Source organism: Haliotis asinina, chromosome 11 (genome assembly GCF_037392515.1).
Source record: "Haliotis asinina isolate JCU_RB_2024 chromosome 11, JCU_Hal_asi_v2, whole genome shotgun sequence".
NCBI lineage: Eukaryota > Metazoa > Mollusca > Gastropoda > Lepetellida > Haliotidae > Haliotis > Haliotis asinina.
Window position 1 is genome coordinate 57,359,776 of NC_090290.1, and position 125,044 is coordinate 57,484,819.

Genomic DNA, 125,044 nt, shown 5'->3' on the forward strand with positions numbered 1-125,044 from the left:
TAAAGAAGTTATCCACAGAACTTTTTTTTCTGTCACCTTTACAACTGCTAACATGTTGTTTGCAGTTATTACCATTATCAGTGATCATTCTTTCACTACATTATCAGTATTCATTGTATTGTCAGTATCATGGCTGTGCCTCACTTAATAATTCTACAATCATTTTTTTAAAAAATCAAAATATGAAAAAGCCCAGCATTCATGCAATACAATATTCGTGACTCTTTATCTCATTAATCCCTAGCGTCTAGCATGTCCAAGAGCAATTACATTCCATTGTTTGATCGTCACAGCTCATAATTTGCAGCAGTGTGAAACCATGTAACATATGCTGCATTTCATCAGTGAAAGTCCCGTCACAGTACACGCCATGTAGCATAGCGGAAGAATCAGACATCACGATACTCATACGACATGATCATCATTGCGTACTCTTACGTCGTTGTGTCTATGTTTGTGTTCTCCATTCCTCGGCGATTCCAGTTTGGCTTTAGTATTTATGTTTATGAATACAGCAACGTTTTACTTGCACTGTTTTAGCGTATCTTCTTTATTTCTGAACTGCCGACCAGAGGAGCGTAGTGTAAGTAAACACGATAGGTCATACTGGGTGACTGGTACAAACGCGCGTGCGTTATAACAGTGCGCCGTGTATAAACGTAGCAATATTCTGAGGGAGCTGTACATTTTCGGTTGATATTAGGAAACAGAATTTGTAAAATGTGGGACATGACGTATACGTAGATGGTATATAGTACACTTCTGCGAGCTAACAATTACACGAGAGTTGTTTTTTTTTGCAGAGTTTCTGTTGCGATATTGTCCTTCCCTATCAACCTTGGTCAGTTAGCATAAAGTCCCGCGACAGGGAGTGTACTTAGAGATCCATAATATTATCATAAATTGCCGACTTTGGTCACACCGTCCTCGTCTTTCGATAAGATATTTGCAAACGCTGAGAATAAGATAATAGGTGTGCAAAGCAAGTGTAACACCATTTATGTTTGGTATTTTAGATGTCAGTAGATACAATACTGGTAGATTAAGGATAGAACTTTGTGAGACTGAAGTTTTTTTGAGTAAATTTAGCAGTATTGAACGAAAGTACAAAACGTACATTTAGCGAACACCCTTTGGTGTTTGCACAATGAATAAACCGATGAGTTTTGAGGCTTGAGGTGATCACACGTGAACGAAGTATTCCAATAACAGTTTAAAGAATACAAGCCTCTATGTCAAACAAAACAATATTATGGGCCTTTCCTCGCCTATGATCCAAAATCATGACCCATGGCCAAATACCTGAATGATGCTATGAATACGGGGCATGATGAAGTAAATGAGTTGAAATACTGTCTTATTTTCATTGTCATCACTCAAAGATCTTACCACAGGTGGGTTTAGCTTCAACTCCGAAAAATGTAATTTTTTGTTACACTGAATAAACAATTTCGCCCATGCAACTGATGGCGAAATTATGAGAAAAAACAATATTTGGGTGAAACAAAACCCCAAAAACATCGTTGCATTTGAGACCACATGTATCACTTGTGCTTCGTTGTAGGGCAGGATTCGTTGTACGGCCTTGAAATATCCAAAGGTAAAGCTCTTTCACAAGCTGAAGGTCCCCCATCAATAACTCTCCGCGACCAACACTGTCTAACCTTCAACTTATTCGTGACCACGTCACCCTCGTCGAGTTTTGATCACAGACTACCATTTATCAGTCATATATTTTGCCTACTCCCGTGGTCTTGCTTATGAGTAGAGAGTGTGAAGACACGTAATTTGTACATGTATCTCCCTATTTGATACTGAAGTATTTGTGCGTCTTATCACTGAGTATGAAACTCGCACACAATCCAACCGTGTCACGCTGTTATACTGTCACGTCATTTCTGTAGCGGCCTTCAGGCGCCAAACTAAGGTTTGACAAAGTTGTCAAACTCGCACTTTTACACGTCAAACACACGTTGTCAAACTTTCGTGTCACTGAGCGCAATGTATCTACATATTCAAACCCAGCCATGTAATATACTTAGCATCAACATTTAAATACCACAATTTTATTCTTATAGAGGCATTTCTTTACCACGATAGCAAAGGTTCTACTAGTCTATAATGTCACTGTGTTCGGGTTTACAACACCGGTGTAATGAGCGGTGATATTGCTGGAGTATTGCCCGACGCCGCGTACAACGTAACACACAGACTCACTCATAACACCAATATAAATATAATGTTTGACATTATTGGACAATGTCTCATCCTTTCTGTCGCTATGGTGATACTAACGAAAATAAGAATATAAGCTTGAAAATATACCGGTTTCATCTTTCAGGAGTCGTGGCCTTTTTGTATAAAACTGCATCTAGCAAACGGATGTGCGTTGTTGAGAACCGAAAGAAACACATCCAGACTTATTTAAGCATGTTAAATCATGATCAGAGCAAATTCTGACTTTAGTTTAATAATTATTTCACAGTGATACTCCTGATTTTTAATGTGCGTAGTTATCTGTCACATAAAGCAGTAATGTAATGTTTATTTCCATCAAGGACTGTTACAAAGTTCTTTTGACGAGGGACGATGGGTTAGTCGACTGCTTGAGGCAGGGGTGTGGCTACCATCATATCAACAGGCCCGTGCTTACACACATAGCATTCCGCAATATCGGGCTTACACTAAAATAATGGTTTGCGACGCACCCAATGGGCACAAAGTGTGAAGTCCATTCCTGGTGTCCTTGCCGTGGCAATCATGGCATATTGCTAAACGCAACGTAAAATCATAATCACTCACTCACTCACTCACTCACTCACTCTCTTTGCGAAGAAGAGGTCATCCAGCTGTTATTAAATGCTCGCGGCGAGATCCCAGCTTGTAGATAAGCGTGATATGTGGGGAAAGTTTTTCATGTTATTGTGTGATACGCCATGCTCGGCAGCTGTTGTAATTTGTAATTTGTTCAATTGAATTTGGTCACTAGTCCAAAACTAATTCTGAAGCCTGACTGGGCAGCTCACGCTAAATTTAAGTCAAACAATTTTTTTTTAAATGTAATGATGTTGGCATAGCATATGATAATCAGTGGTTTTGTTCATTTTCAAAACACACCCACCACCCATATCCTGTATTGAGTAAACTTCATGAAACCATCCGCAAACAAGACCCGTACTGACTGACCCTTGAGGAAACGCTAGTGGGGAAGGTGTTATCAATGCATCCCTATACAATAAGGGCCAGTGTCAGTGACGACTGAGTCTACTAAATGATGTTCATTGTTTACTAAGCAATAGTCCGGCTATATGACGGTCTCTCAATACACCGGACCAGACAATCCTGTGATCATGAACATCAATCTACACAGCTGGAATAGTATGGCATGTGCCGCCTTTTACGACAAGCATGCTGAGGACCAATTCTAACCCGGATCTTCCCCAAAAACAGGATCTTCTCACAAAAAGGTGAGTGTATCCTGCCCTCCAGGTACTCCACACGTAAGCAATCTGACCACTAAGCCTGGTTCATGATATTGACCACTGGGTTGCCTTGCGTTATGTTCTACTGGGTTGCCAAACCTTCTTTGAAGACAGAACACAAACATCACCCGTTGCGGATTAGAATCTTGAAGATTCGGGTTTGAATTAGTCTTCTGTAGCATTTGCTTGCGAGAGGCGACAGGACCGGGCTCACTGACTGAATGTCATTGTGGCTGATTTTTCTAAATCGTTTTTCGTGATGTCAGTTACTTGATTAGACCACATTTGATTATTTACTGACCACTGTCACTTTCTGGAATATTGTTGAGTGCGTTGTGGCATTGTAAGCAATACGTTCCACCCATTCGTGACCACTCGTGTTACTCCGGAACAGGCCGAAGGAGACACCATTGCATGACATGTGTTTAGATGGTGGATCCTGAATTCTGCTACCTGCGGCAGCACGTGAGGTGTTCTTGCAATGCTTGAGCAATCGGGAATTTGTGGCAAAGGTTTTAATACCCCCATTTCACTGGGATACAATCGGTCCCGATTGCATTTTCTTTAAAAAATGACTAGCGATCGTAAAATATCAGAGATCGCCATCGGTTTGCAAAAATGCCAAATGCACGACACGCCTTGCTCAGGAGATCATGTGGTTCAGTTATGAGTTCAGCTTCTGACAGACCTCTTCTTGATCAGGGGTTCATCAGATATTGACGAAGGACAAATGCATGATCTGCAAGTATGACCATCAGTAGGCTGTGGTTCGTGCAAGGGTATGCAGCCATCTTCATCGGACTTATGACTAAGGCCTCCGACCTCGACCCATGGAATCTGTAATTAGCGTGTACAGGGAGCAACAGGACAATGGAGAAGAAACCCTTGTCGTAGATGCTTCCACTACCAGATGGCTTACAGATCGCGATGTGTTTTCCATCGAGGACACCAACAGCATGAGTCAGATCCCATCTCTGCTCGAATGGAATGATGTGCTGTGTCTTGACACTCGGAAGTGGAAGGAGAAAGTGGGTTATTCGTCTACAGAAGTTAGGCGCCTTATGGTAACTTCAGACCAGGGTGCAGAGCTTTCCTGAAGTTGGTGTCTATGTTTTGTAAGTTTAGGGGACCGAGAATCGAGCAGTTCATCAAGCATATAAGGAGGCATTGGCAGATAGTTGCAGAAAGAAGACGTGTCTTCAAATGTGTTCAGACGTGTGTTCAGATAGGAGATTATCATGGCTTCCAAAGTTCAATCTTCTTTGAAAAAAACTGTTTCCTTCATTCTTTAGGTGACAGGATCCTTCGGCATTGCATTTACTTCCAGTCCCAGCTGTAGCTGCATCAGAAGAAGTAGTTGTGCAGCTGTGAGCATGTTGCTAGATAATACGCATTAAGTATCATCACCTTTTACAAAACAGAACTGAGACCATTTAGTGGGGGCTCAATCATAGTGTTATCGGCATGTGTATATAAGCCTCCATTGTCTTCATCGTCTATTACGTAGGTTTACCATAGATACTGCGTAGAAATGGAAACATAAACTGGCTGAATGGTAACATCGTAGGGTAGGAAGTCGAGGTAGTCATGATAGGTGGAGTGAGTGAATGAGTTTAGTTTTACGCCGCATTCAGCAATATTACAGCCATGTGGCGGCCGTCTGTTAATAATAGAGTCTGGACCAGACAATCCAGTGATCAACAACATGAGCATCGATCTGCACAGTTGGGAACTGGTGACATGTGTCAACCAAGTCATCCAAGTCAACCTCTTACGACAAGCATAGTGGCCTTTTATGGCAAGCATGGGTTGCTGAAGACCTATTCTACCCCGTGACCTTGACGGGTTTGATGGGTGGAAGCATAATTGATCTGGGTATAACTGTTCAAAAGTTTGGCCTCGAACTTCCGATTACAAAAAATCTTACTTAATTCGTGACAAATTCATAGTGCATTCTCACGCATTGATCGGCACTGTATCGTAATCGATTCGTACGCATTGCCTGGTGGTCCCCAGTAGGGTGATCTGCCTTCAGTCGGTGGCGATCTATAGCCAGTTTATATATCGTATCGTCCTTCATTGTTAAAGCACTTTAGATTTCATTACTCACTCATAGGTATTTTTAAGTCATGCGTGGATGGCTTGCGCACGAATCGGCTACGAGTCTGCCACAATTCACAGTAATACACGCCGATGCTAGTAAAAACTATCGGGTCATATAGGGTGTTTACCACTGACTTCACGTCCTTAGCTGCTGCCGACTGTGCGACTACATCCACAAATCAGCAAGGTGTCAAGCAAAGCTGCAGAGGCAAGGGTAGATGGAAGAAGAAACAGTACCAGAGAAGAGGGAGAAGACGGTAGCACCACCCTGGGTGCCCAGGAAGCTCATCTGTTGGCCAGTATTCCGAAACCATTCTCCGACACAAGTTTGCCCTTGGATAAACTGTAGTTGGACACCAGTATGTCATTGTCCAGACAATACCCAACGGTCATACGGCATGAAGTGCTTTGCTAAACCAGAAAAGGAAATCAGACCCAAGAGAACAGAACAGAACTTAAGCTCAGGCCGGGATACTGGGTATCTGAGGTACAAATATACAGTTGAGAATATATAGGATGGTGTTATGGCTTACATGGAAGATTGTACAGTTTTCATGATGTTATTACACAATATACATCTTTCACTAAAACACATATTTGTTTACAGTTTTTAAAAAAATCCGCTGAATTTTAACACATTGGGTTTTAACGAAATGGTTTGGGATGTGAGTTTTTCGTTTTCAAAAGGGCAGAGAAAAATGTAATGAAATTCATATTTCACACTTGTTGCACAGGTTACACATTCAATCTTGTGGGGGATATTTGTGAGTGAGTGAGTGAGTGAGTTTAGTTTTACGTCGCACTTAGCAATATTCCAGCTATATGGCGACGGGGGATATTTGTGCCACTTACCTGCTTCTGTAGGCAAACGATGACATAAAAGTCTAAACAAAATTAATTTTGTGCCAAGGAGAAAGACATGTATGTCAAATATTTTTGCTAAAGTGTTACCTTTTGAAGCAATCTTACGGTACGACAAAGGGATGGAACCCTGTACTGGAAATAGAGACGCATTTGTGAGTCGAAATCATAGTAACATAAAGTGAAGTGCCAGATCCAACAACAGACGCGATAACTGGTCAACAAAACTAATACAGCAGCTGAATGGAAGTTATTACTATGTGAAGTTATACTATCCAGCGCGTATTCCTCTGTGATTGACCACTGTGTCAAGCATCTCTTCTATATTGGCCTTGCAACCATGTGAGAGAAGAATCATATGAAGCGGACGTAAAATATACATAACCACAGTTTGTTTTAAAACAAGGCGTACCTTTAATAAGAGAAAACAAAATAGCTACAGGTTAGTTAAAAGTTAAGCTGAGTTAAAATGAACACAAACAAATACGAAAACAAACAAATAAACAAACAAATAAATAAATAAACAAATAAAAAACTGTTCACTGCCGAGAACACAAACAAACATCCATGGCAGTCTTACGGAAAAGATTTATGAAACTATGGATGGAAAGAGTTCCTTCCATTCCCCCATATTGTTTGTAAAATTATTCGTGTCTGGGTATTATAATAATAATACACGGTCTGTTATCATTCTACATAACATAACATAACACAAAACAAACAACACAACACAGCGACCCAAGCATTGCACAGAATGAAAATTCTACATCATTTTGACAATTTCCTTTTATGACTGGCTACATCCTCATCACTTGTACAGTCAGACCAACCGTATCCCCGACTCAAGCAATAATTGTGACAACCGATGCAATCAAATACAGAGCAATACCTCCACGTTATTAATGTCAGAAAGTCTTGATTCCATTAGCTTTAGATATTCTTCACATGATCTTAGGATCGGCATGGGTAGATATTATAATATTCCACGAGAAAATAGGCTGAGTAAATTTTGTACATTAAATACAATTGAAATTGCGTTTTACTTTTTGTTAGCATGTCCTTATGACTATCGAACTTTGAACATAAAACTTCCTAGGTTCAGGTATTGTGTCAAAGGTGGAAGTGATTGCAGAGTAGGAAACAGTGTGAATCGCGCAGAAACTTTCATACAAACATGGACAGCTATTAGTCATGTTTATCACACGCAGCGACCGTCTCCTCAGCCCGTCTACTGCAGCCATAGTTGTACAAAAAGGCAACATATAGGAAAGGGTATGGTGTGGCATATTAATCCCCTTTACAACAAGCTGTCTTTGTGACAGGGATTGCAATGTCAGTGAGAGATTGTCCTTCAAACTATTAACATTTATAGTTGTGTTTACGAAGTGTCAAGGACTTTGAAAGTCATAAAAAGCTGAATACAACCCCAACTACATAATCCGACCCTAATCCCAATGTACTTTTCCTACATTGATGGTACGGACGAACTGAAGTTGGGATCCTGGAAACGAGATTGTGGACCATTTGTGACTCTCCCTCTTTCCCTAATACAGTGCGAAATCAGTAAGATCAAAACACAAGTTTAAATACACAATCAATGCAGAAAAATGAGCTGAGACATTTATCTGACTGAAGCGCATTGAAAATAACATTTTGAAGAAAGTTCCTTGTGGTAAAATAACACCAGATACCCTGCGGTTAGGGACGGTGGTTTAGCCTCGTGGTTACACCGTTCGCTCACCACGTTCGATTCCCCCACATAGGTAGAATGTGTAAAGCCCATGTCTGGTTTTTCATCAGGGATATACACTGAAATATTGTGGCGTAAACCTAAACCCACTTACTCCCGGTTAATATACATCCTGTCAAATCGTCTTTACCCAGTAAAGAATTCGACATAGCGTTTCATCATTGTTTGTATCTATTTTTAGAGCCTACCTCCTAGACAACGCGTGTAATCCAGTGTTGTTACTTCACTGGACCATTCGCGTTCTGATTAATGTCAATACGTTCCCATGTGCAAGAATCCACCGGCAGAGCTGACAGGTGATGGGAAAAACAGGACATCCTGAATATATGTGCTTATGTGAACTAAAATAAATCCTTTTCTTGTGACACAGATACAGAAACCTTAAAAGCTAGTGACGAGTATACCACATAAGGAGCCTGGATTCTCCCTGCGTCATGGCATCGTCAAATGTTCAACAGTTTGTGATACGAACAGAACCCTTCCTCTAGAATGACCCCTTTACCTGTATTTTACTCTGTGAACAGTTCAGGGAAAACGCATCACAAAGTGTCGCAATCTACTGAAACAGATATCAAACAATTCTTGACCTCCCCGCTTTGTATTAATTTGTCTTGGTAATAGATTTCAAACCGACCATGTAACATTTTATCTGTATCATTTTTGTCATCGCTATGTTGCTCTTCGCGTCCGCCGTATGGAATCCCTCTCTTTGTCAAATCCGAACTGGTTATTCTCTGGCGCTGAAGTTAGATATTAATATGATTTTACATGGTTAATGTTTTAGTCACAGCACAGAACGAGTGTTGCTTTACATGGACACGTGGGTCAGATCACTGGTAAACACAGTCGACATCAATACACGTTGTGCTTTATGTATGTCAGTTAATGCTTCTACAACCAGTGGCCATTATATTGCCTGATACAAAGATATGTCTACAGGCAAATCTTATTCCGTGATATTCCACGGACAGAACCAAAACTTTTATTTATACATTATACATTAAACTAACTTTAAAATTTACTCATTCAACGAATTCTTTGACACACTTGATAAAAACTTTATAGGTGAACAATTCCCATCAGGACTAACAATAATTATTACATGTGATTAGTGATTAACTTCACCAAATGTACAAATAGTAGTTGATGATAGTACTGCGTAAAAGACGTACAGGCGACTTAGCAGATCGTCAGTCTGACTAACGCGTATATAAGCTATTGACATCCCATTGGTGTGAAATATCTTATCATACTCTGCACATTATTTATTTGACAGTAGGCTAACCAATCGGATGTAGCGAAACTCGGCCAATCACGTCATAGTCTTGAAGGAATATTGAGTGTTATTTTCAAGCACGCAGTAGATAGAGATCTGAAAGATTTGTTAAGGTGGCTGTTTTGGAGTTCAGTGACCTGATAAGAGGAATGGCAGAGGAATGTGCCTAAATTCCTAAATTATATCGACGCATAACACGAGGATTCACTGGATATATCAAGGTTTTTGATGGTTGTTTAACTTTATGATCCAAGAACTGGTTGTTCAGTAATGGCGTAAGGGTTATGGTTGGCTCTTAACGTTGGTGGTGTTTCGGCGAATGTTAGCGGCCAGAAACGTTTTCACATTATTTGAGAGTTTTAGTGAAATCAAATTTTGTATTTCACCGTTAGATCAATATTTCAGGTGGAAGAATTTATATTAGCGAGACGACTGACGTTATGTTTCACGACAGACCACCTGTCATGTAGGCGTCTACTAGAGCAAGGTATTGCCTGGGTACCAGAAAGTAGACCGGAATATCTGTGAAAATAAACGGACAACCACACAAACACACATTTAACTACTCCCTCTTCTACGTTTACGACATCATCACCTCCGTTAATATCAGGGAAGAGTTAGCCTCCAGAACCCAAGTTGTGAGTGGCGACAAACGGGATGGCTTCCGGGTGGGTGGCGTTCATGCGTGTTAGCATATCCGGATTTACCAGAATGTTCGTAATGTCAGACACTGAATTGTCTGATCCGAACTCGATTTTGAGGATCGGTCGCCATACTATACAGCTGAAATGCTGCTGAGCGTGGTGTTCAACAACAAAAAAACACTGCGTCATGAGATGCCTCAGTGAAAACACGTGAAATTCAACATGGATGAGGCCAGCGCCACCTTGTCTTCATTAGGCTAAAATGTCAACAATGTCATAACTTCCCATAAACAGCATCGAACCTTCCCAGGTATCGAAAGTTCGTCTGACCGTGACGTGTGTCGCGGTGACTATCCTGGTGTAGCTGACAGGTCAATCAGTCAGGTCGCTACTGCTGACACTCATTATGGTGAGAGAAACAGATTCCATACTGCAGACTGGCAATTAAATGGTCGTATAGAACGAAACGTGATCTCACGAATACATAAGACAGAGGAGACGAAAATATACATTGAAGAAGATTTACATGTGGCCGTGATTTTTATTGACAACGGCTTGGTCATTAGGTGCCAATAAGGGAGACAACTCGTGTAAACGTCCTGGCTTTTAACGTATCATTCACAATCAATATTGTCTTCTTTGTTCCATCTGTCCACCGTTAGTTTTGAACTTGTAAATATTTCTCCTGCATTGACGACTACGGTGATATCACTTCAATTGGACGTTGCCGGCATACGCTGTTTCTAAACATCATCCCTGTGGCCAGTGTTCATTCTGAGCTACATTCCAAATTTAAAATGCAAGTGCATCAGCTTATTCTCTTCAAAAATATAAACATTTATTCTTTTTAACATAGTAAAAATTAGCATATACGATACAATACACATGTCCCCTAACTGTGCGCTTTTGCAAGCCTCTGTAGACAGTATCACAGTTTGTGTCATGCCTTTCTCCACAGTTGAAGGTGTCGATATTATCTAACTAGGCGATTTTAAATCACACATTCTTACAGTAGATCAATCTGATTAATCTGAGAAAGAGGACTTAGTAAGATGAAAGCTACGCTGATTGTAAGCTGCTACGAAATGCATATTTTCCATAGTAATGTATTCTCTAACCAAGCAATGTCTGTTGCAGGTAACATTCTCGTAAAGCGTACAACGACAAAGCCCCGCCTACACGGGGACGACTCAGTCCTGATTGGATGATAATGGGTATTGCGCTGAACTACGTCAGGGAACTCGTGCTTGTGCCTTCAGTTTAGTATTAATGTTTTAATAAATTTGAGGCATTTGAAATTGTAATTGTTCACTGATCATAAGAAGTCACCAGTGAGCACATGTCATATATCTATTAGCGACGGACTTCTCCGTTTCAGAGGCGGGGATCGTTCATAAGAAGACATGCGATAAATGTTAAAAAAAACTAAGAGACAGGTGACGCGCTGTCAGTCATCTGTCTCCATTCATTGTGAGAACCCGTGTTGTATGTCACCTCAGTGACAGCAGGTGCCCGTCAGTCATGCACGTATTAGTTGTATACAGAAATACGGATGGTTGTGTTTTGTCCTTGTCAACACTACTAATATTTACTATATATACACTTACATATCTGTATAACATTGAAGCTGTCAATATGTACATGCATGGCTTAGTGGCTTCAGCTTGTCACGAGCGTGTACAGCCCTGCTACCATAATATCCAGTATCTCTTCCCTACTATACACACATTTTTGTGGGGTTCTTTTTGTTTGTTTGGGTTTGGTTTGGGTTGGTTTTTTATGCTGTTTTTTGTTTGTTTGTTTTTTGTTTGTTATTTTTTTTTTTTTTTTTTTTTTGGGGGGGGGGGGGGTATTTTTATCCCAGCTAACTAGATACACAACTACAAGGGTATCGGTTGTGAGAAAGTATTACAGGCTTCAGTACATAAAGCAAAGAGATAGACATTGACATTATATACTTCGTGGCTATAAGCTAATGATACCTAACATCAGATATGGTTAATCTGAATTTTAAAGATACAAAATTCCAGAAAGGCACAACTGGCTATAGGCTAATGGCAATACCAGAAGACTAGTAGAATACATACTCAGAAGAAAGTTATGAAATCTAAGGATGTTAAAAAACGACAAAAATTGGAGAGTGGCAAATTTGCAAGTGGACTACCATATCAGTTGGGTTTTATCCAAAGATAGATGTATACACATACAAAGATTGGAGAGTGGTATCTACAACGTGTATGGCTATCAGCTAATAGTAAATCAGAAGTACATGTGATTTGCCTGAATACAATCGACAGTCTTTCAGTCAAAAGGTTCAAACAATAGTACAATGTTTTCAGGGAGAAGAAAGTCTACAGCAGCTGTCACGGCTATACAACAACAATACATGTAGTTACTTAACCAAATAACAAAACATATGTCGCAGTATATGGTTATGTTCCGTGTGTGTGTGTGTGTCTGTGTGTGTCTGTGTGTGTCTGTGTGTGTCTGTGTGTGTTTTGTTAGTTAGTTTTATACCCACCCACCTAACTAACTCCTACCTACTCACCAAGCCACCTACCCTCGTACCTTCCTATGTCTTTACCAACCTACCGACCTATCTGCCTACCAACCGTGTCACCTCCCCTCTCACCTACCTACCTAGCCACCGCCCCGGTGTATTTAACACCGTACAGTTTAGTGTCTAATAACAGTAATGCTGAATCATGGCTCCATTGTTTTACAGTCCCAATGTATTCTGAAAAGTCACGTTTTTCACGAGTGAATGTTTTTGCCCTGTTTACTTGCCAGCGTTTACCTCGCGGCAGCAGTTAAAGGAAGATTGTCTTGCATGTCACACGGGATGAACTCAAGACAGCGATGTGACATTTCAAAGCCGAAACAATGTCATGCAGAGAGGAGGACAAACATACACCTAACCAATGAATATAGCTGATACATAAATAGTATAATATAAATAAGCTGTGTTTGAATTAATGCTACTAGAAACATGTTGGGGATTGAAAACATGTTATTTCTGATTTTTTTTGGTAATCATTCAAAGATAGTGGAAATTTTACATGGACGCTATCAAGGAAATCCTAGTTGAACTTCGGCATTACCTGGTGTGTTGGAACAAACCCTGATAACAACGAGGAGAAGTAATGGGGGGAAAATGCAATAATCTTGAAATCAGCGTTAAACCACAGTCAAACTAATCTCTGAAGGGTGTTCGCATTAAGACAAAAGACAGGAAGTGTTCATCAATCACATTTTGAGAGTTGTACTTCACCACTGCCAAACTGGACAATATCTATTGTTAACAATTAATATCTTATAGAAAACACAACAGTGAGAACAAAAGTGATGAAGACGGACATAGTTTGGGCTTGGATTGCTATCAGGAATATAATCTGAGCGTGCAGTGAACTATAACAAAATCCCATTTGGGTCACAATGATACTCATGAATCGCAATCTAACACCAGATCGGTTCATGATCAAATTTACATTTCAACGTGGAATGTAATTAAAACATCAGCTCAACTCTGAGCAAAAAGTTTCAGAACGATTGTCTCCGAAATGAAGACGTTGCTTAACAAACTGTATAGCATCACTGTGCCATACCTTAGCATAAACCTAGCTCTAACATAGTGGTAAGTGCCATACATTGACATAAACCTAGCTCTAACATAGTGGTAAGTGCCATACAGTGACATAAACCTAGCTCTAAAATAGTGGTAAGTGCCATACATTAACATAAACCTAGCTCTAACATAGTGGTAAGTGCCATACATTAACATAAACCTAGCTCTAACATAGTGGTAGGTGCCACACATTAACATAAACCTAGCTCTAACATAGTGGGAAGCGCCATACATTAACATAAACTTAGATCTAACATAGTGGTAAGTACAACACCGTAACATAAACCTAGCTCTAACATAGTGGTAAGTGTCATACATTAACATTAACCTAGTTCTAAAATAGTGGTAGGTGCCACACCTTAGCATAAACCTAACTGTAACATAGTGGTAGGTGCCACACATTAACATAAACCTAGCTCTAACATAGTGGCAAGCGCCAAGCATTAACATAAACGTAGCTCTAACATAGTGGTAAGTGCCACACCTTAACATAAACCTAACTGTAGCAGAGTGGTAAGTGCCATACAGTGGCATAAACCTAGCTCTAACACAGTGGTAAGTGCCATACATTGACATAAACCTAGCTCTAACATAGTGGTAAGTGCCATACAGTGACATAAACCTAGCTCTAAAATAGTGGTAAGTGTCATACATTAACATTAACCTAGTTCTAAAATAGTGGTAGGTGCCACACCTTAGCATAAACCTAACTGTAACATAGTGGTAGGTGCCACACATTAACATAAACCTAGCTCTAACATAGTGGCAAGCGCCAAGCATTAACATAAACGTAGCTCTAACATAGTGGTAAGTGCCACACCTTAACATAAACCTAACTGTAGCAGAGTGGTAAGTGCCATACAGTGGCATAAACCTAGCTCTAACACAGTGGTAAGTGCCACACATTAACATAAACCTAGCTCTAACATAGTGGTAGGTGTCATACATTGACATAAACCTAGCTCTAACATAGTGGTAAGTGCCATACAGTGACATACACCTGGCTCTAAAATAGTGGTAAGTGCCATACATTGACATAAACCTAGCTCTAACATAGTGGTAAGTGCCATACAGTGGCATAAACCTAGCTCTAACACAGTGGTAAGTGCCACACATTAACATAAACCTAGCTCTAACATAGTGGTAGGTGTCATACATTGACATAAACCTAGCTCTAACATAGTGGTAAGTGCCATACCTTAGCATAAACCTAGCTCTAACATAGTGGTAAGTGCCATACATTGACATAAACCTAGCTCTAACATAGTGGTAAGTGCCATACAGTGACATAAACCTAGCTCTAAAATAGTGGTAAGTGCCATACATTAACATAAACCTAGCTCTAACATAGTGGTATGTGCCATACATTAACATAAACCTAGCTCCAACAAAGTGGTAGGTGCCACACATTAACATAAACCTAGCTCTAACATAGTGGGAAGCGCCATACATTAACATAAACTTAGATCTAACATAGTGGTAAGTACCACACCGTAACATAAACCTAGCTCTAACATAGTGGTAAGTGTCATACATCAACATTAACCTAGTTCTAAAATAGTGGTAGGTGCCACACCTTAGCATAAACCTAACTGTAACATAGTGGTAGGTGCCACACATTAACATAAACCTAGCTCTAACATAGTGGCAAGCGCCATGCATTAACATAAACCTAGCTCTAACATAGTGGTAAGTGTCATACATTAACATTAACCTAGTTCTAAAATAGTGGTAGGTGCCACACCTTAACATAAACCTAACTGTAACATAGTGGTAGGTGCCACACAAAACATAAACCTAGCTCTAACATAGTGGTAGGTGTCGCACATTAACATAAACTTACCTCTAACATAGTGGTAGGTGCCACACATTAACATAAACCTAGTTCTAACATAGTGGCAAGCGCCATGCATTAACATAAACCTAGCTCTAACATAGTGGTAAGTGCCACACCTTAGCATAAACCTAGCTCTAACATAGTGGTAAGTGCCATACAGTGACATAAACCTAGCTCTAACATAGTGGTAAGTGCCACACCTTTACATAAACTTAGCTCTAACATAGTGGTAGGTGTCATACATTGACATAAACCTAGCTCTAACATAGTGGTAAGTGCCACACATTAACATAAACCTAGCTCTAACATAGTGGTAAGTGCCACACATTAACATAAACCTAGCTCTAACATAGTGGTAAGTGCCATACCTTAGCATAAACCTAGCTCTCACATAGTGGTAAGTGCCATACATTGACATAAACCTAGCTCTAACATAGTGGTAGGTGCCACACATTAACATAAACCTAGATCTAACATAGTGGTAGGTGCCACACATTAACAGAAACCTAGCCCTAGAATAGTGGTAAGTGGCACACCTTAACATAAACCTAGCTTTAACATAGTGGTAGGTGCCACACCTTCACATAAACTTAGCTCTAACATAGTGGTTGGTGCCACACATTAACAGAAACCTAGCTCTAGAATAGTGGTAAGTGCCATACCTTAGCATAAACCTAACTGTAGCATAGTGGTAAGTGCCACACATTAACATAAACCTAGTTCTAACATAGTGGTAAGTGCCATACAGTGACATAAACCTAGCTCTAACATAGTGGTAAGTGCCACACATTAACATAAACCTAGCTCTAAAATAGTGGTAAGTGCCATACCTTAGCATAAACCTAGCTCTAACATAGTGGTAAGTGCCATACATTGACATAAACCTAGCTCTAACACAGTGGTAAGTGCCATACATTAACATAAACCTAGCTCTAACATAGTGGTAAGTGCCATACCTTAGCATAAACCTAGCTCTAAAATAGTGGTAAGTGCCATACATTGACATAAACCTAGCTCTAACATAGTGGTAAGTGCCATACATTAACATAAACCTAGCTCTAAAATAGTGGTACGTGCCACACATTAACATAAACCTAGCTCTAACATAGTGGCAAGTGCCATACCTTAGCATAAACCTAGCTCTAAAATAGTGGTAAGTGCCATACATTGACATAAACCTAGCTCTAACATAGTGGTAGGTGCCACACATTAACATAAACCTAGCTCTAACATAGTGGTACGTGCCACACATTAACATAAACCTAGCTCTAACATAGTGGCAAGTGCCATACCTTAGCATAAACCTACCTCTAACATAGTGGGAAGCGCCATACATTGACATAAACCTAGCTCTAACATAGTGGTAGGTGTCACACCTTAACATAAACCTAGATCTAACATAGTGGCAGGTGCCATACATTAACATAAACCTAGCTCTAACATAGTGGTAGGTGTCACACCTTAACATACACCTAGCTCTAACATAGAGGTAAGCGCCATGCATTATCATTAACTTATGACTATCTTAGCGCTAAGAGAGCTTCGAAAATCCAGACCCAGGTAAAATCGGTGATGTTCCTACTCTTGTCCTTGAGTCAAAAGACAAAGGAACCCCACATACAGGCATGTATGTGTGGACCTTGTGTTATCCACAGTGCACCCTCACATGCGCTCAATGTCTCGCTTCCGAACCGGAAGTTACGAAGTGTGAAAGGGGTTATACACACTTCTATGGTTCAGAACATCATGTTCCAGGTTTACAGACTGCATTCGGACCGACTAATGGTATGAAACTGACTCCATCTATCATAGTTGTCCTAGTTCAGCCGCAGTTCATGCATCCAGAGCTCTTTGTCTGTGTTCCTGAAATTCCCCAGTTAATGGGAACAGTAATAACAGCTGCATGTCAAATATGACATCACTCGCAGGTATCTGTTAACAAGGAAATAGTTTATTCAACAATATTTACAATGCCAAATATCTAGGATAATATTGAGGTAAGTTGGCGTCCCACACCAGATGTTAAATATACCGCCACAAAGTACTCGTTTGTTCCAGTCGCCGTTTCCTTTCTCTTAAAGTACTTCTTTTTGCGGGTCGGGCGTAGGGGCATAAAAGATCCAAAGTGTCATTGCTAATTACAGAGTACCTGAAGAGTAAACCCGGCAACCACAGTTCAGTTTTCAAGTCAGGTTGTATGAAACAGTTTTTTCTTTTCAGTAATTCTATAAAACTGACCTACCAATAACAGTTCCATTTGGCCAATTGTCTTCTTTGTTTTGACCCTACGGATGAGTAGACAGTTTTCCATCATAAATGATATTGATGACGTTTTTATCAACAAAAGGCTAAATTTCTAATTTAAAAATGTAATATTCCCTGTTGGTATTGCTCTTCTATTTTTCTAACACCAATTTGAACAGATATTCAGCTATACTATTTCCGTGAAACCCATGTCCATGGCGCTGAAAAACCAAGAGGGACAACTCGTATGAATACGACACTCCACCCATCAATATCATGGTCAAAGTCATCAGCAAAATATTCATTTGAACCCCTAATATCGTTCAACAAACGTGGTAACGAGCAAATGCAGTACTACTGACTTCTAAACATAGGATCCAGATACGCCCAAGGGAAGTAATTGTGCGAAAAGCTGCGTCTTTTGATAACTGGGCAAGGTGTCTGTGACCTTTGAGAGTGGAAATCGTATAAATCTATACAGACAATTTTATAGAACATGAAACTGTCAGGAATATTTAAGAGAAAACACGCCCTGACCTAGTCAATTGCTGACACATGGACGTGTAGGAAACATAGGGTACCGTTGCCTTATAATTCTGTGTTAATTTCAGTAACAAAGGTGTGATGCAACACATGTGAAACACGAAACTGTGGATGTAACATTGACACAGACACAATTCATTAACACTGCACAGTAATCTGTACATGTATACAGGCGTTGACTAAGCAAACAGTCTTCTTGTGATACGTTACACTCATACAAGGTAAAGGAGTGTAACTATAATACTGAGACTATGTGTAAATGGACTGACAGATGTTGAGTACAAACGTTTGCGTTTTTTAGAGGGACGACGTGTTTTGAAATTTATCAGAGGCGTCGCACTGTTGTGATTGATGGGAAACTTGAAACAGGTTAAGCAGTTGCCAACTCTCAGCAGTGTGTGAAAGTCCCATCTAATAAGCTTTTGAAAAACAACTGTGCTGATTTAGTGAAACATTTTACGATTTTACTGTCGGGGTATAATAATAACACCATCAGTTATTATTATCGTTGGTGCCAATAATTCTGTCTCGAAAGGCATTTATCCAGTATTTATACACCGTAGATACCTCAGGCATAATATTTGCACATCGGAATTAATCAAGACTAAAAGAAATGAAGTAACGCATGCCCGGACACGTGACTCCACATATGACAGCAACCTTATATATTCCCCGTAGAGAAAAGGTTCGGTGTGGAAACCCTAGTGTGAGAACCCATTTTCTTTGTTCAATAAATAAAGAGCTAAAATATTATAACTGCCTGTCAGTATCATATAATTATGATACAGAACAAAAAGATCACAACTAGAAATCAATTTACGTTACTGAACATGTACAAGCATTCACCATCATAGTCTACTATTGTTCATCACTTGTCCAGACAGGATGTACCTTGGAGGATGACGTAGAGACTTGCCATCAGAGACTACAATACAGGACATATGTTCCCGCAGATACTGGTTAGAAATGATCTTCAGCGGTCCATGCTCTTTTCCACACCTAAACATCAGGGCCTAGATTTTAGAAGCTCTCTTAGCGCTAAGATAGCCGTAAGTCAATGTAAATCCATGTCACTTACGACTATCGTAGCGCTAAGAGAGCTTCGAAAACCTATATGCAGGGCCCCATTCCTCAAAGCGACAGTTGTAAGTCAATGCTAAAGTATGGGAGTTCGATCACCTTAATGCCACGATCGCTTTGACTCTTCTAGTAACCGACATGTGTCGCTATAGTGGACTAATTGATGGGGATTATTTCATTGCTTGCTTATTCGATTTGCGTAGATAGTTGCTCATGTCAGTAATTTGATTGTCTGGCCAGGAGTCGACTACCCACACTTGATGAATGCGGTGTTGAGCAACAAACAGAACACAACATACTATGTTGATGTCTTTAGTCAAACTCAAACCTTAGCTCGAACTCAGGTCGGTCTGTGCTATTATATCAGAATCATTGTTGGTCATGGTTGGTGCAGGGGCTCCTTTCACAAAGCAAACTTTTACTAAGGTTAACCTTAAATCCTATTCTTTGACACTGCACTAAGGTTACCATAGTGACTTAGTTGTTATCAGTAATATCTCCCGGTGTATAACTGGAAGCAGGAAGATACTGCTATTTACGTTTGTAACAGCTTCACATCAACCATTATAATTCACGACATCATCTTCCGGGTTGTCTGAAAATTCAAAATCAGATTCCATATCCCAAACCCAATATTGAAGCGTTAAGAGCAATCTGCTTTATCATGCGTTTGAGTGAATGAGTTTGAGTCTGATGTCGGTGTGTGTCAACGTTTCGGTTATGAACGGAAGATTGCATCCGAATGAAGCAGGTCTCAGAAACTTTACCACTTTGTCACAGGGTACCTTTGTTAAACAAGGATAATTATCTGTCCAGATATGGGATTCGAACCTCGACCTGTCACGCACAAATACATATCACAGCGTGTCACAGCTGCACATACATACTACAGTGCAGAAGCTGGTGACTTGAAGACGTGTCACAGCTGCACATACATACTACAGTGCAGAAGCTGGTGACTTGTAGCTGTACGTACCTACTACAGTGCAGAAGCTGGTGACTTGAAGGCGTGTCACAGCTGTACGTACCTACTACAGTGCAGAAGCTGGTGACTTGAAGGCGTGTCACAGCTGTACGTACCTACTACAGTGCAGAAGCTGGTGACTTGTAGCTGTACGTACCTACTACAGTGCAGAAGCTGGTGACTTGTAGCTGTACGTACCCACTACAGTGCAGAAGCTGGTGACTTGTAGCTGTACGTACCTACTACAGTACAGAAGCTGGTGACTCTACGTACCTACTACAGTGCAGAAGCTGGTGACTTGTAGCTGTACGTACCTACTACAGTGCAGAAGCTGGTGACTTGTAGCTGTACGTACCTACTACAGTGCAGAAGCTGGTGACTTGTAGCTGTACGTACCTACTACAGTGCAGAAGCTGGTGACTTGTAGCTGTACGTACCTACTACAGTGCAGCAGCTGGTGACTTGTAGCTGTACGTACCTACTACAGTGCAGAAGCTGGTGACTTGTAGCTGTACGTACCTACTACAGTGCAGAAGCTGGTGACTTGTAGCTGTACGTACCCACTACGGTGCAGAAGCTGGTGACTTGTAGCTGTACGTACCCACTACAGTACATCAGCTGGTGACTTGTAGCTGTACGTACCTACTACAGTACAGCAGCTGGTGACTTGTAGCTGTACGTACCTACTACAGTGCAGAAGCTGGTGACTTGTAGCTGTACGTACCTACTACAGTGCAGAAGCTGGTGACTTGTAGCTGTACGTACCTACTACAGTGCAGAAGCTGGTGACTTGTAGCTGTACGTACCCACTACAGTACAGCAGCTGGTGACTTGTAGCTGTACGTACCTACTACAGTACAGCAGCTGGTGACTTGTAGCTGTATGTACCTACTACAGTGCAGCAGCTGGTGACTTGTAGCTGTACGTACCTACTACAGTGCAGAAGCTGGTGACTTGAAGGCGTGTTACAGCTGTACGTATCTACTATAGCGTTTCCATCCAAGTACAGAATGAGCCGAGTTAAAATGGTGTCTCATTTGATTTCCAACACTACGAAACAATATTATTACCCACCCAAACAGATTACATGTAAACATTTTACCACCATCCTTACCGCCCTTTCCCCTCAACATCCAACCAAAGACCACATAATCTGTTTATAAAATACCACAAACTATAGACTGAAACGTAGACATATTTTGACCATACTAGTATGTCATATTGTGCATATTTTTGACGACCCCAGCTCCTCCCAGGTGGTGTGTGATGAAGGGTGTCTCCAAATGTCAGCAGTGAAAGTTGGCCTCTACTTGGCGTCCGGCCCGCGGTACTACCGGTCTGACATTGCTGTGTTGTCCCAGGTAACTGCCGTCTGACATCCGTGAACTCTGTAGTATCAGCAGCTGGAAACATCAGTGTTTTGTAAGTGGGGTTATATAACTGGTTACTACCTTGTCACGGGTGATATATAACAGTTACTTGTTATTACCTACTCACGGTTTATATACAACTATTTATTATCTTGTCACGGGTGATATATAACTGATTACTGCCTTGTCACGGTTGATATACAAGTAGTTATTACCTTGTCACGGGTGATATATAACTGGTTATTACCGTGTCACTGGTGATATATATATAGCTGTGCAGGTTATTACCTTTCCAAGGTCGATATATATAACTGGTTACTACCTTGTCAATGGTGACATATAACTTACTATTACCCAGTCAATGGTGACATATAACGTGCTTTTGCCTTGTCACTTGTGATACATAAGTGGTTACTACCTCGTCACGGGTGATATACATCTTATTACCTTGTCACGGATAATATACAACTAGTTATCTAGTTATCGGACGTGTCGGACGTGCTGTATAACTGGTTACTACGTTGTCATGGGTGATAAAAGCTTATTACCTTGTCACGGGTGATATATATCGGGTCCTTCATCACGATCCAGCGTACAGACTCGGAACATGGGGGAGTGGTCAGAGAGCCGTGATATGCATAGAAATCCTTCTGCCAGGGAAACAGCTGACGAGGATCTACCGAGAATGGTCTCTTATTGCCTGCAAATTACGAAACACGTGTCACATATCACCTCTACAACACGGAACACGTGTGTTTTCACATGACCTGAGACCAAATGTGTCACTTCATTCACATTCACCGTTGTCATACTCAAGCTATTTGCCACGACACTTCATGTCATTTAATGATTTCCGAAGTTAGTTAATATTTATCAGTATACGACCTAAGAGATAACTTGTTTTAAGTTGATAAGGGCGTAAGCATCTACGTCCAAACACTGTCTGCAATAAACACGAGTGGTTATCCATAAAGCAGTCGGTTTCCTTGAGGGTTGTCGGTAGAGAATTCGCCAGCTGGCAATTAATCGAGCATCTGACCTTTGATGATGGGAAAATATTAAACATTCAGATTTCCCTGATGTCCCTCTATTTTCATGAAGCCTCGTTTCAGGGTTATGAACAGTCCATAAAGTCTTCGCCCTCTCTGGTTTGTCTTCATGAACACACTTCCGACAACCTCGGTAAACGACTTACATACGTAGTTATTAGTAATCTTTGACTGTCTTCTCTATGTACTATGTACTATGTACTATGTATCTGGTTTCTATGGTCGATGTGTTTCACAGAATGTCGAGATACACGGAGTGAGTGAGTATGGTTTTATTCGTGATGAACGAGCCCTTTAACCACAAGCCTACTCTGTCTATTAAATAATAGTGAAACTATGTCATATACCCGTACCTTTACCTCCGGCCAGCCCGCAAACACGGATGAGTCTGTTCAGTTCAGCATTGGGAGACAGATGTGACACCTGTAGGTGAAATACGTCGGTTGGTTTAATGCCTGTCATGTATATTATTGGCTGTCAGTTCAATATGACAGGAGGTGAAAGGGTTGGCCATAGCGCGGACAAACCGGCAGGAATCAAGGATTCGAACCCACGGACCTGACGCAAACGTGCATAGCGAAATGAAGCCCATTTGACGTCACATTGAAGAGATGTATCGTAAACCACGCACGCACACACACTCACACAGATGGACACAACTGTCTCGATGGAACGTATGTTGGCCACAAATTCGGCAATTTACAGTAGGCAGTACCACTGTTGCGATAACAAGACGATAATGGATTATGTGATCTTTCGGGAATGGACAAACTTGAGTAACGCGCAGTTACCGTGTTCTTGCAGAAATAGGTCATCGAAATTCATTCATGGAGAAACATGTACTACATTATGACATGGTTCCCTTTCCTTTACCACCGTAATGAGATTGGCGGCAGTTTTTAGACACAGATCCAAAGAATCCATGATCTACTGATGACCAACCAGCGAATGACTGACTCAGCTGGTAACATGTCTCGTGGTAATCTATCTCTGACCGAAGCTGATCCAGAAAGGTTCTTGCAGCGATTTGTGACAATGGATAAAACCCGAACACATCCGTGCCACATCTTCATCAAAGAAGACCAAGACTGGATGGGTTATACCGTATTGGATGTAGAGGATGTGCATTATGGTGAGTTACCCCGTACAAAAGACCATACAACAAACGGAACATATTTGTACGTTCGAGGCAATTCCGACGATAAGACACAGAAATGTTAACACAGGACAATTCAGTTTCCATGACTACAATCCACGATTGTGGCTTTGAACTAACTCACCATCAGCCATTTACCTCCAGATTGTATATACATGTATACGTCTGCTCCCAAACTTGTCTTGGTGTGAACGCATTTCGAATCAATGACAAGTAAAAAGAAAGACTTCGTTGTACCTGGGATAACATTCCCTCAACAAATTAATCAAGAGGGGAGGGGGAGGATGGAATATTCACGTGTATATGCCTTTTATATCTTCAGGCCACGGGTTTTTGTGTTCAAAACGTATTAATCAGTCAACGTACCTCCAGGAAAATTCCAACAACAGCGAGACCATCATGTCGTTTGACCGCCTCCGCCACACTACCGTACTCCCTCTTGTAATGGACTAGGTGAAGCTACGGGAGACACAAGTAAACTGTATAGAGGTCATGTTAAAAAAGATCATGTTCTAAGTAATCCTGTGGCAGATGTCCACGTTTGTTAGGTAAATACTTCTAATTACGTTTCGTATTATTAGCTCAATATATTCAACATCTCTCGAGCTGAGCTGATGAAGATACATCCTAGTATAAAATTTTCTGAACTGACAGCTGGCAGTCTTTCGCCAGTTAAAGTCGACAGCTGACAGTTCGTCGCCAGTTAAATTTTGATACGATAATCCTTGTCGGAAAATCACCACCTAGAATTGTACACAAAATATCATCACGAGACTATCATGTCATCCAGGTCTATAAAGCTAAGACAGGATACAGCACCTACCTCGGCATCGTAGCCGACGTTGTCAACCACATGCTCTGAGCCATGTCCTGTGCCGTTTCCAGCATGAAAGTGTAACGATGACAAGACGTACTCTGAACTCTCCCAATAGGGAACTCCTAGAAGTGCCGGGGTCACACTGTTACTGAAGTCTATAGACACTGCATACCCTGTATGGAGAAGAGAGATGAAACTGGAAAATACACACATGTTGTAGATTTATCAAGATAGCTCTGACTTTGCTGGATCAGTTCATGAGGGAAGGACAACCAGGTCTTTTGTGATTGTTTGACATAAGTTGTTGTTTTTCTTTGTTTTTATATGTAGCCACGTATTTCATATTTTCGGTGTATGAAAACCTTCACGAGCAACGCGAGAGGGGGTGTGTGTGGGGGTGTGTGTGGGGGTGGGGGGTTGATGGGTAAGGTGACTCTGTTTGGTTTTCTCGAACGTCCACTACGATCTTTGGTCGATGAATTTGAATGTTACTCAGGCCTGTTAAAATATGATTCATGCAGTATTAGTTTGAACTGAATTCATCTCTTACTGGAGAATATAATTCCTTAAAAATACAAAGAAGACAGAAATGAGAATACAGAAATGAATGAGAATACAACAGGTCATAAACAGGACTAGGTTAAACTGGAAAAATTGAACAGAACTGCAAAAAAGCAAACCATACAGCGAGGCTGGTCCATGTATAGAAGCTTCTCCCAAAGTCTGCAAATCACGGACTTGACATCGTGAATATACTGGCTCTACTGACAACTGTATTAGGAGTGAGTGTTGTTTTACGCTGCGTTTAACAATATTCCATCATTATTCCATCCATATTCTTTTAATATTCCATCAATATTTCAACAATATTGATGATATTCCATCAATATTCCATCAATATTACGGCGGGGTACACCATACATGAGCTTCATACATTGTGGGAAATTGAACCCTCGAACGCTTTAACCACCAGGCTACCCCATTGCCACACCCCTTGGGAGAGGAGCAGTTTATAATATCCTACAGTCCTGGGTTTGCTATAAGGCTCATAACATCCTTTATGTGTTATATAGCTTATAACAATCTATCCATGTTATCCCCTTTACAGTGACTTACCTCTGTTATAGATAATATTATAATAATCTATTCATGTTAAAGAACCTTACAATGTCCTGTGTTATATAACCTATAATAATCTATCCGTGTTATACAGCTGATAAAGACCTACCTGTGTTATATAGCTTGTACAATCTATCCGTGTTATACAGCTTATACAGACTTACCTGTGTTATATAGCTTGTACAATCTATCCGTGTTATACAGCTGATAAAGACCTACCGTGTTATATAGCTTGTACAATCTATCCGTGTTATACAGCTGATAAAGACCTACCTGTGTTATATAATTTTCCTAGTACAGGTCCAACAGGCTCCGTCGTATATTTTATCCTGTGCGACTGCTTACATTTACAGTAGGATGTTTCAATGTTGATCGGAGACTGCCATTCACCCACACAACAGTCAGCTGAATGTAGCCAGTGAGAAGGGCCTGTGGAGGTGAATAGCATGAATCTAATACACTAAATCTATCGTGTAAGCCATGTATTAGTAAAGACTGAGTGCACTACAGTGAGAATGATCGCACCGGTATAACTATGTAAGTAGTCAAAGCAGGACAAAGCAATCCAGTAGATACAATCGGTACAGAAGATCACCTTTATCAGATTTCATAAAATTTGAGTCAAGAGGATTTGTTGAGAAGTCTGCTTGTCTAATAATGCTTCTAAAGTCTTATAAACAACGACTATTACATATATGGCGAAGTGTAATATCAATAAGTGTAATTTGATTTATAATATATCGGATATTTCTAGATCTGTTATATATATTCATTTGAGTAGATAGAAAGGAAAAGATGGAAAAGACTAATCACATGATAAGCCAAAGCTATACCCCAGCGATCAAAAGGACTTAACGTCTAAATAGTAAACCCAGGAAGCACTCTTAACACATATTTTGTTTTCTAGCATGGTATACATCATTTATCTAGCAGGAGAATACATCATGTTTGGTGGTATTGCATAAAAATAGCAAAGTTAAAAAAAATAACAAGGGGCTGCCACGTGCTCAAGCTTAGGCAACTAAGCAATCAGTAACTTAACAATTAGCGCTCACATATAAACATTATATTATTTAACCACGGCTAAGTAGCACATACAGAGATTATATAATCTGACACGGTTCTTATACCTATTATGTTTGCTATACCCACTCCTATAGGTAAACGATGGCAGGAAGGCCTAAACAAGAAAGACAAGGTTCATATATCACAGCTAAGTAGGACTATACGGGAACGGACATACATCACATCAGAAAACATGGCCACAACCGAAAGATCATTTTACAACAAAGCTATATTAGGCTATACACAGATTAAATATCAAAGACAGGATGAGTATATTTATTGCTGAAGGGGTTGTTGACAGTCAGATTGTGTTGGACTATCCAAAGAAACTATTTTGTAACTTAACTAAACGTAAGAAACGTTTATCCGTGAGCAATATGGATCGCATTGCTGGTTCAAACGTGGGTCTTTGCTCAACATACAACATGGTTGTGCGAGGTACAATAGACTAACCACTGACACCTTGTTTTCAATCAAGACTGCCTGTGGTTCACTTGGTTCACAGTCGTTTGGCTATCCCATCCCATCGGGTACCCATCCACTGCTGGGTGAACAGAGGCAATTTTGAGCAAGGTCACATACCTAAGGTAAGGTCACATACCTAAGTTACATGTGCTCGTTTAAGGGCAGGGCTGAAGTCCTAGAGACTCTCATGAGTCGAGCTACCAAACACGGTCCCCACATACCAAACCACGGGACATGACATGACACTTCACGTCTGTTTTGTTTTGACAACCCATGCTTTTTCATGTTCCTTTGATTTGAGCACTGTTAGAAAGTATCACCCCAAAACATATACAATGCAAGGCAATACCTTACATAAGAAATCGCGATTGCTCTCCCCCATATGTGTAGTTTAATACAGTCTGATCTAGGTCTGAATTATTACAGAAGATGTGTGAAGACGTCCTTCACCTTTCAGATAAGTGTTATGCTTGAACAAAAGTTTACTTTGAGCAATGGAATTTACGATTTGAAATATGGAATATCTTTGTACTTGAAGAATTGCATGTGAATACCATGTACCGTGACAGTCAATTATCAGTCACTGTGTATCGTTGCCGAAAATATATTGACTCAGAGTAATTGGTTATTTCTGAGAGCATACTGAGAACTTAATAATCACAGAGAAGGTGTCAGTTAAATCAGTCAGTAGTTTCAGGGAGACAAACTCCAGTTTTCCGAGGTCTACGACCACCTGTGAACGTTCAAATCTCATCCTCGTTAATGGGGTCCTCTCATGATCCAAACGTTCCAGGTGTACCGGATTTTATGCTTTATACCTTTCAGCGTTCCTTTTTGACTTATTATTATCTGTTGTATGTGAATATGTTATTTGAGTTGCTGAACAAGAACACGAGTTTTCATCAAACAGGTGATGCGTAATCTGTTGCTTGACAACAGTGATAGCATCTACACTGAAACGTCCCAGCCACTGCAATACAAAAGTTGTTTATCCATTTGAAAAATCGTTCCTGCTCATATATGAACATGTTCGTCATTTCCGTCATCGCTCCTGAAACAAGGTTAAGTTGTTTTGGCCGAAGTTTTGGCTAGATTTCAGCTATGTAAATATCTGCCTGAAGTAGTCTGCCCCGGATAGATATTTGATAACAGGAACAGGTCTCCCAGCAACTGATTTTTATGGCGTACTGAAGCATGTCACACAATGCAAGCACATGTTGCCCTGTAGTGGCGCAGGATAACGAAGCTAGTTTCCCGATCACCAGGGTTAATCACTAGTAAGTGATTAATATAAAAGAGTGTATTATTCAATAGCGTATGAAATAAGGCCCGTCCGACCGCTCGAGACGGGCTCGATATCTGACGGACGGTCCAAAATTACAGCTAGCCAACCTGATGGTCTGGCTTCAGTTGTTCCATACATCTGAGTAAATTCACCACATCTTGATGTCTGTTCTGATTAAATCCATTTTGGGACTGGTAACATTTCTTTTGTAGTTTCCAGTTCTGATGTCTGGTTGGGTTTTTGGTTTTTGGCTTATTTCATACACTGGATAGTCTGTAACAGATGGAGGATTCTATATTTGTAGACATTTATTAAGGAAATGGACAAGGCCTTGTAGCTAATTGACAAGCACTGGGTACATATATCCATTCCCTGTTTCCCGTCGTGCAGGTTCTTCACCTGCCTCACAACTATACTAAACTCACCGTCGTCCGCTAAAGGATTGTAGCTGAATCTTAATGACCCAGTTCCTATGGCACACTGTTGTGGAAGGTGCACTCTGCTGTCAACACCGTTGTTGACGGGTCCAGACGGCTCAGCAGGAACAGTCACCAGCAGAAACAGAATTCCACAAGCAGACAACATCACTGAAATCACGAAATTTTCCAGAAAACTCCACTGAAAGTTTCACTTAGGTTTGTGTCAGTGCTCCGTTGACGTATCCTTGATGAGTCTGGTAGCTAGCCTGGGGTCAACGTCGACGTGTGTTGTGATGATGACAGTGACGTAAAACTCCCCCCGCTACAGCCCCACGACTAATGGCCTCTCGTTAGAGAACACACTGCCGATGGATTGTCACCAGCTTATATATCGTGAACAGCCCACAAATATGACTTTTCTTCACAACCTGTCACAAAATGTGATTGATAACAATTCACAATGACTGATTCAATGTCGTCTGCTCTTTCTTTTAAACCTCTGCCAGTGGTGGTTATTTGAATGATGATATCAATAGCACAGCTCGGACAAGGGGTTGGCCTGACAGTGATTAATCGAAAAACCACTGCTCGTAAACATTGCGGAAAAGCATTTTTTTTACCGCATATCCCCCTGCAAACGCCCCAGTGTGTTGTAATAGACGTTTCTCATTACCCATTAATAATGTGTTTATTTTCAAGTTTCATGTACCCAGTGTTGAATATCACTTTTTTGGCACTCGATGTTTCTCACAGGATGCAAAGAGACGATTACTGCCTGCTGAAATGAATGTTGCGGGTTTCCCGCTTCCGTTAAGCTACAGGCTAGAGTACAGAACTAATGAAGTCAGAGACATGACCAAACCCACAACTATAGGGATCTTGTGTGCTCAAGGATACAACTCTTTGAGCCAGTAACGGTAAAGTGAGAAATGGATGAAAATGAGATGCTGGAGCTGAGAAGTGCAAGAAAAGGGGAAAGTAGAACTAAGAAGGAGATTCCAATGGGATGTTTGAACACAGAAAGGGGTGATATGGGATGTTTGGACACCCAAAGGGGTGATATGGGATGTTTGGACACAGAAAGGGGTGATATGGGATGTTTGAGCAAAGAAAGGGGTGATATGGGATGTTTGGAGTGAGGACCGACCTAAAAGGAGTCTGTTCCAGTAACTGCAATATTGGTCTTGCCACCAGCGGGAGCTTGTCGTCACTAAAAGGCAGGTCTGTATATATCAAAGGGTCTTTTTTTAGTGCAAATACGGTTGACTTCTGTCAACGGTTATGTGAACGGTCCGCCTTCGACTGACGACAGTCAGTTCGGCAACCCTGCACCGTAATGGGGCAGCGTTATCGTCAGTCTGAAAGATCAGTCATATCGGTATATGTTGAAGCCATGCTCCAGACATCACCCTGCATAATCTACTTAGTATTGCATAATCTGTATGTGTTATTGATAAAATTATCATTTGGTAGAGATGCGATTGTCTTCATTGAAACTGAATACCTCACTTCTCTATATAATATGTCGGCTCTCGCCACCATACACTTGACGGCTCTCGCCACCCTTTAGCCATGTCGTGGATTAATTTAGTAAAAGCATTTTAACATCGCGTTTTTATCGTTTGCCCAATTCATTAATAGATTGATCAATAGATTATCCGGCGACGTTTCATGAAATAAGTCATTCACGGTCTTTTAATCACGAGCAAAAATCTACGGAGCAAAAATGAACAGCAGTTTCTTATTTGACATAATTTTCGTCAAGATAAATGCTTTAAATATGCAAATAAGCCTTGCTTTTCCAATATGAAAGTAAAATTAATTTCTACGTCAACTGGTTTGATTGATGGCCTGGGACATAAAATGTGTGAACGTCATGTAGTCGTGAGTTTTGTCACTCCACACCTGATAACACATTTAGGTGTTTGTTTTGTCAGGATGTATGTTTCTAAGTTGTTGCTTATCTTTATTTGCTTAAAATGTTCGTTCGTTCGTTCGTTCGTTCGCTCACTCGCTCATTTATTTATTTATTTATTTATTTATTTATTTATTTATTTATGGGAGGTGTTAAGAGGGTTGTCTTGTTTCTTTTAAATAAGAAAATGAATTGGGAGAAGGAATGGTGTTATGGGTTAATAAGAACATTAAACTTGGCATTATTAATTCATATATCTTGATTACCGACAGATTCTACATAACCACTGGACGTCATCACACAATATCCAAGCGGCAGACACAGAATGTGTTGTTACGGTTAACAAATTGCCGTGACAAAAGGTATACATAAGATATCGAATTTGAACCTACAAAATATACTGGACAAAATAAGTTAGAGATTTTGTTATTTTTTATGACTACTTTTTATATCAATGTGTCAATGAATAAATACATAATTATTCATAATTTCAAAATCTACAAACATCCACTAACTATTTTTGTCCAGTGTATAACACAGACAAGTCTAAACTATATAGAAATATAAAATAATATATTGAGCAAATATGAGCAAGTCACAATGAATCACAATACAAATTCCTAGTACAATGCATTTGAGTCACAAGTCAAAGGTAATGGGTCATAAATATTAACAAACCAAAGCCTTGGCATTACAGTGAGATCAAATATACTAACTGAAGGTAGCCCTATCGCCATTGAACATATATGATACGAAATGTGACTCATAATAATTATCACCTAATCAATGATTATAGAAATGAAAAAACAAAAAAACACAAAAAAAAAAAACACTCTTATTACAATAGTGTACACTTTCAAATTGTACACACTCATCGCATCACCGGCTCGGCTGATGTTACGCCAATGTTTTCAACTGGCCACAAACATTATACCGTATTTCTTTTAACAAGTGCCGGTCGCCGCCATGCGCCGGTACCGAAACAGTTTGCAATACAAGAAGCGCTTTACCTGTAAATAGTAAATATGCGGGATAGAACTGGTGACCGGCGACAGATGCTTGTCGTACGAGGCCATTAAGGGAATCAGCTGGTCAGGCTCACTGACTGGGTTGGTCACTGGCCATGTGTTAAAGAACGGGAATGTCTGGCCAGGCCAAGCTGTAATTATTTTCAGAAGGAATATTGTTGTGTGCGGAGTCAAGCAAACAGTCAGTCAGTAAGTTAATGTGGTTTTACCACGCTTGTAGCAATATCACAACGGATTAGACAGGAAATAGGCTTCACACATTGTACCCATATATGTGGGGAATGGATCCCAGGAGCCCACGCTTTAACCACTAGGCACCCCACCGCCCCAGTTAAATATCAGAGACAGACAAAAACTAAAGCCCTTGGCGAAAACTATTTAATTACTCCCACACATGAATAGAGACTTACATAACCGTATGAAGGAGTAAGCATTAACTCCGAAACGTTGTGTTCTCACATAAAGAAGTTGATATCCATAAAAATCTTCATTCTTACATAACCGTAGTTCCCTGATTGTTTACACAGCGATATGCCTCTAATAAGCGATGCGTTTGCCAGACTTTACATAGTCACACACCGGGGTGTCAAGTTGGAGACAATGAGTGAGTTTAATTTTACCCCTTACTAAGTAATATTCCAGCTATATGGCAGCGGTCTGTAAATAATCGAGTCTGGACCAGACAATCCAGTGATCCATATCATGAACATCGGTCTACGCAAATGGGATACGATGACATGTGTCAACCAAATCAACGATTCTGGGCACCTCATCTCAGAGTTCAGAGTTCAATAATCATTCGTTTGTAATCACTTGATCATCAGCGGGCCAACTGCGTCCAGGTACTGAAGTGTTGTTTTCTCCTGAGGTCGAAGTTGCTCCTTCAGTCGTGCAAGACGTTGTTCTTTTTCTCGATACACAGCTTTTCTGCGTGGTGGTGCTGCTCCAAATTTAATTTGGGTAAGTTTGGCTCTCTCTGGCAGTTCAACCTTCTGAATGAGTTCAATGAATCGAAAGATGTTTAGGTGGAATGGAAATGCTGTAGCGACTTGCCAGTTCTTGGGTGGAATACCTCGTGGTTGTTGTTGGTACGCGGCCCCTGTGCTGCATGGTGATTCCACAGTCGAGGTGGGAACCTGGCATCGTCGTCCACCCACGTCGCAACGATGTAGTCGTTCATTGCATCAGACTGTCGCACATCAGGGCACTGGGTCATGGCATCAAGCCAGGCATCTTGGACTTCACGGAGGGGAAGCAACGGCAGACCAGTAGATCGTCGTATCCATTTGCGAACCTCTCCATCCTCTTTGCATGTAACAGCAAGTCCTAGTTCTTGAGTTTTCCGCCATATCGCTTGACAGAAATGAAAGGGACACCCCTTAACGTCAGCTTGTGGGAACACATTCTCAGCAGCTTGGATGGCAGCGAGTTCAAAGTCTGTTTGGATCACTGATGGACCTAAGGTTCGGTTCGGTGTCTCTTGAACCTTGGTTTTGAGGAGGTCGAACAGTCTGGTGTAGGTTGCTCTCTGGCGATCTGGTAGCAGTGCGTACACCAGTGGAAACATGGTGGAACCATTCCTAGCATGTATGATGTATACCTGATTCCACAGTGGAGGGCAGGAGGAGAAGGTTCCATCCAAATAGATCTTGTCCGCAGACTGCAGAGCCTCAAGAGCCTCGTCGGAACAGAAAGCTAGGATCTTGTCTTCTTCCCCGTCGACAAACAGCAGGAATCGTCTCCCATTTTGGGTCGTCGTCCATTGATCTGGGAGATCCACATCAGCTCTTGACCTGGGCAGTGGTGCGATGTTCTGTCGTCGATGACGGTACATGGCACTGCTGACGCTCGGGAAGGACGGCACCAAGTCGTCGTCCTGTTGGTTGATGCGGTCTTTGTAGATCTGGTGCATCGGGGTCGTCTCCTCTCGTGCTCGCTTCCTGATGGAATCAGTGAACCTCACTGCTCGATCATCAGTAGGTGGGTGGTTGTGGTCTGTTGTGTTACGGGCGTAGTCTCTGACTGTTGTACACATGCCGCTGCAGGAACGGTCGTCACACCTCCAGTCGACGGTGTCATTCTTCTTCTTGTTCTTGGCATACAGATAGCCATCCAGGAGAACTTGTTGTGCACCTTTCTGGGATAAGACATATTCCACTTGTCTCAGTCCAGCCATAGTGTAAGAGAACTATGGTCAGAATATCTTTAGTGATACATATATAGGCTGTATCAAGCACACGAGAAGGAAGTATTAGTGTTTGAGAATATATCAACATTAAATAAGTCCTTTACTGTGTTTCCTGTTTACATTTTGAGAAGATTCAGTTGTGATAGAAGTTAAACTGTATTCAATACCAAAAGAGTAATCCCATTCAGTGAGAGAATGGAGCAGTCCACTCATTAATTAGGGGTGGCCAGCATGACCTAATTAGTTAGTTGGCTTATCTTGATTGCTATCTGGGGGTTCTGCGTTTTCGAGTTCTACGTTATGGGAGTAAACCATGTTTTTACTTAGAGACATATCAAAATTCCACGCACCTGCACCGTATCCAGACTTTAGCGTTTTAGCCCTAGTCTCTAAGAGGCTTGAAGAGCAAGATATGTAATACGATAAATTACATGGATGATTGATGTTTTCTGCATGTAATAAACCCCAAACGGATTTTTTCGGCGAACAAATTATACACACCATTTTTGTTGTAATCTATTAATCACGTCATGAAAGTCGAATATTAAAGATAGATATCTCCATAAACAGGTGGGGTGAGCGTTATGGATTAAGTTATATGTGCAACAGAACTCCGGATAAGGGTATTTGCGTATTTTATTCAGTACTCCAATAATTCCAAATCTTTGAGAACAAAAACACGCCAGAATTACTTAAAACCCAACAGGTCAAAAATGCCTTGCGTACTTTACTCAGTTGACTAAATTGGCTTGCGCATGATTCATCGTGACGCCCAAACTCTACAACAGCGTTAGCTAATGGTAGGTGACGCCTATATATGCATATACTATTATAGCCTTAACCACTGTCCGGGGCTTACTCTAATAGTCACATGACTTCCATGTTGAGTATTCAGAAACGGTTGCCAAATGTTTGCCAATATGACAATTACTAAAAACCTTTTGTCAGTTGAGATGCTTTTATGTTTATATATTTTGAGGAGTTAAGTACCCAACTAGAAGAAGGTTTGTGTAAAAGCACACAGTTCTTTTAACTAGTGGGAGTATACAAAATGCTAGTGACTCCTCAAAAAATGCAACAGACATGTAAGTAAATACACAGTTGCTTGAAAAATTATCTGGAGCTCTGTGTCCATCTGTGCATTTGAACCATTCCTAGAGTCGGACTCCAATGGTCGTTATTTGAGATACTTTTCTGATTCGAATCGGGTGGCGGTGTTAAAGGTCGTTGTCGTGCTGTGACTCATATTTCTGCTTCCTAAACAGGCTTTGCCACTAACGACAGTTGATGTTGATTTCGACCGAGGCTGTGTTGGGGTGAATACCATCTCATTTCTGTCATTTACCAGCCATTTATCAAGCAAGTGGTTATATTTTATGAAGATAAACGTTGCATTTTTAATGGCTTTCAGCCTGCTTGTCTGCTCATGACAATAATTATGCAATACACAGCTTCAATCATTGACGACATGCAATTTGAACTTAACATCTATCAGGCTATACGCCATAAACAAAATAAATTGATTTACGACTCGTGCATCCGAGTCTTGTCTCTGAGACATTATGTAATTAGGCAGGTGTGATACTTGTACATATGACATGTTTTATGTCTGTGGGTTGCAAACAAACTACATCCATTTTTCTCGGGTGACTGGTGCAAAGTCTTGTCAGTTTCAAGTCCTGCTTTGTACTTGGGAGAATGACAGTTTCCAGCCACGCAGTAGTTCGCCATCTCTACTTAGGTGATTTTTGATTGAATCGAACACAAATTCAGAGAACATGTATTTACAAAACCCAGCATCTCTATATACATTCTTTGTGGATAAAAACCTCTTCTAGTGTATATGATTTTGTTTGACAACAGTATATGAATCCATACTGAAACGACGCATTAAGTACAATAAAAAACGGTATCCATAAAGAATCTTACTTTCTTGTGACTCCATACTTCTAAAATGCCCACCCAACAGATCATCTTTCAATACACACAACGATCCCTCAGCATATCAGCAAATCGGAAGCCGTCGTTACCCTTGAGTGCACACCACCCGCTGTGACTGGGCTTGGTCTCCTGAGGGCTTCGTTTCGGGGGAAGTACAAAATATTGCACTTTTGAATCGCGATTGTAGGCATATAATTTTGTTTGTTTTATTACGAGCAACTATATATATTAAATGTCATGAATAAGTGATAATTGTGTTTTAATCATAACTGATTTTTGGTTGCATGTGACCTTTAATGAATGTGGAGTAACTGTAAAAAGTTTCAACATTGCTGAAAGGTGTACATATGACTACACCAGAGACACATTTCAATACAGATTCAATAAGACTGATAATTGATATTGATATATACAGACATATAAAAAGTATCTGCATAGTTTCCACTGATACACAGTTTCAGGGTCTTTGTCCTTGTAGTTCCAGAGCAGATGCATCAGTTCACAGACTTAAACTGGGGCTGAGGGCAGTGCCATTTGTACATTTGTCTTTCAGTCAGGCGATTTGAGAATGTGAGAATCACCTCTGCCAAGAGTCCTGGATTTGATGCCTCAATCAAAAACTGCTCCTCTGGATTCCCAACTGAGGAACATATATACTCAACAAATAAAATAAGTGAACATGACCATATCCTGAAACTGACTGGACATGGGTTTTTCTCTGGAGTCTCCTCTGAAAAATGGGGATCATGATGTTTGTCTGGTGCAAACTGAGCATTTAATGGAATAAAATATCCCCCAAAACATTAATGATCCTTATATGCAGTAAAAAGAAACAATAGAGGCCAGTTAAAGCAACTATAGTGTAACTTTATTTGTTAACAAAAAGCATCATCATATAAAATTCAGCAATAATCAATAATAAATTTTCATTCAGATAACAATGGGCATATGTCGCCTGAAATATATTATCATCACAGTATTCATTGAGCAGTTTTGATTGGTCAGATGATTCTTGCTCTTGATTGGATGGACAGATCACATGACCATGTACACTGACAATCACTGGTTTCAAACAGTAACAACAATGAACATTGTGCCTGGGATATTGGTCTCAGCATTTGACAGACATTATGATGTAGCATGATTCATGTGAATCCAGTGTCAGCACGTTTCGGTGATCAAATAAAGACAGTGACGACTGATATGAGAGGGGGAAAACCCTTTGATGTGATTCAAACAAACGTTTCAGGTAATACATATCTGTCAGTTTATTCATTTACGCTACTATTTTTTCGTAACTTTCACAAGTGGAGATTTCTTCCTAAATTTATTATAAATCTATTCTGTACAAAAACACAGCCTAACATTTAAGAAATTCTATTAACCTAGAAAGGGTCATTGTTTACTCTCTCTTGGCACAGACAGAACAGGAACATACACTTCTTAAAAATAACAAAATCATTGGTATCTCTTATTTGATGGATTTGGAATTTATAAACATTTGCAGAAAAATAAACAAATAAAATTCAAAGAAAAAGTACACCATTATTTTTTGACTGACGTAGTGTATTTTGAACATGAGTTCTCAATGGTAAAACAGCCAGTCAAATGCCACGTACAGAAGTTCGTACAATCAAATTTTATAACAGCATGAATCTGTTCTCTATCCTCAGCAAAATTTGTGCACTATACACATATTTCATATTCTGTAATATTCCAGGAAATACATGGTATACAGGCAGTGAAGGATCAAAAGATCTGACCCTTCATGAAATAACAGCTCAGATATTCATGGATGTACATATTGCATGCTGAAGATAAAACATTAGGCTTGGGCACAACATTTCATTGAAGATATGCAACAAAATATTCATGATTGCTAACTTTCAGTACAGTATTATGTGAGAACGTGAATCGTGAGATCGGTTATACAGGAAGGCACCATGTGCAGCTATATACAATAATTAACTGGTGTCCATTTACCACATCCAACATTTTCATCTTTACGCATATTTTCTTCATGCAGAAATTTCAAGAAAATGCTGAAAGGTTTAGCAGTAAATATTCAAACCTCGGTCTTGACACTGACATAAAACAGCCTAGAGTATTTTGAAAGAAAGAATTGACGCAAACGTATGAGAATATAATAAATATAACGTTTTTAGGTCTGGGGCGGTCACACGCAAGCGTTGCCTTGCCTACAATATACAACAGAGAGATGTGTTCTACTGCATCAGTGTTCTACATGTGCACATGTTAAAGCATGGAAATGAAAAATTCGTCAGCTACACATGCTTTTTGAAACAATTAGAAATGTGAGATTGGGTGTATGAGGTTTATAAGCAATGCAAATGACACTTGAAATAGTTATCTGTCACATGTGTGTTCATTATATTTCATATAAATACGTCATTAAGTGAGTGACTGAGTATGCTTCGAGGCCACTCTTAGCAACATTCCTGGAACATGGAACATGTGACATGGGACATTACTCACAGAGATGCCAACCCTAAAGAGTTGCAAATTGTACTTTCAACGATCAAAATTAGTAGTCTGACCTTAAAATTAGTTGTCAACTAAATATTTAAAATCATGATGGATTCTGGGGGAAAATGTACATAAAACATGGAAATATATGTTTTTGTCTATACAGCAGAATTATAATTAATATTCTTCAAATTTTGTGGAATTACTAGTGCAATCGTATTGGCATAGTTTGAGGCTAAAGTTTGTAGCGACTATGACAAAATGGTAGAGTTGACATCTCAGTACTCACCATGTCAATGGGAAGAAATAAACCTGGGACTGAATCATGATGGGAGAACACATTACCCACACGGCTACTGTACCACCCTTGAATGTCCAGACCAGGGTAAGTACTGCTGCCATGTCAGTATGAAGAGATGTACTAAGTAGAATATTAAACATTCTTAGATGATATTCAGTAACAGGACATGTCTATGCTCTCTGAAAGTCTGATATTTGTCCCCAGTTTTTAATGTCAGGTTTAACATAACATGTTTCTGTTTTGGTGCACTTACCTCAGTGTTAGAATATTAAGCATACAGATATAAGACCCTTCATAAATTCCCCATCTGGCACAAAACTTTTTTTTCACAATTTTCCCACCATGGGCATGTACTTGAAAAAGTTTAGACAAATTCATGGGGGACAATGAGTTCATATACCTACTGACATACATATATTTTTGGAAGATAACGAGCACAAAGACCAAGTATAATTTAAAATATAGTATAAAACGTGACAATTATTCACCATTCTATAAAACATGAGTAAAACGAACGATTACAAGAACTGAATGAGACATCATTGAAAATCATTTAAACGTTAATTCTTATATTATACACTCTAAGCCATTTTTCAAACAACATTTTGATGATACACTTGATTTCTTTGATTCAAATAAGCATAAAAATAAACAAATGACTAGAAAAAATGTCAACTATTTCTTTGATATTCTGTTTTCATTATAGTCAATCTGAACTGACTTATAACATATCTTTCTGTTCACGGAGTAATAAATGTAAAAACATATGTGTACACTGTGTAAACAGCCATGTTTATCATAAAATACATATTCTTAAGTAGCACCTTGTATCGCTAACAATATAATGTTTTATCACTCAGCATAAATAAACGCCGTAAAGACACAGAGAAATAAATGAGATCTAACAATGTCAGAGTTTGTGAATATATATATCATACTACCTTGAATTCCAGCATATTTCATCAACATCATGGCTTGGGACTCCAGAGATGGGCTTCAAACATAATGACATGAATTTCCACTTGAAATGAACAAGTTTCACCTTTTACCAATTTAGGCTGGAATTTTAATGATTAATTGTAGTGGTGCCAGTGGTCAATATGAGTTATGTACCTTTTATGTTCTTCCTACTGCCTAATAAGATGCCATGTACCATATAGCTTTCATTTGCTTCAAACAAAATAGTCTCGCCTCATCAAGACAATCTGATCAAAATCAAGAGCAATATTGTAACAAAGTCGTTCTTACTTCATGAAGTATATCAGCTTACTTTCACTGAAAACATGAAAAGATTTGGAAACTATATGTTGATATTTTGGTACAAAAGCATTACAAATTCTTAAAGGGGCCAAAAATCTGCACGGCAGTTGACAAGCTAAATGTCAATGTTGATAGACTCAGCTGTCCAGCCACACATAACTTCCAAGACTCTGTGCCATATGATCTCACAGGAACTTAAAAATATATAATTATTATGAAATATTACCGATACAGACCAAGAGATCTATTGCTTGATGACTACATACAGATTAAGTAACTGATATGGTTCTGAAAGCCATTGTTTTTCTTGAGTTGATGTCATACATAATCATGTTGTTTATGCACACTGGATTGAGTTCAAGGATACATGGAATGATTTCTCTGAGGTACACATGGTCAAATGGTTAGTCTACATCAATACAGATAATAAATACAACGTTAGTGCTTCATGCATGATTTTTTTTTAAAACCCCATGTTCTAATCTGCATATGTCATCTTATATTAAATATATTCTGTAAAAAGTAGCCATGAAAACTACCAGGAACCATGTCAAAGAAATTTGCCCAATATAATGAAAACAATACCCTCAGTTGGACATTAAAGTTACACAATATACTAAATATATGACTTCACCATTTGTACAAAACAGTTGTTTAAGTACTGATTACACTTTAAACAATACACAAATTATACAATAAACAAATTATACAATACACAAATTCATACGTTATAAATTAAAACAGAAATAATATTTGTTTTTAAATTGAAGAAAGGTGGTGTACATACAAGCTGAAAATATTATTTGAGACTAATAATGCTTGTCACAGAAAATTACCGACGATGTGGATGTCCAGTACGTGAACAATAACATTCTCACATCGCCAAGTGATCCCCTCTCCCAGGCTTGACAGCCATACACTGATGTCTGCGTCTCACTCACACACACATATATACCTGCCAGACCTAGATACATTCAACACACACAAGCAAACTACAAATATTCACCATAAAAATAAAAAACTGCATTTGATTCCTGATAAAATAAAATCCTTTCAATGAAGGTATTGTGTGACCATGAGGGTTGTCCCCAACCCTTGTAATAATACATGTATATGGATCCCTTGGACATTGAACAGATACCCTTGTGATAGTGATGCTGGTGTACATGCATGTCTTATTGTCAAATGGATGGACCCACACACCCACATCGAGGAAAATATTCACTATGTTTAGTGTATGAGTTTAGTTTGACTCTGCTTTTAGCATTACTTCAGCAATATCACTCAGGGGCAAACGAAAAATGGGTTTCACACATTGTCCATGTGGGGAATTGAACCTGGTTCTTGGTGTGACAAGAAAATGCATAACCACTAGGCTACCCCACCACCCCGCTATGTTCAGCTTACTGTAATTGACAATATTCAAGACAACCCATTTCAGTTCCAATACAAAGCTTGTGATGGAACTATTTCAACAAAACATGACCAAAATCCAGACATCTACAAGCTCAATACCACAACAGTTTGTCAAGAACACAAAGATGCCTCACACACAGCAGTAACAAGATAAAAACACTTTCAAAACAACTCTTAAAGCAAACATTCACAATTTATGCCAAAGATGCACATATTCCCTGACTAAAGTCTAATACTCCAGCTATCTAATACTATGGAAACACAACAGGTCACAAGGCTTGCCTACTAGTAATAAGACAGTACAACACTTTGATTCTGGTATCACAGATAGAGTGGGACAGAATTAACATGACTCCACCACAAGCCTGAAGCAATTCAGATATGTGTATCCTAACAATGGCAGAACATTTGGTATTCTGGTGGTGGTCCTATAAATTGTCACAATTGGCTCAGCACAGACTAACACTAAGTTCTGAAATCGACATTCCTGTATAATAAAATATGACAAAAAGGAGGCTAGACTTTTTCCATTTTCATACTGTGACAATCTGTCACATATTCTAGACCTGCAGGAGTTGGATTTAGGTATTTCTTTTCAGGGTCTCCATGATAAATGAGGGCTAGAAGTTCATGGTTAATTTCTATCATTGTAAAATATTAATTTTGAATCTTCTTTTTCAATGTTTTCATATTCAACCAATGTTCCACAGAACAACCTAAATAACATATTTCTAATATTGTATCTATTTTGTGTTTGCCCCCAAAAGTTCAAAACCAACAGTGGCATCAGATAATTTTCAAATATATTGAAGGAAGGAAGGAACAAATGAACTTTGGCCACAATATATTTTTAGGTGAACGTGCACGACACAATTTCAAATTCAACATAAACAAATGTTTCAAGGCAATTTTCTATTTTTGTTTAACACACTCTGAGACAAACCACAGAAGACTGATTTTGAAACGTCATGAGAGTGTGACAGTCAGTGAGAGGTCATGAGTCATGGGTCTCCCTATAAGGTGATAAACGTCACTAGACAGATATCTACTGATTGCACTTCCTGAACCTGGTGTGAAATCATTTCATCAGAACCATAAAATCATGTCTATCCTCATAAAAGTTTTTAAACAGTAGCAAACATTTAAAACTTGACACCATTGACTAGTGAAGCGATTTTTGTGACGTCCTCCCTGCCTGGATGTAAACTATTTATTTGATGTATATAATTGCTCATTGGTAACACATCATCCACAGGTAGGACACAAATGCTAGGAAAAAAGATATAAATGTCAGCTGCTGGTACTGGTGCACCAAGGTCAAGGAGTACAATGTGTCCAGCTCCTCACATGACAACATGAGAGAAATAGGAGGATCTTGGAGGATATTGCGGTCATAGTTCACCGTCAGTGTCATATTGCTGTATAATGCCTTTGTAGACACTTCTTAATATTAACACCGACATTCCTTCTCTCCTCATTTGAGTGAGTGAGTTGTGTTTTACAAAGCTTTTAGGAATATTCCAACAATATCACAGCAAGGGACACCAGACATGGGCTTCACACATTGTACTTACACAGGGAATCAAACCTGGACCTTTGGATGACGAGCAAATGCTTTAACCACTGGGCTACCCCACAAGTTCCCTCTTAACATTTGAAATTCAAAAACATATATTTAGTGAATTGTAAGACAGACAAGACCATACTTGGGTGATGTAAAACTAACAATGTACACTAAAAGTTAAATGCCTATTATACACCTAACAAGCATCAATGGCGGAAATTTAATGTCACTTTCTGAAATTTGAAGACAGCAACTTTTTGAGAATATTCTTACCAGTATATTAATTACCTAATTCTAAGAATAAACTCATCATGCTCGTCATATCACAGGAGTTGGTATCCATCAATTTCCCCATATATGAATCACTTTTTATTGCCATTCAAAGACTCTGAAACATTAATCTGCTATTGTCCTCGTATCACGCATTACTAATACTGGAAATCCTTCCCACACTGTTGACTTCATGCCTGTAACGCCAACAATCTAGAATACTGCCTGAACTACAGCCATTGTGGAAACTCAGAGGTATTTTATGGAGTGTGGTGTTTATCTGTGACAGGTTGAGTTTCCTATTCTCGTTCGTCTAGAATCTTGAGAATGTCGGCGCAGCCTGTCTGTGCTGTCTTCACAGCTTCGTTGATCTCACTCTCAGTCTGAAAATAGCACAGGAGTTATTTTAAAACATGACATCTACATGGAGACACATTACCCTTAATGTATATGGAAGGACAACAATCTATGGATGAACAACATCTTTCTTATACAGAGAGCAAAGTTGTCCCTCTATATTTTGTTGTCCTTCCTTACTGCTACTTCTACTGGCCTCTCACAAATGTTATTGAGTCAACAATGCATAACATCTACAAAGATGCCACTTTAAAATTGTTGAACCACACAAACACTTGGGACAAAAATCTGATGACATCAGCGTTTATAGACCTATCTCTACACTTGGATTTTAATAGGGAGGTTAAAACACAAAGGTCAGAGAGGGTTGATCATGAAATGTTGTAGTAAATAGGTGATTTCTACAAAGACAAGTATGACCAAATTCTGTCATGCTTTAGAGAAGAACTCAATTGAGTTCTCCCATGAGTTCCATGCAACCTGTATAGTAGCTCTACACCAGACAGCAACTAAGTGATGATCTGTCACATCTTATACACTCTGTTTGTGATATTGAATATGGTATTCCATTTTTTATGACAATGTTTTTTTGTGTGATAGTATAGTTTTCTTTTCACTGAAATTATATCCTAAAACATGATTAACTATTTTGATTTGCATAATTATCATCTGTTTAAATTGGCTGTACAATGCTGCAATCAAAGCCCTCCAGAGAGCTACAAATATATATCAGGGGTTCAAAAATATGTTGAAAAGCCACTTGCCCTGTGGCAACTAACTTCAAGAAAGATGTTAATGTTTATTGACTATTTATCGAAAAGTCATAATTTCATGTGAAATGAAATCCAAGATTATTTTCAGTTTGAAACCATAAGTGGATATTATCTAGTAGTCCACGGACAAGTAAGATACCATTATTTAATTGCCCAAAATGAAAACTGACTTGTCCCGGGCGTCGGGTGATGTAATTTATTAACCCGTGTATATTGTGGTCGAAGAATATCTCTGTAACAATGCAAACAACATGAGGAGTGTACTGAACATGGCATCAGTCTCTTCTGATTTAGGAATATGCAGATTTGTTAACAAACGAGAAAAGCCTGGTCATGTGATATGCAAATTAGACTGTGGCAGTGTTATGCTATGTCATTACTGCACGTATGGGTGCAACTAAATAAATGGCAAGATACGGGTTTTTAACATTATACTGTAGGCTAATAATCATATCAACATGGGACAGTTAAATCATTTAACACATCTCGAGAAACATCAGAGTTTCAAACTTTTTAAAATATGTTTGTATATTTCAAGAGACATTCAATGAAACTCTTTATCAGTTACTCATGGATGAAAATATATGGTATAAATACATCTTCTTAAACAATTCTATAAATTCATTCTAAATCCCACACCCAGGAAGGGGTGATGCCTTACCTTTTCTCTGTATGCATCATCCTTGATGTCCTTCAAGTTGGTCTTAACGTTATAGTATGCTCCCCACACACCAGTCTCCAGGGCTCGCACACCCACCTACAATACACCAGAGATAACGTTTTACTGAGGATTAATCATAGGTTTAACAACTCTAATATTAGTATAACAGACTTTTATGGCATATGGGATCCAACTTGAGGCTGTTCAACAGCTCATCACAAAGTCTAGGAGGGACACCTATCCTAGACGACCCAAGCTGCCTGGGAGGCGCTAGGAGGTTATAGTCACATGACACATACTACTGGGTATCCATTTTCTACTTGGTGAAGAGAGGCAATTTTGAAGAAAGTCACTGGCCTAAGGTCAAATCAGATGAATCACATGTGCTTCGTTGTGGGACAGGATTGTAGTCCTAGAAATTCTCAGGAGTTAAGCCGCCAAACACTGCCACCCGTCCAAGGACTGTCCAAACCCGATGTTCCTTAAAGTAAACTGATTTGTGTCTGAGCTCTTTGCACAGGACCACACCAAGCGAGTCAGAGTCAGAATGTATCTGTTTGGGGTATCCATACTGTTTTCTGTCCTTATTTCAGGTCATCAACCGACTGGGACTGAACTCACTTGGTGCCTTCAGTCCCAAGGAGAGAATCATTGAGTATATCCATCCATCCAAGGACTCGCTGGGTCTGCCCAACATTGCTTAACTTCAACTGATTTGTGGCCTCAGCTATAAGTGCATTGCAGGCATTTCCTGATGGAAGAGGGCTAACTTTTCAGAAATGCCCTTGGGTCATCTCATATCCATCTTATAAACCAACTGAAAATATACTAGTACTTTAGATATAATTTCAATACTTGGATGACACTAGCAGCCGAAGACTTGCCTTGCACGTGCAATGCACATGCTTCACACACGCTAACCATGCCCTACTTATGAGCTGCCCGCACTACCCGTCTTGTGAGGAACACATGTTTCATACCAAGAAACAATTTCATTCTCTGTAGCCTTGTGGACAAAACTGCCAAGCTAGTAAGTGAAAGGTTGCAGGTTCAAAATGAGTGTGGGGACTAGATACTGGAAATTGTCAGTATTTTAATAATGTCATATTTTATTATCATATTCAGTGATGGCAAGCCAAAGTTGTATCAATCTTCAAAAGAAGCAATAAGTTTCGGGGCAGATGGACATTATTAAGATAATGCCCTGGGCAGAAGCAATTATTTAACTGCCGGAGGAGGCGAGATTGTATCAGATTTGAAGGATATTACAAGAAAGAGTGACGTCACTGTTGGTTATTAAGCACAGGACCACACACACCAACAGCGGATATAACATGTGAGGACTGAAGTAGTTCTTGGGCTGAGTAATACCTGTAGGTCGGACTTGCAGTTGATGTTTCCGATCTTGGCGATCTCTGTGAGATGAGGCCACAAAGAGTTGACAATCCGTGCAACACATAGCGGCACCTGGACTGCAGTCAGCAGGCCGCGCTGCATGGCGATCTCACGACTGAAATGCAAGCAGCATGACTATATTATTACCAAAAGCAGAGTGACTGTATCTTGTCTTGAACTGGTTTTTGTAACACAGCAGCCATTGTGTGTCATGGGTCGGTGAAAGTGAGTTTGGCAAAGTTTAAGAATAAAAACAGGAATGTCTCTAAGGCATGAATCCATCACTTTAAAACCAATATGTCAGTCACTTTTATTGCTGATGACAAAACATATTTTTAGTGACATAAAAAGCCATGTTAAGGAACACAAATGTTTGCTATTGTATTAAGGAGACAAGCAAACTTTTTTCCTATCCTGACACACACTCTATGCTTAATTCCCTGTCTCTTCAAACGGTTACATGGTAAGTTTTGTTTTTGTTTCTTTGTCTTCTTGATCAGAACAAAGGTATCCTTCCAGGCACAATGCATTGAAATGCTAAAATGCTGAATCTGTGTAATGTGAGAGGGGTACCATATTTAACTGTGGCATAGTATCACAGGCGGCTAAGACCCTAGTATCAGCAAAAATCCAGACAACCACCCACATATACACAGGCAAGCACATCACTGAATGAAAGAAATAATCCTGAACCTTGAATCTACAAATACACTTATAGAATCAATGTCTGCTTGAATTTGCCATCATGATGTATTCTGTAGCTATATCAGTGGTATTTTGAAACAAGTTTCACATTTTTGCAAAACAGGCACAAGAATCAATTGTCTCTTGGCAGTAACAAAGCATGAGCAGTTGTCTCCTACGTTGGTTTTGAAGATTTCCAGTAAAGAACTAAAGAGTAGCCAAACAATAATCTACCATAAATAACCCTGACACATGATGATACTTCATTACCCCAAACTCAGAGTATTACTTGTAAGGTAATATTTCCATCCCAGATGAGTTCATAATGTTGAACTTACAGTTGGGTATCTTCTTCTGTCTTATGGGGTAGTTTGACAGCCAGCTGTAAGAAAAGGTCTCGTATAGTAAGAAAGTACTGTATGGCTTCTTATCGGTTGTTTTTTCATGATATTGTTACACAACTAATATTTGTCTAAATAGTTCATTGTGTAACTGCAAAACATGTATTGATTTGTGAGTACCTGCCTTATTACCTGTTATACAGTACGTTACAATTGATACATGTACATGGAAAAACGTGAGAAGACGTGAAGAACTGGAACTGTTCCACAGTTATATAGATTCTTGATACTGTTTTACAGTCATATATATACTTGTAACATGTTTGGGTATAAATAGCATAACATTAACAGTGGCATCTAGCCTCAATGTTTCTGTTCTTATATATCTGAGCCACGGTGTAGTGTTCGCTCATAACACCAAACACCCGGGTTCTATTCCCCACATGGGTACACTGTGTCAAGCCCATTTCCGGAGACCTCGCCATGATGTTGCTGGAATATTGCTAAAAGTGGCATAAAACAAAAACTCATTCACACAGTCTTAAATATCTGAAAGAGGAAAGAATATAATATTCCAGAAACAGAAGTACTGTATCATGTTATAAATCATAAAGGTGTTATATAGTCACCACACCTTCTCATACATATCCCTACTTGCAGTGCTGGCGGTTAGATGCCTGACTCTGTGGGTGTGGGTTCAAATCCCAGATGGGACTCACCTCAAAGGAGTGCCAGAATTTGTACTCCAAGGTGTAATCCCAAGTATAACATATGCTACACAGAAAATACATACAGCAAAGACTACTTGTTTCATTGTGATAATAAGTCTTCTTGCAAACACCATAAATATAATATTCAGGTATGACATGTAAAGTGAGAGTAGTCTCCCTTCGTTGTATCATTAATATTTCATAAAAATCACCATAGGCTTTATGGTATGACAACATACTGAACCCAGTTATGCGCCCCTGCTAATGAAGTCAATGATTGGTTACTAACAGTAAAGTAATTTTCTTCAAAGAAATGAAAGGATGGTGAAAGAGAAAAGTCTAGCTCTTTAAAGCATTCATCTTAGTAGCTTGATGTCAAACTCAGCGAAGTTCCAGTTAGATGATAGCTGTCTTTCAGAAATCAATTCTGGGCCAGAAAATGATATGTAACTTCAGCGCAACCAAGTCATCACAAGTCATCCAACTTTCTCACAACCAAGTCATCAAGACTGACCATCCTATCCATTTTGTCTCCTCTTTTGACTAGCACTGGACAAATTCTCTCAAGAAACACATAAGGTGTCAAGAACATTGTTCATGTCAACTTGCTAATGAAATGCATACCAAATGTATTCCCACACTATTTGGAAGACATGAGATCAGATACAAAGATCTGTATCAGATTTCAAAAGGTTTTTAAGGAAGTCATTTTCAAAATGCTGTGATACACTACATTTTCACTTGCTCCAAATCAAAGCAAAAATATATTGTTACTGTTATTTACTACCCAGAAACCTTTGCTGATTGTGAGTGAATTTAGTTTTATGCCGCTTTTAGGAATATTCCAGCAATATCATGACAGGGGAAACCAGAAGTGGGTATTACACATTGTACCCATTAGGGGAATCGAACTCACGTCCGAGCAAATGCTTTGCAAATATAGGCAAAATACAATTCACCCCTCAGCTTCCAGTTTCCCCACACAGAGGTGGACATACAACTCACCCCTCAGCTTCCAGCTTCCCCACACAGAGGTGGACAGACACCCACACGCACACACACATATACACATGCACATAGTTATAAGATGGCACTGCCACACTGACTGTCCAAGAAACTGAAGTATAGAACTATGATTGTGCTGTTAAGAGTCACTGACCATGTATTCACTGAAGGCACCAGCATCAGCATCAATGAAGGGGATGAGATCCTTCATGGCGGTGTACACAGGAGGAATTACTTTTCTCGTCTGAGGGTCAAGGTCGGCAAACTTGCGATTTCCGTACGTTAAGAATCCAACCATAGCACCTAGGGCTGCTCCCTGGATCAAATACAAAGGTCCTGTTTCAGTTATCAGACATATGTAATATGAACAGTAGGGATTTATGTAAAAGTCTTGCAATATCTAAATATGAGACACAGATGTGATGTTTTATACAATGAACCCATGGGAGAAATCAAATCTGATCTTTGAGACAAGTGATCCTGATGTGATCCACAGACCAGCCTCTGAGAGGGGTGACTAACCATCACAGTTACACACACAAGCTATGGAGCATTGTCCATATACTCACCACAGAGACAAGAGAGAGAGATTTATCTATAAACTCACCACAGAGACAAGAGGGGGAGATTTATCCACATACTTACCACAGAGGCACAAAGAGCTGCCACAGATCCACCCCCCGGGGACGGGGACCGAGAACCAACTGTCATGATGAAGTCCTTCACGTCCATGCTAACCAGTGGTCCATCCTCGTCTCCCCTGATCATATACTCGATGATTCTCTCCTTGGGACTGAAGGCACCAAGTGAGTTCAGTCCAAGTCGGTTGATGACCTGAAATAAGGACAGAAAACAACATGAATACCCCACTCAGACAATACTGACACCGAGATCCAGACCTTTGAACCCTGAGTAACTATTCCAAAGGATCTCGTGGTGTGTGGTCCTGTGAAAAGAGCTCAGACATGAATCAGTTGATGCTAAGCAACATCAAGCTCGGATGGGTGGCAGTGTTTGGCAGCTTGACTCCTGAGAGTTTCTAGGATGCTCCACAACCAAGCACCCGTCTGATTCATGTGGTCTGACCTCACACCAGTGACTTTGTTCAAAATTGCCTCTGTTCACCAAGCAGAAAATGTGACTATAACCTTCTAGCACCTAGCAGCTTGGGTAATCCAGGGTAATAAGAACCAGAATCTGATTAAGCACCGCGAGCAATCACTTGGTGTTTGGAGACAGTGCGCTATAGAAGATGGCTTATTATTACTATTATGAAACAGAGAAGAGAAGAACAGACCATCTTTCATCTTTCAGGAGCTAAGAGCCATGTAAATGAAAAAGTTCAGAAAGTTTCACAGTCAGTCCTACATGAAGACGGCATACTATGGAAATCTTACCAGCCTTAGTTTCTGGTCCTCCTCCAGTATAAACAAGTTCTCCTTCTCCATGTAGTAGTTGGCCACCATGAGCAGCGCCTGTAGGGGGACCACACCCACTATCTGGGAGCCCACCACTGCCAAGTTTAGCTCCTGGAAATACCAGTATCATCCTGAGGTTGTCAGCACAGCAAACACTTTAAGGGCTGGTATGATTCACCATTCATACAATATCATGAATATACTTTTAGTTAATTTTTTCATACTCTAAAAAATTACACTTTGAGGATTTATGTTTCCTCAATATTTTAGGAAGAATGATTGATAGCGATGACATTAGTATCTACACTGTATTGCAAGACTGGGTGGATCATGACAACTCTACAGTGAAGTTGTGACATGACCCAACTACCAATAATAAAACATGTGGCTTTATTGATTGGCTCAGCTGTCCACTTACGTCAGCATCTTTAGCACACTCCTCATAGGCGGTATGTAGAGGAGTCTTCTCGTAGTCTGTGAGATTCATGGAGACCTGTGCCATATTGGCTTCCTCCATGTACCACCCTATCGCCTGGACATCACTCAGGCGGCCTGGCTGAAACATAACATCATTCTCCAGCATGACACAGCTTCCTCTGCAGAAGATTACTTGGATATCACAGAGTGTCTGCTGATGTAGGGGAAAACTGAAAGTGACACAGGTGTCAGCTTTGGTGAAACCATCATTCAAATAATGAATGTTGAACTATTGTGCTCTAGTGAAAACCCACAATGATAGTGAAATATCAGCCTCTGGTTTGACTCTCAGAAATATTCACCTGTTCTTCAAAAATGTTGTGATGCAAGTCCAGAGAAATTTCCTCTTAACTTTAGAGAAAAAAAAAATCCGTATGGAATTGACTGAAAAAATATTTATCTCAGTCAAAATCCTTGCACACTCAAAAATCCTGAAACAGGTGATTTATTACTCCTAGAAGTTCAAATCTGCTGCCCTTACCTGATCTTTTCCCCGGCCCTGTTCTCGGACATTGAGGGCGATCCTATGGGCCTGCTCCTTGGTACCAAGCAGGTTGATGTTGTATGCAATGAGGAACTTCCTGGCACCAACTGCAGTTGCACCCCAAGACGGGACAAAGTCTACAGGACCAAAATCAGGCTTCCACAATGGGTCCTGAAGCTGTGAACACACACGAGTTATCATTCAGGACGTAGCATGTGCAAGGACCCATGAAGATATACAACTGATCTTCAGCAACCCATGCTTAATGTTAGAGGTGACTAATGGGATTAGGTGGTCAGGCTTGTTACCTTGGTTGACATGTGTCATCGGTTCCTAAATGTATAGACTGATGCTCATGCTGTTGACCACTGGAGTCTCTGGCAGATACTCAACTATTTATAGACTGACGCCATATAGCTGGAATATTGCTGGGGGCAACATAAAACATAGCTCACTCACTAGAATGTGCATGAGAAATTTATTCCTCACCTGACCATGGAATATGAGATTATGGATTAAGGCTATAACACATTGTAATAGTAAATCGGTTAATACTTTAAACTGCAAACCTGCAGATGCTCCCTATAATATATGTAAATGTAGTTAGTTGATGGGATAGCATCATATACTACTACTGGTACCTATGCTGGACCATTCTAACCAGAGGGAACTCCATTGTCACACTGACACACAACAACCATTTGTACTGCCATATAACACAACTACCTGGATGATAGGTTAAAATGTTCTTTTGGCTGGAAAAGCTGCCCCTCTAACTATATAATGCATTTAAGCCAGCAAGAGAGTTTTAACGAAACAGCCTAGAAATCACACTAATAGTTCTAAAGTTATAAAGTACATCAACAACAGACAGTTAAATTTCCAGAAGACATACCAGAAATCATTTCAAAATGCTTTTATACTTGATTGAATCAATACATGAAACTATTTTACTTTAACCATAACTTTACTTCAATCTGTTAACAAGAGTATCACGTCTAGTAGTATTAGGAGGCAGCTAGAAGTATGACAACATCAACTAGCATATCGTACCATCAGCATTCAGGAGCATTTCGGAGCATTTCATTCAAATCAAGATCAAATGTTTTCAAAGACTATGAACACAGTGTAGTTAATCAAATAATGCATATGGACACAAGTATAGCATTGGGAAAATAAAACAGTGCAATGTATGGTGTTTGACAGTGAGGTACACTGACAACTTTATTCATACTTCTCAGGATGAAGTTAGAAAAATAATCATGAAAGCTCCAACAAAATCCTGCAGACTCGATCCACGCCCCACATATCTTCTTAAAGGTCACATGCAACGTAAAACACAACTTTGCAAATTCTGATACCTTTTGGTATGCACATACCAAAACAAATCATCAAAAATTCCAATTCAACCTAGGAAAAAAAAACGCGATGAAAAAGAAGCACGTGAAATCGGAGTTCAAACGATTCACTAAATTTCCCCCAGCGCTTCAACAGCTGTGCTGCATTGCGCCCACAAGGCATGCGCAGTGAATAGGTTCATGGAGCTTGAAACAGTATGCATGCCTGGAGTATGAGATTGTCAGCAGTAGTCAAACTTCGTTGTGTACACAAACAAGTAAATAATCTACTCGTTACATAAAAAAACCTTGTGATTGTGGTAAGCAGCGTGTGTCACAGAGAAAGCTCAATGTCTGGTTTATTGACACCTATATGTCTGCCTACCTGTCTAATGACAATATGCAATACCACAGCTTCAATCATTGACCACACGCAATTTGAACTTAACACCTATCAGGCTATATGCCATAAACAAAATAAATTGATTTATGACTAGTGCACCAAAGTCCTGTCTCTACCACATTATGTAATTAGGCAAACATACATACACATGTACACATGACTTGTTTTTATGTCTGTGGGTTGCAAACAAACTACATCCATTTTTCTTGGATGACTGGCCCTGAAGGAAACTGGAAACTCTTGTCAGTTTCAAGTCCTGCTTTGTACTTGGACGAATGACAGTTTCCAGCAATTTCAGTATATGAATCCATACTTAAACTACGCATTAAGTACACTAAATGAAGTTATTATCTATAAAGAATCCTACTTTCTTGTGACTCGCCATACTTCTAAAATGCCCATCAAACAGATCATATTTCTGTACACCCAATGAGCCCTCAGCATTTCAGCAAATGAACCAGCCAATCGGAAGCTGTCGTTACACTTAAATGCACGCCCATCCGCTATGACTGGGTTCGCTCTCCCGAGGGCTTCGTTTCGAGGGAAGTAAGTCCAAGTACAAAATATTTCACTTTTGAATTGTAAACTGTACGCTCATAATGATATGTATTTGTCTTTTTACAAGCAGCAATGTATATAATATGTCATGAATAAGTGATAATTGTGTTTTAATTATGTTTGATTTTTTGGTTGCATGTGACCTTAAGCAATGCATTGAATATGTTGTGCCCCTTGTAACTGCAATCATTGCTCACTTGACAGGTTCCTGCCTGCTTCAAGAAAGCTTTAGTAAAACCACTGATCGAAAAGACCAACTTTGACAAGTAATCCATGAAGAACTATCGACCCATATCGAACTTGAGCAAGAGTGTTTTAACTTCCTCTCCAAGATCCTGGAAAAAGATGTTTCTTCCCACATGCAATGTCACCTGGACATTAAACAGAAACAGCTTTGCTCCACGTACACCATAATGTTTCTGAAGCATTGTTCAGTGGCATTGGTAATGCTCAAAGAATCAGCAGCTTTTGCTCTGACTGACCACAGCATAATGTTTGATAGAATACAGTTCAGCTACATCATATCAGGAGGAACTCTCTCATGGTTAAGATTATGCATGTCAGGACGGACTCAGTGCATCACATTACTGCGGTATCAGAGGAAAAGCTTCTCAGCTTTGGAGTTCCTCAAGGAACTGTTTTAGGCCCAGTCCTATATTGTCTGTTCTCCAAACCACTCAGTGAAATCTGTCTGTGGCATGGCTTACCATATGCCATGCAAGTCTACAAGGTCATACATCCTCGAAACAACCAGACTGTCACACACAACCTTGAGGTGTGATTAGAAGACATCAAGGCATGGACCGCTGCCAACATGCTGAAATTAAACCAGGACAGAACACAATTGATTATCTTCAAATTCAAGAACCAAATTCATGTTCACCGTGATCTGGAACTCCATGTTGGTGCCCACAACATCCACACCACTGACGAAGCGAAGAACCTTGGTTTTTATCTTGACAAATTCCTTACTATGGAAAGACAAGTTAAAGCCATCTGTAAATCATGTTTCTACCAGATCCAAAACATCAGCAAGATTAGAAAATATGTTGATGAAGAAACCTGTAAGAAGCTGGTCCATTCTTTGGTTACATCATGCCTGGAATATGGACTACTTACAGGAATACCCAAGTCTCTCATGTGCAGACTACAGAGAGTAAGGAATGCCTCTGTGTGACTAATCACTCGTTCCAGGAAATGGTAACACATGACAGAAGTTCTGCACTGGCTGCCAGTAGTCAGTATAAGATGCTAACTTACACCTTCAAGGCCCTGCATTTCCGGAACTGCTCCAGCATACCTACAGGAGCTCATCAGACCATATAATCTCACTCGATCTCTACTGTCTGAGTCAGCCTCTCTTCTCACAGTACCTTGAAAACTGAGACCTAGGTATGGAGAGAGGTGCTGCCACAAGACAGCCAGGTATGGAGAGAGGTGCTGCCACAAGACAGCCAGGTATGGAGAGAGGTGCTGCCACAAGACAGCCAGGTATGGGGAGAGGTGCTGCCACAAGACAGCCAGGTATGGAGAGAGGTGCTGCCACAAGACAGCCAGGTATGGAGAGAGGTGCTGCCACAAGACAGCCAAGTATGGAGAGAGGTGCTGCCACAAGACAGCCAGGTATGGAAAAAGGTGCTGCAACAAGACAGCCAGGTATGGAGAGAGGAGCTGCAACAAGACAGCCAGGTATGGAGAGAGGTGCTGCCACAACACAGCAAGTAGCTCAGAACAGCAACATCAATCACCAACTTCAAAAAGAACATTAAGACCTTCTGTTCAGGTGTGAATAAGCTCAATAGCCACCAGTTGACTGTAAAGCCCCTTGGTGTGATGTAGCTGCACATTAAATAGGGCACTATATAAATTTTGTACATTACTTTACATTACCATTACTGAAACCAACCAGTAAATCTAATCTGGCCTAGCAATACAAGGCATTGATCACATGCTTCTGGGGCATACCTTATTAATGAGTCCCTCGTACTCCCCTGATCTTATGTCTGGCAGCCTCTTCCTCTTGTCCTCTGTGGCCGCCTCACCATACAGATACACTGAAACAGTGACCACACAGATATACTCAAACAATTACCTTTCAGATTTTTTTAAACAATCACCATACAGATATACTCAAACAATCACCACACAGATATACTCAAACAATCAACATGCAGATATACCAAAACAATCACCACACAGATATACTCAATCACCATACAGATTTATTGAGACAATCACCACACACATATACTCAATACTCAAACAATGAACTGACATCACAATGGGACATGGGCGTATGACAACAGTTATGACCACAACATATCCTGACTTGGCTATCAAACTAATCCAATAATGACACTAACTCATTGATTCCATGAGTAGCTGCACATGCCTTGCTCATGACTCTCACCTGATCGGTGTAGCAAGTTGGTACCATTCAGACTACAGTTGATCACAGACAACCTGGGAACCCTTCGCCCACAATGGCAAACACCAGTAGGCAGGAGTCATATATGCTAATACAGGTCAACTGTCAGGTCGGTGCTCAGCTTATCCTTGTTTGCCACCAGATAATAACAACAATTACCACAATAAGAAATGTTTCAAATCAGGTCACAAGGTCACCTGTTTGACATATACATGACTCCACAGCTATGTTGTGAAGTGCGAGTATGTTTTTATAGGCCGTTGGCTATCATTAGAGTGAGTGAGTGAGTGAGTGAGTGAGTGAGGGAGGGAGTGAGTGAGGGAGCGAGCTTAGTTTTATCGCATTTAGCAATATTCCAGCTATATGGCGATGGTCTATAAGAGTCTGGACCAGACAATTCAGTGATTAGCACCATGGCCATGGACGACGTGTGAACGAAGTCAGTGAACTTGACCACCCCATCTTGTTAGTTGCCTCTTACAAGAACATGAATCTGTCATGATCTTTTCCCACAATTTTGTAGTCTGAATAAAACAACAGACAGGGTGTACCTGGTACAGAGAGTTCCTCAGCAAGTCTCTCAGCAAACTCTCGCGCACACTGAACACAGTCCTCCATGGTGGTGTCCTGTACAGGGATGAAGGGGCACACGTCCATCGCACCCATACGAGGATGCTCACCTACAGCAGACGGCATAGTAAACTCAAGTTTCAGCAAGAACCGGTCCAAGAACCCATAGCACAAAGCCACAAGAATTACAGGTTATGTCTCAAGCGAAAGAAATGTGTAAGCCCAAAGTAGCTTATTTGATAAAACACTGTCAGTTACGGTTAATGAAATACTGAAATGCACTGACATGATTTTCACATACAATGGATGACATTATTATCAGGGATGCCATGATACACTGATACTCTCAAGGTATATCAAGGCATTCAAAAGTATCAGTTTTAACATGTTTATATATTGTTTACATTTTGCAATTGTATCATGTTTTGGGGATGTTATAAGAATCATTAATTAATCTTTTTCACACACAAAGATGGGAAATTAGAACTTTTTAATCTCTGAGAATCATAAATGTGGATCATTTCACTGACAATTATCAAATATGAAATATGAAGATTCAAAATGTAACTAAATTTACGTAATAATATCTCAATAATAGGTTTTGTGATACATATCGAATTGTGATGTATTATGATACGTATCAATTCATGAAACTTATGTATCATATCATCTGTAATTTCAATCATAGTAATATTCATTCAAATGTAAAAATCAGCAAAGTAAACATTTATAAACATTGAATGTAATTACACATGATCATTCTACCCTGGTGTACATGACATGTCAAATCCAAAATTCAAATCCAACTTTGCTGTGAGAAAAATGAAGACACATGTGTAAGTAGGTAAATACGTATGTTGAAGCAATCAGAGTCATAACATTCCAGATTAATAGACCAATAGGAAGGACTACCGTTATGGGTCCTCATGTCGATGAGGTGGTAAGCTGCCCTGGCTGCATTCAGAGCTCCCTCGACTACAGTCACAGGGTTGCCGACGAAGGTGTACACTGTGCGGTTGGTGGAGATTCCTGGGTCCACGTCCAGGACACTGCATCCTTCTGTCTGAGCTATAGCAGATGCGATGGCTTCAATAACCTGCAATACACAAGTAAGATCAATTATATAAATTATATCATGTTTATCAGCCAGTTTACACCTCTGGGTACATTTGTTGTTTCCCAACATTCCCATTTTCCAAGTAAATAATTGCCACATGTACATGATCAAGTCGTGCCTATAAAACTCTCTTTGCTCTAAGTTAGTCGTAAGTGCCATACATCAACATTTCCTTAAGACTAACTTAGAGCAAAGAGAAATTATAAAACCTAGGCCCTGATTTTCCTTTGTCATATCTTATGACAACTGCCGCAAAGAGCCTGACTGCCTAACTTCCTTTTGTCTTCATTTACAACAAACTGGTCACAAAGTCTGACTACCTGATTTTATTTAGTCTCCCCTTACGATTAACTACCTCATGAAGCCCACGACACCTACCTCAAAGAGCCTGACTACCTGATTTCATTTAGAATTCTCATATGACAACTACATCAAAGAGCCTGACCACCCGATTTCATGTAGACTTCTCTCATGACAACTACCTCACAGAGCCTGACTACATGATTTCATCAAGACTTCTCTTATGAAAACTACACCAAAGAGCCTGTCTACCTGATTTCATTTAGACTTCTCTCATGACAACTACATCACAGAGCCTGACTACCTGATTTCATTTAGACTTCTCTTATGACAACTACATCAAACAGCCTGACTACATGATTTCATTTAGTCTTCTCTCATGACAACTACCTCAAAGAGCCTGACTACCTGATTTCATTTAGACTTCTCTTATGACAACTACCTCACAGAGCCTGACTCCCTGATTTCATTTAGACTTCTCTCATGACAACTACATCAAAGAGCCTGACTACCTGATTTCATTTAGACTTCTCTTATGACAACTACCTCACAGAGCCTGACTACATGATTTCATTTAGACTTCTCTTATGACAACTACCTCACAGGGCCTGATGACCTGATTTCATTTAGAATTCTCTTATGACAACTACATCAAAGAGCCTGACTACATGATTTCATTTAGTCTTCTCTTATGACAACTACCTGAAAGAGCCTGACTACCTGATTTCATTTAGACTTCTCTTATGACAACTACCTCACGAAGCCTGACTACCTGATTTCATTTAGACTTCTCTTATGACAACTACATCAAACAGCCTGACTACATGATTTCATTTAGTCTTCTCTCATGACAACTACCTCAAAGAGCCTGACTACCTGATTTCATTTAGACTTCTCTTATGACAACTACATCAAAGAGCCTGACTACATGATTTCATTTAGAATTCTCTTATGACAACTACATCAAAGAGCCTGACTACATGATTTCATTTAGACTTCTCTTATGACAACTACCTCACAGAGCCTGACTTCATGATTTCATTTAGAATTCTCTCATGACAACTACCTCAAACAGCCTGACTACCTGATTTCATTTAGACTTTTCTCATGACAACTACCACAAACAGCCTGACTACATGATTTCATTTAGACTTCTCTTATGACAACTACATCAAAGAGCCTGACTACATGATTTCATTTAGTCTTCTCTTATGACAACTACCTCAAAGAGCATGACTACCTGTTAGAATTCTCTCATGACAACTACCTCACAGAGCCTGACTACCTGATTTCATTTAGACTTCTCTTATGACAACTACATCAAAGAGCCTGACTACATGATTTCATTTAGAATTCTCTTATGACAACTACCTCACGAAGCCTGACTACCTGATTTCATTTAGACTTCTCTCATGACAACTACCTCACAGAGCCTGACTACCTGATTTCATTTAGTCTTCTCTCATGACAACTACCTGAAAGAGCCTGACTACCTGATTTCATTTAGAATTCTCTTATGACAACTACATCAAAGAGCCTGACTACATGATTTCATTTAGACTTCTCTTATGACAACTACCTCACAGAGCCTGACTTCATGATTTCATTTAGAATTCTCTCATGACAACTACCTCAAAGAGCCTGACTACATGATTTCATTTAGACTTCTCTCATGACAACTACCACAAACAGCCTGACTACATGATTTCATTTAGACTTCTCTTATGACAACTACATCAAAGAGCCTGACTACATGATTTCATTCAGTCCTCTCTCATGACAACTACATAAAAGAGCCTGACTACCTGATTTCATTTAGAATTCTCTTATGACAACTACATCACAGAGCCAGACTACATGATTTCATTTAGACTTCTCTTATGACAACTACATCAAAGAGCCTGACTACCTGATTTCATTTAGTCTTCTCTCATGACAACTACCTGAAAGAGCCTGACTACCTGATTTCATTTAGACTTCTCTTATGACAACAACCTCACAGAGCCTGACTACCTGATTCCATTTAGACTTCTCTTATGACAACTATCTCAAAGAGCCTGACTACATGATTTCATTTAGACTTCTCTTATGACAACTACCTCAAAGAGCCTGACTACATGATTTCATTTAGACTTCTCTTATGACAACTACCTCACAGAGCCTGACTACATGATTTCATTTAGACTTCTCTTATGACAACTACATCAAAGAGCCTGACTACCTGATTTCATTTAGTCCTCTCTCATGACAACTACATCAAAGAGCCTGACTACCTGATTTCATTTAGAATTCTCTCATGACAACTACATCAAAGAGCCTGACTACATGATTTCATTTAGACTTCTCTCATGACAACTACATCACAGAGCCTGACTACATGATTTCATTTAGTCTTCTCTCATGACAACTATCTCAAAGAGCCTGACTACCTGATTTCATTTAGACTTCTCTTATGACAACTACATCAAAGAGCCTGACTACATGATTTCATTTAGACTTCTCTTATGACAACTACCTCAAAGAGCCTGACTACATGATTTCATTTAGACTTCTGTTATGACAACTACATCAAAGAGCCTGACTACATGATTTCATTTAGTCTTCTCTCATGACAACTACCTGAAAGAGCCTGACTACCTGATTTCATTTAGACTTCTCTTATGACAACTACCTCACAGAGCCTGACTACCTCATTTCATTTAGTCTTCTCTCATGACAACTACCTCAAAGAGCCTGACTACCTGATTTCATTTAGACTTCTCTTATGACAACTACGTCAAAGAGCCTGACTACCTGATTTCATTTAGAATTCTCTTATGACAACTACCTCACGAAGCCTGACTACCTGATTTCATTTAGACTTCTCTTATGACAACTACCTCACAGAGCCTGACTACATGATTTTATTAGACTTCTCTTATGACAACTACCTCACAGAGCCTGACTACATGATTTCATTTAGACTTCTCTTATGACAACTACATCAAAGAGCCTGACTACCTGATTTCATTTAGACTTCTCTCATGACAACTACATCACAGAGCCAGACTACATGATTTCATTTAGAATTCTCATATGACAACAACATCAAAGAGCCTGACTACCTGATTTCATTTAGACTTCTCATAACAACTACCTCACAGAGCCTGACTACATGATTTCATTTAGACTTCTCTTATGACAACTACATCAAAGAGCCTGACTACATGATTTCATTTAGACTTCTCTCACGACAACTACCTCACGGAGCCTGACTACCTGATTTCATTTAGACTTCTCTTATGACAACTACATCAAAGAGCCTTACTACATGATTTCATTTAGTCTTCTCTCATGACAACTACCTCAAAGAGCCTGACTACCTGATTTCATTTAGACTTCTCTTATGACAACTACATCAAAGAGCCTGACTACATGATTTCATTTAGAATTCTCTTATGACAACTACCTCAAAGAGCCTGACTACATGATTTCATTTAGACTTCTCTTATGACAACTACCTCACAGAGCCTGACTACATGATTTCATTTAGAATTCTCTTATGACAACTACATCAAAGAGCCTGACTACCTGATTTCATTTAGTCCTCTCTCATGACAACTACATCAAAGAGCCTGACTACCTGATTTCATTTAGAATTCTCTCATGACAACTACATCACAGAGCCAGACTACCTGATTTCATTTAGACTTCTCTTATGACAACTACATCACAGAGCCAGACTACCTGATTTCATTTAGACTTCTCTCATGACAACTAAGAGCCTGACTACATGATTTCATTTAGTCCTCTCTCATGACAACTACCTCACAGAGCCAGACTACCTGATTTCATTTAGTCTTCTCTCATGACAACTACCTCAAAGAGCCTGACTACATGATTTCATTTAGACTTCTCTTATGACAACTACATCACAGAGTCTGACTACCTGATTTCATCTAGTCTTCTCTCACGATATGTTTTTTCCATGTTACTAAACAATGTGAGGTTTGTCAACTTTCACCCCTAATTATTACAAAACAAACATGTCACTGATTTCATCAAAAATCAAAACTTGTTTATTGATTATTACTGTATTATTGCTTTCAGACTGTTTATAATTATTATGGAAGCAGGTGCCAAACTGTCAAACTAAAATAAACTCAGTGTTTCAGGCAACACGTGTCCTAGTGAAGTGTGTTGCACATAAGATTACGACCTTAACATAACTTGTATTGCTGTACACTGTCTTCTAGATGTGAAGTTGAGTTTACACACAGATTTAAAAACTGTTACTCTTGTTTTTCAAAGTGTCTTTATTGCAATCAAATACATAGAGGACACTAAATGACCTTCCACGTAATACTATTTCTATTAAACGGGTTAGTGATTTGACACGTTTGATAAAAAATTCTTTCACAAGTTTAAGACAGGGATTAGGAAAGACAGGGGCCATGGACTAACTTGCACGTTTGAATGAAAAAATGGCCCATTAAAAGTTTGAAGTTTACTATTGATACATGGGCAATGGCCCATACTAAATTCAGAAAATGGCTAATAAAATTCCTGAAAATGGCCCATTGTTCAAGTTTCCTTTCACAATCCCTTTTCAGAAACAGTGATATTCCAGGCTTACTGAATATTTAAAGACTTGCATGATATATTTGTTCTAGCTGTATAAGAAACTAGTATGAATATATGAAACACACAACCCGCATTGAAAAACTTAGCTCCATCTTTGACAACTGCATAGAAATCTACACAGATATATCATTAAAAGCAGTAAACCAGAATCAAAACTGTGCAATCTGTTTCATAGTTTCTCTATTTTCATAAATAAGTATTTAATAATAAAGTAAATAGAGCAACTGCGCCTCATCTACATGAGACACAAGTCAGTTTATAGTTTGCTAGCCACGATCACGAGGCAAGACAAACAGCTGACCCATATCCTCAAGCACCAGCTTGTGTAGATTAGTGTCCATATGTCAGATCACACACTTGACATCAAGGTCAGCAGGGTAAGGTCACATTGATTTAGTGCTGTCACAATGACCAGCTTGGACCAGTGAGTGAGTGAGTGAGTGAGTGAGTGAGTGAGTGAGTGAGTGAGCGAGCATGACACCTTGGGCAATATTCCAGCAATATCATGATGGGGGATGCTTTAAGCACATGGATAGCCCACCCAAAAGATGTAAAAATACCAAAAGCTAACAGCTGACATAACGCATTATGCATTCACATAATACTAACATGCACTACCATGAATTTCTCCTTACCAGTGCCTGGTCATCTTTTCAGAATGTGTTAACTAGTTTACATACAAACTTCATGGATATTTTAAGTGTTTACAACCTGGAAGATCAGTAATTGACCAGGATCAGGAAATTTGTTATAGGGAGTTTTAGACGGAAATTGTCTGTATTATCACATCCTCGTATGTTTACAGTTCACTGAACATCTGGGAACTGTACATGGGGCAACAATCAGAAAAGTACTTTCTTTAACTGTCGTCAATTTCACAAATATGTACTTGAGAGCAGCTATAGATCACTAGAGCTGTGCCTAGAAGCTGATTTAGAGACCTAACACAATATTTTTGTACTATACATTCTTTGATCACTCATTGATAAAAAACAAACATGAGTGAGTGAGTTGGGTTTCATGCCGCCCTATCTTGGCAATGGACACCAGAAATGTTCTTCACACTTTACCAATGACAGGAATTAAACCTGAGTCTTCGGCATGACAAGTGAACACTTTAACCACTGCCATCACAAATATTTCAAACAAACATGAAGAGAATTTGCAAGGTACCAGGTGCATAGGACAGGCATGCCAACAGGTTTACCATACCTGACGATTTTGAATGAGTGTTTACAAAATTTGTACTTGTTTGTTTGTATGTTTGTTTATCCACACGGAATTAAGGACAGGGGGTGATTTCATAACCTCACAGTCACAACACTTCTAGACAACTACACAGAAATAATGGCATCCCTAACAATTTTGAATGGGATACTGAAAATCAGTTCAGTTTGCTCTTGGCACGAGAAGTACTGAAAGTATAATTGACTCTGATCTGGAACATTGGGAGTTTTAGATGAAAATTGTCTGTATTACCACAACCTCATATGTGAAAGTCAATTACTGACATTCCAGTTTGTAAACACTTGAAGTATCATGAAGTTATGAAAAATACTGAAAGTGTATTTTTTTATAGACAGCAGCTCGTCTGTAACGAGAATAATTAAACCATGGAAAGTGGATACATCTGTGTCATAGAGACATGCCATTGACAAACATCTTACATCCAGCTGTGAACACTGTGAACAGATTGCAGTGCAAAGAGATACAACAGTATACCAATTAAGTCATTTATTAATGTACTTTATCCTGTGTAAGTATACACTAGATAACCTTTTGATACAGGGATATTTTTAAAATTTTTATCTGCTGCTTTTAAGTCAGATACTGCCGGCTTTACCAAGACTCCGATGTTCTGATGAGTGGAGCAAGTGTGAACAAGTACCAGCATACATGGACAAGCCTCAGAAGTTTCCCTAGTCTCCACCACGTGGACAGCAGGGTCGTAAAGATGAATAAGTGTGTAAATACATCTCTTGATTAACCTGTAGTTTTCAGTCTATACAATTTAATATTATTATGGCGGTTGTCAGTGGCTTTACTGTCATAAATGACTCAACTTATGATTACTATATCTACTCTACAGAGCGTCTGTACTGAAAACATAAATCAAATACAATTTATTCCCTGCAGATACACTTATCCTAACTTTGATTTCATGTTCCACAAGTCTATTACCCTAAGTACACAGTTGCTTACACCATACCTCTCACTCTGTAGTTCATGCAGAATTATTTACTTAAACATTGCTGGATGAACTTACCAAGCAGTGTGAATGTCAGGAATTATGTATGACTCATGGCTACAGATATAAAGTCACATAAAGGTTCATCACATATTTCCAGCACATGGATGCAGCTGGGCCTGTTCCGAAGTTAAATTCAGTCCAGTCACTGCAGCCTGTCAATACCACGGTCATGTTAATGTAACTGACAACAAGCTTTACAGCTTTGATGAGATAACCTGCATTTCACGGATAACATTATCAATATATAGGAACAAGTAATACATTAAAATACAATCTTATATACAATGCGTAAAATAGGTTTGATTTTAAGAAAATAATGTTTGACTTGTTCTCATAGTGTTAAGTTAATATTACTTATTCTCATGGCGTCATGTTAATATTACTTTTCTCATAGTGTCAAGTTAATATTACTTTTTCTCATGGTGTTAATTTAATATTACTGCAAAATATAACACATTCTCATCATGCATGTTCAAAAGAACTCATATTTTAAGGAAGTAGCACATTTCTGTCCATATTGCCTCCAGGACAAATTCCTCCCTTGCTGAGATCCATGAAAGAATATTAGAAATATAGGTCAGTTACAGAATAACTTAATGACCCTTAATAACCCTCTCTCATTTCTGAAGAAGCGGGTTTAAAACAGCAATCACTGATAATGTGGTATGTTTGAGTTACATTAACTGCAATTCCCAAGGGCCTGGCAGCAGGTTACAGAAACTAGCTGTTGAGTCTGAGATAAAGTGACTCGCTACAGATAGACAAAGATACACAAAAACTATTGGGGGTTATATATGCTGAAATGAGTGAGTGAGTGAATTTACCTTTATGCTGCTTTTGGCAAATTTCCAGCAAGGCGGGGGTCCACCAAGATAGGCTTCACACATTATAACCAGGTAGGGAATTGAACCTGGATCTCAAGCTTGGTGGACAAACGCTTTGACCACTAGACTACCCCACCACCACTTATCTATACACTGGAACACAACTCAGCTGAATGTGGGGGATGTTGGCATACTTCCTCAATCAAATGAGGAAATACAGTATTGACAGTGTTTGAAATTGAGGCACAGAGGACATTACCCTATTTCCTCTATCAAACAAGGAAATAGCATTAAAAATTATGGGGTGTCATGTTCAGGGCATAATGGTCTCCTATTTGCTTAACGCACTGACAGTCTTTAAGCAGAACAGCATCCTATCAATGTGAGTTTGAATCCAGGTCAAAACCAATTACATTTTCGGTTTGCCTGTATCACAACCTTCTTTGTGGATTTCACAAATGTGGTATACATCTGAGTCCCACACCTTATTACTTATAGAACCCACCTCACTCACTCACTCAATAGCCAATGGAGCTTGCATTGATCTTGTATTGTCAAAGCAATGTTCATTAATCTTTTCGGAAAGCTCATTTAAGAAATTGACCAATGTTAAAAAATTTGAACGAAAGAAGAAATTAAATTACCTTTCACAAATATTACATCAGCTGTCTATATAATATTTACATCTAAATAGCTAAAAGAATATACAAATTGATAATTTCAGAAACTGTTAATGAGTAGACAAATAGAAAGCCTGTTTTATTCTCATCAAACCATTTAAGATCATCCTCAACTACAAACATTTTTGGTTTTTGTTCATTAACAGTGAATTTGATGTCAAATATATATGTATAACCTAGTACTTAAGGGCCTCACTGGTTTATTATCTGATGCAGTATAGTCAACTGTCTATGTACTGTGCAGAAACATGAAACTACCTTATCACTATGCTTTATTTCTTGGAGAGGGTTCCTGATGCCTTACATACATGCCCCTGAGCTGACTGGATTATTGGATTGTCCACTAATATATGGCTAGAATACTGATGGCTGTGCTGATCACAAACTAACTGAGAATGTCACAGATTTTGCTAAATAGTAGTGCACATGCTCTTAACTCTTCTAAAAAACAAGCAAACCTTTACCAACTAATTGCTGTCTTAGAGATCTGGTGACTTTGTTCAGCTAATAAAACAGATCTTCCCTACCATAACACCAACACAGAATAACATGACCATTTCATATACAGGAACAAAGTCAGGAGGCAAATAGTGAGGGCAGTGAAAAGACAAAATAGGTATGTCAGTGTACACAGATTGATTCTCAGATATATTAATACAGAGTAATTATATAATTAACTTGGTCCAGTTACAAAAGTAGTAATTAAGTAGCCTACAGTCTAATCAACAAATATACTGATTTCCATGAGTGGTAAAATATATACATTTCACTTACTGCCATGGCAGGGTACACTGGCACTATGGGTGTGCAGCTTTATGGGTCATCTCATGTTTGTTACATTTTGTTACCATGGATACTGTAAGGGAAAATCCAGCACAATGCACTGATATTGAAACGGGGAAAATCAAGTGTGATGCAGTTGAAAGATTGATTCTTCATTCCAATGAGTATTGGCTACATCTAGAAATTAATCGAAAATAAGTAAAGTTTTTGTTGTTTCAGAAGTATTTATCACAGTGCATCAGCTGATTTGTGTGCATGTAACTGTTTTGTGCATCTGTTTTCAAAATATATCAAGCATGTTGGAATATCCTTTGAATCGCAGCACTCCAATCATGACACCTTATCAATTCTTATCTAACACTGAATTAGATATGTCAGTCTGACTGGCGTAGAAACTGTAAACATGTTGTATCATGAACTTTCCTGTTGCGATAAGCTTTGCTATTTTTTAACAAAAACATAAAAATGCATAGAGTAACTGTAATTATAAAAGTTGTCTAACTCATAAATCTGTTCATCCAGGAAATTAAAATAGGTCAATAATCTGATTAAGATCGGTGACCATAGTGATACAGTATTATGTTGACAGTGTTGCAGGGGCATGCAACATTGTCATGTTTCGGTATTCAAACGTGTATTCCCGTAATAAGTCTATCACTTGCATCACATGTATTTTTCAAATATGAGTAAAACCCAAACAAAACAATGACACTTACGCAGAAAGAGGAGTGGAGCTCGAAAATTTAAGAATTTGTTTCGATGGGTAGATTATTGACAACTTAGTCATCAAAAAAGAATGTCTTACCTCCTTGCTTCTCCCTTCGGAGAAATTCGGCACACACTCGATAATTCTAGGCATTGTGTATCTCCTGCTCAAGTTGTTCACCTCAGCAACCTATGCGATCGAATGTTGCCCAAAAGTTTGCTTGCAGGTATAAGTTCTGTGACCGACTTCCCATGTAGACGATATGTGTTCTTCGTCAACACGCTTTGCGTTTGTAACTGGGTGATTTGTGACGTTGCAGTTTCTGTGCATGACGTATTGTTATCGGCCATGTTGCTTGTTTTCATGCCGGATGGGACTCCGAAAACAGGAATATTAATCTAAAAGTATGTCAATGAAGCCGTTATTTTCATGCGAGACGCAGCATTCTTAAGTCCCAATTTAAATATGAATTAATGCAGGTATTATATTGTTGCTTTAAGATCGCGTTGTGCATGAACACACCTGTCAAATTGCTTGCCTGTTGCTCGCAGGTGCTTGTTTGGAAATTCATAACTGTATAATAATTGAGCTCTCGGGCGTTATTATGCGCGCTTGTTCAATTCATTTTGTTCAAAATAATCTGTACAGACATTAGGTTTGTAGTGTATCGTCTGGTGTAGGAGTAGGTTGCACGCTGTCATTGTATCTTATTGCCTTTAAACTGCACATATTTGAATAAACAGTTCTAACTTGTGGAGGAACGCTGCACACGATTCTTACTACTTTATGAGATGTTTGTTATACGTTTGGATATGATGATTTTATAGAACGCTTTATCATTGAAACGTTTGTAGTCATCAGTACATTGTTGTCTATACATTTCTTTAGTAAAGGATCAATTGCATGAAAGGAGAACACTCCATATTTCTTCAGTAATTTCAAGAAAGAGTCAAACACTGAATATTTTGTTGCTTGTCTTGTTACAAATCTGGCAGATTTTAGGCAGTGTACAAACTCTTCCAGGTACAGACCAATATATGTTTTTCAATTTTAATGTATCTTATCACAAATGCAGTGTTACCTTCTCAATACTTTTATAACTTTGTGTTACATAGTTGTTGGGCCCCTAGAGTTTGTTTACCTACCAAAAGTAATTATAACTAGATACATTGCAAGAAAAATATAGAAAGTGATGCTAAATACCCCTTTTATTTGTTTCTTGTTCTTCAGAATTAGTGATGTTAATGCACCAGCTCTATCCTTGCCTTTGAATCATTGAATATAAATTGTGCCCAACATATTCCAAAGCCGCTCCCATACCATTTTGCTAATATCATTGAAGGCTCAAGATTTTTTTTTTCAGAATTCTCTATATATTACATGAATTTAGGTTGCAGTTGCATTCATTAAATGACGAATTCAGCATGGTCCGCACGGTGAAGAGACGGCAATCAACGGTGCGATGTTCCCAGCAGCTGCTGACTGCTGTGGCATATATTCGCCAACAAAAACAGATCCCCAACATAGACCGTCTAACTCGCTACATGCAGAGGGAAAATGATATGCAGTATGGGGAGACTGTTCAGCAGCTCAGCTATGTGGTCAAAGATGGCCTCTTGCTGTCTTATACAGCAGTTGGTTGTAAAGGATCCAAAACCGGACTGGAACAAGAAGGATTTAGAATTCCAACAGATGATGATCAAGAAGAGGTGAAAACATTTTTTCATCATGTAGTAAATTAGAAACATTTTTCTTTAAGTTGCTGTTAACACTTGAAATAATTATATTGCTTATTATCAAGCATTTGACCAGGGTTGCTCTCCCAATACAGATTACTACCAGTTGCTGAGAGCACTCCACTGCCATGACCCTGTTACTACTTCAAAGCATTTTCAGACTTTCCCTTACAAACAATCACTGCTCATTGGTGTTTTAAAGGCTTTCATAATTTCTGCAATTCTATTGCCAGTGTGTTACGGTTAAGCATTAGCTGTGACAAAAGGTGTAACAAATCCCCTGTGAACCAGCGAAACAGAACAAAGACAAGTCTGAAACATTCAAATATAATTATTAGCAAAGAGAGCAAGTTATACAAAGTCACAAGTCATTTTCACAATACTAATTTCAAATGCAATTCAAATGAGACAAAATGTGAGGCAGTGGGTCACGAAATACATAGCTAACTCTCCAAAGTCTTAGTGAGAGAGGGAAACAGTTATGCAGAATGTAACACAGCGAGCGGTCTGACGGCGGCTATGAAAATTCAGTCGCTAATGGATTTGTTGATGATGATGTATGTACTCCTGTGTGTGTCCGTGTCCCAACACAGCAACTAGCCTTTATATGTATATATTCAGTCACTTCCTGAAAGTTTGAGCACACACGAACATCACCACTCACATGGAATGCCCTCGAATAGTCTCCCAGTAGTAAACAAATAGGAAGTCAAGGACAGATAACTCCAACTTCCAGAAAGCCTGCTGACAAAATCCTAAAAGTGCTGACCACCTATTATAGCGTACAAAATGTTACCCATCATAATTATTATTCAAAACACTAAATGTTGTTTATTATTACTTAATTAATAACAAAATATACAGAAAATACACACTCGTAACAAGTGGTAGAATTCTTTATTCATCTAGACCAGAATCAGTTTTGGACATACATGTAGTCGACAGGACTGGAAAGTCTGCATGTCTGCACTGCTTGATTATAATTTATATATTCCATCGCCTGATGCCCTAGGTCAAGTCAGGTTTCATTTTCAACAATCAAATAATGGTATTTTACTTGTCCATGGGCTACTAGATAATTTCTGCTTATTGTTTCAAAGTGCCAATAAACTTGGATTTTTGTTGCATATCTGCTCGAAATGTAGCAATTACATTTACCAGTGAGAACAAATTAGAGTTATCATTTTGTAATTCTCAATAAATAGTCCAGTAAACATTAACATCAAATACAATGTTGATTTATCCTTTCATAGTTACATCATCATGACTATGTCTTAAAAATCAGGGCAAGAGGAAAAGTAGGACAAATTACTTTTTAAAAAATGTTTAACCCCATTTGATTTAACTCTTTCAGTGAAGTCACGTTTGACATGTTTGTATGTAGAACAAGGGAGATAATTGTTCATCTTCCATAAACTTTACACCAATATTTTACCCTCATTGTGCCACAGTTGTAGTTCATATGCAAATGACCTTACTTTGCTGAGCATTTTATGTCTCTTAGCTCCATATTTCTGATCTGGGTACCCTTCTGTGTCAAGCAAATGAAAAAGAACCAAACATGTTTAATTCGTTCACAACTGACATTTTTATAGACAATGTTTATATCATACTGGGGTTCAACTTTACACTGTAAACTAATTTAGTAATTATTAAAACCTCAGTGAAGGACGGGTCCCCATCTCCAAAGTCAATTAGATATGACCATATGCAAGTAAACAAGGGAATTTCTGATTCCAATTAGGGAATATTTACTGACGTTTGCTGCAGACTGGTGTCAGATATTGACAGCTGAGCAGTTATGGATTAATCCCATGGTATGAAGCATGTTTAGTCTGGTAATGAGCTGTAAGTTGATGACACCAGATTTACTGATTGTTTTCTGAAAATCCATGATGTCTTTCATATGTGTTTAGGGGTAGTGGGGTAGCCTAGTGGTTAAAGCGTTTGCTCGTCACGCCGAAGACCCGGGTTCGATTCCCCACATGGGTACAATGTGTGAGGCCCATTTTCTGGTGTCCCCCACCACGATATCGCTGAAATATTGCTAAAAGCGGCGTAAAACCAAACTCACTCACTCACTCACTCACTCACTCACTCACTCACTCACTCATGTGTTTAGGAAGAAGGCTCATGTTTTGTTCATGCACATTATAGTGACTATGATTATGTAGTGTTCTGTACTTCATTCTGTGTATTATGTCTTTGTTAACGTATGGTGATATGCAGAAACAGGCTTACATGTTGATTGCAGGACTTGTTATGAATGACAGTGTTCATGTGAACATTGTACAAAAAGAGTCATTTCCCCTCAGGCGAATGGAATTGGATTTGTTCACGATTTTACAGAAGTTTCCAAGACATCCTGTCAAAAAGTTTTTCAATCTTAGTTGTTTTGCAACATTAGGCATTTTATACAAAATGTAAGGACAAAAACAGGATTTCTTACATATTTTGCTTCCTAACCGAATAAACCAAATTGTTTTAAAAAACACATCCTGAAAATATCTTTACAGTTGTTTGGTGGGGTAAACCAGTGGTTAAAGCATTCCCACCTTGATATTGCTAAAATATTGCAGAAAATAGTGTGAAAACTTTGTTGCTCAATGACATTTTTATGAGTTATCTGTTTGGTTAGTTGGTTGGGTTGTTTTACTCACTCCACTCTCAGCAATATTCCACCTGTATGATGACAGTCTGAAATAATCACATTTGGACCAGACAATCCAGTGATCAACACCATGAGCATCAATCTATGCAATTGGGATACAATGGGTGAACCAAGTCAACAAGCCTTACACCCGATCCCATTAGTCACATTTTGTGACAAGCATGGGTTGTGTTGACAAATTTTAACCCAGAAGTTCACGAGTCACATTTTCATAAGAAGAGCGTTGATTGTTGTAGGAGAATGACCATGACTGGTACTGCTTCGAGTGTCACCAGCCAGGAGAGGTGGTCATGTGTACTGACTGCTGGAGGGTCTTCCATCCAGTCTGTACAAGGGAGGATGCCTCAGGCGCCAAATTCTGCTGCTCAGTCTGCAAGGTGAGGAGGAAAATACATGGAAGGCTGTAAGGTCTTGACAACCATATTAAGTGTCATATTGTTTTTCATAATCCATAACCATAAACACTTAAACAGATTGCATTTAATACTTTTAGGTTTCTTACTTTTATTGATCAAATTGCAAGAGATGATCTGTATGTATTTCTGGTACTAACCAGTAACTTGATCAGAGTTTATTTTGCTCAATTACAAAGTTTGGATTTGAGTCAAATGAAGTGATTTTCTTATATTTTATAAGATGCTACTTTGTGGTGTTTTTATGTAAGATATTAACTTGAACTCTGTAAGTTAGACTGGGTTTTATTTATGCAACTATGTACTTGGTGTAACATGTATTCGTTTCATTACCTTATTTGTTACATGACCTATAACAAATATTTAAATCAATACTGCTTGATTATTTGATAAGTGCCAGTGTCCTGTCAGTGGGTTGTACTGTATCATGTATTTTGTGAACTGTATGAAATATGTCCTACATGCTTCAGTATGTCTGTGATTTCAAGTCAGGTCCTTTCCATTTGTGATTTGCTAAAACTTTCCCCTCACTCTTATCATGCTCAATCACATTCCTAAATTGTCACCTGCATCTTCCTAATACAGTGAGGGTCGGTGGGGCAACAGAGTGGTTAAAGTGTTTGCTTATCACAACAAAGACTGGGGTTCTATTCCCCACATGGGTACAGTGTGTGAAGCCTGTATCTCATATTGCTGAAATATTGCTAGAAACAGTGTAAAACAATCTGTGTCATGATATGTTCTTCATTATTTGAACCATGTGGAAACAAGAGGTGAAAACTAAAGATGGACTGAATTAAATTAATTAGATTTTGAAGGAATGATGAGAGAGACCATGATTTGATCTCCAACCTAAATTGTCACCTGCATCTTCCTAATACAGTGAGGGTCGGTGGGGCAACAGAGTGGTTAAAGTGTTTGCTTATCACAACAAAGACTGGGATTCTATTCCCCACATGGGTACAGTGTGTGAAGCCTGTATCTCATATTGCTGAAATATTGCTAGAAACAGAGTAAAACAATCTGTGTCACTCTTTCATGATAGTGCAGAGATAACTCTGTACAAGCACACTGTGAAGAGAAATTTAATATCACGATATGTTCATCATTATTTGAACGATGTGGAAACAAGAGGTGAAAACTAAAGATGGACTGAATTAAATTAAATAGATTTTGAAGGAATGATGAGAGAGACCATGATTTGATCTCCAACCAGATATGTAAAAAAAAACATTCAAAAGGGTTTCAGTGAGTGAGTGAGTGAGTTTAGTTTTACACTGCACTCAGCATTATTCCAGGTACATGGCAGCAGTCGGTAAATAATCGAGTCTGGACCATACAATCCAGTGATCAACAGCGTGAGCATCAATCTGTGCAATTGGGAACATGTCAACCAAGTCAGCGAGACTGACCACCCAATCCCATTAGTTGTCTCCTATAAGTTGTCTTTTATGGCAAGCATGGGTTGCTGAAGGCGTGTTCTACCCTGGACATTCATGGGTCAAAAAAGATTGTCAAATAGATAGAGCAAGTGAAAATACTGCTGAATGAGTAAAAAGTATAATACATGCCTGATAATGTTGATAGCGTTTTCATGGTGTCTCTAGCCATTATCTAGTAGAAATACTGCATCACATCACAGAATAATATACTTGTTTGCCTCTCGCGACTATGATGTACCTTTGAAAATGGAGAAGCTGATTTGAAATGGAAGTTACCCGTGAAGGTCCTGGAGTAGAATAGGCCTTCAGCAACCCAGGCTTACCACAGAAGACGACTGTGCTTGTCGTAAGAGGCAACTAACGGGATCAGGTTGGTCAGGCTCGCTGACTTGGTTGACACATGTCATCGGTTTCCAATTGCGCAGATCGATGCTCATGTTGTTGATCACTGGATTGTCGTGTACAGACTTGATCTTTTACAAAACGCTGGCATATAGCTGGAATATTACTGAGTGCGGCGTAAAACTAAACTCACTCATTCACTGAAATGGAAGTTAATATATGCCTGATATGGACATTGGCACTTGTGTTTATATATAAATATTCTCTGTATTTATTTGTATTCTTTCGTATTCATAAGGAAATCCACATAAAAGCCTAACCTATTTCTTACCATGCTCACTCCTCTCTATTTTGAAGTCCAGGTGAAATAATGTTCCTTTAGCCTCTGATGTAAATCTTTTATGTTGCATGTTTTTATTTTATCTAAACTATTAACCTTTTGTTTTCTTTGCAACAGGAGACCGAGGTAATGTGAAATATTTGCAATGCCTTGTTTCCATTTGCTATAGTCTTGTCTGTCTCTGTCTGTCATTTTGTTCATATGAAGTTTAGCTGGTTGTGTTTTGGGATTGTCAAACTTGGTACTAACTTTAATGTACAACCCCTTTGAAAATATGTACACATATCATACAGTGCAGTGTTTGAAGTTAGCGAGTTTTGGGTTTTGTAAGGTTTATTCCTTTGTTTGAAATAACAAGATTTAGCAACTTCCTGAATTCTTCACTTTTTATGCAAAGGTTGTGACAGTAACTTCAAACTCTTCAAACACTGCATTGTGTTCACCAACAAATGCAATGCTTGAAACAATGCCTAAGTCTAAATTTTCTTGGTATTGTTTTGTAAAAAGCACACTAAGTCATGTCATTCATTTTCCACACAACTTCTGACAAATATTGATTCCATAGTCATCAAGAAAGTTTGTATGGAATAGAAAAGTAAAACATAGATTTCCCCAACATGCAGATGACTTGCTTATGGTACAGTGTATTAAGAAACAGCAGTAGAATATGATTGTAGCAAACATGGGAATGACTTTAATGGCAGGAAAACATGGTTGTTACAAACATATATGATTTAGTAACAGGAAATAGTAGTGGAACTGTTACTACAAATGGGGATATGACTTATGGTTATAACAAAATAACAGGAGAACATGCATATTTCAAACAAGGAAATGACTTACTTATGCAGGTCCCCTCTTCCTTCCCCCCCAAATAATTGAAGTAATTATAAGCAAACTTGAAGGAATTGCATCTGTCATGTAAGCAAGCGCCGCCCACTTGCGAAAGAATTGCAGCGATATCTGTAGTTTAATAATATAAACACAGTGCCCCTATCGGAAACAATGTCGTTAATACTTGAAACACACTCGGCCATCTTTGGAGATTTCTCAGCTCTGTTCCTTGATTTGTCTGTCGCGTCCTGAAACTCACACATCAAAAGGAGCACCCATCTCAGTGAGTTTTGTTTTTAGTTCCAACTATTTCATTTTTATTATAACCCACCTTTGACCACCTGTGCTGAATGTGTTTAGGTATAAGGTGTTGTCGGACTATAAATAGTTCGTTTTTTGTCAAGAAAAGATTGTCACTGCAGAAGAGTGTCATAAGTTATGCCCTTGGGGTTGTTTACGTCTGAACATCAAAGCCTCCAGGGGCATGACTTATGACACTCTTCTGCAGTGATGATCTTTTCCAAAAAGAAATTATCTATAGTTCCAACAACACCTCATACATAAACGCATTCAACACGGCTGGTCAAAGGTGGATAATCATAAAAATGAAATAGTTGGAACTAAAAACAAAACCCACAGAGACAGGTGCTCCTTCCCGTGACGCCATGTTTTGGTGTGTGAGTTTCAGGCCATGGCTGACAAATCACGGAACAGAGCAGAGAAATCTCCAAAGATGGAAGAGCGTGTTTCAAGTATTACCAACATTGTTTCCAATAGGTGCACTGTGTTTATGTTATTACCGCTAAACTACCGATATCGCTGCAGTTGTTTCACGAGTGTTTTTTTTTTGTTTGAGATGCAATTCCTTCAAATTTGCTGTAATTCCTTCAATTACTTAGGGGGGCCTGTTATGGTAAAATAACAGTTGAACAGGGTTATTTCAAATGTGGAAATGAATTTTTGTGGTATATTACCAACTATAAGTCAGAAATTTGAAACCAGGAAAAGGAGCTCAAAATGTTAGACCCGACTTACAATTGAGTCCATTAATCTACCCAAAAATTCCAGAGGTCAGATGTGTGAATCTGCCAGCCCAGCGAACTCAACAGGTACTTTGTTATCGATCACAAAAGTTGGGCCATGTGACCTGACTTGAAAGAAAGTTTCACATGAAGTAAGCTTCTTTGTATTCTGTGGCAGTTTCGTGCGATGGTTTTGAAAACTACCGATAATGTGATATCAAGAAATTACATCAGCATCTAATATCTATGTCACTCGTTCAGTCCTTGTTACAAATGAATCAGTATACTAGTGTTCTCTCAACGTATCCGCTATAATGCCTATTCTCAACTGAACAGTTTTTGATACGAAAACATCATTTTGAAGCACATGTACAGAAATATTTACACATCATAATTTTTGCATCAAACTTATTTAAACTTGGAAATGGCTTACTCATAGTAAAGTAAAATAACACTAGGATGTTTGTGGGGTCGGCTTATCTGTGGTAATAATATACAGCAGGTATTTCATACAAGGAAATGACTTACTTATAGTAAAATAATGGTTATTACAAATCTCCTGAATGCTTCAATATCTATTCTGTTATGAAATTCGAATGTTAAACATAATTCCTCTTACAAAGTAGTAGTGACGGAGAACACATGATATCTTATGTAGACTTCACAAGTTAGTTTGGAAATACTTTGCAACTATGTGCACTTCTCCAACAGCCCTTCACCCAGCTCATCTACTTTGCATGCACATAATTATCTGTCAAGGAAACTACCCCTCAATATACACCATCATTATCTCTTTGCCATGGTTTCTTCAAATGCATTGCTCCATTTCCTTTGAGAAATATATTTACATTGTGACTGTTTACTAACCATCATTCCATTTATCACAATAGCTGCACTGTTGCACTTGCCTTTATATTGGTGAAGTAGTAAAGTCAGATCGGTGTTATATCATTGCCTTAGAAATGTTAATAGATGTGTACTTCTTGGTTGCTGTGTATTGTAAGCGATACTTGTAGATGGTGTGTATATATATTCTTTTGTCTATATGACTGGGAACCTCTGAACATTTAGTTTGCGGTAATTACTGATAACTAAAGTTCACTGGACCAGACATTTTGGGTTTTTTGGGGGGTTATGTACTTTGATAGCGTAAAATGAATTAAATTTGGTCAATTAAATTATTTGATTAAAATTATTGTACAGAAAATCGTTTGAATTATCTTCAAGTGTGATTTGGATGGGTTAATTTTGTTTATATCTATGTCCTAATGTGACTGCCTGTGAAGGAGTAAATTATGAGTGTAATATCTGATGGTCTCCTTTTACTGTCCATTCTATGTTTAAAGTTGTAAAATTAAATCTTTGTTGTGCTGATTTTATTTTATTTTTTATTTAAATTATGGGTATGATCTGCATAAATTAAGTAACAAAAATAGAAAGGCCTTCATGTCTGATAATTAACTACCAATTACAGGTAGTCAGGTATTTTGTCTGTGTCATGTGTTGAATTTACAGTGGTGAGATGATAGCAGAAGCTGCCTGGTTACATGTAACGGTTCTAAATCATATAAGTGCATGATGGGAGGTCATGGTATACAGTTTTGCATACATTGTGTAAAGGTGGGCAATCTGGTGATTTGCTTGTGCTTATACTCGGATTGTAGTATTATGTCTGACAGACAGTGACGCATTCCTTTTAAACTAAAATGTATATCAGCATTAATGTAGGTTTTCAATCCTGAACACAGGAACCGTAAAATAGAATTTTGAAATTAATATTGGTAGTAACTGAGATCAAACTGATAATAGACTGGTATATATAGAATAGTTTTGCTGTAATATGAAAGGAAGTAAAGATTACTGTGTGATAAAAACAAGTGTGTCTGTTTCCTTACCAATTATACAGCATTGTAGATGTGATTACTACAGCTGACATGTATGGTAGCAGAGAGGTGCCTACTCTGTCCATGTGGCAGTTTGAGCAGACTTGGCAGACTAAACTATCTCTCTTTTTATTTATTGGCTATTTTAAGGGTGTACAAGACATTTATGTTGCCTTCATGTTTCCAGGCAGGTAAAAAGAGAAACAAAATCAAAAAGAAGCTGCTCAACACTTTACTGAGTTACACTGTGCTCCGTCTCAAAGAGAAGGTAAGCAGATAACTTTGTTTGATAATGTCAGCAAACTCAGTGAACAGTGACCTTTGCGTATAGTAAGAAGAGACTAAATAGACTTTATGGTTAGACTCAATGGTCTGAGGGTCAGATTAACTGATTTGGCGGCCAGATTAAGTGACATAGTGGTCACACAAGTGACTGGTCAGACTAAGTCACTGGCTTGTCAGGCAAGTGACTGGATAGTCAAAATAGTGACTGGATGATCAGACTAAATGACTGGGAGATCTGGCAGGTGACTTGATGGTCAGACTAGTTCAAGTTCAAGTATGTTTTTTCATGCCTTCAGGCCATTGGCCCATCTACATGTAGTGATGTACATTGCAATGCATAATTCTTAGACAATTTTGACAATAATCATCTGTGCAATGATGTTTGCCTTCTTTTAAGGCTATGTAACATATATTTACATACTTTGAGTATTAAGGTATCATTGTCTGTCGTCATGAGGAGCTTAAACTTGAAGATATTTGGGTTACTACAAAAATACAATGGGAAATATAATTTTCTTAAGTCATTATAATGTTCGCACACAAGTAAACAATGATACTTGTTTTCCATGTCTAATCCACACAGTTGACATATTCTTAAACAATAGTCAACCTTCGACCATCTGCCTTCATTCACGTTTAACTTTAGTAAACCAGCTCTTAATCTTGTATATAAGGTACGATATTTCTTTATAGTGATGTCAGTTAAGGATTTTTTCTGGCGACTTTTGTACTCCTTATATAATCTATATCTTGTACTATTTTGTAGCACTCCATTCCAAGATTGATAAAACATGTTTATAGCAACATTTTTGAAGTGTCAAAGAAATGTCAACTTATTTCCAACTGATTGGCTAATCCGTACAAAACCAAATCCATGGCTAAACAACAAAAGATATATCGACGAAGCATAGTTTGTGTATGAATGATTATCTAAATTAACCAACATGTCATGTGCTTTCTTTGGTATTCTATTATTGGCATTTCAATTAACTTTAACCAATATGTTACAGCCCAACATAAGGCATTGATTTGCCATACGCTATAGCATTTGGCTTTTGTCGACCAACATTTAGGAATCTTTTACAAGCTGTGATATGTACATTTTCAATTTTCTTGAATCTATTTAGTCCCCACACCTCAGAGCCGTATAGTAAAATAGGTTCAGCCTGTGATTAAAAAAAATTGAAAAAATACAGTCGGGTCAACAGTATTCAGCTTTTTCAAGTTATGGAGAATTTCCATCAGTGCATGTTTTCCTCAGAGAGCTAGGTCGGATGCACATACAGTCATTTTAGAGGTAGAAGAAAAAATAATGCCAAGATATCTGTATGTATTGACAGTTCAGATCATTTCATATTTATAGAACCATTTTTCACATTTTGCTGTGAAAAAGTGACAGAATGTCAAACAAGGGAGTGGGTGGTCAGACTAAGTGACCTGGTAGTCAGACTAAATGACTGGATGGTCAGACTAAGTGAGTGGGTGGTCAGACTAAGTGACTGGGTGGTCAGACTAAGTGACTCGGGTGGTGGGACTACGTTACCTGGTGGTCAGACTAAGTGACTGGAAGGTTAGTATTGGCTGATTACATGACACAATGCCCTGATGGGATATAATGTTATCATCAATAGATCTGCCTGGTTCACATTTGATTATTAAAGTCCTTCCTGGAGGTCATATATGAACGTAGTTGACTGTAGTTATATATGAAGTTAATCATGGACTTAATTGTTTAGGGAAACATTTTAAGCTGTTTCTTGAATGTACATGTATATACATTGTGCTGTATGTCATTCCTAATAATACTTCTTGAACATGTGTGGCCTTTCCCCCCCCCTCTGTTCACAAACTACAGCAGTACAACTAACTGTTGCAGACTAGAGAACTACATCGAATTGGCCACACAGAGGAGTTTAATCGTTTCCTCTACATGCCCATGGATCTCAACACCATGGAAACCAAGGTTCAGGCCAAAAAATACAAGTGCCTTGAGGAGTTCTTAGCAGATGCCCAGAATGTGCTTCATAATGTCTTTCTGTTATATGGAGGTGAGTTGAAACATGTTTCAATATGGCACAAAAGTTTCCTAACTTGCTTTTGGGGTATCCACATGAAAACAAAATAGTGAAAACAGTTTCCAGTATGACTTTACATTTCTGAGATATTGTATAAAAGGGAACAAAATGCTCCTTCATTCATAGGTGTAACAAGTGTTTGTTGCTGGCTTCTTGACCCTTTATGCTAACATGCTGTTAATCAGATACTGTTCAAAGCAGTATAGCAGAAAAACCCACTTTTATATGGAGAGTCAGTGGGCTGAGATATCTTGGGATTCCTTTCACAAAGCAACCATTACTGATGTTCTTTAACACTGCAGTAAGGTTAGCTTACTGACTTCGGATCATGTGGCCTAGAACCATATCCTTGTGGTAAGAGATGAGTCAGATGAGGAATGGCAGTAGCATGAATGGCATTATTGCACTGTCATGGATTACCATGGTTACCGAATTTGCAGCCAAGTCAAAATTACTCTTAAAATGGCAATAAAAAATTGTTACGCGCACAAATAAAAGTGACGTGCCAATGCCCAAGAAACATTTCACTTTTTTATTTAGCCTTACATGCCATGAAATACTTTTTTATAAATCATGGTAATGCTACATTGAATGTACATATTCATGTCCATAGTCTCACTTGATAGTCAATGATTCGCGTAGCCTAGGCAACAGTCTCTTCAATAGTTACTTGGTCATTTTGAAGAATGATTTTCAAAAATAGTGTATTTCTACTTTCAACTTGGACCAACTGTTAGAAGATATTATCACAGATATATGTTCATGGTTTTGTTTTTGTTTTTTCAACTTTATGAAGTTTTTGCTTCTGGTCAGCATTAATAGATAATCAGCATTCCTGTTTGTTTACAGATGAAAAAGGTGGAATGGCTGAACTTGCCAGAATAATGATAAGAGATTGTAAATATGATGTAAGTAGCTGATCACCATTGTAATGTGTGGTCATTTAAGTCACCAAGTGAGACTCAGTGTAGTGCTCCTTGTGCTGAGTTATTTCCCTTTTTAATCCATCCATGTGTTGCCTGCCAGATTTGCCAATTCGATATAAACCTAGACTCAGTATTATTTGTTATACTGCTATACTGAGTTTAACAAACCATAGTAAAATGTCACCATTGAGCGACCTATGACCGTCCAATGAGTGAGATTTGCTCAAACATGGTGTCTTCATCAGTTCCAAGACCTTACTCATGGGTGGCACTAGAGTAATAAACATGGAAAACTGACATCATAGTCTTACTTACATTAACTGTGAAATACAGTTGAACATGTTCACGGAATCTGTGTGGTCATCCTATGCCAGTTCTCTGTTGTCAGTGATTCAAGTTGGCGAAATTGCCCTGTACCAACTCTTTGATGAGTACTGGTGATGTCACTGTTTGCTTACCATCCCATGATATATTTGTAGCAAAATTGCATCATGAGTCAAACCAGCTCTAATAAGAAAGGTATGGGTGTGAACAGTTCCTGTATATAATTCATCTTGTACTGGATAAAACAAGAATGCTTGGTATTATATGTGTGGTTTCTCACTCAGAGACTAGAGCTCAACTCCATTCACATGAAAGAACACACAGCAAAGCCATTGTTACCCTAGTCGGTGGAATTGTGTGTACTTGATTTTTATGCTCAGACTCCCTGGGAAGAAGGCCACCCACATCACTTGACATGTTCGTTGTATTCAGACTTAATATTTGTGTGCCACTATTGTTTGTTTATTATCTCTCCCTCCCTTCATTGTTTTCTTTAAAGAAATTCAAGGCTGAAGTTTAATCATGTTTTACTTACTTTTGCAGTTGGATGAAATTCAGCAGTGTCCTAATTGTTATTATTTATCAAATGCCAAACCTCCAAACTGGTTTTGTCAGCCATGTGTAAGTATTACTCGCATTCTGAGTTCTGTATATTGTAGCTGTCTAACTTTACAAACTTCAAACGTGTTGACAGTACCTTTATGGTGCTGCAATGGGAAACAAAAATATTAATCATGACCCTACAATCTTTAACCCCTAATTAATTGTCCTGATTGTGACTATGATTCCCTGAATTGCCTTGATTGTAGCTGTGATTCCCTGAATTGCCCTGATTGTGACTATGATTCCCTGAATTGCCCTGATTGTAGCTGTGATTCCTTGAATTGCCCTGATTGTGACTATGATTCCCTGAATTGCCTTGATTGTAGCTGTGATTCCCTGAATTGCCCTGATTGTGACTGTGATTCCCTGAATTGCCCTGATTGTAGCTTTGAGTTCCTGAATCACCCTGATTGTGACTGTGATTCCCTGAATTGCCCTGATTGTGACTATGATTCCCTGAATTGCCTTGATTGTAGCTGTGATTCCCTGAATTGCCCTGATTCTGACTGTGATTCCCTGAATTGCCCTGATTGTGACTATGATACCCTGAATTGCCTTGATTGTAGCTGTGATTCCCTGAATTGCCCTGATTCTGACTGCGATTCCCTGAATTGCCCTGATTGTAGGTGTGAGTTCCTGAATCACCCTGACTGCCCTGATTGTTGGTGTGAGTTCCTGAATTGCCCTGATTATGACTATGATTCCCTGAATTGCCCTGATTCTGACTGTGATTCCCTGAATTGCCCTGATTGTGACTATGATTCCCTGAATTGCCCTGATTGTAGGTGTGAGTTCCTGAATTGCCCTGATTATGACTATGATACCCTGAATTGCCTTGATTGTAGCTGTGATTCCCTGAATTGCCCTGATTCTGACTGTGATTCCCTGAATTGCCCTGATTGTGACTATGATTCCCTGAATTGCCCTGATTGTGACTGTGATTCCCTGAATTGCCCTGATTGTGACTATGATTCCCTGAATTGCCTTGATTGTAGCTGTGATTCCCTGAATTGCCCTGATTGTGACTATGATTCCCTGAATTGCCTTGATTGTAGCTGTGATTCCCTGACTTGCCCTGATTGTGACTGTGATTCCCTGAATTGCCCTAATTGTAACTATGATACCCTGAATTGCCTTGATTGTAGCTGTGATTCCCTGAATTGCCCTGATTCTGACTGTGATTCCCTGAATTGCCCTGATTGTAGGTGTGAGTTCCTGAATCACCCTGACTGCCCTGATTGTTGGTGTGAGTTCCTGAATTGCCCTGATTATGACTATGATTCCCTGAATTGCCCTGATTCTGACTGTGATTCCCTGAATTGCCCTGATTGTGACTATGATTCCCTGAATTGCCCTCATTGTAGCTGTGATTCCCTGAATTGCCCTGATTGTGACTGTGATTCCCTGAATTGCCCTGATTGTAGCTGTGAGTTCCTGAATTGCCTTGATTGTAGCTGTGATTCCCTGAATTGCCCTGATTGTGACTGTGATTCCCTGAATTGCCCTGATTGTAGGTTTGAGTTCCTGAATTGCCCTGATTGTGACTGTGATTCCCTGAATTGCCCTGATTGTAGCTTTGAGTTCCTGAATCACCCTGATTGTAACTGTGATTCCCTGAATTGCCCTGATTGTGACTATGATTCCCTGAATTGCCTTGATTGTAGCTGTGATTCCCTGAATTGCCCTGATTGTGACTGTGATTCCCTGAATTGCCCTAATTGTAACTATGATACCCTGAATTGCCTTGATTGTAGCTGTGATTCCCTGAATTGCCCTGATTCTGAATGTGATTCCCTGAATTGCCCGGATTGTAGCTGTGAGTTCCTGAACCACCCTGACTGCCCTGATTGTTGGTGTGAGTTCCTAAATTGCCCTGATTGTGACTATGATTCCCTGAATTGCCCTGATTGTAGCTGTGATTCCCTGAATTGCCCTGATTGTGACTATGATTCCCTGAATTGCCCTGATTGTAGCTGTGATTCCCTGAATTGCCCTGATTGTAGGTGTGAGTTCCTGAATTGCCTTGATTGTAGCTGTGATTCCCTGAATTGCCCTGATTGTGACTGTGATTCCCTGAATTGCCCTGATTGTAGGTGTGAGTTCCTGAATTGCCCTAATTGTGACTGTGATTCCCTGAATTGCCCTGATTGTAGGTGTGAGTTCCTGAATTGCCCTAATTGTGACTTTGATTCCCTGAATTGCCCTGATTGTAGCTTTGAGTTCCTGAATCACCCTGATTGTGACTGTGATTCCCTGAATTGCCCTGATTGTAAGTGTGAGATCCTGAATCGCCCTGATTGTGACTATGATTCCCTGAATTGCCCTGATTGTGACTGTGATTCCCTGAATTGCCCTGATTGTGACTATGATTCCCTGAATTGCCCTGATTGTGACTGTGATTCCCTGAATTGCCCTGATTGTAGGTGTGAATTCCTGATTTGCCCTGATTGTGACTGTAATTCCCTGAATTGCCCTGATTGTAGCTGTGAGTTCCTGAATCACCCTGATTCTGACTGTGATTCCCTGAATTGCCCTGATTGTTGGTGTGAGATCCTGAATCGCCTTAACTGTGACTATGATTCCCTGAATTGCCCTGATTGTGACTATGATTCCCTGAATTGCCCTGATTGTAGGTGTGAGTTCCTGAATTGCCCTGATTGTGACTATGATTCCCTGAATTGCCCTGATTGTGACTATGATTCCCTGAATTGCCCTGATTTTGACTATGATTCCCTGAATTGCCCTGATTGTAGGTGAGTTCCTGAATTGCCCTGATTGTGACTATGATTCCCTGAATTGCCCTGATTGTTGGTGTGAGTTCCTGAATTGCCCTGATTGTGACTGTGATTCCCTGAATTGCCCTGATTGTAGGTGTGAGTTCCTGAATTGCCTTAACTGTGACTATGATTCCCTGAATTGCCCTGGTTGTTACTATGATTCCCTGAATTGCCCTGATTGTGACTGTGAGTTCCTGAATTGTCCTGATTCTGACTGTGATTCCCTGAATTGCCCTGATTGTAGGTGTGAGTTCCTGAATCTCCCTGATTGTGACTATGATTCCCTGAATTGCCCTGATTGTAGCTGTGAGTTCCTGAATCACCCTGATTGTGACTGTGACTCCCTGAATTGCCCTGATTGTAGCTGTGAGTTCCTGAATCGCCTTAACTGTGACTATGATTCCCTGAATTGCCCTGATTGTGACTGTGATTCCCTGAATTGCCCTGATTGTAGGTGTGAGTTCCTGAATTGCCCTGATTGTGACTGTGATTCCCTGAATTGCCCTGATTGTAGGTGTGAGTTCCTGAATTGCCCTAATTGTGACTATGATTCCCTGAATTGCCCTGATTATAGTTTGAGTTCCTGAATTGCCCTGATTGTGACTGTGATTCCCTGAATTACCCTGATTGTACCTGTGAGTTCCTGAATTGCCCTGATTGTGACTGTGATTCCCTGAATTGCCCTGATTGTGACTATGATTCCCTGAATTACCCTGATTGTAGGTGTGAGATCCTGAATCGCCCTGATTGTGACTATGATTCCCTGAATTGCCCTGATTGTGACTGTGAGTTCCTGAATTGCCCTGATTGTGACTGTGATTCCCTGAATTGCCCTGATTGTGACTATGATTCCCTGAATTACCCTGATTGTAGCTGTGAGTTCCTGAATCACCCTGATTGTGACTGTGATTGCCTGAATTGCCCTGATTGTAGGTGTGAGTTCCTGAATCGCCCTGATTGAGACTATGATTCCCTGAATTGCCCTGATTGTAGCTGTGAGTTCCTGAATCACCCTGATTGTGACAGTGATTCCCTGAATTGCCCTGATTGTAGGTGTGAGTTCCTGAATTGCCCTGATTGTGACTATGATTCCCTGAATTGCCCTGATTGTAGCTGTGAGTTCCTGAATCACCCTGATTGTGGCTGTGATTCCCTGAATTGCCCTGATTGTTGGTGTGAGTTCCTGAATTGCCCTGATTGTGACTATGATTCCCTGAATTGCCCTGATTGTGAGTGTGATTCTCTGAATTGCCCTGATTGTGACAGTGATTCCCTAAATTGCCCTGATTGTAGGTGTGAGTTCCTGAATTGCCCTGATTGTGACTATGATTCCCTGAATTGCCCTGATTGTAGGTGTGAGTTCCTGAATTGCCCTGATTGTGACTATGATTCCCTGAATTGCCCTGATTGTAGGTGTGAGTTCCTGAATCGCCTTAACTGTGACTATGATTCCCTGAATTGCCCTGATTGTGACTATGATTCCCTGAATTGCCCTGATTGTTGGTGTGAGATCCTGAATCGCCTTTTCTGTGACTATGATTCCCTGAATTGCCCTGATTGTGACTGTGATTCCCTGAATTGCCCTGATTGTGACTTTGATTCCCTGAATTGCCCTGATTGTAGCTTTCAGTTCCTGAATCACCCTGATTGTGACTGTAATTCCCTGAATTGCCCTGATTGTAGGTGTGAGATCCTGAATCGCCCTGATTGTGACTATGATTCCCTGAATTGCCCTGATTGTAGGTGTGAGTTCCTGAATTGCCCTGATTGTGACTATGATTCCCTGAATTGCCCTGATTGTAGGTGTGAGTTCCTGAATTGCCCTAATTGTGACTTTGATTCCCTGAATTGCCCTGATTGTAGCTTTGAGTTCCTGAATCACCCTGATTGTGACTGTGATTCCCTGAATTGCCCTGATTGTAAGTGTGAGATCCTGAATCGCCCTGATTGTGACTATGATTCCCTGAATTGCCCTGATTGTGACTGTGATTCCCTGAATTGCCCTGATTGTGACTATGATTCCCTGAATTGCCCTGATTGTGACTGTGATTCCCTGAATTGCCCTGATTGTAGGTGTGAATTCCTGATTTGCCCTGATTGTGACTGTGATTCCCTGAATTGCCCTGATTGTAGCTGTGAGTTCCTGAATCACCCTGATTCTGACTGTGATTACCTGAATTGCCCTGATTGTTGGTGTGAGATCCTGAATCGCCTTAACTGTGACTATGATTCCCTGAATTGCCCTGATTGTGACTATGATTCCCTGAATTGCCCTGATTGTAGGTGTGAGTTCCTGAATTGCCCTGATTGTGACTATGATTCCCTGAATTGCCCTGATTGTGACTATGATTCCCTGAATTGCCCTGATTGTGACTATGATTCCCTGAATTGCCCTGATTGTAGGTGAGTTCCTGAATTGCCCTGATTGTGACTATGATTCCCTAAATTGCCCTGATTGTAGGTGTGAGTTCCTGAATTGCCCTGATTGTGACTGTGATTCCCTGAATTGCCCTGATTGTAGGTGTGAGTTCCTGAATTGCCTTAACTGTGACTATGATTCCCTGAATTGCCCTGGTTGTTACTATGATTCCCTGAATTGCCCTGATTGTGACTGTGAGTTCCTGAATTGTCCTGATTGTGACTGTGATTCCCTGAATTGCCCTGATTGTAGGTGTGAGTTCCTGAATCTCCCTGATTGTGACTATGATTCCCTGAATTGCCCTGATTGTAGCTGTGAGTTCCTGAATCACCCTGATTGTGACTGTTATTCCCTGAATTGCCCTGATTGTAGCTGTGATTCCTGAATCGCCTTAACTGTGACTATGATTCCCTGAATTGCCCTGATTGTGACTGTGATTCCCTGAATTGCCCTGATTGTAGGTGTGAGTTCCTGAATTGCCCTGATTGTGACTGTGATTCCCTGAATTGCCCTGATTGTAGGTGTGAGTTCCTGAATTGCCCTAATTGTGACTTTGATTCCCTGAATTGCCCTGATTATAGTTTGAGTTCCTGAATTGCCCTGATTGTGACTGTGATTCCCTGAATTACCCTGATTGTACCTGTGAGTTCCTGAATTGCCCTGATTGTGACTGTGATTCCCTGAATTGCCCTGATTGTGACTATGATTCCCTGAATTACCCTGATTGTAGGTGTGAGATCCTGAATCGCCCTGATTGTGACTATGATTCCCTGAATTGCCCTGATTGTGACTGTGAGTTCCTGAATTGCCCTGATTGTGACTGTGATTCCCTGAATTGCCCTGATTGTGACTATGATTCCCTGAATTACCCTGATTGTAGCTGTGAGTTCCTGAATCACCCTGATTGTGACTGTGATTCCCTGAATTGCCCTGATTGTAGGTGTGAGTTCCTGAATCGCCCTGATTGAGACTATGATTCCCTGAATTGCCCTGATTGTAGCTGTGAGTTCCTGAATCACCCTGATTGTGACAGTGATTCCCTGAATTGCCCTGATTGTAGGTGTGAGTTCCTGAATTGCCCTGATTGTGACTATGATTCCCTGAATTGCCCTGATTGTAGCTGTGAATTCCTGAATCACCCTGATTGTGGCTGTGATTCCCTGAATTGCCCTGATTGTTGGTGTGAGTTCCTGAATTGCCCTGATTGTGACTATGATTCCCTGAATTGCCCTGATTGTGAGTGTGATTCTCTGAATTGCCCTGATTGTGACAGTGATTCCCTAAATTGCCCTGATTGTAGGTGTGAGTTCCTGAATTGCCCTGATTGTGACTATGATTCCCTGAATTGCCCTGATTGTAGGTGTGAGTTCCTGAATCACCCTGATTGTGACTATGATTCCCTGAATTGCCCTGATTGTAGGTGTGAGTTCCTGAATCGCCTTAACTGTGACTATGATTCCCTGAATTGCCCTGATTGTGACTATGATTCCCTGAATTGCCCTGATTGTTGGTGTGAGATCCTGAATCGCCTTTTCTGTGACTATGATTCCCTGAATTGCCCTGATTGTGACTGTGATTCCCTGAATTGCCCTGATTGTGACTTTGATTCCCTGAATTGCCCTGATTGTAGCTTTGAGTTCCTGAATCACCCTGATTGTGACTGTAATTCCCTGAATTGCCCTGATTGTAGGTGTGAGATCCTGAATCGCCCTGATTGTGACTATGATTCCCTGAATTGCCCTGATTGTAGCTGTGATTCCCTGAATTGCCCTGATTGTAGGTGTGAGTTCCTGAATTGCCCTGATTGTGACTATGATTCCCTGAATTGCCCTGATTGTAGCTGTGAGTTCTTGAATCACCCTGATTGTGACTGTGATTCCCTGAATTGCCCTGATTGTAGGTGTGAGTTCCTGAATCGCCCTGATTGAGACTATGATTCCCTGAATTGCCCTGATTGTAGCTGTGAGTTCCTGAATCACCCTGATTGTGGCTGTGATTCCCTGAATTGCCCTGATTGTAGGTGTGAGTTCCTGAATTGCCCTGATTGTGACTATGATTCCCTGAATTGCCCTGATTGTAGCTGTGAGTTCCTGAATCGCCTTAACTGTGACTATGATTCCCTGAATTGCCCTGATTGTGACTGTGATTCCCTGAATTGCCCTGATTGTAGGTGTGAGTTCCTGAATTGCCCTGATTGTGACTGTGATTCCCTGAATTGCCCTGATTGTAGGTGTGAGTTCCTGAATTGCCCTAATTGTGACTTTGATTCCCTGAATTGCCCTGATTATAGTTTGAGTTCCTGAATTGCCCTGATTGTGACTGTGATTCCCTGAATTGCCCTGATTGTAGGTGTGAGTTCCTGAATTGCCTTAACTGTGACTATGATTCCCTGAATTGCCCTGATTGTTACTATGATTCCCTGAATTGCCCTGATTGTGACTGTGAGTTCCTGAATTGTCCTGATTGTGACTGTGATTCCCTGAATTGCCCTGATTGTAGGTGTGAGTTCCTGAATCTCCCTGATTGTGACTATGATTCCCTGAATTGCCCTGATTGTAGCTGTGAGTTCCTGAATCACCCTGATTGTGACTGTGATTCCCTGAATTGCCCTGATTGTAGCTGTGAGTTCCTGAATCGCCTTAACTGTGACTATGATTCCCTGAATTGCCCTGATTGTGACTGTGATTCCCTGAATTGCCCTGATTGTAGGTGTGAGTTCCTGAATTGCCCTGATTGTGACTGTGATTCCCTGAATTGCCCTGATTGTAGGTGTGAGTTCCTGAATTGCCCTAATTGTGACTTTGATTCCCTGAATTGCCCTGATTATAGTTTGAGTTCCTGAATTGCCCTGATTGTGACTGTGATTCCCTGAATTACCCTGATTGTACCTGTGAGTTCCTGAATTGCCCTGATTGTGACTGTGATTCCCTGAATTGCCCTGATTGTGACTATGATTCCCTGAATTGCCCTGATTGTGACTTTGATTCCCTGAATTGCCCTGATTGTAGCTTTGAGTTCCTGAATCACCCTGATTGTGACTGTAATTCCCTGAATTGCCCTGATTTTAGGTGTGAGATCCTGAATCGCCCTGATTGTGACTATGATTCCCTGAATTGCCCTGATTGTAGCTGTGATTCCCTGAATTGCCCTGATTGTAGGTGTGAGTTCCTGAATTGCCCTGATTGTGACTATGATTCCCTGAATTGCCCTGATTGTAGCTGTGAGTTCTTGAATCACCCTGATTGTGACTGTGATTCCCTGAATTGCCCTGATTGTAGGTGTGAGTTCCTGAATCGCCCTGATTGAGACTATGATCCCTGAATTGCCCTGATTGTAGCTGTGAGTTCCTGAATCACCCTGATTGTGGCTGTGATTCCCTGAATTGCCCTGATTGTAGGTGTGAGTTCCTGAATTGCCCTGATTGTGACTATGATTCCCTGAATTGCCCTGATTGTAGCTGTGAGTTCCTGAATCGCCTTAACTGTGACTATGATTCCCTGAATTGCCCTGATTGTGACTGTGATTCCCTGAATTGCCCTGATTGTAGGTGTGAGTTCCTGAATTGCCCTGATTGTGACTGTGATTCCCTGAATTGCCCTGATTGTAGGTGTGAGTTCCTGAATTGCCCTAATTGTGACTTTGATTCCCTGAATTGCCCTGATTATAGTTTGAGTTCCTGAATTGCCCTGATTGTGACTGTGATTCCCTGAATTACCCTGATTGTACCTGTGAGTTCCTGAATTGCCCTGATTGTGACTGTGATTCCCTGAATTGCCCTGATTGTGACTATGATTCCCTGAATTACCCTGATTGTAGGTGTGAGATCCTGAATCGCCCTGATTGTGACTATGATTCCCTGAATTGCCCTGATTGTGACTGTGAGTTCCTGAATTGCCCTGATTGTGACTGTGATTCCCTGAATTGCCCTGATTGTGACTATGATTCCCTGAATTACCCTGATTGTAGCTGTGAGTTCCTGAATCACCCTGATTGTGACTGTGATTCCCTGAATTGCCCTGATTGTAGGTGTGAGTTCCTGAATCGCCCTGATTGAGACTATGATTCCCTGAATTGCCCTGATTGTAGCTGTGAGTTCCTGAATCACCCTGATTGTGACAGTGATTCCCTGAATTGCCCTGATTGTAGGTGTGAGTTCCTGAATTGCCCTGATTGTGACTGATTCCCTGAATTGCCCTGATTGTTGGTGTGAGTTCCTGAATTGCCCTGATTGTGACTATGATTCCCTGAATTGCCCTGATTGTGAGTGTGATTCTCTGAATTGCCCTGATTGTGACAGTGATTCCCTAAATTGCCCTGATTGTAGGTGTGAGTTCCTGAATTGCCCTGATTGTGACTATGATTCCCTGAATTGCCCTGATTGTAGGGTGTGAGTTCCTGAATTGCCCTGATTGTGACTATGATTCCCTGAATTGCCCCTGATTGTAGGTGTGAGTTCCTGAATCGCCTTAACTGTGACTATGATTCCCTGAATTGCCCTGATTGTGACTATGATTCCCTGAATTGCCCTGATTGTTGGTGTGAGATCCTGAATCGCCTTTTCTGTGACTATGATTCCCTGAATTGCCCTGATTGTGACTGTGATTCCCTGAATTGCCCTGATTGTGACTTTGATTCCCTGAATTGCCCTGATTGTAGCTTTGAGTTCCTGAATCACCCTGATTGTGACTGTAATTCCCTGAATTGCCCTGATTGTAGGTGTGAGATCCTGAATCGCCCTGATTGTGACTATGATTCCTGAATTGCCCTGATTGTGACTGTGATTCCCTGAATTGCCCTGATTGTAGGTGTGAGTTCCTGAATTGCCCTGATTGTGACTATGATTCCCTGAATTGCCCTGATTGTAGCTGTGAGTTCTTGAATCACCCTGATTGTGACTGTGATTCCCTGAATTGCCCTGATTGTAGGTGTGAGTTCCTGAATCGCCCTGATTGAGACTATGATTCCCTGAATTGCCCTGATTGTTGCTGTGAGTTCCTGAATCACCCTGATTGTGACTGTGATTCCCTGAATTGCCCTGATTGTAGGTGTGAGTTCCTGAATTGCCCTGATTGTGACTATGATTCCCTGAATTGCCCTGATTGTAGCTGTGAGTTCCTGAATCACCCTGATTGTGACTGTGATTCCCTGAATTGCCCTGATTGTAGCTGTGAGTTCCTGAATTGCCCTGATTGTGACTGTGATTCTCTGAATTGCCCTGATTGTGACTATGATTCCCTAAATTGCCCTGATTGTAGGTGTGAGTTCCTGAATTGCCCTGATTGTGACTATGATTCCCTGAATTGCCCTGATTGTAGGTGTGAGTTCCTGAATTGCCCTGATTGTGACTGTGATTCCCTGAATTGCCCTGATTGTAGCTGTGAGTTCCTGAATTGCCCTGATTGTGACTGTGATTCTCTGAATTGCCCTGATTGTGACTATGATTCCCTAAATTGCCCTGATTCTAGGTGTGAGCTCCTGAATCGCCTTAACTGTGACTATGATTCCCTGAATTGCCCTGATTGTGACTATGATTCCCTGAATTGCCCTGATTGTGACTATGATTCCCTGAATTGCCCTGATTGTAGGTGTGAGTTCCTGAATTGCCCTGATTGTAGGTGTGAGTTCCTGAATCTCCCTGATTGTGACTATGATTCCCTGAATTGCCCTGATTGTAGGTGTGAGTTCCTGAATCGCCTTAACTGTGACTATGATTCCCTGAATTGCCCTGATTGTGACTATGATTCCCTGAATTGCCCTGATTGTGACTGTGATTCCCTGAATTGCCCTGATTGTAGCTGAAGATTCCTGAATTGCCCTGATTGTAGGTGTGAGTTCCTGAATTGCCCTGATTGTGACTGTGATTCCCTGAATTGCCCTGATTGTAGGTGTGAGTTCCTGAATCTCCCTGATTGTGACTATGATTCCCTGAATTGCCCTGATTGTAGGTGTGAGTTCCTGAATCACCCTGATTGTGACTGTGATTCCTGAATTGCCCTGATTGTAGGTGTGAGTTCCTGAATCGCCTTAACTGTGACTATGATTCCCTGAATTGCCCTGATTGTGACTGTGATTCCCTGAATTGCCCTGATTGTAGCTGAAGGTTCCTGAATTGCCCTGATTGTAGGTGTGAATTCCTGAATTGCCCTGATTGTGACTGTGATTCCCTGAATTGCCCTGATTGTAGCTGTGAGTTCCTGAATCACCCTGATTGTGACTGTGATTCCCTGAATTGCCCTGATTGTTGGTGTGAGATCCTGAATCGCCTTTACTGTGACTATGATTCCCTGAATTGCCCTGATTGTGACTGTGATTCCCTGAATTGCCCTGATTGTAGCTGAAGGTTCCTGAATTGCCCTGATTGTAGGTGTGAATTCCTGAATTGCCCTAATTGTGACTTTGATTCCCTGAATTGCCCTGATTGTAGGTTTGAGTTCCTGAATCACCCTGATTGTGACTGTAATTCCCTGAATTGCCCTGATTGTAGGTGTGAGATCCTGAATCGCCCTGATTTTGACTATGATTCCCTGAATTGCCCTGATTGTGACTGTGAGTTCCTGAATTGCCCTGATTGTAGGTGTGAGCTCCTGAATCACCCTGATTGTGACTGTGATTCCCTGAATTGCCCTGATTGTAGCTGTGAGTTCTTGAATTGCCCTAGTTGTGACTTTGATTCCCTGAATTGCCCTGATTGTAGCTTTGAGTTCCTGAATCGCCCTGTTTGTAGCTGTGATTCCCTGAATTGCCCTGATTGTAGCTGTGATTCCCTGAATAGCCCTGATTGTGACTGTGAGTTCCTGAATTGCCCTGATTGTGACTATGATTCCCTGAATTGCCCAGATTGTAGGTGTGATTCCCTTAATTGCCCTGATTGTGACTATGATTCCCTGAATTGCCCTGATTGTGAATCCCTGAATTGCCCTGATTGTGACTGATTCCCTGAATTGCCCTGATTGTAGCTGTGAGTTCCTGAATTGCCCTGATTGTGACTGTGATTCCCTGAATTGCCCTGATTGTAGCTGTGAGTTCCTGAATTGCCTTAACTGTGACTATGATTCCCTGAATTGCCCTGATTGTAGGTGTGAGTTCCTGAATCACCCTGATTGTGACTGTGATTCCCTGAATTGCCCTGATTGTAGGTGTGAGTTCCTGAATCACCCTGATTGTGACTATGATTCCCTGAATTGCCCTGATTGTGACTGTGATTCCCTGAATTGCCCTGATTGTGACTGTGTTTCCTGAATTGCCCTGATTGTAGCTGTGAGTTCCTGAATCGCCCTGATTGTGACTGTGATTCCCTGAATTGCCCTGATTGTAGGTGTGAGTTCCTGAATCACCCTGATTGTGACTGTGATTCCCTGAATTGCCCTGATTGTAGCTGTGAGTTCCTGAATCGCCCTGATTGTGACTATGATTCCCTGAATTGCCCTGATTGTAGCTGTGAGTTCCTGAATCACCCTGATTGTGGCTGTGATTCCCTGAATTGCCCTGATTGTAGGTGTGAGTTCCTGAATCACCCTGATTGTGACTATGATTCCCTGAATTGCCCTGATTGTGACTGTGATTCCCTGAATTGCCCTAATTGTGGCTGTGGTTTCCTGAGTCACCCAGATGTGTGTTGATTTGTGATGACCAATGTGTGTGCTCAACAAAGTGTAAAACATGTAAAACATCCAAACATATCAAGCTGATACACAATGATGGAGGTGAAATAGTGTTGACACATAGTCACTCACTTCATACAATAGGGATGGTGGTAATGTGTTGATCACATAAAGAATACATCATATCTCTAATATAACTGATCAATGATGTAACGCTTATTCAAGCAAATTGAGATTGAGACGTCTTCCAGTGCTCAAAACATGTTTTATCTAACACATTTCTTTTTATGATTTTGTGTTAAAGCCTATTGATTCTTGTGGTGTCATTGATATTGCTGAAGTTTTTGTGGGAGATTATTTAACAAAAAGTGTAATTACCGGAGATGAAAGTGACAACATTAAATGTTCACTTGTTGAATGCATGAATAATTTTTCCAATGAATGTTTCAGAATCCTGCCCATGAACTTGTGTATGCTAAGCAGAAAGGATTTAGTTTCTGGCCAGCAAAAGTAATAAAGGTTTTAGGTGGAAAATATGATGTTCGATTTTTTGGAGGATACCACCAAAGGTATGTCATAGTTACTCTCCTTGGTTAAGAATATTACCCCAGCAGTCTTGTCCCTTGTTATAAAAATGTGGATGGTGGCTTAGCCTAGTGGTTGAAGTGTTCGTTTGTCACACCAAAGACATGGGTGCAATATGTGAAGCTCACTTCTGGTGTACCTCTCCGTGATATTGCTGGACTATTGCTAGAAGTGGCGCAAAACCACACTGCTATGATCATTTGTTGTTATCACTGCCAATGACTTTTGGCTTTTAATTATCATATGTGGACCAGACAGTTCATTGGTTGGTGTGGGCCTCAATCTACACAACCACGACAACATGCATCAACCCAGTCAGTAAGCCTGAGCATATGTAAGAATGTTTAAGAAGCTGACACTTTAACACAAGACCCTTTGTCTTGTAAATATAGCATTTATAGCTCAATAAGGAACTTATCCCTTATGTAAATGCTTACAGATGTATAGAGTGAGATCCATATTTTTTTTCTTGAGCTAAAGTTTGGTGCTGTTCTTTTTTCAGAGCTGTGATCCCAGAAGGAAAGATCAAGCCTATCTCAACCAATGTCCGAAGTCTCACTGTGAAGCGTACTGCAGGTAGGATGTTCAACAGCGAAATAACTCATTAGTGTTTTTGGGTGATTTCAACTCCATTTTATATTTTGTGGTAGGACATGGATTGTTTGTTAGAGACGCAATTATTATTATTATTTCTTTGGATACATTGTTTGTATTGATGCTTATCAGCTTTCTTCTATTATAAGTTATAAATAATTTCATTCAGTAACAAAATGACACCTGATTATCTAAACATTTTTGTGTAGGTAACAGATGTTATACTTATAGTATAGTATTACACTTTCTAAGTAAATGCAAGTTTGAGTTTATTTGGCAGGTTAGTTCCATCCTGGATTAGAACTCACTGAGTGAGGAATCAACTACACTCAGCCACTGAGACTTCCACAAAATGGGAAGTTCAGGAAGTGTTGAGGCTGCAAGATGGCCAAGTGGTTAAAGTCTTTGCTCATCACTCCTGACATGGGGTTCACTTCCCCACATGGACACAACATGTGAAAGCCTTTTTGGTTTCACTCGCCATGATATTGCAAGAATGATGGTAAAAGTGATGTACACCGTACTCAATAACTCTTATTTTGTGTACGCCTCTGACAGTGTAAGTTCTCTTGTAGGGTTTGTGAAAGCATGTGCAGAGCTTGAACTCCACCAGAAACTTTTACGAGAGAAAGTGACCGAGTCAAGCATTGACAGCGACAGTGAAGATGTGGACTGGGAGGATGATACAGACACTCGACAAGTCACATCAACAAGTCTCCTGCCATCAAAAGTACATGCCGCTAAAGTTGTTTTGAAACGTATTTCAGACCAGCATGTCAAGGTTTGCATTGTTGTTATTGTTTTAGCTAGGTATTGTAAGTGAGGTACAGTCTGGCATGCGGTAGTGTTTACTTCTTGCAACTTCTTGGTATTGTTGGAACAGTGTCACTTTGTTATGCTATGAGCTCATGTTTGTATTTGTTCAGGATTCCTTGGTACATTGAGTTGAGATAAGCTGCTGTTTGATTTCAGTCAAAGAAGTCCAAAAAGAGAGCTGTAAGTCTATTGCTGAATAATAACATCTTCTGGTTCCCATCCATAGGCCTAAATGTCGCTTCACCTCAAGCTGTGTTTAACATTATAAGTAGTGCTGGAATCTTTTACCTGTAACTCCATTGTATAGGCATTCAAGATGGTTATAATAGTGACATGATTTTTAATTACTAAAAATCGGATAGCTTAAAATTGGAAAGAAAACTTTTTGTAGCTGATGAAGATCTAGTACATGAAGAACATGTTATGGTCAGAAAATGACCGTAGTTGATATGGCTATTCACAATGATGACCAGCACTGTTTATAACAGAATATCTTCTTTGCAGTTTATTGTGTTTAGTTTCTACCTACAATAATGCTCTATGGAATTTGTTTGATCTTCTACATAATTATAATGCAGGATGTAGCATTTCAACACTTGGATAACCTAATACTCTCATTTCTAGTTTTTATTTATCCACCGCAATGCGTTTTGTGGGGGGTAGTAAAATGGACTCTGTCTGCCCTTTCGTGTGTCTGTGCATATGGCATATTTGTTGTTTTTTGTTACCGGAGCATAACTTTCAAACTGTTCAGTGTTTCTTCACCAAACCTGGCACATATATAGATCTGGTGGTGAACTGATATGTATTGGTAGTCTTGGATATCTGAATAAAAGTTTTTGTGTGTTTCCATCAAGTTTGGCAGACTGAAATTTGTGGTAGTAGTCTTTTCTGGAGCAGAACTTTGAAACCTTTCACTTTTCTATATACACACCAAAACATCTGGCATAGTAATAACTCATGAAGTATATTTTACCATTGCGGAGGATATTTGTCTTCTTCTTTTCTTTTTTTTTTTTTTTTTTTGTTTTTTTTTTTTTGGTTTGGGTTTTTTTCACATGAGGGACCAGGCATTCATATTCTGAGGAAGCAATGTATCTGTAAAAAAAATTCTTTGTTCTAGAAACCAATTGAAAACACTGGTAAAGAATATCATTCTCTTGGACAAAACGTAATGTCACAGACCTCTTAGCTTTCGTGAAGAAATATCCTGTTAGCATAAAGAAGTGAATACGTGTTCCTTTCTGAGGGATAGCTTTGTGGTATAGTGTCTGCTCGGCACACTGAAGGACCAGGTTGACCTAGGTATATTTTCTGCTGCTCCCTCTTGATATTGCTGGAGTGTGGGGTAAAACATCACTCACTCAGTACTATCAAAGAAAACAAGTATTTCCGGGCTCCCTCTTGATATTGCTGGAGTCTGGGGTAAAACATCACTCACTCAGTACTATCAAAGAAAACAAGTATTTCCGGGCTCCCTCTTGATATTGCTGGAGTCTGGGGTAAAACATCACTCACTCAGTACTATCAAAGAAAACAAGTATTTCCGGGCTCCCTCTTGATATTGCTGGAGTCTGGGGTAAAACATCACTCACTCAGTACTATCAAAGAAAACAAGTATTTCCGGGCTCCCTCTTGATATTGCTGGAGTGTGGGGTAAAACATCACTCACTCAGTACTATCAAAGAAAACAAGTATTTCCGGGCTCCCTCTTGATATTGCTGGAGTGTGGGGTAAAACATCACTCACTCAGTACTATCAAAGAAAACAAGTATTTCCGGGCTCCCTCTTGATATTGCTGGAGTGTGGGGTAAAACATCACTCACTCAGTACTATCAAAGAAAACAAGTATTTCCGGGCTCCCTCTTGATATTGCTGGAGTGTGGGGTAAAACATCACTCACTCAGTACTATCAAAGAAAACAAGTATTTCCGGGCTCCCTCTTGATATTGCTGGAGTGTGGGGTAAAACATCACTCACTCAGTACTATCAAAGAAAACAAGTATTTCCGGGCTCCCTCTTGATATTGCTGGAGTGTGGGGTAAAACATCACTCACTCAGTACTATCAAAGAAAACAAGTATTTCCGGGCTCCCTCTTGATATTGCTGGAGTGTGGGGTAAAACATCACTCACTCAGTACTATCAAAGAAAACAAGTATTTCCGGGCTCCCTCTTGATATTGCTGGAGTGTGGGGTAAAACATCACTCACTCAGTACTATCAAAGAAAACAAGTATTTCCGGGCTCCCTCTTGATATTGCTGGAGTCTGGGGTAAAACATCACTCACTCAGTACTATCAAAGAAAACAAGTATTTCCGGGCTCCCTCTTGATATTGCTGGAGTGTGGGGTAAAACATCACTCACTCAGTACTATCAAAGAAAACAAGTATTTCCGGGCTCCCTCTTGATATTGCTGGAGTCTGGGGTAAAACATCACTCACTCAGTACTATCAAAGAAAACAAGTATTTCCGGGCTCCCTCTTGATATTGCTGGAGTCTGGGGTAAAACATCACTCACTCAGTACTATCAAAGAAAACAAGTATTTCCGGGCTCCCTCTTGATATTGCTGGAGTCTGGGGTAAAACATCACTCACTCAGTACTATCAAAGAAAACAAGTATTTCCGGGCTCCCTCTTGATATTGCTGGAGTGTGGGGTAAAACATCACTCACTCAGTACTATCAAAGAAAACAAGTATTTCCGGGCTCCCTCTTGATATTGCTGGAGTGTGGGGTAAAACATCACTCACTCAGTACTATCAAAGAAAACAAGTATTTCCGGGCTCCCTCTTGATATTGCTGGAGTCTGGGGTAAAACATCACTCACTCAGTACTATCAAAGAAAACAAGTATTTCCGGGCTCCCTCTTGATATTGCTGGAGTGTGGGGTAAAACATCACTCACTCAGTACTATCAAAGAAAACAAGTATTTCCGGGCTCCCTCTTGATATTGCTGGAGTGTGGGGTAAAACATCACTCACTCAGTACTATCAAAGAAAACAAGTATTTCCGGGCTCCCTCTTGATATTGCTGGAGTGTGGGGTAAAACATCACTCACTCAGTACTATCAAAGAAAACAAGTATTTCCGGGCTCCCTCTTGATATTGCTGGAGTGTGGGGTAAAACATCACTCACTCAGTACTATCAAAGAAAACAAGTATTTCCGGGCTCCCTCTTGATATTGCTGGAGTGTGGGGTAAAACATCACTCACTCAGTACTATCAAAGAAAACAAGTATTTCCGGGCTCCCTCTTGATATTGCTGGAGTGTGGGGTAAAACATCACTCACTCAGTACTATCAAAGAAAACAAGTATTTCCGGGCTCCCTCTTGATATTGCTGGAGTGTGGGGTAAAACATCACTCACTCAGTACTATCAAAGAAAACAAGTATTTCCGGGCTCCCTCTTGATATTGCTGGAGTCTGGGGTAAAACATCACTCACTCAGTACTATCAAAGAAAACAAGTATTTCCGGGCTCCCTCTTGATATTGCTGGAGTCTGGGGTAAAACATCACTCACTCAGTACTATCAAAGAAAACAAGTATTTCCGGGCTCCCTCTTGATATTGCTGGAGTCTGGGGTAAAACATCACTCACTCAGTACTATCAAAGAAAACAAGTATTTCCGGGCTCCCTCTTGATATTGCTGGAGTGTGGGGTAAAACATCACTCACTCAGTACTATCAAAGAAAACAAGTATTTCCGGGCTCCCTCTTGATATTGCTGGAGTCTGGGGTAAAACATCACTCACTCAGTACTATCAAAGAAAACAAGTATTTCCGGGCTCCCTCTTGATATTGCTGGAGTCTGGGGTAAAACATCACTCACTCAGTACTATCAAAGAAAACAAGTATTTCCGGGCTCCCTCTTGATATTGCTGGAGTCTGGGGTAAAACATCACTCACTCAGTACTATCAAAGAAAACAAGTATTTCCGGGCTCCCTCTTGATATTGCTGGAGTGTGGGGTAAAACATCACTCACTCAGTACTATCAAAGAAAACAAGTATTTCCGGGCTCCCTCTTGATATTGCTGGAGTGTGGGGTAAAACATCACTCACTCAGTACTATCAAAGAAAACAAGTATTTCCGGGCTCCCTCTTGATATTGCTGGAGTGTGGGGTAAAACATCACTCACTCAGTACTATCAAAGAAAACAAGTATTTCCGGGCTCCCTCTTGATATTGCTGGAGTGTGGGGTAAAACATCACTCACTCAGTACTATCAAAGAAAACAAGTATTTCCGGGCTCCCTCTTGATATTGCTGGAGTGTGGGGTAAAACATCACTCACTCAGTACTATCAAAGAAAACAAGTATTTCCGGGCTCCCTCTTGATATTGCTGGAGTGTGGGGTAAAACATCACTCACTCAGTACTATCAAAGAAAACAAGTATTTCCGGGCTCCCTCTTGATATTGCTGGAGTGTGGGGTAAAACATCACTCACTCAGTACTATCAAAGAAAACAAGTATTTCCGGGCTCCCTCTTGATATTGCTGGAGTGTGGGGTAAAACATCACTCACTCAGTACTATCAAAGAAAACAAGTATTTCCGGGCTCCCTCTTGATATTGCTGGAGTGTGGGGTAAAACATCACTCACTCAGTACTATCAAAGAAAACAAGTATTTCCGGGCTCCCTCTTGATATTGCTGGAGTGTGGGGTAAAACATCACTCACTCAGTACTATCAAAGAAAACAAGTATTTCCGGGCTCCCTCTTGATATTGCTGGAGTGTGGGGTAAAACATCACTCACTCAGTACTATCAAAGAAAACAAGTATTTCCGGGCTCCCTCTTGATATTGCTGGAGTGTGGGGTAAAACATCACTCACTCAGTACTATCAAAGAAAACAAGTATTTCCGGGCTCCCTCTTGATATTGCTGGAGTGTGGGGTAAAACATCACTCACTCAGTACTATCAAAGAAAACAAGTATTTCCGGGCTCCCTCAGGAACATGAATGTGTTCTCCCTGAGACTGGATTGTTGCTTGCATCATGTAAGCTAGTGATATATAGCATGATGAACTAATTCTGATTTCCTTGAGAGCACAATAACAGTGTTAACATCCGTAGTTGTAGTCACATTTCATAGACCTTGTGCACATGGTCACCTTACACTATTAACACATATATTGGAACTCTGTTGTCTGGATGCCTTTATCTATTAGGTTTGCATTTAACTATAAGGTGCTCTGGTCGACATTTATTGTACATCATTTGCATGAACTTACAACACTTAGAACCAGTTTTTGTTCACTTTGCAATCATGATTGATCTGACTTGTTCCAATTGTGTTATGTAGTCTAACTTAGCCGTTTGTCACCAAGTTGTGGGTAAGGTTGCTCAAGCTATGTAGTTATCAGACCAGATTATTGCAATAGATTAGTAAATTCTACATTTTGAAAATTGATACAGACTTGAAAATGTGAATCAGTAAGTTCTGACCTTTGCATTATGTCATCTTATGTAAACTGGCAGTGCATTTGTTAATTCTGATAAACCCAAGATTAGTATTAAAAAGGCCCCTTTAAAATGTAGGGTTAAGTTATCACCAGCCCAGGTTTGCAAATGTTTACACATTACATGCTGAAAGCTTTAAGAGAATATAGCCACATTGAAAGGAGTATCATGTTGTCATTGGTAGATTTGTTCAACATCCACACATTTTTCACTAACAGGATTGGGTGGTCAGGCTCGCTGACTTGGTTGACACATGTCATTGGTTCCTGATTGCGCAGATTGATGCTTTTGTTGTTGATCACTGAATTGTCTTGTCCAGACTCAATTATTTACAGACCGCCGCCAAATAGCTGGAATATTGCTGAATGCGGAGTTAAACCCATACCATCCGACCGAAATGAAAGATTGCATTTTAAACAATCTAAAATACTCTTTACATTGAAACTCCTTATCAGACATAGTGATAATTCAGTATCTCCAGAATTAAAGACCAAGAAAACTCAATCTTCATGAAACATCATGAGTAAATACCATTTATTTCAAGTGTCAGTAGCCTGTTCTTTGCTGGAATATTGAGTGTGGCGTAAAACTAAACTCACTCACTCACTCACTCACATCCTGGCAGCTGAGTAGTATGGTTTATGGGTCAGATCTGATTAGTAAACTAGCATTTGAGTACCACTTGTTGTAATGTTGCTGCATTGTTGGTATCACTTCGCCAACATTGTTTGTTCAGATAATTTCTCTTTTACTGTTCCTGATTAATGTCTTAAATGTCAGATACTAAAGCATTTACATAAAATTGTAACTACTCTTTACAAGTTCACTGTATATGAGATGCCTGTATTTGTCATTAACAAACTCATATATGTTGTCCACCCGCCCACATTTTGCTGGAATATTGCTAAAAGCTGCAACACTCACATATTGTTATTAGCTGAGCACACTGTCCAGGACAGATGCAGTTCTCAGAACAACTGGAGACTATGGCAAACTTAGACAACATATATTTCTCTATGTGAGCCAGTTTTATGTAGATTTAGCCATATTGTTTCATAGAAACAATGATAAAATGTGAAAACCTGGTGTCCAGATGAATCACCCAGATAATTGAGGTCTTACTGTGCTTTTTAAGTCTTGGACTCTCACCTCCATGTAATTCCATCTTCTTTCTTGTCACTAATATGAGCTAATGTCTCTAAGACTGTGGGAATTAAATTCAACTTGTCCTAGGCAATGTAACTGGAATAATACTGGGGAAGAGTTCAATAACAAACACAGTTAGATCATGTCACTAAAACTAGGTTTTAAACTACCCATGCTTGCCACAAAAGGCGACTATGCTTGTCCTGAAAGGCGACTAACGAGATCGGGTGGTTGGGCTCGCTGACTTGGTTGACACGTGATCGGTTCACAATTGTGCACATTGATGTTTATGCTGTTGATCACTGGATTGTCTTGTCCAGACTTGATTATACACAGACAGCTGCCATAATAGCTGGAACATTGCTGAGTGTGGCATAAAATTTAACTCAATCAGTAATATGGCTTTTACAATCCCCTACCATATTAGGTGAATCAACCCATCACCCTGCATCATATTGACTGAATCCAACATTTATAGGCTTGCTGCCTCTGACCAATACTGGCATGGAGAATTTCCATTTCATTTTGTCTCATTATCATACATATAGCTCAATTTCTAGTAAAACACACTTTTTTCTCAAATTCATACATTTAATTTGACAGTATGAGGTCACTGATACATTGTGTTGTCAAGAAGTAAAATATGTCAGGTATTCTGTTATAGCTTCCCTGAATAATGCATTAACTGCTGACTTGTTACTGTACTTGTTGCTCAGTATTCATAACATGTATGTTATTTGCCTTATGGTCCATTTGGTATAGCACTACAGAATAACAACATTAGTGTGATGTTTTCATACAGGTTTGTGTACCATTGTCAGGCAGGGATGACAGGAATACAGGAATTCCTACATGACAGTGGAAGAATCTGTATCGAAATGTGGCACTTACTCATTCCTGCTTCACAAAGCATCACACTGATGAAATAAAAGAAGTTTCCATAAAGTTTGTTTAACATCATACATCCAAACTTCTAAAAGGTTATTCAAAGAAGCTACTGAATAATATTCAGCCAAGTTGAATTGTTTTGCCAGGGTAGAGAAATAAGTGTAATTCAGGAGAAAACATGTATGCTTAAAAATAGTTTTTGTTCTTGTGTTTAATGTAGTTAAAGGTCACATGCAACGTAAAACACAACTTTGCAGATTCTGATACCTTTAGGTATGCACTTACCAAAACAAATCATGAAAAGTGCCAATTCAATCTATAAAGTTGAAAAAAACGCAATGGAAAAAAAAGCCATCGAAATCGAAATCGGAGTCCAAACGATTCACTAAATTCTACTGAAAACTAGTTTCAACAGCTGTGCTGTGCTGCGCCCATAACGTATGCGCAGTGAATAGGTTCGCGGAGCTTGAAACAGTATGCATGCTCGGAGTATGAGGTCGTGAGCAGTAGTCTAATCTTGGTTGTGTACACAAATAAGTAAATAATCTACTCGTTACATAAACAAGCTTGTTGACTGTAGTAAGCAGCTTCTGTCACAGAGAAAGCTCAATGTCTGGTTTATTGACACCTGTATGCCTGCCTGTCTGTCAGCTAAAGACAAAATACAATAGCCAGCTTCAATCATTGACCACATGCAATTTGAACTTAACACCTATCAGGCTCCACGCCATAAACAAAATAAATTGATTTATGACTCGTGCACCCGAGTCCAGTCTCTGCCACATTATGTAATTAGACAGGTGTGATACTTGTACACATGACAAGTTTTTGTGTCTGTGGGTTGCAAACAAACTACATCCATTTTTTCGGATGACTGGATTTGACGGAAGCTGGTGCAAACTCTTTCAAGTCCTGCTTTGTACTTGGACGAATGACACTTTCCAGTGATGCAGTAGTTCACCATCTCTGCTGAGATGATTTTTGATTTGATCGAACTCAAATTCAGAGAATGTGTATTTACAAACCCCATCATCTCTATATACATTCTCTAGGGATAACAACTTATTCTAGTTTAAATGATTTTGTTTGACAACAGTATATGAATCCATACTGAAACGATGCATCAAGTACAATAAAAGAAGCTGTTATCCATACAGAATCTTACTTTCTTGTGACTAGCCATACTTATAAAAGGCCCATCAAACGCTGAGGACTCATCTTTCTGTACACATAATGAGCCCTCAGTGTATTAGCAAATGAACCAGCCAATCGGAAGTCATCGTTACCCTTGAGTGCACAGCCACCCGTCTATGACTGGGTTCGGTCTCCCGAGGGCTTCGTTTCGAGGGAAGTAAGCCCAAGTACAAAATATTGCACTTTTGAATCGCGATTGTGCGCATATAATTTTGTTTATTTGTTTTTTAACAAGCAGCAATGTATATTCGATGTCATGAATAAGTGATAATTGTATTTTAATTATGTTTGATTTTTTGGTTGCATGTGACCTTTAAATAATGATTGTTTTTAGTTCAGTTTTGTCAGTGTTAGATTTTGTCTTGATATATATTGTGCCGCTTTTATTAAAGTCATGGAACCACACATGCTTGTCGCATTAGGCGACTAAAAGGAAGACAGGCTCGCTTTTTTGGCCGATACATGTCATCACTTCTCAATTGCATAGAGACTTGTGAAGGTCCCAGGGTAGAATAGGACTTCAGCAACCCATGCTTGCCATAAAAGGCGACTATGCTTGTTGTAAGAGGCGACTAACAGGATCGGGTGGTCAGGCTTGCTGACTTGGTTGACACATCACTGGATTTTCTGGTCCAGACTCGATTATTTACAGACCGCCGTCACCGCTTAAATATTGCTGACCGAAATGAAGGATTGCATTTTAAACAATCTAAAATACTCTTTACATTGGAACTCCTTAACAGACATAGTAATAATTCAGTATCTCCAGAATTAAAGACCAAGAAAACTCAATCTTCATGAAACATCATGAGTAAATACCATTTATTTCAAGTGTCAGTAGCCTGTTCTTTGCATTGAACGTTTGGACATTGTATGTTCAGGCTTATCTAAAAATACTGATGTGTATTGTACAATGCAAGCCAAACAATTCAAAGGAACGGGATATTACAGTGTTATTAGCTAACATGATGGTGCAACATTCCCTGACATAGACTCCAGTGGTACAGTAGTATTGTGATGGTAGTAGCAGGCTTCCTGTGCGAAGAGGGCTTACCTTGCCCTCATGAGTGAAAAATGATAGATGTTCTGCACAAGTCAGCTGGATAAGAAGAGAACCTCCAACTTTATCACTACGTATTTATTGCCTTTTGGCAATGTTTCAGTGCTGCTTCTTAGGCCGTTACCAACCTGTGTGTCTCCCTAACCTGATGTTTCTGAATTATTGCTAAAACTAGCTGCATGAATCAGTTGAAAATCAGTCACCATCACAAAAATGTTGTGCTTGAACTGTAGCAAGTATTGGCACTGACATACTTCTCAATTCTTTGGTGGCCATATTGTTAGGGTTCAAAGTTAATGTAAGACATCGTAAGTCCCGGAACAACTTGTAGCAATTATTTGTACACTAACACTTTTATCAACATAGGTCATTTTTGCAGACGAGTAATGAAGTATCCATCCTACTATCAAACCTCTCATCACCTGCAACTTCTCTTCCAGGCCTCATCTCCAGAGGACACGTTGGTAGTCACCTCCAGTGAAGACAACCAAGCTAAATCACCATCCAAAATGTCCACACCTCCACCACCACCACTAATATATACAACAACTTCATCAACGCAAACAATCAAACCAGTAAGTCCTTCAAGTTTCAAACTTGTAAAAGTGCAAAGTTGCACATGCATTTATGGTTGCAAAGAATCATTTGTGTCAAGATATATTTTAGATTTTCATCTTAGAATAATTTGTGGATGGTTTACATGACATGGAAATATTGTTCTCAGACCAGTCTAGGTAAACTTAAACTATTTGCAGTGTTAACTTAACCTACAGTGAGTGGTTCCAGATTATAGTAAGAGGTGTCTATTTGACAGTGAGACTATGTCAAATTTCAAAATGCAGTAGGTTCATTGCCTAATTATGTGGTCAGGCTTGGCAAGTTACTTGATGGTGGCATCATATCGTATACTAACTTGGTGAATGACTGCTTGCTCACACTTTCAGATTTCTGTATTGTCCACACCCGATTATTGATAGGACACCATTATATTACTGAGATATTACAGTAGAAAACAAACCTAAAGCATTTTCTGAACTGTAGACCAACAAAACCCTTGGCACATTCCATGGGATAAAAGTTGCCTATAGAAAGTCCAAGAAAGGAAACAATATATTTACAACAGCAGAAACTCTGTGACACATGTATGTTCCAAAAAGCTGTTGCAGCCTATTAGATGAGGTCAGCTTGACATGCAGCTGTTGATGGCTTGTGTTTCAGAAAGTGCATGCAGTCTCGGTGCAGACAGATGAAGTGAAGACGTCACCTGTACACCCAAGCAGTGGGGGTGTCAATGAGGAGAAGACGTCTAAAAATAACATTGAGTTTGAGACTCTGAAGAAAGAGCTCAAAGAACAGAAAGATCAAGCCCTTTCAAAACTAGAGGAAAGGGTAAGCTTGCCTCTATCTTTTATGCATTTCCGCTTTTATCTTTGATTTCTGGAGGCAAATTCTTCATCTGATTGTGTCCTGAAAAATCATGTATCCTTTGGGACACATTGTGAGCCTTGTACAAGCTACCCGAAAAGCAAAGGAAATATCAATTCAAACATAACATTGGTTACTGCTTGAAGTAGTTGTATTCTGGCAAATTTCATGGTCAGGCCCTATGTCCATTCTTCGGATGATTTGGTAAAGGTCTTGGTAATATAGCCTAATTTGTCAAAGTTTGTGAGAACGTTGGAGAACATGTATATTGGCACTTGAAAACCAACTGAAAGCTAAAACAAACAGCAAATTTACTTGCTCTATCCTTCAAACATGTCCAACTTTTGTTTTGGTTTTTCGTGTTACCCAGAGGTGATCAAGCATGTTGAAGGTCACAAACAGCATAAAACACAACTTTTCTGATTCTGATACCTTTAGGTATCTACTAACCAGACCAAATCATCAAAAATGCCAATTCAGCCTATAAAGTTTTAAAAAAACACGATGAAATATAGCCTGCGAAGTAGAAGTTAAAACGATTCACTAATTTTCCCCCAGCGCTGGGGTAGTAGTATATATATGGTTGTGCACACAAACAAGTAAATAATCTACTCGTTACATAAAAAAAACAAAAACATGTTGAATGTGATAACCAGACTGTCAGAGAGAAAACTCAATGTCTGGTTTATTGACACCTTTATGTCTGCCTGTCTGTCTACTAATGACAATATGCAATGCACAACTTCAATCATTGACCACATGATGCAATTTGAAACTATCACCTATCAGGCTATGCGCCATAAACAAAATAAATTGATTTATGACTCGTGCACCCGAGTCCAGTCCAGCTGACTAAGTGTATCGGCAAATGAACCGGCGGCCAATGAAAAGGCTTCGTTACACTTGAGTGCACACCCACCAGCTCTGACTAGATTCAGTATCGCGTCTGCTTTGTTTCGAGGGAGGTGAACCCAAGTACAAAAATATTGCACTTTTGTTTTGCAATTATATAATTTTGTTTGTTTGTTTTTTCTTTATAAGCAATGCATTTTTTATATCAGGAATAAGTGATAACTGTGTTTTAAATATGTTTGATTTTTTGGTTGTATGTGACCTTTCAGCATCAGTATTTCACTTGCATTTCTTATATATTTTTTACAAGGTGTTCAGGTTCAAGATTAGGCTGACTGGCTACTTTGTTTGTTTTGAATACCTGGCTGGGTTTTTTGTTTTCATGTTGATAGATATGTCATGGCTACTACTTTGATGCCATGCTGAGGGCAAGAATTAAGAAATTGGGCATGTTCCATTTTAGCTAAAGAAGGACTTTGAGGAAGACAAGCAGCAAGCAGTGTCACGAGCTCTGACCAATACGCAGCGTGAGATTGATCGGGCCAAGCGACAGGCTGAGGAGAAATGTAAGGAGCAGTACATGGAGGAAATGAAGAAACTGGCCCAGAAACACAAGCAGGACATATCACAGACCAAGAAGAAGCAGTGGGTAAGTAGGCACTCAGGCAGTAGGCACTCAGGCAGTAGGCACTCTCCAGTAGGCACTCTCCAGTAGGTCCTTACACAGTGGCTCATTCTGTGTGTTTAGGAGAGTCAGTGGGTACTTATTTAAGGGGCAGTAGGCACTCGGGCTGTTACTGGGTTAGTCAGTGTAGTCATAGAAGAGTTTGGTAGTTGGGCTGCAGGTGCTTGTTTAAAGGGTCAGTAGGCTGTCAGGCATTAGGCAATTACACACTGGGTCCGTCAGTGTGTTTTTGAAAGTGAGTGAGTGAGTTTAGTTTTACGCCGATTTTTTAGCAATATTCCAGCAATATCACGGCAGGGGACACCAGAAAATGGGCTTCACCCAGTGTACCCATGTGTGGAATCGAACCCGGGCCTTCGGTGTGACAAGCGAACGCAGTAACCACTAGGCTACCCCACCGCCCCTGTTTTTGAAAGAGTTTGATGGGTTGGGTACTATCTAGTGCAAATGTTGGAACTTAGGTTCATGAACAGCAGGTACTTGATGTTTGACAATGGGCAGTCAGATGGATGGACAGTAAACACTAGATGGTGCAGCAGTAGGCAAGGAGATAGTTTAGACAGTTGGTATTTGACGCTAGCTAAGCAGCTAAATATGTTTAAATGTGTATTGTTTCATAAGCATTTGAATCATAACTATTTTGAAACTTTTTTATGTTTTTTAAATTTGTAGATGGAGTTTGTTGTCTATGAATGAAGTCAAATTGATGTGGGACAGAACTGTCTTTATGATGTTAGTAAAACTAAATTAAAATGTGATTGTTTGTGCTGTTCTTGTGACTGATTTACTTGGTGCTTACATTTCAGTGTTTTAACTGTGAGGAAGAGGCCATGTACCACTGCTGCTGGAACACATCCTACTGTAGCGTGAAATGTCAACAAGAACATTGGCACAAAGAACACAAACGCGTGTGTCGGCGGAAACGTTGACGTTATGCCCCGCCTAGTCATCAGCAACTTTCAGCACCATCTTCAACATCATGAACATAAATTACATCAGTCATCGTCTACTACATTGCTTTCTCATCATCAGCAATATTCAACAATTGGATCAGTCATTGGTCTTATCTTGATTCAGAGGATGTTGCTTTTGTTACTTATCTATCTTCGATATATTCAACTGGGCCCAGTTGTTCAAGCTGTTATCTTTTAACCGCCCATTAAGTACATTTAGCTGACTGTTAACTTATAACAGAGGGTTTTCTGTTTGTGCAAACCTCTGATTACTTTTTAACAGCACTTCTCTGTATTTAATTGACTGTTAACTAATGGCAGAGGGTTATCTTGTTGCGCAAAACTCTGTTAACTTATAACTAGGCATTCAGTGCTTTTTGTCAACTTAACTAATAACAGAGGGGTATCTTTTTTGTTCTAAACTCTGTTATCTTTAAACAAAATGTTAACATGACATTATGTTAACACACATAAGGACCAACTCTCAAAATGTTGTTCATACCTCATGCTGTTAGGAGTTAACCAACAGTTACAGATAACTGAGTGTTGAACAACCGGCCCCTGAACAGGTAGATTAATGTTTGATTAATGTTTGGAACTTTGTGTATGATGAAGACCATGGTGAATGTGCACTGGTCAGTAGTATACATTGTAGCATGAACAGAAACTGATTAATGAACACTGTTCATTATTCAGAGTGATTGTGTAGTAAGTTGTGCTTCTTTCACATCCCATTCCTGTATGTGGAAGATACAGAGATATACCAAACACTGGTCTTGGGAGGAAGATTCATTTGTGCAGAATTGTTCAAAATTTTGGTTTTTCCTTATTTTTGCTTCATTACTAGGTATCCCAATCTTAAAACTAAGGAAATTAGGTAGAAAGAAATATCAGAATTGCGATCTTTAAAATGACTGTTTACAATAAGAATTAAACTAAGTTGCTGCTGTCATGTTTTAGAGTTATAATGTTGATAAAGACACAAATCAGGACAAGATTATATTGATATAGTCACTTGTTGACAAAATTGGCAGTAGTGAACGTAAGTCAAAGTTTCAGGCCCATCTACTGGCAACTCAGGGCCAGGTTTTGGAATAATGGCCCATGATTTTTACTTATCTTAGATCTTTGTATGAATTACTATGGAATCCTTGAAAGCTGAGACGAAATAAACTACTGGATGAAGCAGTACAATATCATTTAGGAATTGGTTTTATGTAAGGACACATGTATCTAAACTTTAAGACTCTCTTGGCAATACAATTAATGTTTGTACTTGATGGGTTTTCAAGCAAGTGGTAGTGTAGGCACAAATATATTTGAATCTGCTTTGTGAGTGTCCAGTTTTAGAAAGTACCAATCAGCTGGAGAAAGAGGGGCTGTTGGTCCAAGAAACTTCATGTTTGCCAAGGATATCATTTCTTTGTGTATGACCAGTCATCATTCAACATATATGCTGTCATTCATCCCCCACACATGTGCATTTAACTATAAGCTATTCAATTCCACATGTATATGGCTTTAATTTGGTCAGAGACCAGTCATCCACTAAAGACTTCATAACCAATTCCTTCTTGTTTCGTGTTCAGATTTCATGTCAGTAGAGGTAATCTGATCAGTCACATATTTTGTTGTACTTGTACTTTTTCATTCATCTGTGAACTATTCTGGGTCGATGATATAAAAGGCAATCGCACAAAACATCAAATTACTGTTACCAGCATGTTTTCCAAGTGTCACTTAATAATACAAATAATGCGTATGGTGTGATGTCCAGAGCCGATGTGTTAGTCAAGTAATGGTTTGCAAACAGGCAGCTAGAAGCATCTCTGTTTTGAGACATTTAATTTGCTATGATATGTGAGCCCTTGGCTCGGATCTTGCCTTATCATTTACAAAGCAGGACTTTGGTATTGTGTTCGATTCAAAGTGCTTGTCCAGCCTTATGTATCCCACTTATGGCTGAATTATATCTCCTGGCTTATATGTCTGGTACGTCAGGTACATTTCTATGATGTTTTGTCTTCTGACAACCTCTTCTGAGGTTGTATTTTACAACTCATTTAGATTGATACGTTAGAAAATACATACAAAGGAGTTGTTATTAGATCAAAGTAATACATTCTGTACCTGAAGTCCAGAGTGGAACTCGTATGACTTTGTATAATCTCTTCAAAGATTGAATTATTAGATTTATTTTGATGTTGATATCTTTAGGAAGTAATTACATGATAATAAGTGTGTTATAGGGCAGTGGTTTGGGGCAAATAATTTTCATTGCAATATATAGCAATTCAGGAACCTGTATTGCGATATATCCTGCACTGAAGTGTTTGACAATAAGTTACCATGCTAGTACATGCAATACTATTGTCTGCATATTAACTCCTTAAAAGTATATGTTTGTTCTGAAAACAATTTCAAAATGAGAATGGCTAGGATTTTTTTTTCTTTTATACAATTTTTAGTATTTGAAATATGTTGTTTTGTCAATTAAGTGTAAAGGGAAACCTCTGTTTTGAATAAGTGTCAGTATAGAGTTTAACTTAAACAAAACGGTATTCACAGAATTCTGGTATTTGTTTTACATATATACTGGGTCAGACAAAAAGCCTGTGACATGAAATGTTTAAAAAGCATGTTGCTGTATGCTGGTGATACTGTTTATCTGGTAGGATAAACATGACTACTGCACACTAATTCATGTTGGGCTGAATGCATTCTGTATTAAATGTTGATTCTCCCTTATTCACACAGTTTAAACCAGTGAACAAAATGGACAAAATAATTGTTTTTCATCCACAAGGTGATGAATATTGCAATCAAAATGCTGACAGTTAAGAATCTATGTAAATTATCCTTGTGATCAATGAGAAACATCTGTTCAGTTTGACAGGATATATGACGGCGGGAAATCAGCGAGTGTTATCGCACAGAACTGTGTATATATCAGTATCATATGTAAATGGGGATCAGTTATCTCCACTGTCTACATACAAATGGAGAATGTATTTCAATCTTTTATTATTTTCTGATAGATTTTGATGTGACATTTGCAATAGAACAGTCATCCTTGTTACGAGATATGAGAGCTGAGTAATGCTTCGTCACTTGTAAAGTTTATGCAGAGTTGGGCTGACTGTAGAGCTGAGAAACTTGGATAAATGATGTATATATGTTGGACTCAGACGCAGAAGTTATCAAACTGGTCTATGCTGCTTGTCATATTCAATCTTTATGAATCAAAATATAAGCTATTATCTGTAGCTTTGGACAGGTTCCATTGCAGACAATGAAACATTTACAGATCATTTCTTAGATCAATCAATCATCACTTGTCTGAATATTTGAAAGGTTCATTTTTGGTATTGTCAAGTACATCAGAGTGAGGATAGTTACCTGGGCTCTTATAGCATTCTTATCGCTACGACTGATGAAAGTCTGTGATACAGTATGAGACTTAACATCACCTTGCTATTACTATTGCATCATTGAGCAAGGCATAGGCTCCCCAAAATGAATTCAGCACTAAGACTGACAGAAACCCATGTCAGTGTATGGGAGTTCAAACACAGTATGATTTCTATTGCATTTCAAGTGGCAATTTTAGAGGTTGCTCATCCATAAAGTGTATCTCTCTACTTACGCATTGGTGAACAAGGCAAAGGCTCCACAAAATGATCTAAGGACTGTAGCTGCCATAAGTTTGGAAGGGAGTTTCAGTCATCCTAGCGTTAGATCATGTTGTAGAGCAAGACCCAGGTTCCCAAAAATCATTTGACCTCTATAAGTCTGTGATGAAGTATTTGGGTCAAGATCATCTCAGGACATTAATCACTTGAATAGGTTTCTGTACAAACATCAGAGAAAGCAGTGCACCTCAGGACACCTGGCTCTTAATACTTGTTTGTTTTGAAACGTCCTCAGATGATCATGGTTTGACTCAGGTCCTTTCCTGATCACTTTTGTAAAACCTCAGAGGTCCACAGTAAAATTCTGAAACAATCATGAAATAGATCAAATACCTGCAGTCACATTGATTGTTCATCTTGTCTTTCTTCTTACCTAAACTCTAAACTGCTGAAATGTTATCCAAAGCCTGTAGGAACCTGTCTACTCATTTCTACTTGGTGGGGTAGCCTAGTGGTTAAGAAGTTTGCTCCTCACACTGAAAACCCAGGTTTGATTCCCCACAAGGGTACAATGTGTGAAGCCCATTTCTGGTATCCCTGGGCGTGATATTTCTGGAATATTTGCTAAAAGCTGTGTAAAACTAAACTCACTCACTCACTCTGATATGTATTGTTAGAAAATTGTTGGTGTCTATGCAAGTCCCACCAGAATTGCTTGATAGTATGTTGCCCTCATTAGTCTGTTTAATTGGTCATTACCTTGCAAGATTTTGACATATATTTTTGTATATATAGACTATTTCTCAGTGATCAAGATCATTGTGTGTTAAATAACATTGGATCTCTTACCTCTGATTAAATCAACTGTAACATTGATCCTGTTGCTTGTATTAATTAACTATTGAAATAGAAAATCACATCATTAATTTATTTCTTGTTTGTTTGAAAACTCTGGAATTCATCAGTGGACAGTGCATATTCAGAGGAGGATGGACATTTTTCTTGATCCTTACAAAATTACACCTTGTCCAGCGAAGCTCTGGTAAACTGATTGTCAGCAATCCTTACTTATTGTGAAATGCTATCACTGGATCGGTTGGTCAGTCTAACTGACTTTGATGGCATGTCATCATATTCAATTAACTGGATCCCGGCTTTATTATTTACAGACCAATGTCGTTTAGCTGGAATATTGCTGAATGTGGTGTTAAACAACAAGCAATGAAATTGAAAGCAGCACAAGAACAAGACTGAGGTATTCTACTAGGGGACATGTGAAACAGGAAGCCAGTTTAATTTTTCTGGGAAGTGTTTCTCTTTGGCTTTATAGGAAGTAGGAACTTTTATTGAACTATAGGTATTTAATATGTATACTACTCAAAACAAGTTAAAAACTTCCCCAAATTGGAAGGCTATGTTGTGATACCGAACAGACATGGTGTGACATGCATCACCAGGAGCTTTCCTCCCATACTCAACTGGTACACTCTTATGTAACTGGAGTACTGTTTAAACCACCCACAAACCCAACTCACTCACTCACTCACTCACTCACTCACTCACTCACTCACTCACTCACGCTGTGTTAGTGTATGAAGAGATGAAATGATATCTCTGCTCTCTGACTATTGAACCTTGTCATGAACATGATCACTTCAGGAAAAAAATATTGGGGTTCACAATGAAAATGGAGGCATATATATTGTGTGATAGTATTAGGGGTTAGTATGTTCTCTTTTGTCCATGTATATAAGTACATGTTACAGGTTGCAGCTGATTTTGTTCATCTCTTTGATAATGACAACATTGGCACTCTGAAACTACCCCTGTACAACCTAATTCTAATTAGGGTGACAACACCAAGCAAGGGAAGCCCATTCATTGGATAATACCGTTTATCACATTTGTATATACTGAACAACAAAAGAAATGCAATCTTTGAACAAATAAAATCTAAATGTAACCATTATGTTCATGTCGTCTATTTAAACATTTGACAAAGAGCCAGTTGTTTCTTTTGCTGTTCAGTATATTATGAAAACTAACAAGATGTGTTAAGTCTTTTAATCTTCTACACAACTGAGAAAAATAGAACCACCCAGTTGTTTCATATTGCTATACGAAAACTCATCTCATAAATGGTGATATATAGTATATATCATGCCATGACAAATAAACTTTTGGGATATGAAAGAATCTAGTGGTCCTTTACTTTCATTTGGTTACATTACTTGATATGTGATAACTATCAGCTTTGAAATGAACCTTTCAGATATATTTATAAGGTAAGCTATCATATTTCAGCATTTTGTAGACCATACAATGATTGTTTTCAGGTGCTTCTAGCAGGTGTTAATGTATTTCACGTTTAAGGGTTGGTTTCCATAGTTACAATGCAAGACCAAGCCGTTGTATTTTATGTATCACCATGTACAGATAACTTGTATAATGCTTCACCACCCATTCATTATTTTATATATAGTCACAGATATTGTATATTTTCATGGTTAACAATGTGAGAACGCTCAAAAGATGTGTTGAAAGTTGTCCCTATTTTCTTAGATTTTGTTTGATGGATGACAAAGCCATGGGTAGGTCTTGTAACCATGGCAACATACCTTGCCCTTGCTTACAATTCTGAATATTGTTTATCTGTATGAAACAAAACATTGAAATTTTTATCTCCTGTTATGCTGAATACTGACTGGAGGTAAAACTGCAGCACGTGTGCAGCCTTGAGTTGATCAACCAAAAAGCTGTTTCATTCAAACAATTTGGATTTTGAAACTGTGTCAGAAAGGAATAATGCAGTTACCAGTAAACAGGTTTTGTGCAGCAAGTGTGAGTATAGTGTTCAGTTCCCATTGATCAAAGCCAGTCAGAAATGCTGTGAGAATTTTCATAATTGGTGACGCAACTGATTTCTTTTTTTAACAAATGACAAGCATCCAGACACTTTTCCTGTACCATGCGAAATGACCTGGAATGAAACTGTAAATTTTTAAAAATTTAATCTCTGAAACAAAGACAAATAAAATGGTGTAGATTCAGAAGTAGGTATTAGCATTTTTATCAGAGTAAACTGTTACTGCAACTTCGAGATATGTATTATAAGATAATTTTTTAAGATTTTATTTTTATTTGAAGTCTTATGTTACATACAAAAACAGGCACCCATGGCACAAACGTTACCCATGGTAGTGTCCAGCACATGCAAGAAGGGGTGTGTAAGCTGTGTTAGAGAGAACAAGTGAACATTTTATGTCAGTTTAAGAAGCTATTGTTATGTATGATGATATTTATTGTAGGACTGACTTTAGAGATCTGAATATTATGGACTCTTATTTTATCATATTATATTATTGGGTATTTATGTTTTAAACTGGACACTGATGTTGACACTCATTCATGCTCACATCCACTAAATGATTTCTGAGCTCCAGTAGCAGACAGATCAGAATCGTGTGAGTCAATATAAAACATTCGCCTGGTAAAGAAGTTGTTGGCTTTGTAAAATGTTTCTTTTAATGATATGTTAGTTGAGAATACAGTGCTAAGGCCAGACCAATTTTATTTTATTTCTGGTTTAACGCATCCGCTGGTGGTATGTTTACACTAATAAGGAAAAAATGAAAATTAATTACACCTACTTAAAAAATATAAAAATATATCCTTGTGTTTATATTGGGCAAAATCGTAACTTTACTAGATATTTTCATAGGTGTTTTTGTTGTTTTTTGGGTTTGTTTTTTTTCACATAAATTATCAAAAGTAGTAGTATTAAGAAGAATATTACTTTGACTTTGATGTTTAGTGTGGTCTAAGCATTTATGTTCATTCCACTCAGTCTGAAGACCGGTGGCATTTGAAATATGGAGCAGTTATTGAACAATGACTCAGGGCCATCATATTGTATTTCCTGTTTTCAGATCTTCAAATCCAGTATGCCAAAAAAAATGTTGATTAAGATAGGGTCCTATAAATAAAACCTTTCATCATATTTGAAATGATTAATTTTGGGGGAACTATGCTTGACAGTCAAGTGTCCAGATTGGATGTCTTTTATAGTTTTTATGAGAGGAAGTGGAATGTTCTTAACATTTTTACTACCATATGTTCCAAATGTCAACCCATATGTATATTGTGGAAATGTATTTTAATATATTTTGAAAGTGTTGAGAAAGGAAACCCCTGTGTGCTTGCCAAGACATGCTCATCTGATGTAAACAGGTTGTGGAATCAGTCAAATGGATTACCCCAAAGTCCTAACCATTGAATGTTTACAGTCAATCCTCATCTTGAACTCAGATTTATGAAATCCTTTGGTGTCTCACAATATTTCAAACTTTATCCCACTTTTTCACCTGTATTGCAAGGCTAACAACACAACTATAGGAATATTTACATGAATATTTGTAATGAAGGGATGCACCAAGGGTAGGATAAGTATCAGTGACATTGTTTTCACTAATTTACAAAGGGCATTATTTTGGGTTCATGCTTGGCAGTCAGTTCACTGCAAGTGCTCGATTGTCATCATTGTATGTGAAGCAGCTCATAGTACTTATGAATGGACTGTGGCTAACAGGTTAAAGTGATCTCCATCATTCATGACATCGCTTGCTAATTGGGTCTCTGTGATGAGCATGATTAGACTGAGCTTGTTTTTTATTATGAGATTAGGAAACTTTTTTCTACTTTGTTTTCATTTTCTCAGAAAAACAGGACATTTAGAAAAATCAAACTGCAACCAGAATACTGGAATACCTTGCCCCTGGCCAAGGCAGCTTCATTTAATTTGGACAAATGACTTTCTTAGGTTTGATCAATATTTTAGGTTTACCTTTGCATGAATGCAATTTACACAGTGTGAACATTTTCTTATATTTGGATAGGTGGTTTGTTTGCTTCTCTACAAACCTGAACAGACTTTCCTGGCTTTGTGTTAGATCAGCATGGTAGTTGTCCAGGGTAGTGTGCACTCTTCTTCCACCTAGTGGTGATTAAAGATTTGGGTTGTCACGCCAAAGACCTGGGAGGATTCCAAACATGGGTACAGTGATATAGTGTACAGGGGTGTTTCTATTACAGCACTTGTTATATGTGTATCATTGTTGATCTTTATGATGTTGAAATTAAAGATATGAATATATTTTCAGTGATGAATCATTTGCCCTACAACGTATAAAAGCATCAGTTCAGATACTGTTTCCATGTACACTTGTGTTCATAAGTTTTTAGGTTAATATCACTCATTATTCCAAGAACCATTGCTTTGAGATCTCTTGTTCATTATGCCTAAGTTGATTAAGTGAATAAAACAAACAAATATATTTTGTTTTCTTTATTTTCTTTGCAATTAGGCCACAGGAATTTTCAAAAAAAGAAATGATATCTCATTACACAGAGATATTCTTTGTGGCAGTATTTTGATTTTGTTCAAAACATCAGATTAATGTGATTGTCACACTTGAATTATTTTTCTTGGTTTACATTTAAGTCAAAGTTAGCGTATTATATATACTGAGGATAGATCCCAGAAGAGATTTCACGCACAGCGTTAGGACAGTACATTTCTGTGTTATTGGGGTGGTGGAGTAGCCTAGTGGTTGAAGCAGCTGCTTCTCATGCCGAGACCCACATGGGTACAATGACTGAAGCCCAGCGCTGGTATCCCCTGCTGTGATATAGCTGGAGTATTGTTAAAGCAACAGAAAACTAAACTCACTCACTTGCTTACTCTGTGTAGGTCAGAGTATGGCCCAGGAAATGTTTCCATAGCAGTCTTGGTATGAGACAACTATGTGCCAGATGACTTTGTTCTGAGCGCAGGGTCATCATGTCCAAAGTTTAAGTATCCACATAGTACCATTTCTGGTGGCCCCCTGTCTTGAAATTGCTCTCTCTCTCTGATGGAGAACTGATGGCAAATCACTGAGACGTTAGTGTTGGAAAATTCATGAAAGGAGACTTGTTAAACCAACCTGAATGGATCATCATTAGACACATTTTTGTATAGCATTAGAAGTGATATTGATCATGGCCTACTGGTCACAGTTAAAAATATAAAGAATTCAGAGAATTCATGGTGAATCTTGCAGTTCTATGTTCTCTTTGGTGCTTGAAATCTTCCATGCCAGTCCATTCTTAATGACCTTTGTGTGTGAATGTGTCATTACAACTGACTGTATATATATGAGCTGAAGTTTGAGGGGAAAAAGCAGTTTGTAGAAGGGGGTCAGCTAATCTAAGAGATACAATTTCATGAAAGCATTTTTCATTTCATCAGTACCTTGTCAGGACAATCTTACAGGTTAGTGGTACATGTGCCTGGCAGTTTACGAAGATTACAGTTGCTTGGGTATAAATGATCAACGAAATACATATTAAAATATCCAGTTTTGCTTATTTCAAAATATTTTGCTCTTGGTCATTAAGTTTCATGCCTACCTATTTACACAAAATAAATCCACAAAACAAACGATGTTATATAATCCTTGCAAAATGACATGTGCCAGTGCGATCAGCTGTTTCCTGTGATTTCACATACCGTGCCTGAAGACTGAGATGTGTTTTGTGAGTCAAGTTTTGACCTAATTCAAATATTAGTCATTGACATAGCTGTACTGGTATATTTTTCCTGAAATGGCTTAGTACTACTAGCTGATCACTTGGAACTTTAGTTTACCAACTGTTTACACACTCACTTTCCAACTCGCCCACTCACCCACCCAAAATTATAGTATTTGCTCATTATTCCCAGGACCCATGCTCCTACATGACTGTAATGCACTCCATTTCTGGTGGACCCTGAAGATCCAGGTTAGACCTGATCTCCAGGAACCCAGGCTTATAAGAGTTGACTTACGGGATCAGGTCATCAGACTGGTGTCATCGTATCCCAATTTCATGGATTGATGCTCATCTTGATCACTGGATTGTCTGGTCCAGATTCTGTTATATACAGACCACCACCATATAGCTGGATTATTGCTGAGTGCTGTCTAAAACTAAACTCAACTCAACTCACTCACTGTGACTGCGTTCTGTGATGGTGCTGGAATATCAGGTAAATGTGGTATTTAACCATCGTCACTCTAAGAATGTGGAGCTTCCTCCTGCCAACAGGTTGAATATCCTAGTCAGGTTGAAACACAGATTTGATTTCTTCATTGGCATAATATCTGAAGCCATCTCTTGTTCTCCAGCCATGATATGGCAAGAATGTGCTAAAAGTGTAATAAATCCTTCCTTGCTGTCAGTTGTATCTACAGGAAACATGGAAGCTGACATGAGGATCCCTTAAGCTGAAGACAAACCGGCCTGAACAGATCCAGGTTAGAACTGGTCCACACCAGCCTTTGTTTGTTGTGAGAGTTGGCTCATGTCATTGGGTGGTCAACCTTGCTGACTTGGTTGATACGTCATCATATCACAGATCAAGGATAATGATGCTCATCAGGTATAGTTTGGCATAGACTCGGTTGCTGACAGATAACAGGCATATAACTGAAATATTGCTGAGTGAGGCGTTATACATCAAACCAACCAACCATCTATATACAAGAAAATCAAGTTGTATGGATAGTCAGCTTCTTGCAATGAGTGTGATGTTTCAGTAAAGTTACTAAAACCGTTATCAAGCATCAAATGCTTGATGCTTAATAACAGTGTTAGTATCTTCACTACTACTTATCAAGCATCAAATGCTTGATGCTTAATAACAGTGTTAGTATCTTCACTACTTCCAAATGCCTCTCATAGAAGTCATCCATATGCAGCATCTTGTGGCTCATGATGGTCGTTATATTGAGTGTTCCTTAGGTGACCATGGCCCCTCAGTGAAGGTTTTGGGTATACAGTGCTGAGGATATTATCGGTTTGACACATGAGTGCTTAAAGGATATGCTATTCTCTACTTGCCTCATACCGCATGTTTTTGTGCGTTGCTTGGTAGACAACTGACAAGCCTTTGCATGTATTTGTTATGTATTATAATTGGGCAGGGTATGCTGGTCTGTTTGGAATCACCTGGTATCAGTTGGAACTGAAGGATATCAAGAATGCCATGTTTTCATATGTGAAAGCATGTGTGTTGGTAGCTTACACAAGTCAGTTTTAGTCAGCTTCAAGAAAGTTTACTTTGAATAGCGACCCATGAATGTCTGGGTTAGAACGGGCCTTCACCAACCCATGCTTGTCGTGAGAGGATGGGGTGGTCAGGCTCGCTGACTTGGTTGACACATGGTCATATCCCAGTTGCGTATATTGATGATGTTGATCACTGGATTGTCTGGACCAGCCTTGATTATTTACAGACCGTCACCATATGGCTGGAATATTGCTTGGCATGGCATATAACTACAATCCAAGCAACTTTGCATAGTCTTTCGTGACAACTTACATACCAGTATGACCATCATGACTTCTTGATATAGACTTACGATGATCGTAACGTTTGTGTTCATGGTTTGTACTTGAATGTTGGGGCAGTGCAGTAGTCAAATGGTTAAAGCATTCACTTTTCATGGACAATTCCTTATATGCTGACAGGACCCAGGCATAGAGCACTAGTTACACAACCCCAGATTCAGGTTAGTGGGAGCAAGTAGAAACACACATCAAGGAATATGCTGTACAAATTCTGTGATTTTATGAATATTACTCACTGACGACATTTTAGTTTTACAGATTTGTAGCAAGAAAATTACAGTGTAAGTGATATCTTTAAAAACACCAAAAAGCTCATTTTGTTAGCAATTAATTGTGTAAGTGGCAGCAGGTTGGTCCAAACAGAACTTTTGTTTCTTTGGTTATTTTTAATGTTTGTTTTCTGTTTATGATGTTTATAGCTGTGAAGCGCAAATAATTATTGGATCAGCCAGATAGTTTTGAAAATTGACATTATATGTATTTTCTTATCTGCATGATGGCCTCTGTCAGTGGGTAGACTAACTGTACATTGTGAAAACTGATGCCCAGTTTTGATAGCTTGGTGAGACAAAAATCACTGTTGTATGATGCTGCTTGTACACTGCAATATTTCTTTGGAAGGAGTGATTTATGCAAATGTCTGTCATGCCCATGCTTATGTGGCCATGTGTAAAGATCATCCATTTTTCCCATGTAGCCTGTACTGGCCATTTTGTCCCTGCAACTTATAATGACTGTTTGTTACAATATGATGAAAATGTGTCATCAAAAGTTGAGAAGAATAAATGTGGAAATGAAAACAGCATGTGTTTTTTTCATTTGGAGATCAAGATGTTACCTTGTCGATCATTGCTGGCAAGCAAAAGTAATTGTCCATCATATCAGTCACTGGATTGTCTCAGGTCAATGAAACATTTCTTCTTCATTAAAAATTCATAAATTTAAATAATAATGAATTTAAATAATTTGTCATTTGATGTCTGGGTGAGGGTGGGATGGCAGTGAGTGTGGGAATGGAGAGCAGTATATATACGTTTCAAAACCAGTAATAGGATGAACATCAAAATCTTGCCAATGAATGAAGTTATTTCTGTGTATTTACAAGAAACAGGTATCATTTAATACATTATTTTGCATAGTAATAAAGATATCTTTCCATGTCTGTGGCAGAAACTACTGGGACTGTGTAATTGTTAAATAACATTGATTGATCATATTGATT

At 39.3% G+C, this 125,044-nt stretch overlaps 4 protein-coding genes across 7 annotated transcripts; 1 reads left to right on the plus strand and 3 right to left on the minus strand.

Annotated features, from left to right (window-relative positions):
- Positions 1-21,695: 21,695 nt before the first annotated feature.
- Positions 21,696-29,320, minus strand: LOC137255839 (carbonic anhydrase 2-like). The gene is made up of 7 exons (XM_067793409.1): positions 29,161-29,320; positions 26,194-26,349; positions 24,808-24,974; positions 24,351-24,443; positions 23,182-23,251; positions 22,328-22,479; positions 21,696-21,812 (listed from the first exon to the last, which is right to left on the minus strand). Exons 1-7 carry the CDS (start codon positions 29,318-29,320, stop codon positions 21,696-21,698), a joined length of 915 nt encoding a protein of 304 aa, XP_067649510.1.
- A 3,586-nt stretch (positions 29,321-32,906) lies between these two features.
- Positions 32,907-34,009, minus strand: LOC137255576 (uncharacterized). Its single transcript, XM_067793000.1, has 2 exons — positions 33,170-34,009; positions 32,907-33,086 (listed from the first exon to the last, which is right to left on the minus strand). The coding sequence occupies exons 1-2, from the start codon at positions 34,007-34,009 to the stop codon at positions 32,907-32,909; spliced, it is 1,020 nt and encodes a 339-aa protein (XP_067649101.1).
- An 8,354-nt stretch (positions 34,010-42,363) lies between these two features.
- LOC137256231 (formimidoyltransferase-cyclodeaminase-like) lies at positions 42,364-68,679 on the minus strand. Its single transcript, XM_067793955.1, has 13 exons — positions 68,509-68,679; positions 58,038-58,221; positions 57,107-57,235; positions 56,093-56,181; positions 51,827-52,006; positions 51,287-51,424; positions 50,848-50,979; positions 50,096-50,284; positions 49,605-49,766; positions 47,733-47,776; positions 46,687-46,825; positions 45,316-45,411; positions 42,364-43,907 (listed from the first exon to the last, which is right to left on the minus strand). Exons 1-13 carry the CDS (start codon positions 68,560-68,562, stop codon positions 43,824-43,826), a joined length of 1,620 nt encoding a protein of 539 aa, XP_067650056.1. The 5' UTR covers positions 68,563-68,679; the 3' UTR covers positions 42,364-43,823.
- A 55-nt stretch (positions 68,680-68,734) lies between these two features.
- On the plus strand, positions 68,735-116,265 carry LOC137255678 (zinc finger MYND domain-containing protein 11-like). Of its 4 annotated transcripts, none has more exons than XM_067793162.1 (15): positions 68,735-68,813; positions 69,800-70,118; positions 73,053-73,193; positions 79,280-79,360; positions 81,254-81,425; positions 82,302-82,360; positions 83,246-83,323; positions 96,553-96,671; positions 97,190-97,263; positions 97,857-98,062; positions 98,254-98,277; positions 108,283-108,417; positions 109,061-109,231; positions 110,583-110,768; positions 111,611-116,265. In XM_067793162.1, exons 2-15 carry the CDS (start codon positions 69,834-69,836, stop codon positions 111,731-111,733), a joined length of 1,854 nt encoding a protein of 617 aa, XP_067649263.1. In that variant the 5' UTR covers positions 68,735-68,813; positions 69,800-69,833; the 3' UTR covers positions 111,734-116,265. The 4 variants fall into 4 exon arrangements, with proteins under 4 accessions (XP_067649263.1, XP_067649265.1, XP_067649264.1 ...); XM_067793164.1 differs by having other exon boundaries at positions 97,857-98,011; XM_067793163.1 differs by lacking the exon at positions 98,254-98,277.
- Positions 116,266-125,044: the final 8,779 nt, after the last annotated feature.

What these genes read in the sequence shown, in the direction of transcription:
- LOC137255576 (XM_067793000.1), bottom strand. Translation starts at nt 34,009, where the DNA reads ATGCACCAGATCTACAAAGACCGCATCAACCAACAGGACGACGACTTG. An exon ending in GTACCAACAACAACCACGAG is followed by an intron (nt 33,087 to 33,169) that starts GTATTCCACCCA and finishes CTCATTCAGAAG; the next exon opens with GTTGAACTGCCAGAGAGAGC.
- LOC137256231 (XM_067793955.1), bottom strand. Translation starts at nt 68,562, where the DNA reads ATGCCTAGAATTATCGAGTGTGTGCCGAATTTCTCCGAAGGGAGAAGC. An exon ending in CGACATGAGGACCCATAACG is followed by an intron (nt 57,236 to 58,037) that starts GTAGTCCTTCCT and finishes CGTCTGCTGTAG; the next exon opens with GTGAGCATCCTCGTATGGGT. An exon ending in CAGCTCTTTGTGCCTCTGTG is followed by an intron (nt 49,767 to 50,095) that starts GTAAGTATGTGG and finishes TATTTGATCCAG; the next exon opens with GGAGCAGCCCTAGGTGCTAT.
- LOC137255678 (XM_067793162.1), top strand. Translation starts at nt 69,834, where the DNA reads ATGGTCCGCACGGTGAAGAGACGGCAATCAACGGTGCGATGTTCCCAG. An exon ending in CAGATGATGATCAAGAAGAG is followed by an intron (nt 70,119 to 73,052) that starts GTGAAAACATTT and finishes TGATTGTTGTAG; the next exon opens with GAGAATGACCATGACTGGTA. An exon ending in TAAGAGATTGTAAATATGAT is followed by an intron (nt 82,361 to 83,245) that starts GTAAGTAGCTGA and finishes TTACTTTTGCAG; the next exon opens with TTGGATGAAATTCAGCAGTG.
- LOC137255839 (XM_067793409.1), bottom strand. Translation starts at nt 29,320, where the DNA reads ATGTTGTCTGCTTGTGGAATTCTGTTTCTGCTGGTGACTGTTCCTGCT. An exon ending in AGGAAAATTATATAACACAG is followed by an intron (nt 24,975 to 26,193) that starts GTAGGTCTTTAT and finishes TTCTCCATACAG; the next exon opens with GGTATGCAGTGTCTATAGAC. An exon ending in CGGGCTGGCCGGAGGTAAAG is followed by an intron (nt 22,480 to 23,181) that starts GTACGGGTATAT and finishes CGTAATTTGCAG; the next exon opens with GCAATAAGAGACCATTCTCG.